This window comes from Ruditapes philippinarum, unplaced genomic scaffold, assembly GCF_026571515.1.
Source record: "Ruditapes philippinarum isolate M1 unplaced genomic scaffold, ASM2657151v2 ctg2578_1_1_1_1, whole genome shotgun sequence".
Lineage (NCBI taxonomy): Eukaryota > Metazoa > Mollusca > Bivalvia > Venerida > Veneridae > Ruditapes > Ruditapes philippinarum.
In genome coordinates, this window is record NW_026855989.1 from 70,456 (window position 1) to 212,500 (window position 142,045).

Below are 142,045 nucleotides of genomic sequence, written 5' to 3' on the forward strand. Positions count from 1 at the left end.
AAAGCACACCAGGGTGCGAACAACTAAATTTTATAAGTGTCATAGTTACTCCAGAGAAGAAATTGATGTCCAATCGGGGTTTAACGTCGAAAATAAGAATGCATCGAGAAAAATATGGCGGCCATTTTAGTTCATTTTATTTAGAAAAATAGACCACGTGACCAGATTTTAACTGTTTAAAAATACTGTTACCTATGTAACAGTACAAAATTCTTAGTCACGTGGTACACTTGCATTAACAGTAAAAATAACTCCCAGAGGTCTATGGGAAATTAGCATTACAAAAAAAGGTGAGGGAAATAAAACAAAATGCTTTCAATACAATATTATTCCAGTTGAAAATGGACTTCGCGAACAATCCTCGTTTATAGTTTTTCTATAAATTAAGTCCATTGCTTAACAACAGTTAAGGATGATATTAATTGGCTTGCAATGAGTTTGTTCTTTTAATTCTCAACGATATAGACAATGATTTGATTTGATTTTATAATAATGACAACAAAAATTGCATTCATATGGCTTTTTATGGAACGATTACGTAATCCTATTGAAAAACACTTTTGTATTTACTAATAAGTTATCCAATTCATATTGACAGGTAATGTTTTGGACTGCAACGGAATGTATCATTGTAGCATGAGCAGTGTTTGTATACCTCTTGAACAAGTATGTGATAAAGTAAACAATTGTCCTTTCCACGATGACGAAGATAACTGTGAAATGCACTGTCCCAGCGGATGTCAATGTAGTACAGGTGTTGTAAACTGCACGGGAAATGATGTTTATAATTACCATTACGTCGATAAGACTACCCGGATACTTGATTTAAGTAATACAAAATATTTGGGCAGATACATTTTCGGAAAAGAACATTATTGTTATAATTATAAATACATGGTAGTTTTATTCAATGTATCTATGTGCAATATTGCATCAATAGATAAACACGAGTTTCATTGCTTTCCTAATCTGGTTACGCTTGACCTGAGTTATAATACATTAGTAAGATTATTGCCCAATACGTTAACGAAATATAAGTCTCTTAGAGTGTTACGCATACATGGAAATAAATTTCTACGAACAATTGTAGCCGGTGCTTTTAATGGTCTGAATATAGATTCCTTAGATTTAAAGCAAGCAAGTCTGGAACTTTTAGAAGAAAATACATTTTACGGATTAAATCTTACTGAACTTGACTTATCAAATAGCAGAATTCAACGCATCAAAGACAATGCATTTAATGGACTTTTCTGTCAATATATTTATATTCAAAACAACCCAATAAAAGACTTTGGTAAAGGATTTTTCGCTGGAGTTATAGGAGTCCAACATCTTGTGACATCAGCGTACAAATACTGTTGTGTACGACCAGCTGGTCTCAGCGAAGATCAATGTTTACCGCACAGAGATGAATTTTCGTCATGCGAAGACCTTATGAGAAAAACTGTTCTAAGAGTGCTGATGTGGGTTATAGGAATAATGGCACTTTCAGGAAACGTCATGTCCATAATTTATCGAGTTTTACGTGATAGAAAACGATTTAAACTTGGATATGGTATATTTGTCACCAACCTTGCAGTCGCTGATATGTTCATGGGCATATACATGTTGATCATCGCAATTGCTGATTATTGGTTTGCAGATAGGTAATTTATTGCGAAATACTTTTCCTTTAATAGACATTTTTAACGTAAAGGTTGTTATAAGAGTCTTAAAGTATTTTCTGAGATCTTTTTATTTAGATTTAAAAACTTTTATTGATTGTCTTAACATCCCTACAAGTGCATAAGCATGCAGCAAAATAAAACTAATTTAAATATTGCCGAGCAATTTTCAATATGTTCATCAACAGTGATATTAATAAGGCCACTCTTCATTTATAGATATATCGAAATGGATGAAAAATGGCGTAACAGTGGAACTTGCACATTTGCTGGAATATTATCAACAATTTCTTCAGAGGCTAGCGTCATTTTCATGTGTCTAATTACCATGGATAGAATACTTGTTATCAAATTTCCCTTCGGACAAGTCAGGTTTAACACTAAATCAGCTCTGATCGCCTGCATAGCTGGCTGGATATTTTCTTTTGTAGTAGCTGTTTTTCCTGTGACGTACGGTGCTTACTTCAGAGGAAGTTTCTACAGCAAGTCTGGTGTTTGCCTCGCATTGCCATTGACACGTGACAAACCTTCCGGTTGGTTGTATTCGATCGTTATTTTCATTGGCCTGAATTTTGTTACCTTTGTTCTTATTGCCGTCGGTCAGTTGATGATTTATGCAGAAATAAAGAAAACGACAACAGTCCAGAAATCTATGAATGTATCAAGATCATATGATTTAAAAGTTGCAAGAAATTTACTTCTTGTAGTGACCACGGACTTTTTGTGCTGGTTTCCTATAGGATTAATGGGTAAGTAGTGTGTAAAAGTTATACAGTAAGTCTTAAAAATACTCATTTAGATTGGTCTTACACTCTTGAAGTCGTGTATATGTAATTTTGCTAAAATAAATATTAATTTAAAATAATTTGCAGATTTGGATTCATGCAATTTTTTATGTAAGCTTTTCTGTTTGTAAACGATAATTTTGATTAAATAATCTCTTTTTTATAGAAATCTACTGATTGAATTGTTATTTAACTAGGTATCCTTGCTTTGAATGACTACATTATACCTGGTGAAATTTATGCCTGGACAGCCGTGCTTATTTTACCTATCAACTCTGCTCTGAATCCTTTCATGTATACATTATCAGCAATTTTAGGAAAGGCGGTAAGCAAAAACGCAATTTTTTCTATTATTAAATACTCTATTTTGCCTATACATTTGAGAAAGGTTTGATCTAAAATAGAGATTTTTATCCTCACTTGTCTAAATATATGTCACTTTAAATTCCACAGAGTTTCAACCCGAACATAGAAGAGCAAACTAAGTCGGAAAACGCAAAAGCACAGCGTACACTCCATCGTCCACTCTAACTTCCGCTTGCGAGCGAGCTGTACACGGAAAACGCCACCGCAGAGAGAAAAACAGATACAATTTTTCAATACAGAATAACCAAAGAAGAAATTCTGCTTTTGTAAGTAAGAGTTAGATGAAATAAACCTTTTCCATCCTATATCCTGCAGTAAAAATATCTTTTTCCGTTAACAAATGCGATTTCTCACCACAATTTTTCAGAAATGCCATTTTTGTTGACATCAAACAGCGATTTTAAAGCTTACCATGTAATATTCGACCAAATCCACTTAATTCTTTGAAGATCTATTATTGTAGCACCAAATAAAAAAGAAATATCCGTTTTGAACACATCGGTTAAGAAAATATTGACAATAGAACTGGCACTGGTGTAGTTTACTCATTGTACGGTTGCTTGCTAAATCTGAAAAACAATTCGTCCGGTTGCTTGCGAGGTCACTGTACTGTTGCTTGCGAGCTTATTGGCATTTTATCTCGTCTAGATAGTTTGAAAATTAACTTCTCAACAATGTTTTAACACTAATAATTTATTACTTTATTGAGTTATAACGTATTCAAGTTTCAGCAAGTAATTTTAAATAACTGACGGCAGGTTTGAACTATTTTGCCCTTATAACGGTGAAAGTCTGCTTTGAACATTAATTTTCTTTACCCTATGTTAAAAAAGTTGCAGAGATGGTTATGTAACAGGGTCATTTTTAGCATATTCCCCGTTATTAGTAATTTACTACTTCGCTACCTGTTCCTGTAACTTGATTGTTTCTTCACCGTGTACGCGACACCTTTTTAAAACTTTTAGTTTCTATACAGTTCTAATTCTACAACTATTGCATTTCAGATTATGGATGACTCATTTGTTTTAAACGGGCTAGACGAAAGCTTTCAAGAAATTGAAGTTGAAACGACGACCATGCCAGAGTATAAATGTTCAATCTGTGACTATACCACCGACAAGAAAGGTAATTTAACGCGACACATACATGTTCATGATACAAAGGGTAAAAAGAAAGTTGACGAAAAGCGGTTTACGTGTGAAATATGTGAGTATAACACTGGGAAGAAATACAATCTAGAAAGGCATATTAAGGTTCATGTTGATACAGACGAAAGTGCAAGTAAAACTTCATTGATGTGCGATGTATGCGGAATGCAGTTCTTGTCTAAATTTGGAATGGCCTTGCACACAAAAAATGAGCATTTAAAACAATTCAAATATGAATGCCAGATTTGCAAGAAAGGATTTAACCAGTTGCTTCCATATAAGGGACACGTATCATCGCATGTTAAACACACCAAACAGAAATGTGAGAAATGTAACCTTACTTTTCAACATAAAAGCAGTTTAGACCGCCATAAAAAGACTATACATGATGACGTCAAATATGATTGCGCCGAATGTGAGCAACACTTCACTAACAAAAGTCACCTTAAAGATCACGAGAAAGTCGTTCACTGTGGCCGAAAGCTTCAATGTGATAAGTGTGACAAGTGTTATAAATGGAGGTCAGGCCTGAATCATCATAAGAAAACTGCACACTAATGAAGAATTATTTTGATTTTTCAAAGAGCATATAAAACATATAGCATCTCTGTACCGGCGTATATGTTGCTGATCTCAATCAATTTGTTACTTGTTATTATTATCACAATCATTTTATTATATTATTTTAATTTTACACAACAGGAAGTTGTGTTTTAGGCATCTAAACTCACTTAATAAATATTTGGTCAACAATCGTGGTGAAGATTAATAATTACTTATCTTATATAGAAGTTGCATTTTGATATTATATATACATGTAGGACTCGGGTACACAATAAACATATACATTTGTGACAATTTAAGAATAATTGTGAATTTGAAAAGATAAATCATATCAATCAATGTTACACTTAAATATAGCTTTGTATGTTTGTTTAAACTTACTTTTATAAAAGTTCATCTCTGCATCGTGTATACATGTAAAGTTGTTATTGTTATATTTTTATTTTATTTTGTTATTACTGAGCAGGTACACTTGATATTATTTTAATACTGTGATTATATCTGATTTTCTGTGATTCATTTATTTATTTTTACCATTTTCTAATGTCTTTAATAATTTTAAATAATAATAAACTATTTTGATGATATTACCATGACTTTTTATTTTCAACAAGACTCATTTTGTAGTAATATATAAAACTTAGGTTGTAAACTGACACACTGGTTTATCTTTGTCGTAATGTCCATTATCAAAATTTTACATTCCGTTTGAAATGTCCATATGCCTTAAGATATGAACAGCTTTCAAGCCCCAATGAAAGTGTCTATACATGTGAAAGAGAAACGGTCTACGGTCTAAGACATCTGGTTAAAGTTTAAACACTTCTTAAAATATTGTCAGTACACAGTTTGCCAGTACGTTATTATGAGATGTCCGACAAACCACCGTATCTTTTTTCTGCTGTTATCATATTTTCATTTAATCTATGATATTCTCGTACAGGTTGAACTCCTCGTCCTGACAATGCCGGTTGTGATATTTCTCCGCTTTTTCTTTTAGCATGTTTACGCTTCGCTCTGAATGGATGGTCAAATATATGGTTGCTGCAATAGAAAAAAGCAAAAAAGCAGTGCTCTATAGGCATAAACGTATTAAACTTATAAAAACGTATATAAACGTATTAAAATCATTAAATTTATTTCTTCTTATTTTACATTGTGTATAAACTTTTAGGTGAAAAATAAGTGCTTAATTATTTTCAAAACATTACCATGGTATAACTGTTTAAATATTTCTTCCATCAAACATTTATTAGAAGTATTATTGTGATACATTATACTGTGATACATACCGTGGGCAAATTCTGGAAACGTACTCTGGTGTCATATAACATGTCTGATCAAAACCGTCTTCCACCGAGTCCATCAATTCATGCACATCGTAAACTTTTGCTCTGCTTGTATGCATGTAGAATTTCCTGCAAAAATGTTTTAACATTCATATATTACTTATCAGAAAGGTATTGGCGTGTGCGTATGTATGTGTAAATATGAGAAAGCGAATTACAGTTGAGCATAGATCAATTTCTTACATCACAATTGCGAATTTCGCGTAGAAATGTTTTAAAATTAAAGAATTCACGAATACACAATATCAAATATTACAAACTCATTTTCACGAAATGATTATTTTAACAACACTTATAATTTATAGTCCTTGAAATGTCATGAATTCAAGAATTCAACTCCATGATATCACATATCAACACCATATATATTTTAGTTCAATGAGTGAAGCAGAAGGCATGAATTTCTGTAGATGAAATCTTGAATTAATATTTTGTTAATTAATGTTTTCACAAGTCTTCGGTAATGAAATATTCTTAAATAAAAGGCGAACCCGATTCATATTAAAACATTTAAGTTAATATCTGACAATATGGTAGAAAAAAATATACCTTTCCGGATTTCGCCGTGTTGATATAAGTTCACAAGCCGTTTGCAAGGCCTTGGGTATATCATCAGGTCGTATAACCCCAGACCCTTTTGGATCGAGATCCTGGAATTCGCCAAAAAAATTTTCGGCCTCTAGACTTCCGAGAGATCTTGGACAGAAGGCACCGGATTTGACAAAAGGTGTAATCTGAATTTTTCTCTCTATGTTTGTTAACAATCCCTCAAACATTACATGCGGGATTCCTTTGACAAATCTTCCATATGGAGGGAACTCATCCAGTCGAACCCCATAGAGTAACCATTCTCTGAAACGAAGTCGCCTTTTAATTCTCTCTGTAACTTCTATGCCGGGGTCATCCTCTGCTGAATACCATTCTCTTATCAATTTACAGAAGTTAGCTTCCTGGGAGTAATCACTTTCACGCATTGCATTTTCTACTTCTTCAGAGAATGTTTTTTTAGCAAAAGCGTTGCTTTGTTTGTCCACCAGATCGTCAACTAACGCTATATTAAGTCCACTTTTGTTAGTTCTCATATTTTCAGCTACACTTACCCAGGCTTTTCTACTGATACCACATTCCTGCATACCGCTTCCACAACATTTAACTCTCGCATTCACGAAAAGGTGATGACTGTCAAGAAAATCAAACAAATATGTTAAGGTATTAGGAACATACTCGGGCATAGAATACCAAGACACTGAATATTCAATACCATCAATATGTGTTTCACGTGCAAACGGTGAATGGTTTTGCCATTCCAATAATCGATCAGCGTAAATATGTTCAGCGTATATGGATGACAATGTTTGTTTAGACATTTTCCTTACTATTTTTGTACACAGTTTACTCAATTTATCGACTTTCGGTGAGCTCTTCTTCTTTTTCATATTTTGTGACGAAAAATGTTCAAAATTTCCTACATTTAGGTTATATGTAAAACCAACTAGCTTTTTCTTCAGCCAAGAAACTGCAAAGTGAATGTTTGATTCTTTTAACTTAGTAGAAACTGTAGCCAAACAAACAAGAAGTTCATTTTTTGTGAACGAACTCTCAATCATACGTTCAGACTTTAACATCGATTTAAACTGTTCGCTAGTGACATCATTCCATTTTCTTGATTTTTCTTGTTTGAGGGCTTTTAACATCTCCTCTCTGTCGGAATCAAGTAAAAACTCTGCTGCATCTTCTTGCACATCTTGCATTAAACATTCATTCATTTCATCTACTTCTTGATTGTTTTCAAGTTCTTGTTGGGTATTTATATCCTGTAAATTTGCGTTTACATTCTGATCATTTTCTTGTGGAGACTGTAACTCATCGAAAAACGTAGACAGATCCAATTCTTGTGTTGATGTTTCAGTTCTCGAACTATCGATTACTGTGGCCTCTATGTTCTGCAACAGATCGTCTTGAATATTTTCTGCAACATCTGGAACAAATGCGTCTAGTACAGAAGAAACAGTTGATGAAATGTCTACCGAATTGTCCTCGTTTTGATTTGTTTTAGCTTTTGTTTTCAGTTTCTGCTCCTTTTTCATATATTTGTTCGTTGTGGCAGAAGTTCGGAAAATTGTGTGACAATTTCTGGCACGGTAGAGATCAATTGAGATGAAGTTTCCATTTCTATCTAGCTTTATTTCACAGACAGTTTTCTCAACGACATCTACAAACGTTTCAGCCTTTACGCAATTTGACGGCAGAATTATATTTAAAATTTCTTTTTGATCAGTTGATCTTGCCTCTTTCATTATGTCCTTCTGCAATTGAAGTAAAGTTAATGGAAACTCTGTTTTCGACCGAACAGCTATCTTTGACCACAGTCCATCATAAGATAAAGCAGGAACATATACTCCCATTCTAAAACAATCGTAAAGGACCTTGTCAATCATTTCCCTCAATGTCGCTGAAGTCAAACTGTAACCTTTTAATGCATACGCCACAGGAATCTCATATTGCCTTTCCCTTTCGTGTATTCTGTCTAAGTCTGAAATCAAAAACACTAGAACTTCACTCGCTAAATGTCTCTGTAAGTCATTAGCTTCTCTAAGCATTTCTTTTGCCTCATGTAAATACGTCATAATCCCCGATGGTGAGGGGTTATTTATATTCTGATTGTCAGTTGTCTTATGTTTGTTTCTTCCAATATCAAATTCATTGTTACTTTGTTCAGCATGTTGACAACATTTGGTAACTTTCACTGATGGAATTTCGGCAATAAACTTTACTTTTTCACTGCAATAGGTTTTCATCTTTTCAATCAAAGTTTTATTTCCCGGAGGCAGTCTTGTCATAATGGAAGGGTTATCGTCACCATATAATGTCTTGATTCGATCGTTAATTTCTGTCCACAATATTTCGTCAAAAGGCGCTTCGAAAATTGTAGAACTATCAGAACTGTAGCAAACAAACAACAGCCGATTTACCTTTAAGACATACATTTCCATTAGGACTTGTGATACATAATACCAGGGCATTTTATAGTACACAGGCGTCGTATACACTTTTCCTGGATATGGACATTTGATTTCCACAGCATATTGTATATCTACGTCTTCCTTTCCACGAATACTGCCATCTGGGCTGACCACAATGATTATATTACCATTGTGTCTGACGATTTCACATCCTTCTTCAACGAAATTTGTGCCAGGTAGATAAACGGGCAAGAATTTAGATGTCAAAGTAGCAACAGCATTGATTTCATTATCTGTTCCGTATTGCATCCTTTCAATGGCTTCTTTTGTAGGTTGTGGTTTCTCAGTTCTGTTGATAACTTGTTCAAAATGTTGCTTTTGACCCTTTAAACCACTGAGTCCAATAGCACAATGACAAGTGCTGCCAGTAACACGAGCTGCTTTTCTTATCGTATGCCAAGGTTCAGTACGTTGCTTAACTGTTGATGACTCGATGTTATGTGAGGACATATCCACAGTTTCAGGACCTGTTAGACAAATATAGTTTCCCTGTGTAGAAAGGTCACAATAAGAATCCTGCATGTATACATTTCCGACTTCCTGGCTAACTGCTATTATTTCTCCAAAATAGTTAATCAACTGCATAACTTTATTAATTGCTATGTTTACGCGATATATGTAGGTTTTGATAGCACTTAATGCATAAGAGTACTTTGTTTTGAGTTTTTCGTTGATGCATGCTTTATTTAATTTTTCTAAAGTTACAACTTTGTTTTGTTTTGCACTTCTCAGCTCTTTAACTCTTTCATTCATAATTATCAATATATTTTTTCCCTTTTCAGCCACTTCGTTTCTGTTGAATTCAGGTGCTTCGGCAATACTGTCAATACCTTTCTGATCGAGTTTTTCAATGATTGTGGTAAAATCGTCAATCTTTTTAACATCGCTTTCTAACTTTCCTTCTCTCTCTTCAAGGCTAGGTGGACCTTCAAGACCCCACAGGTTCACGTCTCCATATTTCTGCTTTGTTAAACCTGCATTTATTTTTTTTCCATCAACACATAACTTGAATGTTTTAGACTTGTTAGGATCACTTTCACTAATAAGATTAATCATGTCATGTAAAATTCCTGGTTGCATGTTTTTAAATTTGTCCGACATAAATGAGTTTTCTAAGTATCCACGAGAGGGAACCGCGAAATTAATACTTGATTCCGATGGATTATGGTTGCTTTGGCCCTGATTTTTCCAACCTGACATGAAACGAAGGAACTTGCCCTTGAACAGTTTCAGCCCAATGTTCCAGAATAGCTTGACATCATTTGAATATCTCATTTTCTTAGAAGATTCCAAAGTGAACCAATTGACAACATCAGAAAAGAGTAAGAATGCAATGTTGGTCAATGGCAATTTTCTATCCGCGAGTAAGGACGTAAATTTCGTGTACATCTCCAATTGTCCTTCCGAATGGAGATAGTCAATTACAGCAGGTATTTTCTGTATTATGTCTTTTATTGCGTCATGATCAGGCTTTTCTATTGAAGATAAATCTAATGTTATCGTTGGGTCTGTTTGAACAGAAACTGTTTTTTCAAAAACGTCTAATTGCATGTCATCAAAATATGCGCTAAGATCATCAGCAGTCGTTTCAACCATGTTTAAATTTGGACAATCATGGATGCTTTTTATTGGTGTCGAAGTTCGAGCACACTTGCCAAATGGAGAGGATTCAGGAATTCTTGAAACTTCTACTGATTTCGTTTTCTCCACGGGAATTATAAACTTTTTTTTAGATTTCAATTCATTGGGAATGATATTGAAATTTTTTGAGTATGACTTGACACTTTGCCCCTCTTTGATAATAATTCTTATCTTCAGGTTCTCGTCAGGATGTCTTATAATGACATGATCTATTAATTCACAGAACTGTTTACACTCTAAATCACAATAGATGCACATATATGTCTCCATGATTAGTATTAACCTACAAAAAAAGAGAAGTTACAATAACGTTAAATATATACATTGAACATCATGTCATGTAAATATGTTAACTGCAGTTAAATTCAATCACTTAAAGTATATATTAAAGTCGCAATTTACCATCACAAAGTTTGACATACATTAGTTATTAAACCAACATATCATTTTGTTTGGTTTAAATGCATGGTCAATGCCATTGTAACCTTTAAAATGGGCCAACTGTTCAAGAATTGCGGTTTTAATTGTAACAAAACTCGTAGTTTCCTCCCAAGCAACCGTACAGTTTTTTTTCAAGTGCTCATAAGCAACCGTACAGAGAGGGAGCAAGCAACCGTACAGTGAGGGAACATCAACAGTTGCTAATTAATGGTCAATATCTTTGCAACCAAGACGTTTACAAATAACATTGTTTATTTTTCTGGTGCTTAGAACATAATTCTCGATAGCATCAAAAAGATTTGTTGAAATATTAGGTTTAAAGCTTTGAAATCTTCGTTTGATGCAAACAATTTTGATTTTTTTTCGGGAAATCTGATTGAGAAACCGCATTTTGTCTGAAAATATATGTTTAAACATTAGAATATTGATTATGAATAATATAGTTTATGTCAGAACCACACATATAAGTAAAAAAAAACCCAATGATTTATTTATTTTGACAATTTTTACCTGTTTTTCAGCCTTGATCTACGTTATACGGTGAATATTTCGCTCGCAAGCGGAAGTCACTGTGGACGATGGAGTGTACGCTGTGAAAAGGTAAAATTAATGCAGTTATTGTTATGTTATGTTTTTAAATTGTGTAACTTAATAAACAAAATGTAGAGTGATCGATCTAAGTTATGTAATAAAAAAAGGAACCAAGAGAAAACAATTGATAATGAAAGCACAATTAATTGCTCGTTTAAATGTTGAAAAATGCATTTTATCAAAATGTCTAATTTCATTAGAGGTGAATGCATCAACTACGATATAACGGAACTTTCCTTCATCTAGCACTCAGATGATATATATTGACTATTTGCGAACAATATAATTGTCTGTTGAGAGAATAATGAATTATTATTTTGCCTTTATACTGTGAGAGTAAGTTTTCAACAACTGTGACAGTAAAACCAAATATGCTTGAGAAAATTTATTTTATATTTTGCTTTGACTGCCGGATAACCTTTTAAGATACGTGTCGTCTTTATTATCAAGATACATGTATGTACTATTAACTGTCTATAATCTTATATTTTAGAAATAGGAAGAACCTTTCTTTTGATGCATCCTTTTGTAGCACTGGGAGATGGAATCTATAACAACAATTTATGCTCCCTATCATTGCTTCAACGAGAAAAGAGATTGACAGTGAAACAGTACATCTGTATCATATACAAGGTCGTTAAGTTTGTTGAGCTTCTTCATGAAAATGAGTTGGTGCTTCAAACATTGACAGACGCTGACATTCTAATTAAGCTTCGAAATAATAGAAAAGTAAGTGTAAATACAAATTAGATACGAGCTTTATAGTCTAGAACTTCCTTTTTTAAAAAACCCTTTATCAAAATATCATTCTTATAACAATGATTCTGTGTTGTTATTATTATCATTATTATTATTATTATTATTATTATTATTATTATCATTATTATTATTCAAACCTTACGATTTTATTTCAGCAAATACTTTAAACCCTTTTATAATATATATCCACAAGAGTAACTTTATACTTCAATATTTTTATTTTAAAATAAGTGAACAAATTTAGCCTTTCGTTTTCCCATATATTGATTTTAATTTTTTATTGGTGAGCGTATATCCTAGGTTTAGCCACGTAAGCTGTTTTAGACTTTTTGATACTCGTTTATTTAAGCATGTGTGAAGATTTCTGCATACCTTATCACATATGCTAATTTCAGTCACACGTAAATACAACCGTTATTGTATAATTTATGATTAATCTAGGTTGGAACTACTGTGAAAATACTTAGACTACCCATGATGTGTGAAAACAGTTCCGAGCGTACGAACGATATCGAATTAATTGCAAATATCATAAGAAAATCGTTGTTCACCCTGAGTCGTTAGATTAGTTTGCTGGTATCATCAGTTTTAGCAGCAAAGTTTGCATCTCAAGTACAGATACTTTTATTTGTTTAATCATATTTATCTTTCATTTCACATATTTCTGTCTTAAAAGTGAAGTTCTCATCATTTCGTTATAGCGTTTTCAATTCTATACATTGTAAATCCAATATATTCCAACCATCCATGCAAAATTTCATACATTTCATGATATGGGTTTACAAATAACACATATTTGAACCTGCGCAGTATAGAAGTAGAGACGCAGGTTACAATTTCATTTCGATGTTAACACAATTCCATGAAATTACCACTCGCCATGACGGATATAGTTTCATTCCTTTCTTTCTTTATCAATTGTAAGGGCATCCAGTGTGCAATAACATTGCAAGAATGTGCCATTTGAGTGCAGTAAATACAAGTATGTTTTCTTCGCCCTACGCTGTTGAGAACTATTAGTACAACCCTCTTATAAATATAAACATTGTTTATTGTTTGTTGTTTTAATGTGCCCTATATGTTTGAAAGAACATGGGAAAATTGAGCTTGTACAGTTTTCTTGTTTGTCAGTCTAATAACATTTTCGTCTTTTATTCATTTTTTAATTTAGTAGTTGTTTTTTGTGTTGTTTTTGTTGTTGTTTTTGTTGTTGTTGTTGTTATCTCTAATGAGTTTTATAATATTTGTTATCTCATTCAAGTCAATATCTTTTTTGTATACAATGTTTTTTTTGTTGTTGTTTTTTCTTTTTTGCCTTTCAAGTATTTTTTTTCTATCATTATCATTTTTATTATTAATTAAAGTTTTTTCACTACAAACCATTTAATTGATTTTTATTTTTTATTATTTTTTATATTAATGTAGTGTTTTGAGACTTTTTTCTGGACCAAGCCTATTTTATTTTGTTAAGGAATGTAAAACTATCATATTTTTTTATTTATTTATTTATAACTGTTTATAACTATTTATTTATAACTGTTATAAAAGGCAATTTTGATTTATTCATTGTTTCATTTTTAATTATAGCCTTGAACAATTAATTAATTAATTAATTAATTTATTTATTTATTTATTACTGTTGCACCGAGGCATTTTTCTAATTAATTAATTTATTAATTTATTTATTAATTTATTAATTAATTAATTAATTAATTAATTTATTTATTTATTAATAATTTATTTATTAATTTATTAATTAATTAATTTGTTTATTTATTTATTTATTTATTTATTTATTTATTTATTACACCGATGCTTTTTTCGGTTTACTTATCGTTTCAATTTTTATACTAGCCTTGAAGCATTTCTTTCCATAATAATTATTTCGGCATATACTTGATGGATTATCAATATCTGTTAATGATCTTTTTATCTGAAGTCAATCTAAGGTTTATTTTTCGATAGGCTTATTTTTTACAAATCGACAAGTGTTCTTATTGCTATATGTGTTTGAAATAAACTTAAATCGGCATTCAGTTTTTATTTTTTGTTGGAAAAACAATTCTGTGTATTTCAGTCATTTTATCTTGAAAATATGGATCATGTTACTGTTGAGTCTTCTTCAAAATAGCGTCCCTGGATTTTTTATAACGTGTAAGTGATGTTCTTCCTAAAAATAGAAGATCGGGAAACGAATTTAAAAATAGAGAGCGGAAAGGTAGATTAGAGGTATCGAGGGGTTTCGTTATAGTATATATATTTGATCGTCGGTAAGTTTCATTTTCTATATTAATTCTTTTGATTTGACAATTAAATGAACCGATTTATCTCAAAATGACATGTTAAATCTTTAGAAAAACTGAATGCCGCTTTTAATTAACCATTAGTACCAATTATAAATATCTATTTATAGAAAATGTAATTATGTAACATTGCTTTATTTGAATGTGTTTATGTAAAATAGAAAACATTTCTATTTAATTGGTATACGATATTCATTTTCTAAGACAATTCTCATCAATATTTAAAAATAATACATCTCTACTTCCTTATTTTTATTCTACTTTACCATGATATCTTTTTGACATTAGTTCTTAAGATTGTTTTCATTTAGAAATATTTACGTTAAAACATATTTCATGTGTTTAAACATAATTGAAGGAAATGTAATATTTAATACTTGTTCTAGAATAATGTACTCCTATTCAACAATTGTTGTATTATTAATTTGTCATGCTTTAATATGTGGAATATAGCTTGATCTTTGAAGTACACGAATAAAGTCATCATTTAATCCTTTTTTCGCATAACAGTTCCAATGTTTCTTGTCACTTAGGATAAGTAAGCATAAAAGGTGACGATTGCATGCTGTCAGTAAAATGACGTGATCATGCCAGACATTGCTAGATGTTAAGTATGGCAAAGATAAGTTACAAATAGTTTCTAAATAAAGCTTGCAAACGTTACAATCTTTAAATTTCACAGTCATTACTTTCTACAATATAGCTTTAAAAGGGTCAGAAATTGAAATTTTTTTCGTTTAAGCTAAGGTATAACATAGTCACTTCCGCACGTCATTTTACATAATAATGCAACAGATATTTAGAGAGGGCAATGTGCTAATCTTATCCAATCTTTTTTAAAATAAAAAGAAAGAAAGGCACTCGTATATCAACTGACCGGCCATTTCCGGACATTTTAAGATCTTTATTTTTAAAATTTGTTCGAGCAATGATCTCAAATGTTTTAACTACTTTTCATTAAAATGCAATTATTAAGTATTCGCTTTCAAACAAGGATACAGTATACGTTCTATGCCATTTAATATTTAGTGTTTTTATTTACTAACAAAAATCAAGAAACACATCATTACAGAATTAATATAAACTATCAATGAAATAATGATATACTTATACACTCATATAGCGAGTTTAATGATTCGCTGAACAAAAATTGACCTGCTAAGGATATATACACCACTCATGCTGGTTAAATAAAGAAAAAAATCAAAACATCATTGAACATTAATCAAAACATTTAATGTTCAAAAGCTCAGGATTTATTTTCCATTAATGCGATCCAACATAAAAAGAATATGAAAAAAAGATTACATATTGCAGGTTCAGTTAAACTGAACATGTACATGGATGGTAGTGGTAAGTGCAGTATGCAATCCCCGACTAAAGAAGAATTTATCAATTTCAATGTTTATACACATTTATTTTAGTTCGACTGTGTTGCAAGCTATAAGTTTATTGAAACACTCTTGAATCCGTTCCTGGAACCAATCAGTACAAAGCAATGAATGTAAAGTTTCTTGGTCAAGGAAAAAAGGCTGGTTCCAGTATCATTATTATTGAGAAGAAGCGAAGAGAAACTTTACACGTTTTATACTTCAGGATAGGAATATTGTATTATCAATTTTAAAAGCATCACATATTATTTCAATAAATCGGAATTCCCACTTACTTCCAAATTGCAAACTATGAATTCATAAATATCACGCTTTAACAAAACATTTAAATACAGTATTTACTCACTTTAGGTTCGACTTAATGTTTTAGTCACAAACTGGTTCATAGAGGTTTATTCTCCCTCTATCTGGCTGTCTACTCGTGCTTACATTTTGGTTTTATGTGACTTGTGTAACAAAGGGTGAACAATGTCATCCGCAAGAGGTTTATTCATCTTAAAAAGTTGCCTTACGAGTTTAAGCTCCAGTGTTCGACTAAAATGTAAAACTTTTGTCATGACAAACAATTTGGTGTTAGCGTTGGTATCAGCTTGCTTTCTGGTAACATTTTTTTGGAATGTTTGTAAAGTTTAATGAATGGCCATTGACTTTAATATTTATATAATAAAGCTTTTCCGGAGAAACTTTAAATATGAGTTATATCTGCCACATTTATTTTCAGGTCAAATGGTCAGGGTCACTAGGGCCTGAAATAACAAAATAATAAAACTGGTCATTGAAGCAAAATACAATGACTTCGTTATGTACCAGCACTTTATTGGGTTGTACCTGTCATACACACTCAAAATTAAAGGTGAAAGGTGCAGCATTGAGTCGCGCCAGCACTCAACAACAGCAAAAAAACAAATACATGTACATATTTATTTGATGGCTAGTTCAATGTTTTGTTACCGTTCAACTTTAACATTGTAAAATGTCTACCTTGATCAGTTGTACATGAGTGTCATACTCATTTTAAGGTTAAAAAGACCATTGTAACTTTTTGGATTATTTTATTTTTATTTTTTTATGATCAATAACTTCAATTATGACTTTGAAACTGGACATGTGGAAACACCTTGATGGGGCTTGTATGTAACTTCCACTCCTAGATCGAAAGGTTTATTTGACCTTTACTTAAAATAATCTCTTTATTAAGAAAATGCGCAGTTCACAATCGAGCACTGAAGAAACTGGAGAGTGCTTTTCCTTGGACATCTATTGATACCTGTCAGTTATAGTTAACATTATAAAGTGTGGGTCGGTTTCTTGTGAAAATGCCCTTCTCGGATTTGGACTTGTATTGTTTGGCAAACGTTTAGCGTTGGTCAAGAATTTTCAGCGGTGGAAGCGGCTGTGGGTGACTTAATTTTGACAAGGAGTAATACATTTACAAAAAAGATTGTAATTTAAAACGTTTGCCAGAGAGATCATGAGTCACAATTTTGCTGATCTGCACTAAAAACACAAGTTCATATCCAACTCTCTCGATGGTTTCAAACTAGCCAAACTCTAAACTAGCCAAACTCTTTCGGTCTAGATTTTTTTACCTCCAACTCACTCTAGAGCCGCACACAGTATTCAAATTTGTTCGGCTGCAAAGCAGCTCTCTCTTATATGATTTTGAACAAGACGCATGATTTACTGCGGAATGACACGATTTTGAGTTGTCAAAACAATAAAAGTACATAAAAACAATTATATACACCAGCTTAACACTTCATGGCCAATTTTAAATGTTGGCTTTGTTGCACAACATCTTTATTTACATTTTCTTCGTTTACAAATAATGTTCTGTAAAATTCTCTGTATTTTACCAAGATTTAATATCGTGGAAGCAGGCTAAAATCAAATGATTCGTAAATACGTTGTCTCCACCAAGAGTGGAACTGTTTCGCATTTAGACAAATTGCATCGGTTTAAGAGCTGTTGCATTACACTGTAATAAAACATCTAAATTTTTCAATATATCCATTTGATGACTTTTAGAAACCCGAAAACAAGTTTGTTTTGAAGGAATTTATCACTTAATGTTTTGTATTTTTTCTTTTAACATAGTTCTCGTTTCAAAAATTGAAATAGCCGCCTTTTTTATAGTAAAGCGAGGTCACAAGTGTGCTGTTTTATTTTGCTTAGATTTGGTAACGGGTTTGATTCCTTAATTCTCTTATATTCTACGTTGATGCAAATTTGATGTTTAATAGTTGGTCATTTGCTTATTAAAAGTTTATATAACATTTAATCGGGATAGAATCAATGCTCAAGGCATTATGAGAAACCATCATGAGCAACACCGTCTATATAATTATGTATAAATAAGACACATGATGACGGATTCCTGGCATATTACAGCGTTGGCTGAAGCGTACCGTTCTGTCAAGGTATTAAACGAGTACTGTCAGTACGAACGTAATGGAATTGTCGTGTCGTAACGCTTCCACTTTAATTTTAACACCTGAGCAGATAAAGATATTCGTGTCGGAAGCATTTATTCGGCTCATCCAAAGGTATGCAGTGCACCGCTGACCATTTCTTCGCGTGCGTAAAACCACGCTTGTTGTAACTAAGAGGTGTTTTTTAGTAGAAAGCATGTAATTAAGAACTTATCATAGGAAGTCATCGGAAAATAAAAGATTGATCTATAATATCAATAAGAAACAGGGCTCTCAAAGGAGGCAAAATAATAACAAAGAGAAACAATTTTAAACTTGTATTTATCTTGATTAATAAGTCTGATTAATAATGTTTTTCAATCAATCTTTTAAACTCTTTTATAAGAAAGGAGGCAAAATAATAACAAAGAGAAACAATAAGTCTGATTAATAATGTTTTTCAATCAATCTTTTAAACTCTTTTATAAGAAGCTCTATCATTCAAATATTATAGTTAGTATCAATCTCTCTCCCTCTCTCTCTCACACACTGTCAAGAACGCTCTCTAAGCGTTCATTACAAATGTTATTACATAAAACGAATATGTACTCTCACTCTCTGATACTGTCAACAACGTTCTCTAAGCGTTCATTACAAATGTTATTACATAAAACGAATATGTACTCTCTCTCTGACACTGTCAATAACATTCTCTAAGCGTTCATTACAAATGTTATTACATAAAACGAATATGTACTCTCTCTCTCTCTCTCTGACACTGTCAATAACATTCTCTAAGCGTTCATTACAAATGTTATTACATTAAAACGAATATGTACTCTCTCTCTCTCTCTCTCTCTCTCTCTCTCTCTCTCTCTCTCTCTCTCTCTCTCTCTCTCTCTCTCTCTCTCTCTCTCTCTCTCTCTCTCTCTCTGACACTGTCAATAACGTTCTCTAATCGTTCATTACAAATGTTATTACATAAAACGAATATGTATTGTCGGCACTATTTGATACTTTATTCGTAATAACTCGCGTAAGAAGCTAATGCATTGGTGACATCTCGTCGTAGGTACCGTCATAAATTGGATTCCGATATCGGAAATGCGACTCTTGATGGGTTTTACTGATCAAGCTTGCTCGTGGTATTTTAATATCGTAGTCGATTGTTCTCCTTATGTGGGGCTTTTTCTCCTTTTTCAAACAACAGAAGACTGTGACCACAACAATAAAAATGAATGCAACAGGAATTCCGACAGCCAATGATATAATAAGTGCAGCCAGATCTGAAAGAAATTTTTGTACCCTTTCAATTAACATAAATTTACTTTGAAACTATTTAGCGAGTGGATCAGCTTTCAGTCAGTTTTTACTAAATTTCGACTTTTAATGGAAATAACACGATAAGTTGTTCATCTTTATTGATTAGAGAAAATAGTTTAGATATCTGATACTTACTTGCAGGCGGATCTAGAACTCTGAAACAAAAGTCAAAAACAATCTTTAGTACGATTCCATTTATTCATTTTTTTGTCATTTTTGTATTTATTAAAATTTTGGTTAAAAAAACAACATTTGTATCAGGTATAAAAAAATATACTTTCATATTTATCTGATGATCAATAGCATTGTTGTTTTTTCTTCCGAATATCTCATATTCGATTTCTCATGAAAACTTACGAAATATTGTATCATCACTAGGAACACTGTCTGAAAAGTAAGTCTTTACATCTTTTTAACACGTCTTTACAATATTACCAGACTTTTGAGAAAATATTTCAATACACAACTTATAAACCTACCGGCAGCTAGGCTTCCCTTCGATAGTAACACATCCAGTCACGTTACATGGATTGAATGATGTATATAACGTACATATGTCAACCGGAACTAGAATAATTTTAATAGAAGAAAGCTTTCACTAAAATTTACTGGGCATTTTAAAGTGACATTTTTGAAATATCGATCATTGATAGTTTTAAACAATGTACAAATGGAATAGATATGTGTGGATGTAAACATACTTCATAATTACTATGACAGAACCTGTTGAGTGTTAATTTTCAATACTAACATTGTTACTTGAAAGACACAATATATTTGTAGCTTGTAATAGCTAAGTAATTTTACATAGGTTGTTTACCTTTTTTATTGTCAACTATAATATCAGTCACATGCACTGCTTTGCCATCAAAATCTAATGATGCATTGCCCGTTTTCATATCATAAACAGCAATAGCCAGTTCTTGTGACCCTTCATCAGTATCTTTCGTGATAACACTATGGTCAACGATTACACTACCTCTCCTGTAATTATACAAGTATAAAAATTTCAGTCATCATTTAAATTTATATGAACCAAGTTATATGAACCAAGCTTTATATCCAATAAACACATTTCATATTGTTGAACAATTACCATGACAACGATTTACACATGTACATAATAAATCTTTTATTCAAAAGGGTTTACACTCAATTATTTACAAAAAGAGCATAATTTAACACTGTCATTTAAATATTATGTTGAAATACTAAAAGCATGAGAAAAATGACTGTATTTTACCTTATGCTGTTGATAATAACTTGAACAAAGTTATCCCTAAGCTTTTCCTTGTAGTAGTGTTTTAGCTATAAACAAAATGAGTTAAATCATTTATCTACAAATATCTTTAAAGCTACTATTGCAATAAAACCGAAATCAAAGTAAATTGTTCTTTGAAATTCACATGAACAATAACGAAAACATTTATCACATTTAAATAACCATTCATACTTCAGTTATTATAATTCCATTTACAAATCCCATGAGCTCATAGCATATTCATGCGTTTCGCATCAAATAATATAATATACAAAGGCCCATGTACTACTTTTACATATATTTATAACGTTTGCTGAATAAACAGACCGAAATTGCATAATTATATATATGATAGTAGTTAACATTTATTCGTATAATATAGATATCTCGGTTACCATATCAGTGGCCTTCTTAGCGTATGTCTTGTATGATTCCGCAACTTTGAGATTAACATTTGGCGGCAGCACGATGTCTAAGTGCAAGGTTATTGGAGTAATCCTTTTGTCTAGAATGATAAAAATAATATTTCGGGACGTATTATGGTATGTCGTTGTCAGAGCTGCATTACTGGTACTGGTACTGGTACTGCAATATGTAATGCAGCGATTTTGCAAGTACTGGTACTGATACTGAATTACTCTTACAAAATTTTGCTACTACTGGTACTGGTACTGCATTACTGTCTTAAAAAGTGGTACTGCTACTGCATTGGTAGGCAGTACTTTTGGTGTTGATAAAAATAGCATCAAAGCTGTATATTGCATTATTTTATTTTTGTGAAAAGTTAGTTATCAAATCTATAGATAATTTGCTGCAATATTCCTTCAAATGTTAACAAATTATTCAACATAAAAAAGCACCAAAGACTTTAAGTAAACATTATATTGAGATAAACAGACTCAATAACTCTTTACCCTAAAATATCCTTATTAAAATCTTTTATTACTTTGTATTTACTAGTAAAAGAGCAAACTAATCACTAATTAATTGCTTCTATTTCTAAATAATCCTATTTCAAGTGATATTGTTTATTATAAGCACCATAAAAGTTGTTATTTACTTTGGTATAAATTGAACAGAGGTGTGAAGGTGTTAAAGGCAACAAAAGACTGTTGTGTTTTAAATGAAAGATGATTGCATTGTATTACAGTTGACTGGTTACTAAACAATATGATATGACATGAATATTATGTTGTAAATATTGTTTGTAAAAAGTATGTTAAAACTATAAAGTTGTAAAAATGTTATGTAAACTTTAAAGTAAATTATGATTTTATTCCTTTGCTGAATAATATTTGCAATTATTTGTTTGACACTGTGTATTTATTCAAATTTTGATGAATATATAAAAGTAATGGTACTGATACTTAATTACTTCACCAAAAAAAGTACTGGTACTGCAGTACCAAGCTAAAATCTAGTACTGGTACTGGTAATGGTACTGCATAATTTGCCAAGTACTGGTACTGGTACTTAAGTACTATACCCTGAGTACTGATGCAGCTCTGGTCGTTGTCCGACCGTCTGTCCCACGAACTAAGGTGATTTTGGGGTTTAGAAGATAACAGAAGATCAAGTTCGATTTTCGCTGCAATCAAGTCATTATTAATAGAGTTATGCCCCTTTTGAAGCATTTTTTATTATTAATGAAATTATTTGTTTCCGCAGGCAAACTTAAAGTTTTGAGTGATTGTTTTTATATTTGGCTGCTAAGTATGTTATATCAAAACACAGCTTAATTTCCATTTTCGCTGCATTAAGCTTATTGTTAATTGTGAAAGCCCCCTTTTAAACAACTTCATGGGAAATTATTGGTTTCCGCAACATTACTTTTGATGGATGACAGTGATTATGTCTATATTTGGCATATAAATTTTTGTCTGAAATAACGCATATCAAGTTAGATTTTGGTTGCAATCAACCGTTAATAGAGTTTTGACCCTTTTAAAACTGTGTTAATAATAATTGGTTTCTGCAGTATTACTCTTGAAACATTCTGTGATTGTGTTTATATTTGGCATGTACGTATGTTATGTAAAGTCACAGGAGGTTCTTCGCGAATGTTTACAATTTTGCTATTAAAATGATTTCAATAACACATATTTCTAATGCATCAGCATTTTTATGCGCCATATAATATTGCCTTCCAAACGATGCATTAATATATAAAGATTTACCAGCGTTGTCTTCCAGCATTGTTGAATTAATCGTTTCATTTATCTCTGAAAATAGAAAAATAACCAACCAAGTAAGCACAATTCTAATATATATAAATAACGTCATCTTATTCCATTCACGTCAATTCTTGTGCACCCCTAGAACTATTAAAAAGAATCTCATGTTTGAAAACTATTCTGTCTAATAAAATATAGAAACATGTTTGTTTTATGATTATAGCATTATGAATTTTATATACTTTTGAATGTATACGAAATTTGATATCATCGGGTGTAAGGTAATGTTTTAATGGACAATCAGTCAACTAGCTACGTTTGAATTCTGTCCAGGTCACAGCATTTCTATGTTTATAAGTGTTTATCTCTTGGAATTGGATTCAAAAATGTAAATTTGGAATTATAGGAACTTCACGATCTAATTAATATATTTTTATAGTTGTTATTACTTGTTTAGGCAATCGAGCAGTATTTCAAGTCAATAAAATAGTTTTCTAATTTTACATACCGATACAAGAACCATTTTGAAGATCGTATCCTACTAGGCAAAGACAGTCAAATCCCCAATCTTTATTTTGGCAACCAGTATTGTTGACAGTTTCACAACTTGAGCTGTTAAGACATTCATTCACATCGATATCACATGATTCTCCCTCCCATTCCTCCTGGCATTGACACGTTTTGTTTACTGGATCACAAAGCGCAGTATTGTTTACTATGCACGGACAAGCTACAAAGTTAAAATTAATAAGGATTTAAGAATATTCTCCGAATCAAATAACTTAAAAATGCATTTATATGTTACTTGTTTATTATATATCGAACTATAAAATAAGATATTTTGTAACTGTACACAGTTCTGACATTAAGCATGTATTGTGGATATGTGAATAACTAACAATTACTAAAAAGACAATTTATTTCATAAATTACTACCCGGGTCAATTGTTGATAAATAAAGTCATTTAACAGTAAAAAGATTAATAATGTCATAATTCGCTGTAATAAATTAATGTTATAAGAAGAAAAAAGATATTAAGTTGATGAATACCGAATTCATTACACGTGAAACCCTTCCACTCTCGTGAGCATGAACAGGATCCATTAAATTGATTGCACTCTATTGCATTATTCCAGTCGCAATCGCACGTTTTATCACACATCAAGCCATATTTTCTATCCTCGCAATCTTCAAGATAAAAAGTGACGTGAGTGTGTTTTTTGAATGTTTAGATTATAAAACAATCAGTGTCGTTGAGATATATCAAGCATGTACCGGTATTTTATCGATATAAAGCTACTTTATTTCGAAGGATAGTAAAACAAGTTGGTTATAAAATATACAAGTTACATTTTGTCAATGTTTCATTACATGAACAAGTACATGTATTGTGATGACATGGAATAAAACAACTGCGAATGGAAAACTTCAGATGCCAAAACATAACATTAGTTTAAATATAAAACAGACTTGTGTAGAAAATGGCTCCCACATATAGTGATAAAACTTACCTCCATGACAAAAGGAAGAAATCTGGAACGTTTTTGAAAATACCAAAGAAGGTACACCATCGGGTTCAATTTTGACATGATAAGTTATCATAAACGGCTCGAAACGACCAATTAATTTGAGAACATAACCCGTGACAGTTTCTTCTATTCTGTATACATTGTCACTCTCAAAAGTCTCTAGAGGTCTGACCCAGCTTGGTAGTGCCAAACTTACAGTATATGGAATAAGCGTCGATTTGTTTTGGATGATTGACTGTTCCTCGCTAGTCAGAATGTCAACGGATGAATTTAAAGTAACAACTACTTGTTCTGCATGATCTTTTGTGAAACAACCTTCGAACTCAATAGAAATGTTTGTTACTTCAGGATACACCATGACAGGCAGTTCTCCAATTCTAGTGAAGTTATTTTCTTTCGTTTGCTGAATGACTTTAATTCTCAAAGTTTGTTCGCCGGGATTTCCCGTAGTAATATGGATGAGTCCAAAATCCGAACTCGATAGTAAAACGCTGCTGTCATTTTCAACTCTTCCTTTTGAAAACGTTGTTCCATTTGTCATTCCGGAGACAAAGATTTCGATATCTTCTAAAGATCCAGAAAGGTTTCTAGCCGAAATGGTCAGTTCGATTGGTTCATTGGTAAATCCTGCCTCGGATTTTAGTTCAAGCAATGGAGGTTCCGGTGGAGGGATAGCTGCAAATTAAACTCTTTATTAATCATGCTTTACACAGGTGACACACAAAACTAATATTCACATGATCTTATCTGTTCTATGTACACTTTGAAATATCATAAATATTAGAAGTAAGCTTTTGTTTAGGATAAAAACGAAATACTGCTCATCAGCTGATAGAATTCAAAAATACGAGAACTGTCCGGATAAGGCTACAAAATATGTATAAGCAGTATATGTATATATTTCTAAATTAAATCATTAACGGTAATGTTTGCAAAGCATCAATCACCATAGCAACATGATCAACGATTCATGGGGCATATTGATTTTTTAATAGCTTCTCGAATAAAAAGTTGTAAAATTGCAGTTTTAGCGCAAACTTTCATTTTGTTTCTACCATTTCATGATATTTAATGAAACTCATGACGTCATAAGCAAATAAACACCTTTTTTACGACGGTTTTAGGTATCGATGGTTCGTTAATTTTGTGTTGCAAAGATAACATCAACAACGTAATGTTATTAAACTTTATGGCAACGCTAATATGGCACCGACTGAGACTTTAAATTTTTTTTTTCAAAACTGATTCGACTTAACAATGTTCAAGGCAACTTATTTTTAAATGTCAAAACAGATTAAGATGCGGAGGTGACAGTGTATTGGATAAGTAACTCTCTGGACGACCGAAAGTAGCACAGTCGGAATATCGTAAAATAAACTATATTGCGTTAACGAGACAAACGTCTAACTGTTGGCTTGTTTTTAAATTTTTAAATGGATTGTAGAATATGAAATGCATACAATTATGGCAAAGGAACAGAAAATGTATAAATTATGCGCTTGATAAGTACCATGGCTGCTGATAACGGAAGAAATAGAATAGTTGGAAGACGTGTCATCTGAATTTTTACGTATACACGAAACGAAGAGTCAAATTTCCCACAAAGGTGGAACCTTAACAGGACAATTATTCAAAGACATATGTTTTTCTTATTTGGACCCTTTTCACGGTATTGAAGTGGGAAAACACGGAGGAAAGTTCGTTGTTTCAGCGTAAATACACATTAATGTACGGTTTGTAATGTACAGTTTTGTTACGGATTGGCACAAACACGTATACCGGCGATGAGTCAGCCGACATCAGAAAATGCGTAACATTGCATGAGGATGAGAACGTTACGTTAATTTTACGCCAATGGCGTTGTCATGGTGCGTGCTCTGTGACGGCATATATATTACATGTTGAGACTGTTTAAATACAAACATTGATTACAGCTCATTTATTCTTTGTGAATGTGTATGTAAGATATATATCTTTTGCTGGCAAATTTTGTGAAATGTATGTGTTGTATTAGAAAACAAATAAAAAAAGTGCATGAACTATCTAGACAATCCTCGTACTGCCTTTTAAATATTATACAGCATAAATAAGATAAAGTACGTTAATAGGAGCGTCCGTGGCTGAGTGGTTAAGGTCGTTGACTTCAGGTTATTTGCCTGTCACCGCTGAGTTCAAATCACACTAGGGTATTTGAATTCTTTATGTAAGGAAGTTATACAGCCAGCTAACTTACATAACGCATAACATCGGTTGCTCCACCGAGGTACCCGTAAAATTAGTGTTGGTGCAACATAAAACGTAACCTTAACAAAAAATTATTTTCAAAAGCTGTCTCGACTCGACGTGATTCATGGATTAAACTAACTCTTCAGCTAATCAATTGCCAGTCATTACAATCTGATTTCAGGTTGATATAAAACCCTAAACTATGTTGTTTGTGTTTTTTTTTATTTATTAATGTGTAGATTATTTAACAGGTCAATATTTGCATTATAATATCAGTAGCCTACATTTTCCCTAATTTTGAATTTCGTGCATTTTAATTTCTTTCTTTTTAATTGTTAAATTTATTTGTATATAACCGCTATGAACAAAATAATCAGGCATTTATAAGGTCCTTAGACCTGTCATTTCTGAAATAAGTACCATGACATGTTCGGTAAATACCTCGACAAAGTAGCGTAAGTATACAATAACGCAAAAAGTGTCAGGGAAGTTAATTCAGATTTACGAGTTTCAATTAATTTGATATTTCTTTACAGTCTGCAAAAAGAAAAGAAAATTCATTCAAATCCATGTTTGAAACTACAAATTTGCGTCCTTATTACAATAACATTGTAATCATTAGTTAAAAATTGGCTAGTACTACATGTACACTATTTAGACTTGTTCGTGATCATCTCCAATCAAAGGACCGCTTATCACAAATAACAAACTGTGAAATACGTTTATTCCTAAATGGGATGACGTCACTTCATGCAAATTTATACTAACCGCATACCGAATACATGTAATAATGAGTTCACTGTATCCATTACAATACTCACTAGAATTACACGACGAGCCATAATATCCGCTTTCACAAATGCAAATGTTTGTTCTTCTACTGCAGTTTCCATTACCTGAGCAGTCACAAGTACCTGTATGATAAGAATATAACATTGAGACACAATTTAAAATTGTTTAATTAACATGATATATAGGCAAATAACACGTTAAAAGTGCCCCTGGTCTAATTAAATGTTTTCGATGTTCCTATTGCCCTGTATATGAACAAATCTACCGCATTAAGATATACTAATTTTAGTATTGTTAATTATCATCGGCAATTAAAAAGTTGTTTGATATGTTATATTTAATAAACAACAAGCGTTTTTTTTCAACAATCTAGTATAAAAAGAACAACGTTTAATTATTCGCAATAAGATTTTTTGCCTATTCTTTCTATGTATATGAATATAAACTTAGCTCACACACACAAACACGCGCGCGCGTACACACACACACACACACACACACACACACACACACACACATGCACGCACGCACACACAATTGTGGTATGTCTTCAACTTTACAGAAATATTACTTTATGTAACAATGATATTTTCATTGCTATATTTTAGTTTGTTTTGTTAGGTCTTGTTTCATTCAAATATGAAATGTGATTATTATTATGAACAGTATGTTACCAAATTTGATATTTGATTTCGCGTGAATGGTGTTTTCGGAGCTAGTGTTGATGTTGTTTTCATGATTTCCAACATGGTCTACAGCTATTGGCAGTAAATGTTTCGACTTTCCTAGTTCCAAGTGAATCAAGCAATGATTTTCTGAAATGCCACCTCGGTACAATTTCAAACCTTGTTCTGAAAACGAAACATATTGTCCCATTACCCGATATACACGCATTTTAACGCCTTTTTAGCCCCCCCCCCCCCCATTTTGTTGTCAAAAAGCCTTATTTAGGCCCCACAACACTTGTTTTTGTTTGAGAAATGTTGTTTAAAAAAGTGACCACTTTTTCGGCGCCGCCCACTATCCTAAAGATACATCAGGGGGGTTGCCCGAAGGGGGATGTGCCCCTTGTGTTTGGGGGGTTTGAAGGGGGCGGTAGTCCCCCTCATCGCCAAGAAAATTTTGGACTTGTGAGAGGTTAGAAATGACCAAAGGTCAATCATAAAAGTACATGTAACCAATGCTGAAAGACTCTATCTCCACCGACTGAGAAGTCGCAGCAGTTCGAAATCTAATTTGATGGAAAATATCAACGAAAAATAGTGTTTTTTGGCAATTTTGATATGCCCCCTCGTTGTCATGGTAACAGGAAATTTAAGACAGAGCATGTTGTACAAAGGCAATCGTCCAGTCAACATTTGTGCCAAGTTTGCTTAGTATTGAAGCAGTTTTCATAGTTTTATAGCAATTTGAACTTGTAACGGAAGACTTTTCAATGAAAACAGCCATTTTCACAAAAAGCTCATGCATTAATGGGTTAATGATTCAATACATTGATAATGGAACATATGTAGAAAATACACAATGCCTTTTTAGTTTAGTTTTTACAATAATAATAATAATAATTAATAATTATTAACGACTGTTAAATTAACATACAAGGACGATTAGCCTTCGTCGCTTAATAAATTCATCAATTAAGACACTAAGAAGATACAATATCTCATGTTGCTGGTAGTCGTATAATATAAATGACAGTTTCTATTTCAAAACATTACTTTGACATAAACTAATGCATATGTAAGTCAATTTGATTACTTACATATATACCTGCGGCTGGATGTTTTATTCACAGTCTAATAACATATATAATGATATATGTCATATTTTATATCTTATAATTTTATTTCGCTTTAAAGTTCCTAAAGAAAAATTTGACTTAAACAAGCCCTCAATTTTCTAATAATTAAAGGTTCATCGGTCATGGCGCCACTTTATCTTGTGTCAAATGTTATTGAAATGTTATTGACACATGCCTAAAGATTCAAAAGATTTCTTAACAAGACACAGAACGAAAACATGTTTGTTTTCTGTTTTGTTATTTTCCATGTATGAATCTGTATAGGTACAGTTCCGAATGTTTATGTGCCTTGATTATAAGAATTGATGTAAAAATACTAAAACGAGCATTAGTGTTCGCAGAAATAACAACAGAAATTTGATTATATTGAAGTCATTGTGTCTTTTTCACTCATGAAGTGCATGTCTTTAATTGTCGTATTGACTGCAAGGAAGAACATAGCAATTACAATAAAAAGACAGGTGATACCTACCTAATACCTCAAACAGATCAACATGTTTTACACCAGAACCAGTATCCGAGGCAATAAGAGATATTGTAACAGAATCTATTGTTTCAGTTCCAGCAATAATTGACCCTTTCACATCAGGTATAGTATCATCTATCTATAATTCAATGATATCTAAATGTACTTCTTAGATGTCATTTAATATACAAAAAAAATATGTTTACGTAAAAAAACAAACAAAAATCAATAAACTTATACAAAAATAAAAACTTAGATATATATAATATATTATAAACTTTTTTTTTGTAAAAATCACGTATTTTGTCAATACTATTATAGCTATTTTATTTCGTCAGATAAATGAGTTAAAGATATTTGCCAATATTGTTGATATTATTTTATCGAATCAAACCACAAAACGGAATAAAATAAATTTACCGTATTTGCGATATTTGGAGTATCAATAGGCTCATTTTGGTCAAAGTATATGGAAGCATTAGCATGTATAATTGACAGGTGTGGTGTATCTTGTTTAGGTTTCATGGTAAATGTGACATATCCCTGTCCGGATGTACCGTTATTTGGAGGTAAAAACCCAACAGTAGGGTCCGACGGGGGTTCACCTGTTAATATATTCATATTTCTGTAAATGTAAGATACCGCATCAAACAATATTGCATAAACTATTACAAATTATAGTGTAGCTGTTTTTTGAAAGAGGTTTTATTAAATGTAAGCTTCATATTGACAAAAAGAAAAGTCCTTTTTGAACTATTCAATTATTGTATCACTTACAATGACGTATAAAAGTGAAACAAAGATTCAGTTCATGCCGATATGTACCTGTCGCTTTGTCAATCGATTCAAACTCCCAAATTACCATTTCTCCCTTAAGATCAAGTCCAGCAAACACCCGAATTAAAATTCCCAAATCTGCAGTCCTATCTAATGTCCCCTGTAATGATATTGGACAAAACATATCAAAACTCATAACACAATACATGGTATAGTGGACTACTTTGATCAAAAGTCATTTAAGTGGAATTGTCCACGAAAACAAATTTTCCATATGTAGTTCAAATATTGATGAAAATAGTAATGTACCATATGAATACAATTTAAAGTTAACTACATGATGCTTATAAAATTTTAAAAGTGTTATAGTATGAAATAAATATCCGTTCAGATTTTATGGTACTTTGTTCCTTTTATTTCTGTTCATTGACGCGATATATATATATATATTATTTTTGTTATTTTTAGAAATCCACCTGTCAAATACCTTGTCATTACACAATAACAGCATCAAAACCTGCATGCAAGTTTTGAGGTTGTGTTCAAGTATAATTTAACTTACTTGAAACAGTTTACTTTTTGGTGGAAGTTTCCGTTCAAAGTTGCCAAACCCAAAGTTACCCATTGTGAAAGTTCTTGCATCTAGGTGCTTATTGTATTTATGTTCTATATAAACTCGTTGAGCAGGTGCAGTAGCATTCTCGTTATTCTCAAATCTAATTGTATATTCCATAGTTTGGGTTTTTTGTATAAAACGGGCTTGCCCATATCCTGCCGGTCCAATAATGTCATTCTAGAGTGAAAGTATACATACATAAATATGAATAACATCGACTTTAGATGCTTTAAAGAGCTGACGCTAAAACATCAGTCGTTTGTTCACCTTTGTTAATGGTAGCTTTCCTTACAATAAATTAAAAGATAAATATTGAAAACAAATGTTTTTTGTACACAATAAACTACCTAGAATATCTCTTATAAGATTTCTTGAACCCCGCTGTTTAGACATTTGAGAATGTTTCCATATTCATATTTACAAAAAAACGACTTAAGCCTTGCTATTGGGAGCTCACTTCCCACTTTCATTCACGAACATGCTCCATGAAAACGGGGCAGCAATTTTCCTTTTGAAGGCGTTTATAAGGGATTCCCTTTCTTTCTACTTATGTTCGTAAATCATCTTATAATTATATTCAAAATATAATCAGATACTGCCAAGGCCAAAATAATTAATATTAAATATACCGTTTAATTATAAGATATCGTATCGATTAAAACGTAAGGAATTGCGTAGACATATTCTGCAAGAAACAAACAATGATTATAGCTGAACTAAACATTTAAGAAATGATTTATAGTAGAACAGGTCATTAACTAAGTTGTAGTAAATATTAAACATTAACGGCCAGTGGTCAATGGAAATGGCTTATTTCAGACACAATAACACGCTCAAAATAGTAAACAACTTACAAACCATTACAATTGATATTTAAGGTTCTATTCTTTTTCAAGTTTTTTTAGATTATGAATGTCGATGTATCTCATTATAGAGGCATTCCATAGAGTTTAAGGATTTGGTTTTACGATAAATAGCTCATATATTCTTTGAGTGAATGTGTTATAACTTTCAAACCGGAATATATAAACAATATTAGTATAATTTTAAGTAAATGTATCAATTATATGACATACCGGATCAAAAGATCGAACCCATTTCGTTATGCCGTCTGCTAATTGTTTAACTTTTCTATCTAGTCCTCTCTTTGAACCACATGCCTTTTATGAAATATAATTGAATATATATGAACGAATAACAAACAACATACTAGAGGGTAGCAATGAGATGCACGTTATTAAGTTACACTTAATTGACATTTTGCACATCTACCACGTAATTGCTTTTTAAACAAAAATAATATATTAAATGTATATGCTATTATTTCTTCACTAAAACAAATTATAAACATTTTTTTTTACATTTGTGATTACCTTTTGGATGATTTCAAAATACTTTTCGAGTTTACTACATCCATTGTCGATGATTTTGTTCACTTTATCGGCATTGTCCAACATTTTACCAAGAGCGGTTTGTTTCGCAACATAATCACCGAATTCACTTGTGGCGTCTTTAAAAGAATACGGTTCCCCGTCAATTGTGTGTTGCGACAAGCTGCTAAGAACATGAACTCCACCTTGCAATAAAGCCATCACTGGGGATGGCAAAAATTTTCGTAAAGGACTTAATGCTCCATTTAGCCCTCCTTCAATAATTGCTCCTGCAGCACCTATCAAAATAGTTAACAATTGGAAAAGAAGATTAAGGATGTAAATTATAAAAAGTTATGTGTATTAATACTTGCAAGGATTTTTAAACTTCTACATTACCCATTATGCGGCAAAGTAGGTATATATACATTGTATTTGTAATTGGTAGAAGTGAAATATTTCTAAATATCATATTAAAAGGCTTATTAATTACGACTCGCCAATAAACTGAAACAATTAAAAAGAAATTATTTAAATTTCTTACCTCCCCATGTCAAAGTCTTATGAGTGAGTGCGTACTCTAATAAACTTTTCCCAGCACCTATTCCAATAGACCAACACAATGGGCACGTTCCTCTTGGATCATTGAAATGAACGGGATTATTTGAACAGTAGGCATACAAATTTTTGCTATGTGCTTTAAGACCTAACGGATCGGTACTCATGAATCGCCCCGAATAACTGTCATAAAGTCTCGTGCGCATCAAGTAAATGTCTGTCATCTCTTCAAAGTCGACAACACCCCATTGGCCGATAAATGTAAACATTGATTTTATTTTTTCTTCAGAAGAAATAATTTCACCAAAAGGATTCCTTTCATATGAATTCAGCAAGTTTCCAAAATCATCCAAAATATTTGTAACAGACCTGTCATAACATAGAACAATATTAATATTGACATACTATCAAACTGATTTATATGGCATAAAACTTTCTTTTAATAGTTTAGAAATGCATTTATTTTTTCTTAAATATATATATGCAAGTGAACATTTCGACTTGTGGATGGAAATGAATATATTTAAAATTTGATTTTTAAAAAACCAGTAACATGTGTTGCTTGAATATCATTTAGATGTTTGACGTTGAAGGTGAATAAAAAGTCGATGATAAAAATAACAATGTCGTATTATCAGACTTTCATAATAACGCTAAGAATAAACATAAATTATTACTATATGAGCTTTATAGAACATGAAATAATAAAGTAAATGCGACCTACTTACCCAAGAGGATCGTACATATAATAAACGAGGTTATCATTATGATTTCTTGAGGCTACCAGACCTATTTGGTCTCCGCCATAGTAAAACTGTGTTACATTTTCTTTTCCACCACTTTTTTCTATCTACAATCATGATAAAATATCAAAACAAAAATTACTATTGTAAATAAAAATATACTTGAACAAAGCGAAATAAATATATATTTAAGTTCTAATGCTATTCAACGCCAATTGCAGTACATATTATAAAGAATATTTCAAACCAATAAACAAATAAAAACATCAGTCTAAATACGGACATTATCGATATTTGTTATTGTCTTTTAATTCATCTTTAATGCCAAATAGAAGATGCAAACCTTCTCTAGTATATCCATATCATTGTTTCCAGTTGGGTTGATAACAAATTCCATGGCATGTCCGTTGCATTCTTTCATGAACAGATTTCCCAAAGCATCGTATTCAAAGTTGCATTGACCAGAATTTGACTTGTAGGACACAATTTTATTTTCTTCATCAAATGTATAATTTTCTGATAAAGGTCCTTTTCTCTGAATAACATTGCCATTTTTGTCATATTTTAAAATCTTATCTCGATACTTTGTATACTGATTCATTTCATTTATCGTGCTGAAACTTTCAGCTCCATTTATTGAAACTATTTTCCTATTCTTTGTACTGTCATAAGTGTATTCCGTTACATGTCCTCTTGGATCAGTCATTGTAACAACTTGTCCAGCGCGATCGTAGTTGAACTTCCATTTTCCATCAAGTGTGTCAACGGCGACTCTCCTTTTTCTCGTCGAATACGTATAATTGAAAAATGAAGCGATAGTTCCGTTTGGGTAGTGATTTGACATCTTTTTTAGAAGTCCGGATATTGGATCATACTCATAATTTGTAGAAGCGTTGTTACCTAGTTGTCGTCTAATTATCCTTCCTTTAGAGTTGTATTCAGCGCGAAGTATGATGCTTTTATTATCAGCAATTTCGGAAAGTTGTCCGTTACCGTTGTATTTATACTTCACGACATACCCACGATTTGTTGTAATTCTACTTACTTGTTTTTTATCAGTGTATTCATAATCGATACTGTTTTCTGGATATATAACGCTCTTTATTTTACTGTTTTCATATCTTATGCGAATCATCCCGTGTTTGCTCACAGCTCGGGTCAGTTGCCCTGTTTCGTCATATTCAAATGTTGTTACAGAATTATTTCCAATATCTTTCATTTGAAGCTGTTTTTTATCATTGTACTCATACCGTTTTGTTCCACCTGACTGTGTTGTCGTTGTGTGACCGTTATGTGCATATCTGTATGTTCTAGTTGTTCCATCAGGGAAAGATATATTACTTAAAGTTCCATTTTCATTTAACACAATATCATATCGGTTTCCTCGTCCGTCAATAAACGCAGTGAGCTGATTTTTCCCGTTAAAGATAGTTTTAATCTTATCGCCGTTTCCATCTTCAATCACAATATGCCTACCGTTATTTTCATACTTTCGCTTAGTAACAATCTGAAAAATAGCACCAAATGAAAAAAATATACATAAAATGAATGTAGATTGTATATACAGCTAGGTTATGCGAACGTTGCCTTGACTTCTTGATATATATTTTCATTTTTCGAATAAAGTAGCAATATCAATTGTATTAGATATTAATCAACAGTTACTGTACATAATTATATTGGTCTTTGATTCTTTCCTCTCCTAAGCGTTAACATGCAATTTATTGCTTTTAACCTGTAATCAAAATTTACTTATCTCTTCATTAAATATTACAATACAGTTTGCAGCTTTTTACTTACAGTGTCACCCTCATAGTTCGTTTCCGTTGTCTTAGTAAAAACCGTTCTATCTGGTAAGTATCCATCTCTCAATATTTGAATGACATCTCCTTCTTCGGAAAATGTCAACCGGTATGTTTCATTTTCAATAGAATTGTGAACAGATATCATTCCCCCGTTGCTATAGCTGTAAACTAGTTCAGAAACTTTTTTGTTGTTAACTATGAAACTTCTTGACTTCAAATGGCCCATGTCATTATATTGGAACAAAAACATCGACCTATCTTCGTACATTACGTATGATAAAGCATTGTCTTTATAATAGTATCTTGTAGTACCTAATTCGGAGATTGTCTGACTTAACATCTGCGTATCATAATCATACACATATCGTCTGAAATTAAATTTTATAGGTTGAAATAGGCCTATTTTATTGGTACCGTTTAGTGTATTTCAAATATTTAATAAAGAAAATCAGTGGTTTGTGCTTATCTTATCCTTCATTATGTATTAGTCTTTAATGTTTCAATTTCTGCACTGCGTAACTTTTGAAAAAGAAAGTGTTTGTTGTATTAATAGCTTCTGCAAAACAACTTTGACGTAGAATGACAAACTTAAATGCGCGTCAAACGAATTTTGGCCCATCGTTTTAAGTGTTTCATCAATATCAATGTATTGTCTGTTTATGATATATATATATATATATATATATATATATATATATATATATATATATATATATATATATATATATATATATATATATATATATACATGAAACATTAAGCAGTACACTGAAAATAATACAAAACAGTCTTGATTTATAAATCAATTATAAACAAAACACTTACACTTGTGATACACTTCCGGATGTCGATTCATGTAATTGCATATACTGAATCTGTTTGTTTACGTTATACCTTACCGAAACGTACGGACCATCAGAATGTCGAATTACTGTTAAAAGTAAATCTTTGTATTCAAAGTTTAAGCGGCTGGAGTCAGTTAATGACGCAATGGCTTTTATCCTGAGAGATTCTGAGTCGAAACGAAATTCTTTACTATCTTTATCTGAACGAAGTATAAATTCTGTAATAAAAGTAAAATAAAAATAAGTTGTTGTTACCGTTGTTCTTGAGGTCTTCGTCAGCATAGTCGTGTCCGTTGACGTCGTCAAAACCGTTATCGTATCAGTTGCTGTCATGGAAATTGTCACATCTGTAGTCATAAAGGTCTTAGTCGTACCTGTAAATGTACAATTTGTAGTAATGGTCGTCGTCGATGCAGGTGTGGTTGTAGCCGGAGACATCGATTAAGTCGTGGTCATATTCAAATTCGTAGAATTCGTAGTGAAGAAAATCGTTAGTTGTTACCGTACTTGTAATTCTGAAAATTATGGTCATTGTAATTATCGTTGTAGTCGTAGAAGTTGTCGTTAAGTCGTAGTTGTAACCTCATTCTTGAAGGTCAAGTACTATAAGTAGACCCCATAATTGTAGCTACACAAGTATCGTACACGTCAAGAAAACACATGGTCGTGGTCATCTTCTAAAGGTAAACTACATACGGTGATATGCAGCATCTTCCAATCCAGTCAGGGGTAAGCTGTATTCGATGTTAGCTTACACGATGTTACAGTCTACATATACAGATCCTGCAAAAGCTTTATATACCTCGCAAGCTAATGCGTTTCAACATAGCATAATTCTATCACAATATCTAGGAAACGGAATCAGCTTTGATAGTAACTTTTTAATACGTAATTATAACACATACCATGTAACTTGTATCTGTTAAACAATGTTTTACAAGAAAAGTTTAGGTATGATTGACGTATTTTGAAAATATATTTGTTTATATTCATTTATAGAGATAAACTATTTAATTATATTACATATATCATAGGTTATTGTTTTAAAATGATTTAGGCACAATAATGCACAAATAATGATTTGTTCTGTAGAAATGGAAAATGTATGTTTATAATGTTGAAATTATGTGTACAAAATATAAAGATATTTAACACAAGAAAGACAAAGCGCTGAATCAGTAGGAACTTGAGGTTTTGTAGCAAAATTTAACAAAATGCCGAAATGCAAAAGGCATAAAATATGGTTCAGTTTTGTGTTTGTGACAAAAGAGGAAAGTTTTGAGAACATTCATAGGACACCAAAGCTTGTGAGAAAAAATAGAAATTTTAGTCTTAAAGTGCATGTCACATTACAAGAACAATCAAAATAAATATAAGAGGACTTGCCTGTGGCATTCTCTGTAAGAATTCCTAATTTCTTATTGATATAAACGTTGTCATCTACTTTAACGAATAGAAAGTTTACTTTTTCTAAAGTTAATATTAGCTCTGTTCTGTTGATTGACCTTATCTTCGTATCCCTGCAACAAAACGAAAGCAAAACTCTTATTATATATTTAAACATATCTTAATAACTGTACATGAAAAAGTCAATTTGAATTTGTTTTATATTTAATAAGTTTTAAAATCATTATCTTCTTCCATTGTATCCATTCAATGTTAGATAATTTACTTTAAGGTTTGCGTTACTGATAGTTGCCAAATATTTACCATAATGGAAGTATCCATCCTGACCCCATGTAACCTGATTGTTTTCTCGACCCTATTCGTGCAGACATAAATCTCTCAATGACTAAACGAACGTTAGAATTCGACTGAATATCAAAGTCGGTAACAGTTTGAATGTTCCTATCACCATATGGAGCATCAGAAAATTCAATCAAGTATTTCAATATAGCATCAAAATTTTTTACATATCTCCCTGCTAAACTCATTTCATTTAAGACATCTGACATTTTTAGAGCGAGACTCTTTGTGTTGTTTCCAGTCAAGGCAATAAAATTGTCCCAAACCGGTGTCCACTCTTCTACGTTGTAATGAGAAGGTTTCAAGTCGTATTTCATATCAAGGAAGGGATTCTCTATCTGTGTACTTTGAACAAGTTCCGACACACTGAACTTCATCGATTCTGAACCGTCAAAAGTGTTGTCATTTTGTATTGACTTGAAAGTTAAAGAACTCATTGCCCGCGAAAGCAAAATCCCCGCTGGTCCTTGATCAGGGCATCCAAACACGTAAAATGTATCTTTAAAAAAGTCTTCCGATGCATCATCCAACTTGATAATTCCGGCACCTGAAGCTTCAATTTTTATTATCGGAACTACCATATCAGAATCGCCGAGATTTGCTAAATTTACTTTTATTTTTCCTGTTTTTCCATTGAGTACGCGTTCAGTTGATTCGACATCTAAATACAAATACCCCTCCTTTCCGTATCGAACGTTTATTACTTCATTGTGAATAATGGTTTGATTCAGAGAAGGTGAAAAAATTGTTAAATTACAGGAGTTTATATCGTTTGGAATATCAAAGGATGCATATACTACAGTAGTTGAAAAAATATAAACTGCACGTGCCATCACGGTAACGTTGATGTTGTTTAATTTTATTTGCATGTCAAAAGGGAATAAAGTTCCTTTTATAACGAAAGTAGTTTGTACCCCCGGAATTATTACTTTTGGAAATACCTCCTGGATTTCAAAGTTTGCATATTTAACTAAAATTGAAACGTTTTGCTCCATATTCAAGACAGGATTAAGAAAACCTGTATTTTGTAGCAGTATATAGTAATCAGATTTCAGTGTATCAGGAACAATTATATATTGATTTGGTAGATTTGGTTTATCAGTTGCAAAATCAAAGTCATATAATGTTGCAGGTTCGACTGATTTCAAGAATATGTTGTTAAAAGCGTTTGTATTATTTGATGTCAACTTCAAAATAAGTGTTGCGTCACTAGAAACGTTCACAATTTGTAATGATCGTAAGTTGTTTTCATTTAGTATCATGTTAGTTGAATTCCCAACTGAAAGAGACTGATACGCTATTCTTGTTTTATTTATTGATACACCAACATTATTTTCCAGATGGATATCAATCACATTTGTTCTGCTTTTCACAAGTGTGGAATAGTTCTTTCCTATAACATGTGGAACTTCACCTTGTAGAGAAAAGTTCAAATGGTTTGATAATTTCGCGCTCAAACTAAAGAAGCTGCATACTGGTTCTCCGATTTTGGAATCTGTAATATCCCACGTTTCATCATCAGAAAGATAAACAGAGTCACATTTATATCCATCAACTTTGTTGGTTCCATTATTGTAGATTTCCCAAAGGACTGTCATATCATTACCGTATTCTAATACACTGGAGGTTCTTACTTGTGCCACTAAAATATCACTACTTACACTTTCAATTAAATCAAACATTATTCGATGTATGTTATCATCTTCATTTTCTTCAAACAAATCGTCATTTGAGTCACAAACGATCGCTAGAAAATAGCTTTTCGATTGTAAATCTTTAGGGAGAAAGATCGTGACATTTAGGGATTTTGTATCGCCAGGCTTTAAATTAAAGTTCCTTTGAATGGACTTAAGTTTGCGATCAAAGGAATCAACGACGAAGTCTTCGCTTAGGTATACACTATCGTACCATATATGGTTTGATGTAACATTTCCAGTATTTGTGACATTGTAGCCTAGCAAGACGGGCTGTCCACCATGCAATTCGTTATAAGCAATATCACTGTCTATTTCCAAGTTAGGCAGCAGTAAAGATATATTTCGCGGAAACAGAAAAGAACCAAAAATGGGTGTAAGCGAGTTAGTCATATTAATTGTCGTTGAGTTTTTATCAAACGGTCTAACAACTGAGTTTTCAAATTCGCTTTCTCCAATACTGTCCGGCAAAACAAGAAGAAAAGGGTGTCCCGAAAAATCGCCAGGTATTGTAATTGTTGTCCTAAATGAATAGCTCTGACTTGGAAGAAGCATTCCTATATGAAGTCTGTCATGAAGATGTAAGCCAAACTGTTCTAAATCATATACAGATTTCACTTCATGATCAGCTAAAAATACAGAATCAACCCAAGAGGTTTTGTGTGTAGGTTGGAGACCGATGTTAGTGACAGTTACATTAATTTCGACATTTGATCCAGGAAGAATAATTTCGCTGTCTGTATCAGGCAATCTAATTGTTAGTTGTGCATCTAACAAAGCTGGGTCAACCTTTTTAATCTCAAAAGAACTTGTTTGGCACAACAAATTATTATGCCTTGAATGTGCTTCATACACATTGGAATAAACGTCCGTTTCAATACATAGAAAAAATCTTCCGAACACATCTGATGGGAAAAAAAATCTTTTGCTTTGTTCATATGAAGCCTGGTACTCTAGGAAATATTCAATTGTATAGGAATTAAGCGGTATACGTTCACCATTTCTTGTTTTGTATGATATTTGATCATACCATGGCACAAAATCGCTGAATGAATTACCGACGTTCTTTACTTTCCATTTTACATCAATCACCGTACCTACATTACTGATAAAGGAAACATTCTTTTCGAGTTTTATAATTGAAAGATCTGAAGCAGGTGCAGGTTCTATATTGATCAATTTTTCCAACCTATTATTTAAAGTATTTATGCCTTCAAATATATCGTTTCTTATGTTAACATTAATAATGACATAATGAGGACCTGAACTATCCTTTGGGATTGTGAATAATACAGACTGTGAATAAGATCCGTTAATGCTTAAAGAATGTTTTTGAAATAGTAAGTGATCTAATCTCCTGTCTGGCATTTTATCCTCTACACCTTTGGCTATAAACACGCGATCCATCCATGCTTCTTTCTCCACTTTTCTATTACCTTTGTTAGATACCCTATATGTTAATTGTAACGATTTTCCAGCAAGAATGTATTGATTGAGTTCGATCTCATTTAAGAGTAAAAGATCCGCAGCACGTAATTCAACATCGATATTTTCTATAGTAGCAATATTATTATGCATTAATTTGTCTCCAGTAGAGTAAATTTCATTGTCTACTTCCAATCTTGTTTTAATGTTCCCATAAATATTGAATGGAAGAACAACAGATACATTTCTCTCGTACATCTGAAGTCTTTGGAATCGATTTCCTGTATTAATCAAAACTTTATGCAATGTGATGAAAGAAAAATATGATTGTGACTTGACTTTCAAACTATCAATCCACTTGTTTGATAGTGTATTTCCATTTCCAATATTACGGACTTTCCATGCAGCGTTTAACAATGTAAAATTTGCCTCATAGATAACTGATGCAGTAAAGTTAACAATTTCAAGATCTGGAAGAGCTTGTTTTATATAAATTATCTGAGAAAGATTGTTATTTTTGTCATTTGCGTACTCAAAAAGATTATTTGTAAAATCGGTAAAGACAAAAATATCATAGTTTCCTGAAGAAATATCTGGCGACACATAAAAGTTTATCAATGACGTATAAGATTCATCGGCTTGCAAAGCTCCATAGTGCCACATAGTTGCAACATTTCTACGCCAATGACCAGATTTTGAAACCAAACCCTAAATTAAATATAAAGCAAACGCAATGTTTTATAGTATTGTTGAAACAATTAAAAGGCTTTAAGTTGTAAACGTAAAAGAAATCTAAATTTAAATCATCTTGTCACGACCAAGATTGTAACTTTTTGCAGAGAACTTCCGGTTTATTATCTTTGTAGTTCTTCAAATGATTATTACAAAAGGAAAACAAATTTGAAATGTTAAACAAAATAAATTGTTAAATCCATACTTCATGTTGATAAATGTAAGGAGATACCAATTGCTGATAAATATTAGTGAATGATTATTATATTAAAACAAGCACTTACCACCAAATCCCTCCAGTAACTTTGTGACACGGGTGAATCATTTCCATTATTTCGCACTGTCCATGAGATATCTACAGTTTCTCCAGTAATCCATTTATTGGTCATATTAATCAGGGTTACTTCAAGGTCAGGTGGTGGTGTTAAAAGAACCTGAATCTTAAACATTAAGGCAATAATATAGAATTCAGAAGCATATAAACTTTCAAGAAAATGTTGGGCTCACGTGCTATCACAGTTGAACAGTTACATTACGATTGTACTACTTATGATAAAAACAATAAAGACACTTCTTACAAAAAACGATAGTAATAATAACATTTTCATGTGTTGAAATAAATAAGAAACGTGAAATTTTCAAATAACTCCTTGTGTTTAAAGGTCATTTTGTAACGAAATGATTGTATTTATAACATACCTACATGTATGACTTTTAAGTCGTATCTACAATTTCGACTAAGAATGAAAAATATTACTTGAAACTAACATTACCTTTTTCGCTATCAGGTTGTTTTTCTCTCCTAGGTGTTCAAACACATTATTAAAAACATCAGTTTCAATAATGATATAGAAATTTCCAGAAATGAAATCCGGTATTTTCACAAACATTGCCTGTGAATAATTTCCATTTTGGACTATGTTGCCATTGTGCCGTGAATCAGTCAAATAGCTTGTGCCATACCCTAAAAGAATCGGTCATTTATGAAAAAATAAAATTTGAAAAATATTTCACTTGGTAAATTATTGCACAGGGGCACTTGAGTAATTACCTATGACTGCTAATATAAAGGCATATAACAAATGAATGTACTATCGCAAAATGGAGATCGATCACTGAATCGTTCTAAATAAGTAAAACGCTATTGTGTTAAAAAACTAACAAGCAAATTCGTTGAATTTATATCCCCCGCCGAGTACTGGTTATTAATAACACAACAACTGAAGACATAAGGCTTTATTTATATATTTATCATGGCGTAAACAGTAATATTCTTAGTACATAATAAATGTTCAGGGCAATAACATATTCTTAATTCACTCAGTCTTAAATAGCAATATCTGGACATGGCAATGAGATGTAAATTGCATTTTTGTATCTATGGTTCCAAAAACGTTTTGTTGAAATCAATACAGAAGTTGCAAAGAAATAGCAATATTGCTATATATGTATACTACATAACTAATAAAGGGCCATAACTCTGTAAAGAAGGGTCTTGTCTGAACAAGGCAACAAATTATGAACATGTCATCTTGGTATTAATGGTTCTCATAAAGTGTAATAAAATTCCAGCCAGTAGTTTCAGAGAAGTAGCGTGGCAACAATTATTGCTCTATATGCATACTGCATAACTAATTAAGGGCCATAACTCTGAGTTAGAATCTGACCTAAACAAGGCGACGATATGCGCTACTCCTCTAAATATTGATAATTCCCATTAAGTTTCGTTGATTTTCAGCCATTAGTTGCAGAGAAGTAGCGCGAAAACGATTATTGCTCTATATGCATACTGCATAACTAATCTAGGACCATAACTCTGAGTTGAAGTATCTGAGCGGAACAAGAGGACGATATGCGCATCTCCTATTGGTATTGAAGTTTCCAATAAAGTTTGGTTGAATTCCAGCAGTAGTTGCAGAGAAGTAGCGCGGAAACGATTATTGCTCTATATGCATACTGCAAAACTAATCAAGGGCCATAACTCTGAGTTAGTGTCTGACCTGAACAAGGCGATGGTATGCGCATCTCCTTCGGTTTTGAAGGTTCCATAAAGTTTGCCCTATATGCATACTGCATAACTTATCAAGGGCCATAACTCTGAGTTAAAGTATCTGACCGGACCTTTGCGAAGATATGCGCATCTCCTCTTGGTAATGAAGTTCTCATAGAGTTTCGTTGAATTCAAGAAAGTAGTTGCAGAGAAGAAGCGCAGAAATGATTATTGTACAATATGCATACTGCATAACAAATCAAGAGCCATAACTCTGAGTTAAATTGTCTGACCGGAACAAGGCGGCGATATGCGCATATCCATCTTAATATTGATGATTCTCATTAATTTTCGTTTAATTCCAGCCAGTAGTTGCAGAAAAGTAGCGCGGAAACGATTATTGCTCTATATGGATAATGCATAACTAATCAAGGGCAATAAATCTGAGTTAAAGCAACGATATGCGCATATCCTGTTGGTATTGAAGATTTCCATAAAGTTTCGTTAGATTTCAGCCAATAGTTGCTGAGAAGAAGCACAGAAAGGATTATTGCGCTATATGCATACTTCAATTCTAATCAAGGACCGTAACTCTGAGTTAAAGTGTCTGACTGGAACAAGGCAACGATATGCGCATCTCTTGGTATTGAAGGTTCCTATAAGGTTTCGTTGAATTCCAGCCAGTACTTGCAGAGAAGTAGCGCGGAAACTATTTTTGCTCTATATGCATAGTGCATAGGTAATCAAGGGCCATAACTCTGTGTTTAAAGGTCTGACTAGAACAAGCCAAAGAAATGCGTATCTCCTCTTGATATTGATGATTTCCTTAAAGTTTCCATGAATTCTAGCCAGTTGTTGCAGAAAACTAGCGAGGAAACGAAATTCGGACGGACGGATGGACGGACGGACGTTCTAACGGATCAGTAATAATGTGGCTACTCTATTGTCCTGTCTATTGTTCTTTATAGCCATACAAAAGAAAATAGCAACATAAAAGCAATGAGTGACATCAAAGAGAAAGAACAGTTACTGATTGTCCCTCTAGCCACATGATTTCTGTCCAGTAAGAGCGGAAGAACGGACGGAAGAATGGACGGACGGACAACGCCAAAACAATATCCCCCTCCCGATTCCACCGGCAGGGGATAACAACCATCAGTGAACAAAAAAGAAATATTTGAAATTTCAGACGACTTAAAAGACGAAAACATGTCGCAATCATAAGTCGTTGGTTTACACTGTACAAAGCCAAGAGATGACAAAATCTTTACCAGTAAATTCAGTCTCTGACCACCATATTCTGTCCCACCACGTTGAACTCTTTGTAGGACCCTCTCCAGTATTAACAACATCCCATGTGAGCTTTACATTTGATCCTTAAGTAAATAAATCAACCATTTAACAGATAAAATACATGTATACTTTTAACTTTAAAAAGATGGGCATAAATGTCTTTGGCACCTGAAATAATATCAGCAGATTTTGAATGACTGAAGTGATCGGGATGACATCATTTTAAGGAATATATATTTTTCTATCTTGCATTAATAATTAACACTGGTAAACAATTTTATGCATACGTCCGTATATTCTTTCCTCTTTTAATCTTTGAAATATTAAATACTGAATCATTGAAATGTTTCAATTAAGACAATTATTCAAAAGTAATATCGATACTAAAATGTTACCGGAAAAGACACGTGCTCCAGGAAAATTTATTGATGTTACTTGCAGATCAGGTGGCGGAGTAAGTTTAACAGTTATTGTAGAAAGACTGCGCATCACGTTGTTTGATTTGTTATGTTCCGTTATGGTCATATACATATCGGTATACACAAATATATAAGCATTCCCTGTTGTTTTCTCATCGAATGTAAATAGGGCAGACGATGAATATCCGTCATTAGGGTATAATATATTCGTGTTGCGAACACTTGCTACAAGCTTTGCGTTCTGAAAATTATTGTCCCAGGAAAGGTAGATACCATCTGTCCAATAGGTATATAGCAATGTTAATCTCCCATTATTTATAACTGTCCATTTGACTTCTCTACTATCCCCTGTGTATGCAAGCGGTGGTATCGTAACATTGGTTACTGCAACATCGACAAATTGTCGGGTTTCAAAACTCCAAATTGGACTGAATAATAAATCATTGTTTATATAATTGTATACAATTTGCCAATTGTACCTTGTCCCAGGTTCTAGGATCGGGGATTCATAAAAGCTTTCAATAGAAGTAAAGATTGCTTCTTTTGATCTTTCAGCTCCTCGTTTCCAAATATAGATAGTATAGTTAGAAACTGATGGAGAGCTTTGCCAACGCAGATATATGTTTAAATCAATTCCTGTTTGTCCATCACCCGGAGATAATGGTTTTCTCGCTTGGCGGATTCTAAGTGGTTGGTATACCGTTACCTTCCTACCACAATCATCATAAATTGTCCATGTACGGTTAATTTTTGAATCACACTGTCCATTATTAGGAGGTTCATCGGTGAAACTAAATTTCACAGGCATCCCACATGGGTGTTGAACATCAAACATTGATTCAATTACATCAGTCATATTTTCAAGAGCACCGCATGCTATTAGTAGAGGACCTGGAGATCGCACTACTTTTATATTGCTTTCCGATTTTATGTGTATTGTTTGCAAATTCGTTGCCTTATTGCCAGCTCTATCAACTGCTGTCCAAATCCTTCTTATATCACAAGAATGAATACTTTCGTCCGTGTAATTTAAATGTGGCGATGTATCTAAATCGTCGCTTACCGAAGCATTACAAATACTTTCCGGTTTTAAATCACCTGCAGAACAGTCTACAGTTAAGTTCTGTCCGTGTTCACAAAGCTGAATTTTCGGATCTTCAAAATCTGTAAATTAAGATGACTAAAGAACGTTTTAAAAAGTCCTTAGTAAATTGTAATAATTGGGTTGTTCTTGCACAGTTACCTTTTATTTCTAATCGTCTTCACTTATGATTTTTGATACAAAATGTGCTTACGTTTCAACAATAATGAGTTGTGTTATTTCAACTCAGTCTTAGGTAACCTTCAAATAAAAATATGGCTCTATGTTAGAACGAAGTTGATAAAAGTAAAATTGTAGAAAAAAATAAACATAAATGTAAAATATAGCCAGACCCTTATTCCAAAGAAGTCTTCTATAACACAGTATGCAAACTTAAAAAAATTGTACCTTTTGGACACTTATGTTCAAACTTCATTTGTCTGCAATAGTAACGTATAAATATTTCATATAGGGCGAATTTATAATGATTCATGATAATTATAGTTTTTACCAAGTTAACATTGGCATATTTCTTCTCAATCTTATTTACAAACTGTCACGCTGATCTTTGTATTAAAATTGATTACCTAAGATCAATAAGAGCTTATATCTGGCCATTGACAATATCGCTACTAAGTTGAATAAATAACGGCTTATTTATTATCAATTTACTGATCGGACAAGGGCCTTTCATAAATTTGCACTGCGACCTTTGATTTTAACTTATGACCTCAAAATTAATATTGGTCTCCTACTGGTCATGGACAATGTTCCTACATAGTTTCACCAAGAGAACATTTTGCTTCGCAAGTTTAAGAATAATCAATAATTACACACCAACTATTTAACTTCGAATCAATCAGGTTAATTGGCCGGCCATGGGCAGTGTCCCTACGAATTTTCATAAACGTAAGAGTATTGGCCGGAAAATGATTTCACACAAAGTGTTTATGTCATCTTGACATGTGACCTAATGGCTCAACATTAATACGGGTTACCTACAGGTCATTGGAAATTTTCTAACAAATGTTTAACAAACTTCCGCCTTTTTACTTCTCAAGACTTTGATCAGACGATGAATAATTTTGCACAACGGTCACTTTTACCTTGACCTTTGACATAGTGACATCAAAATCAAAATAATTCATTTATTGTTCTTAGGCAATGACCTACAAAGTCACGAACTATGACTAATGTCATCTCTAAAAAATGAGCGCGGACAGGGGTAACAGGACTGACGTACCAACAGAAAAATGTACTGACGGATGGACAACACAAATATCACAGTATTCTCTCTATTTAATTGGAAGAAAGACAAGATCTGCGAAAGAGAAGTTGAAAAAACTTATTAATAGTATGAAAAAGTAGAAGTACACTCAAAAATGGAGACTTGCAAAAGAAACATTTAAAAGCGACACCATAAACTTAAACTTTACACAAGACATAAAGGAAAGAAACATTTAGAGGTTCCATCTTAGAATGGTCGCAAACACATCTAAAGATATCAATCTTACCCTCATTGGACCTTTTTATAACTTCAGTTAAATTAATTAAGTCAATTGGTATGATGTCTGTACTTGTTTTATAGATTGTTTACAAAATATTATTTTAACTAGTGCCTACATATACTTTTCAGTGAATTGAAGGTATGTGCTATACATAAAAAGAAGTTAAATCTTCTAATTGTGTTCAAGGTAGTCAAATTGTGTAAATAATATTACCTGAAATCCACGTGACATGTGTTTCATTAGAATTGTAAACTTCATCAAAAGCTGTAATTGTCAACCTGTATATTATTTTAGAAGTGTTCGCCCGCACGGTCCAATATAGTGTCGAGCTTGAGCAAACAACTGGATATGTGTTAGCAATATATGACACCAAACATACTGTGGTACAAGGTTCCATACATTGCCATTTAAATGTAGCAATGTGTTCGTTACTATATTCATCTGGTTTATTCTCTATGATTAGAACTGGTGGTGTAGTGTCTGCAATGAAATGTATTTGATCAGGAGAACTATGAAGATAGATAAATAGAAATCAGATATATCTAGTAAATATAATTAAATTGCAAGCTTGATCAATAACACCAGTCCTGAACTGTCTCTGATAATAAATGGTATTTACAGTATTTCATTATAAATAAATCTCTCAGTTCAATCACTATTGCAATAAGTTTAAAATCACTGTTATTATTCTCTTACTGTTATCAACCGGTAAAGTTTCACTGAATTAATAATGCTTTGCAAATGTCACTTAATGATTAAGAGGTATGCGCGAACAATTGCTTAAGACATTCAGAAAATGCACGTGAATCACGCGTACAATGTTACTTCAATTCTAGTGGGACTCTCGTAACAAGGTAAGGTATTTGTGTTTCCATCTTGAAAAGAAATGTTTAAGCGTTGCATACATGAGTCTGTACAATTCCTCGACAGGCTCATTTAATCCCCTTGTTGTGAGTTCTCAGTCGTCTGGGTAAATATGGGAGGTAATACTGCTTCTGTATAGTAGATGAGATTGGTCTCTGAGATATGTGTACATGAATGTATATATAAGTGGCTGATCATTTAAAACACATATGTTCCCGAGTCTTTTCTCACAGGATGGTGGGGGATAGTTCTGGATCGGCTTGTATGCTCGTTTCGTGATATAATATAATGGTCATCTTTCAATGGTAAATTGTCAACATATTTTTCTTTACTGTACGTAATGATATTTTCTGGATATTCGTGTGTTTTCTCGTACCACAATTATTGGTTCGGCTTATATCCTTCTCCGACCGACTCTTTTTTCTTGAGATTCATTTCGTGTAATCACAGTCATTACGTTAATCATGGACATGGGAGTCGACGTAGAATGTATCTGAGTACTAGTAACAGTCCTTTTAGAAGGTATCCGATTTTAGACTGTATAGCTGTAGACCCGTCACCTCTGATAACTTCATCTTGTACTATATCCCAGTAATGATCAGCACCAATAAGAATCTCAATCTCAAAATCATCATCTCCTGAGACTGGATGTGTGAGTGTGAGCCCTTTTCGGTAAGTAAGGTGATCAGCATGCTTGTGATGAGATTTCAGTGGCGTTGAAATTTCAGAAATAATCAAAACTTTTATAGGAATATTTTCTCCTTGTGTTTCTAAATACACGGTAGCTCTGCTTAAATGTCGCACGCTCTTTGTCTCCGAGTCACGACTTGTGAGCATTTTCATTTTTGTCGTGTTTGGCTTTCTTTAGGGATTCTGTATTTATCTATTTTTTGGGAACCTTCATCAAATAGGATGTTGGCAGAAATGGAGGTACTTTTTGAGGTTACCATGGAAACTGCTGTCTTAATAACACAGGACCTGGTGTGGTAGAGTGAGCAGAATGTAATACCGAAGTAGGGTTCTATTTCTCATTGTTGATAACAGGAAACTGATCCTATTTCTACTCCACAAATACTAGTATGATGTCTGCGTGAGCATATTTTACACTTGAATTGTAATCTTGTGGTTTCCCAGACAATTGAAACAAAGCCTTCTCTCTCCTTTGGTCACGGTCTTTAATTTTTTCACAGTCTATACAAGAGTGCTCTCCCTTACAAAACAAACATGTCTGTCTTTGTGGTCGTAAATTGCTTGTATGTATTTATTCTTTTCGGTTTACTGGAATCAGATTTTGTAAGAAAAGTTGCTGTAGGAATGAAGTATTGAGGGGTATTCAGCAAATTTCCAGCGTCTAAAATATTGATTTCATTCAGTATACATTGCATCAATTCACGCAAAGACCACGACTGTATCCCGTGCGCACGTGTAATGTTTGTTCTGACCTCTGGCGGTAGTTTTTGAAGAATAACGGGGGTAAGTAGTAAACCATTCTGATTCAATGAAGCTTATGCCCTTTTATATGTCTATTTCGTATCATAGAACCGACTATATGGGAGCTGGAACTTCAAGCAATGCTTTCATGTAAGTTTGTATAATTCTGTCCTTTGACCATATCTCTCATATAATAATGAAATGACCTGTTCATAATTGACACTCGTTAGGTCTAATCAAGCTATTGTTTACAAAGCCTCATTTTTAAGACACAACTTCAAGTAATTGAATTTCTGTACTCTGCTAAGTGAAAGATTCGTGTGTATAGCAGACTCGTAAGAATACCAGAATGAACACCAGTCAATGACATTTTCGTCGAACTTCGGCAAATCTAACTTCGGTAATTTGTGATATACAGGGCTTTGAAACAGAAAAGGTAACAAATGCATCTAGGAAGAATTCTCACTGATACCTGGTGCAAAAATTTCGGATGTTTCTCTGGATACGGAGGCTTGAAATGACTGAGCATTAGGGTTTAGAGATGGGGAATTGTAGTTCAAATTTAAAATTGATATCTTCCTAAAATCATGAATCTTCTGTATCTTGGTCTTTAACATGTATATATACTCAGCATGCTTATTAATTTCTTTTTCTATTTGTTCTTCTTCTTCGTCTTGCAAAGAATCAAGGATCTTTCCGTGAATCTCCGTGATCGTCTGCTGTATTTGTCTGGGGGAATCAATGATCGTCACAAGTTCTTCGTGATCGGCTGCCTCACGCTGAATTGCCTCGACTTTGTTTAGGAGTCGTGTTACTGCGCCTTTGTGACCCTTCTGTATAGATCGTAATTTTGTTGTCATAGTGTAATCCGGTTCGCGGGACCAAAATGTTGTGTAAACACTAAATAATCAAAAGTTTGCACTCGTCTGGTTCTTCAATAATGTTGTTTATCACATACCCGTGCCGATTTTGCGACTCCGTAAAATGGTATTGCACGGCCGTGCATATATTTTGACGTGAAGTCATTTGCGTTATAAAAACATAGCGTCAAGACGCGCTAAATGTAAGCGCTAAACTATAGGCGAGTCAATGAAAAATGTTTCTTAATCACTTCAAACGGTATTTATTTTTGGTATGTGATAACTAGAATATTGAATTCGTGTCAGTTCATTACTAAATTTATTGAACTCGTTGAATAAAAAGAATATTATGCTCGCCGGAGGCTCGCATAATATCATTTTATTCAACTCGTTCAATAAATTCCGTATTAAACTTACACTCATTCAATATCATCTAATTTTTGATTACCGGAAGTCAACTCATATAATGACGTCAATACAATAACAGATGAAAAGGCGCATTACGCTAACGTGACGCTAATATTAGCGCAATAACTAAGTACATGCATATGTACGTAACACAAGGGCTATATTAGATGTCAATGAATCGTACAAATATTTAAAATTGTACAGAAAACGGTATGATAAAATGTATTTATTATTGAACCACACTTCAAACAAAGATTTTTGTTTTAACTTTAATAAGAATGACAGAAGGGACAGGAAATATAAAATTATTAATCGGAGTCATGTAACGTTTCAATTGTTTTTATATGATCGTGTTTACTTGAATGACTAACATTCCCATAAACGTTGGAATTGGGAATGAAATGAAATACTTACCAACAACCCATGTATGACTTTCTGTTGCCTTGTTTCCTTCAAGGTCTGTTGCCACAATTTTCAATGTATACTGTCCTTCGTTCATGTCCTCTTTTTTCCATGTGTTGTTACACGACGTTGTCTCCATAATTCTGTTCCAATAACTTAAAGAACACACAGTTGTTGCCGCTTCATTGATCGTCCATTGTATTTCTGCTGTTGAATTTGTTTTCACAGCTTTTTTTAGAAATGTTATAGTTGGAGGAGTGACATCACCTGTATCATGTAATACGTCATTAAAATAACAACGAGAAATATACATGTTAAAGTAAATTAAAGATCATACACAATGCAAAATAAAAATAGAATCAAAATAAATATTGTAAAATCTTAAGAATTAGAAAAGTAAACTTTATTTATAATCATAAAAGGTAATGATACAAATGGCGGATGTTTTGAAAGGAATGTAACTTGACTGTTTTCTCCTGTACTAAAATATGGTTCATCTAAAAACTGCCTGTGGATCATGATGACATTTGAGATTCACAATGACCTCGTCAATACCAATTCATGTTAATCTTATAATTGAATTCAATACTTGGTACTGGATTGAATTTTCTTGAAAAATAACAATGCCTATTACAGAGTTATAAAGGTCCATAAGTCAAACAAAAAAAGAAAAGATTTGTACTTGTATTTTTCAAATTTACTAAGACAAACAAAATCAAATTAAGATATATTTCAAGAGCATCATCTCCTTTCTATTATATTTCTAACCCCAAACAAAAAATTGCAATTGAATCCGAGTCTCAATTTTTGTTGTTGTTGTTGTTTTTTTTTTTTTTTTGGGGGGGGGGGTTGGGAGGGATGTAGTTACATGACGGGTATGCGAGCTTCTATAGCATGCAGAAAAGTACTTGTTTTGAGGGAATATCTGATATTCAAATTTTTCATAAAAGAATCACAGAAACTAAGGTAAATCATATATAGTTATTATGCTACTCGCCGATAATACACTTACTGTCTTTCATATTGGAATAAAAGTGATAAGATTTCAGCATAATGGTTATGGTAAATAAATACGGAAACAAAGAGATCTCTCGGAAGTACCAATCAAAACAAAATAACATGAAAATTGCAGGCTCGGTTTGACTGAGTTTGTACATGAGGAATAATGAATAAAATATGATAAACAAGATCAACAAGGAAAGGCGGCATTCAATGGACGCAACGCAATAAGTGCAACGTTATCCACGCCCCCAGCACCGGACTGAGCGGTATTCAGTTCTCATCATTTAATAGTGCTGGCAACAATGATCCCGAAGGACCAGAAAAAACAACAACACTGTGTTTACTTTGCTTATTTTGTAACATAGACTGTCCAAGTCTACGTTTCTCAACATTTTTATTATAAGGTATGCATCAAAACAGTATTGTATATCTCTTTCATGATAACACATAGACTATCTGTACAGACATTGCGATAACAATGAGGCTTGTTTTGTAATTTTCATGTATATTTGCAGATTGTCTTTCAAATTGGACGATTTGACTTCCTGTTAAATTTACAAGAAAAAAACTAGATACAATATTAATTCCATTTCGCACAAGCATTTCTATTCGTGCCGAGACTCATTTTTGTTACGCCGTGCAAGCGGTCAGGATATATATCCTACTCATGGTTCGGTAATTGCTTAAACAAGTAAGATGCTTGAATACCGCCAAATAATTTATATTAAAATACATGTATCAGATTTTTACGTTTATTCCACTTGTCTTGCCTGAGTTTTTTCTTTTGCATTTTGTAGCTACTTCCTTAGAAAAATAATTATTTCATAGCTGTCAACAATACAGCCTTGGTCGTCCTGGATCGCTCATTTGAGATATGTTGCTAGAAATTTCTATTTTTCAACATTAAAGTCAGTAATGAGATTGAGATTGTTATTTTTACCCTAAGTACACAGCTGCTAGCTGTCTTCTACGAAATGTTTTATGACGAATCGCATCTGAGCATTGGGTATAATTATTTCACACAAGAATACTTACAATTCTTTATAAATTAAGACCATTTTACTACACAAGTTTAGGTGAGTGACCCCTTGAGCGTTGCCATTTTTTTACCTAAGAGGCATGCCTTATACCACTTTTGCTATATGCCAAATATCTAAGGTTTTGACATGTAGTTCAACAAGTTTTTTGTTGTTTTTTTTTTGTTTTTGTTTTTTTTTTTTCTATGTAAACTAGTCTCCCGGGACGCAGTCTATTTTTAGAGTAAGGGCATGAGTTGTAATTTTTTGTAGAGGACAACAAGGTGATTCTATATACCGAATATATAATGTTCTTGCAACAGAAGGAGGCTATCAAGATATATAATATGATAAACTAGATCAACAAGAAAAGGCGGCGCTCAATGAATGCAAACCCCACACGACTAAGTGCTCAACAAGAACAAGTCTATATAAATAAAATTGGGTCCGGTGCGGGTCCAGTTTTGACCCCAGGGTCATGATTTACTTGAATTTTGTAGAGATATACTTGTAAATACAACATGCCAAATATCTAAGTATGCAGTTTTTTGTATAAGAAGACTTAAATAAATGATTTTTCCTATATGAGCCTATGGTAATTGACGGGCAATGATTGATACAAAACGTGTACAGGAACATAAGGCAATGCAACATGTCAATTATCTTAGCTCTTGCATTGTAACTTTTGAGAAGAAGATTTGTTAAAGATTTCATTTTTGACTATATATTTAGTTCTTGTGACCTACTCATGCATTAAACCGAAACCAATTATATAACCTTTAAAGAGGACCACCACAGGATCATTCCTGTGAAATTTGGTTGAAATCAATCAAGTGGTTAAATAGGAGATGTTGGTTAAAGTTATTGGATAACGACGAACGACAGACGCATTGCCATCACAAAAGCTTGCCACTGAGTACCTTGTGCTCAGATGGGCTAAAATGTGGCATTTATTGGGTCTCAAACTTCAGACCGCTTACTTTTGAAGCGAGTGTCCTACCACTGGACAACGGCCAGTACATGAAATTGCGCCAAAATCTGGCGAATCAATGCAATGATTTACCGTTATGTCAGGGAAGGTTATTCAGTTTTACATCGAATTTTAAACAAATTTCTTTTTAACGAAAGGAAATCGATTGCTTGAATCTACATTTTTGATTTGTCAATATAATAAATATATTTTATGTACTTGCAACAGAACGTCATTTATAACACCACTATATCACATATTTTCCCGCAAAAATATATGCCGCTCCAGCGCACTTGCAAAAAGTAAATTAAATAGTCAAATATATGATAAACAAGATCAACAAGAAAATGCGGCGTTCAATGAACGCAACCACCACACGATCAAGCAACAAGAACCAGCGACAATGAGACAGGATGATCCCAAACAAAAACAGGACACGGCAGAAGGTAGAGCACGAACAGGATAATCACTTAAATGATACATAAAAGAAAATAATAATAACCGACAAGGAAATTAAACAAGAAATCAAATATTTGAATGTATAAAAGGCCCGCAAAGTAAAAGGGTACAGGGGAAGGGGACTTGAGATTCGGGGAATGAAGGGGCAAAAGTTTAAAAAAAATAAAGTTAGGGGCGAAAGGGAAGACATTTACCCTAGACGAGAAAAGAACAAGCGACACTAACAAAAATGGCACCAAAAAGCATGAAACAACAAAGACATACATCTGAGAAACACAGTGGGGCATCGCTTTGGGACGGTCAGGAGCATAAATACTGCTGGGGAGTACACACTGTGTATGAGTTTTTTATATCTCATTGGACAAATGTCCATAAAACATTGTAAAATGTACTTAACATAACAGTAATCATTCGTTAACTGTGGGTTTTTTTTCGTAACAATTTGATTGGTTCGCGATTTTAAATCAAAGGACCGCTTGTCACAAAGAACATACTGTTAAATCAGTTTATAGTTTAGAAATTTATAGGGCGGCGTGTTACGTACCTTATTAAAGCAATTTTCTAACCAGTATTTTATCTAAGCTTTAGAAATGTTTTCAAATCTACAAATCTATCAATTGATTTTCAACCAGTCATACTGCACAGGAACGATGCCGTGGCTGAACGCTACTCAATGAAATGCAATGTGACTAACTGCCGTAATCCAAAGTGAAAACTACCAACACCAACACCTCATATATATTCAGTATGATTTTTGCTTTGTTTCTTTTTTTTAAATATGGCTTTTTAATATATTTCCTTACAAAATGCATTTTAAGTCACAAAGGGCCAATTAAAACCAAAAAATATTTTTTAAAAGACACTAGCTTTTTTATTTACATTTTCCTATCCCCTAACACATTCTGTAAGTCCTAGAAAATAGTACAAACGGGCAAAACCCGACGTATGACTACAAACGTTCCCCCAATTCAATAGTCTAATCCGATTTCGGCCCATGATAATAAAAAAGAAAGTTTAAAGACTAAGAAATTTTTTAAACGTATACACTTTAAAAACATAATCTTAGTATCTTCCCTTTTTTAAAAACAGTTTTTTTAACTAATAAAAAATTCGTATTTTAACCGCCAAAAATGTGTATCAAAATAAAAGCATTGATTCCCCATAAATATGTTTTTTACCTTGAAAAATACCTTTTAAAAGTACAAAAAAGGAAAAAGATTCATATTTCTTTATCTAACTAAAGTATATCATCTGATTATCATACTAATTATGTTACACAAGACATGGTGCATTATTATCTTTTATATTTACAGTACAGCAATCTACATGTTAACGGTGTCAAAACGTAATTTTATTGAGTTCAAGTTGTAACAAAAGCAACAGTCGAAATTCGATGTGCGGTTATCAAAATCGCTTTCTTTTTTTATTTCCCGAAAGATTTAAGTATTTTAATTGGCGATTGTTTTTATCTGACATTTTCGTTTTAGATATGAGAACAAAATTAAAATCCTTAACACCTTTTATGCAATTTAAAACCTTCGTTCGTTTCCCTTATTTTTTTATACTTTTAGATTTGAATCGTATCTAAAAGCGGTAAGTGAACAAGTTTTATCTAACAAACAAATCGGTTATATTAAGAACTCTCGTACTCATAAATCTTAATTGCCTGTATCACTATCACAAGGTGTTTAAAAACAAAAAGTCACAGAGACTGACTACATATCAGGTTCGAGAGTTTTCAAGCGATAGAACAATATTGTCCTTGGTAGATTAATATTCGGTAGAATCCCTACTAATGACCACCTTGGAATTAAAACCGCCCCGCTTATCCACTTTTAAGGCCATCATATTCAGTCCCAATTCTTTGTTTTGTTCTTTATTTGACCCCACTATTGAGACCACTGATTTAAAGTCAGTACATATACCGACCTATCTTTAATTTGACCCTGACGATGAAGGTCATTTAAATCTCAAGGTCAATGTCAGTTCAACTTTATAGGAAAACTTGTTCAAATAATAAATTTATCCAAGTATAAGGATAATTCAATAATTTATTGAAAAAGTACAGCCAACTTTATTTTAGCACAAATCAGTGAATATTTAATAATTTTGCATTTTTTATCAAATTTAAAAAGACAATCAATGCAAAAATAGCAAAGTATTATCCATTAATAGCATAAATCAGTGATATTAAACATAATTCAGACGTTTTAATTTGAAGGTCAATGTCATTTATTAAAAAGGTCATTGTAATTCGTGTGTGCCTGAATTTCTTCGAAGAAAAGGCCGAGCTCAAAAGGCAACAGATAAATCAAAATTTACCAAAATCGAAGAGAAAGTAATAATATTGCTTTTCTTCTAAAGTAGCTGACGTTGTAAAAGAAACAGTTTTTCCATTGATCTTGAGTTTATTTGTATCTGAGGCATCAATCTGTTCAAGCTGGTATCCTGTGTTATTATACAGTCTGATGAAAGATGGTCTTGATGCCCGTAAAACCTGTAAGATAAACCAGTGTTTAAGAAATATACAACTAAGCACCTACAATAGCTTATCCACGGACAGGCATTTTCCAGAAAAGTATGTAAATGTAGATAAAAGTCTTAAAAATACATAAATATATTCTGCTGTATTTACACTAAGTAGTTACTCAAATTGACTGCATTGTATTCTTGTTTACACAATTTATAAACTATTCTCATTAGACTAGTTCTAGTTACATAACAAACACATATCGCATTGATTTCTAGAATTTCAAAAGAAAAAAATGCAAGTATTTCACATTTCCATCTGTTGATATAGTCCATTTTGTATTGTAAGGATTGACTTTTCCTGGAGGCATTTGTGAATCTTTCAGCAGTGACGGAGGTGAAACTGAAACAAAGATTATTGTGTTTAAGCATTAACCCGCTGGACTAAAAGTTATGTATATTTTCCGACGGTATTAGGCTAAATTGTGGGCTAGGTCAAACTGTATATCCATGCAGTCAAACTAACCTCTATATAATGTTAGATTACTAACTTTAATCTATATAAGAACGACACTGATAATACAATAATACTAGCAATCCTGACATCAACAGGAAATGCAATATCTTTCACAGTTCTTCATAAATAGACTTTAACCTCTGGTCGTCATAAACGACTTTATCATCGTCTGATATATTTATTTACAATTTTATTATCGCTTGCTGTCGGTGGTTTTTTTTTTGGTTTTTTTTACAAATAGGTTACATACATTTACAAGCCGGGCGTTATCAGTTTATAAAAACGTGCTGTGGTGTAAAAATGAGACCAGTTTCTATTATCTTTACACTGTGTTTATTTAGGGTGGCTATACAACGTTGCCGGTGACATCAGAAATGGTCTGTATGATTTCCTTCTAAGTGTGATTTTGTAATAAAAATATGTTTATTTTCTTTGAACAATTATTAATTTGTTGAAGTCAGCGATATTGAAGCAGTTATGCGGTTCTGCAAATGACATTGAGTCTTGTCTGTTACCCAGGATCGAGCCCATTCTTTTCCCCCATGTAAAACCACTGTTTATTGTTGTATAATTTGTGTTTGTATTGATTTTAAATTCGTGCTAAAGGGGTAAACCATTTCTTTTTCGCGGCGGCCCAAATACTGAATAATTATTTATAAAAAATATTAATTAAATCTAGGTCATTAGTAAGGGTACATTAATCAAAACTGTGTCAAACTACACTGAAGCAAATGTTTTGCTGAAGTTCTATTTGACAAATGTTATTCTACAGTTGCTTGGAGGAAATGATAGACATTTTCTTTGAGTTATGCCGCTTTTTAAGACAAATGCAGTAAGTTTACTCATTGAAGCATAGCAAAATAATAGAGATAAAATCATTCTTAATTTTGCATAATCCTGCAAATGAATTAACAAAAAACAAAACTATATTTTGATTTATCTGCTTCATAAATTGATCTAAAATGTGAAAAAAATCCACTTTCAAGTGCAATTATCTTTTAAAAGTAGCATGGTGACACCCTGTTTTTTCATGATCCTCTTTAATCAAATTATCTGCGCTTGTTTAAATTCAAGGTAAAAATATTATTAAAATTTCCGATAAGTTATTCGACTTAGTCCATATTCAAATCTGGTCAAAACGTGAAACATTTCAATTATGTATTTCCTCTTACTGTACAAGACTAATATAAAATAGAGGTATAAACATCATGGACGGTACTGGTAAGTGCAAGTTACCGTTCACGCCCAGCAAAATTCAACATTTAACATGAACTGGTAAAGTTTGGATTTTTTAAACATCCGCATATGTATTCATATGGCGGTTATCATGGAACCTTCAATATGACATGTTAATGCCATTCCATGAAAAGCGGCATATGGTCCTCTAGTAAAGTAAAATGCGTGTGCCCTAAAGCTACAGTCTCGCTTACATCCCGGCAGAGCCCCGGTAGACGTCAGGGATGATCCGGAACCAACCGGGGAACGACCGGGAACAACCGGAGTACATCAGAAACTCTGCCGGCAACGTCCGGGATGATCCGGGAACATCCGGCATTTGACCCTGGATTGAATAAAATATTTAATATCACCGGGGTGGTCCGGGATGAACCGGGAAGGTATAGCTTTGCCGGCTTCATCCTTAGCTCTGCCGGAAACGACCGGGGTTATACCGGGGAATTACCGTAGCTCTGCTGGCACAAACCGGGGATGATCCGGGGTATGATATAGCCGATATAGCTACGGTAGAGTCCCGGTATATGCCGACAGAGCCCCGCTAACTACAGGCAGAGCCCCGGAGGATAAAGGTAGAGCTACGGTTGATCCCGGTAGAGCCCCGGCAATAATTTCATCCCGGATCGTCCCGGATCATCCCGGTAACTTACCGGGATGGTCCTGGGCTCTGCCGGGAGTAAGTGCGACCGCAGCTTAAACGAGAAAACAATGGGCGGAACTAAATAAAATGGAATATTGAAAGGGGATCAGAAGTTACGCAACCTGCATATCACATAAATGTGTCAAAAGACACATTTAAATAGCAGGCCCACATTATAAGGGTTATTCAGCAGTATTCAAGTTAGGAATAATGGAACCGCCTAGAAAACAGCCGAATAGAAAGAACTAAAATACCACAAGCACAGCAATAATGTCGTGCTGAACGATCTTTATGGATCGAAAAGATAACATCCCTGATTGAATGAATGGTGCGACTTTTTACACAATAAAGTCAGCAAAATTTGTTAATGATTGCCATTTTGAATTTACAGTTTATGTTCATACATGAATATTATCTACATTTGTACTTACTTCCTGCAAGTAGTGTTACACATCTCTTGTCACTCTCAGTTCTGAAAAATAAGGTTCATTTATAACACTTTTTTGGATAAATGCAATTCAATGATATGCTTCACTTTTAAACCCTTAGTAGGGCTGGCTCCTTTATAATTCACAAATATTCAAGTTTGACAAATGCAGACCAAGATTATCAGGCCCAACCTGCAGTTCGATCCTGAAAATTATGTACTGTTCGCTTTTCTTATGGTACATATTATGATATTTTCCTTGCAAAAGAACAATTGTCTTGTCCATATTGAAAAATGAACAAATTTATTTACGATTTTCATTGTTGCAAGTGTTAACATGCAGCTTTTCTAATTTTGAAAATACTCATGTCTCATACAAATCATGCATGCTTATTGTATCTTATTGCTTTGAATGAATTGTTCCTATTCTCTCATGTATACATTGACTGTATTGAAATATCTATTTAGTGGTACTTTTTTGTCACAAGTAGTTAGAGATGAAAATTTATTTTCTCGTTTTAAAACATACCTAGTAGAACTTTCGACAGCAGAAAAGCAAAAGGTGTTCCTCACATCCCTGTTTGTAGGTGACCATGAGACATTCATTCTCCAATCAGTTGAAGATACGTTGTATAGGTGACCCTTAGTCATACCAAGCGGGGATATTGTCTTGATTTCGGATATACTAAAATGTAATCTTGATTGTAGCAATGAACTTTGTAAGAAAAAATGTAATTAATTGGATTATCTAATAATGTTAGAAATTACTAAAAATGTTTTTACATTACGTAAAAGAGATGCATTCAAATATTTTTATAATCTGTATGTTACATTTAAAATGAAGTATTTTCTACCTCCTGTTTGCATTTACAACACGTGCAACAATTGCTACACGAAGCACTTTGTTGAAAGGTACGCCTATGCAAGCGCTATTTGGAGGTGTTGGATCTACAAACATTGTAGTCTTTTCGCAAGAACTACTACCATTGTAAACGTTAAACAGGAACTGAACAGGTATACTACTGAGCGGTGTTGTCGAGTTAACATCGGCAAAGTCTTCTACTTGAATTGGAACAGCAAACCATCCAGTCTGTTTGGCTTCATATGTTATTGTACATGTATCCTTTAAGATGAAAAGCCAAGTAGTTAAAACAAACAAACAAGTAATAAATATGAAATGTTTTTACCTGCACAGTAAGTATTGTTTTAAATTCACCAAGTGTCTGAAGGTTTCAAGTCTATTACTGTAATCATTTCACGTGTTTATATACTAAAACGATATTCGATCTTGTCCGAAGAATGTTTACCAAAGGAAAGGGAAAATTTCAATTTAAACATACTTATTACATTACAGTTAATGTCTACCATTAGAGAGACTTTTTATATTAGAATGTGGTTCTTGTTATGTCCAAAGTATTGAGCATTTTGTATCAAACAGTAAGTTGCGTAGTTTTTGTTCACATTAGACAAAAATAACAAAATGGCTTTGAAACAAATGAAAACTCGAATTTGATGAAAATACAGAATGATTAGACGATAAACTGATTTTAAATAATTATAGAATTACAGGCGATTCAGGCTGTTAAATGGGAATAATTAACTTTGTAATTATACAAAGTTTACTCAACTTTAAATCACTTATAGATACTGCGATATTACAATTGAAAACTAATGCTATGAATACAATAAATCATGAAAACGTAATTGTGATTATTCGTAAATAATGAGTGTTAATATGGTCACTTACAAAATTCATAGAAGCATTTGGTGGACTTTCGCATACGCTGCCACATTCAGTTTTAGAATTCTTTGCCCAGCGACATTTCACAATGTCATTATCAGGATCACTTACTAAAATATAATTATTACCATATATACATCATTTCAGAAAAAATACATTAAATCAAATGATTGAACAGTATACAATCAGACAAAAAGAAGAACGGTGTAAGATTATTGACTAGCAAAATGACATCATATATTTTTCAATTGTCTTCAAAACTTTGAATTAGAGGTGCTTCTTTATCACATTAACCTTTTAAAAATTATAAAAATAATTGGTTCTTAAAGCTGATTTGTATTTCGCCGCCGCCACCGAATACAGTAAATAATTATTCATTTTCACTTAGAAGTTTCGGATTATATCCCAATTATTCTTGCATAAATGTAACTAAATTTGCCGGTATCCAGTTTATCTAGCAGGACTCATTTCTGTTACCTGGTATAATAATTGAATGATTACAACCACGTTGCAGTCGAACAATTGGAGATATCTCAGCCGTTGGCGATGAATTTATTCGTCCTATATCTGATCTTGTTTTCAAATTAGCTCTAGCCCGAAGCATCCAAGACCCGCTAGATCCTACTACCAACTTATCTATCCAAGCTTGTCCTGAAAATCTGTTAAATAAAAGTAAAACAATGCCAGAATGCAAATAAATGGACACTAACTGGTTTAACATCTTAACAGACTGCGCCTGCATTGATAGATTGATAATGTTGTTTTGATAACAATGTTTTGTAACAAAAAGGAATTTAGAAAGTCTTGGGGTGGTATACATACCTTTCAAAATATTTCTTTTATAGCTTTCTATTAGTTACATTTATCATGATAGCTCTACTCTCCATGTATCTATTTTATTTCTTACAAGAGCCTGTCTAGAAGTGATATTAAATATTAAGAGTATGCAACAGTTTAAAACGACAATGATATCAATTTTTATGCATATCTTATCCAATTATGGGTGTTATGAGTTTATGGCGAAGAAATTCAGAGGTATGTCAAAATCTGGAAACAAAGTGATCCCTCGGAAGCATTAATCAGAGAGTTGCAGACTCGGTTTGATTGAGTCTGAACATGATTAATAATTAATACGTGCAACATCCCTCACGCCCCCAGCACCGGCTTGAGCGGTATTCAATTCTCAACACTTTATAGTGCTAGCATCAATGATCCCGAAGGACCAGAAAAATATAACACCACTGAAACAAACAAACCCGAATTCAAAACTTTTCGAATAGCCATAATAAGAATAATAAGGATTTAACGTGGCTATTATTCGACCTCTCCCGGATGACCAGTCTTCATTCACACTATAATCTGTACATTTATAGTAAAGTTGTCCGAGAAAACCTTGGCAGTTTTGAAAGCATTCGATTGATCCTTCACCACCAATTTTATTTCCTTGTTGTATGATGTCATCATCACAAGTAAATTTAGAACTGTACGTCATTCTCCATGAAATACGATATTCTATAATAACTTCATTCTGAAATAAGAAGGTTTAAGATATCGATTTATCTTTCCACCAGGCATTCATTTAACAATTATAGTTTAACAAGTTAGTGTTTTGCTGATTGTATGATTTTAAAATTGCCTTTTTAAAAGTGTAAAAATTCGATAAAAAAAGCCTGAAATTGTACAGGTAAACAAATAAATAACTTGTACAAATAAATCAAAACAATTACATTTCAAATATCACTTTTCTAAGTATGGGATACTTTTTTATTTTAAAATTTTTATATAAAAAACAAATCACGCATATATAGACAGCAACAACAACATTTAAATAATAATTATGATAATCAGACCATTTTGAAGTGTATCCCTTGTTAAAAAAATATCTAAACCATGGCAAAGGAAGAACTTTAGAGAATTATATGTGTTCCTGAAAATAGATATAAAAATATAAGACCGCACTAGTAATATGATTAAGATATCCTTATACTCTTAAATTAAAAGTGCACAGGAAGTTAACAATGAATGCATATGTTTTGTTGTTGTTTTTTTAGGGGGAAGGGGTTGTTGTTGTTTTTCTTGTTGTTTTTTTTTATTTTTTTTATTTATTTATTTATTTATTTATATTTTTTTTATTTTTTTTTTATGGGGGAGGGGTGTCAGCGTTTAACTGCATAGTTTATATTAATTCCATATTGTACTCAAAGTAACAAAGTTCTGTCAAATGTTAAAAGCTTGATGGTCAATATGCTTTAAACAGACTAGCGTCACGTCACATACAGGTTTTATGGCTGAACACTCACATACAATCCTGAATTCAATTGGACGGCCACACTGCTGTCACGAGAGGCTAGGTGAGTTAGATAAAGGTTTTGCAGCTGTGTACGAGTAAAAAGAATCAGTATTGTTCTCAACCATGCTGAATGATCTTATTTCACAACATCAGCTTTGAACATTTTCAATTATAATAATGATGCTTTGATATGGGTTTTTGGAGTATCAAAAATTAAATCGAGGATAGATGGAGGAAGACATGCCTTTGATAAAGTTATTTTGGGCTCCAGAAATAAAACCAGGCCATAAGAGGTGCGATATTGATTCGATGTTAAATTTTTTGAACCCTGGAAAAGAAAACTAGGCTTTACATGTAAGAGGTCTTACATGAATATGGATAGATTAATAACGGACTTTTTGCACTCTTAAAATGAAAACGATGCTAAATTGATAAGTTTTGGATCCAATAATGATTTCTATTGGACAATTACGTGGTGCAAAAGATGAAAGTATATTTGTCTTTTTTTATGTTTTGAAATAAAATTCAATATTGCTATTTATACCAGACTTATTAAAAGAGACAGAACTTCATAATGAACTGTATTATGTACAACAAGTCAACTAAGCTTTTAAGTTTCATGCGCATTGGCATGTATCTTAAGATTCACACCAATAGGTAAGCTAAATAGGTAAAATAATGTTTAATCTGTATTTTCTAAATCACTGTTTATCATCGGGACGCCTTTCATATCAATATTTATGAATCATTCAAAATGTTTCATCTCAAGCACATGTGAATAAAGGTCAAGTTGAAGATTCTGTTCAAGTGTTTCAAATACAAAGCTATAGACATTTTTCTCATGTTGTGTTTGTTCTTTCGTTAAACCGTCGTTGAAATATGTTTTTAAATGGTGTGACTAAGTGTTATTTGATAATTTGAAAAACAGTTATCATCGTATTATCTCATGGGAAAATGCATATGGTGCACGTCTTTAGTTTTATTTTTTTTGAAAAAAAAAAACATTATATGTAGTTATTCTTGATTCAATTTATCATCAGTTTCAATGAAATAAAAAATCAATTTTAAATGTAATACATGTGTACATTTAGTTAATTATGTCAAGATGAAAAATAACCAGCTTTTCTTATTAAATGTTCTTGTTCAAACAAGAAACGTACAATTATAGCTTAACAGCATATTCGAAATATGAGCATCATTTAATTTCTTACTTTAACATAATCTTTTCCGTGGCCTTATGAATTTTAATTTACTTCCATTTTCATGGAAGTTCACTTTTATCTTCTTTTATCAATGTGAAACTTGTTAAGTCCTATATGTAGCTGACACGTGTGCCTTCAAGTATTATGTTTGTCTGTGTAGCAGCACGCGATTTATCTTGAGATAAAGCAAATATTTGAATTGTTTAACTTTATCGTTGGCTAACACTTTAAAAAAAAGTACAAAGTTGTGAATATTTTTTTTTCGATATTGTTCTTTTCCTTTTAAGCATTTCACATTCAAAATTATGCGTTTAGTAAAATCCTTTTGCATACTTTTAAATAAAAAAAGGCAGATTTCTCAAATGCATGTTTTGTCTACAGTATATATTTAATATGCCTATTTATATAAATGTTGTAAAAAGACGGATAGATTTTTGTTCAAAACAATTGAAAATTCTATATATTTATGAAGTTACATGTACTATAGTAAAATATTAAGCATTGCATTTAACTTTCATAATGTTCTTATCTTTTTTATATTATCAAACTATATACATAACTTTTGACATATTTATATTCATATTATTATATTATACATAAACGCATGCAATATGATTTCCGTAATATCGAGCATATAATGAGTAAACACATACAGTGTCTAGGTAAGATTACCCAGAAATATTTTACCTACGATTTTCCTGAAATCTGTTATCTAAGATTACCCTGTAATCTTTATCCCAAGATTACCATGTAATCCATTTACCATTCTATCTTTGTTCTATGAAATAAGCCAGATAATGTTGTTACACATGTAACACTATACTACACTATGTGCTGCTACTTGTAATGATTAACCCTGAACAATTTAATATGTGTTATCTTACAAGTATTTTGACTTTTTTATAAACATGTCCCTTTATATTTAGGGTGGCATATGTTTTTACTTTTATTCTTGAAAAAAAATGAATGTTAAGTTTTAAAAAGCGACATCAACAAGATCAATTATCATCTACGGTAATAACCATGTTGATATTATATATCATACAAAACAAATTATTGCTTTAAAGAGACATCGCCAACACCAACAATTATACATAAAAAAATCGTAAGACAGTGGCTGGATCCGCATAGAATTTACAATCTTACTAATCTTACTTCCTAAAAAAACTCTACCTTTATGAACGATATATAAAAAGTTTCTATTTGTGTTGCTTCATGTTAAATACCGGATCAATTATCCAAAAGGAGTCTATTTCCTGACCTTGTATCTTTTTATGACAACAAACATGCTAAATCATCAATTTGTTATAACTGATATATTTTGTGTCTTGGGTGGGGATCCTAAAATGCACTGTTAAAACAATGAATTGGCCACTAAACGAACAATTGATTATTTTATGTTTGATTTGTAGTCATTGTGCCCTATGATTGATATTCAAATGTCGTCACTATTGAAACCTTTTTACAATATTATATGTTCATAAATAAAATAATAAGATAATTTAATCATTTTAGCTGACACAATGATTTAAATGTTGACGGGTTGTCGAACTCATGTTTTGCCAATGACAAAAACAAGGTTTAAAATCTTTATTGTAAAATATATTAATTGCAAACAGACGAGTAAAAGGTGATACGTGTAGTTAGTTATATAAGACTTTTTTCACGTTATATGATATATATATATTGGATTCACATTAGGTTTTATCCTATATACTTTTTCTTTTTTTGATTTAAATTGTGTAAAAGAAGTTCTAAATCTTGTAAATTCTATTCTTTGATTGTTTTCGTAAAATAGGTTTAGATGAAGTGTTCCTGTTCACTCAAATAATATGTCTATTTTTAGAACATGAAATAATTTAAGTATTTCAATGACAAAATTTTATATACAATTAGTTGAATTTTAACCCCACAAATATTATACAATAGTGAGAATTATGCGCGACATATTTGACCCCAAACATTCCATGCTAAAATCAACATTTATCCTACTACAGAATCGGCTGGTTTGCTTTTCTGATTTACTAGCACCTTTAAATTTAAAGAAAAATGTTATAAATTGTATATGATGGATGTTTAGCATTTCTTGGTTCTTAGTTTTAAATTAAAGTATTTAAATGTATTAAGTTTCAACCTCATTCAAACTACTATATCGTTGGATGTAGCCAAAAATGCTAAGTCATTAGCAAGCACTTAATTTAAAGAAAAATAATTTTTCAATAATCATTCAAAAAGCGATTAAATTTGCATTCATTCAACTTTTTATATCATTTACGATCAGGAAAAAAAGGTAAATTCGAGCCTGTTTTAATCATATATGAACTTTGGGAGAAAGAAAAAGAAGAAAAGAGTTTTTTACTTAACACATGATTGTAACATAGCATTCGAGGATTGAACTTATCTTAGAATTAACACAAAGAATTAATGCCAAAGAAAGATATATCTTTTTATGACAAAAAAATACTTTTCATAATCTATGAATGAAAGAATATAGATTTTTGGCTGATATATATTGAAATGTAAGAAAGACGAAACACAGTTGATATGGTCTCTTGACCAGAAAAAGTTACATGACAGTCAAATTCAAAGCATTTAATCAGACGAGTGTGAGATTTACCTAATTTACATTATGTTTTATACTTACAAAGGTTTCAGTTTTTTTTTTCAAGTTCATTTTGAGTTTTAAAATGTTAGTGTAAAATTTTAGACGAAATCTACAGTACAATTTTTTTATATTTCCAAAGAAACATATCTATATGAAACATCTATATAACTACATGTAAAGTTATTTCCGTCTTGGTACTGCTTAATAATGTTGATTAAAATGCTGTTAAAATTGCTTACCTTCCCATCTTTATGACACCTTTTAATAATGTTCATTAAAGGCAAATCGGCATTTTAAATGCCTTTGGCTATTTACAAAAGCGAAATATGGTCAAAGCAACCAGGTTACCTAAATATTACACAAATTAATTTACATTGAAGAATAAAAAATCACAAAATATCAAACATTTAGATATTTAGACCCACAAAGTAAATCAAATCTAAGAAGAAGCAATATTTAAGAGATAATTTTCTCAATTCATAAGCTTCCGTTATAAACTTTGCATTTTTACATTACTAGTTCTACGATTACATGACATAATAATATTGAACTTTTGGACTGAAGGCAGGTCAAGCATTATTTTCAAAATGTTTAGGTCGTAAATCATCAATCTTATTACAGCATTTAGATTCAACTGATTGTATTTAAAAGCGTTTACAGATACGATATTGTCTTTCAATGTAATTAAATCGACATACTTTCATTTAAATTTCAGTTTGATGATAATTATGATATTTTAAACCTAGTGTAGAGCTCTGTCTTTCTTTCTCTCCCCTCCCCCTTCCCCCACCCCTCTGTCCCTCTCTCTCTATGTACTATTAGTTAATATATCTAAATATTTTTATAGAAAAATTCAAGTTTAAATTGTTAGTGGTCTTCAAGTTTAGCCTCATTATCAATCTCTATTTCTAGTTTTGAATTTACTGATCTTGTAGTATTTGCTCAAAAGTACTAAAAATTTGCGTTATAAATATTAAATTGCTTTCTAAAGATCCTTTACATGGGCATGTAATGATAACTCGTTACTTTTTTCCAGTATTTTAAGGCTCTCTATGTCATTAACACTGAATAAGGGAAACGACCTTATTTACCTAATATCGCTAAGTTTGTGTGCTAACCTCAAAAATATTTTTTACAAGTTTTAGATGTATTTTTTCAGTTTCTGTATATGCATTATCGCCCAAAATATTTGCAGTACACAATAAAATAGGTAGAGCAATAGAAAAAAGAGAAAATGAGCCGCGTCACGACAAAACCAACATAATGGGTTTGCGACCAGCATGGATCCAGACCAGCCTGCGCATCCGTGCAGTCTGATCAGGATCCATGTTGTTCGCTATCAGTTTCTCTACTTGTTAAAGAGTTTGTAAGCGAACAGCTTGGACCCTGATCAGACTGCGCGGATGCGCAGGCTGCTCTGGATCCATGTTGGTCGCAAACCCATTATGTTGGTTTTGTCGTGACGCGGCTCAAATGTAGTTTAAATATCAGATTAACCCTACTTAATAATGAGAGTAAACTATTTATACTTTGAAAGCTTGACCAGAGAACACCTTAAAGGGACTTCATTGAGCTTTTATGACATAATGGACTTGCAATAACTTTTTAAGATTAATGTTCCATTTGATGTAAGTCTAGACAATATCTTGACGTGTGCAAAACTTCGGATCATTCGCTCGCTCCACCGTTTTTCCAGAATAATTATTCTAATTGTAACATAGGGTCTAAGATTGAAAAGCATTTCAACGCTTTTTACTCAAATCGGGCTAAGAAAACGATTTATCTTAAATTATTTCTGAATATATTTCTCAGTTATCAGTTGCATACCATTCTGTTTTTAAGAGCCCCAGTTGATCTATGTAAGGAAACCAAATTGCAAGTGTTAAGAATTTGGACCTCAACATAGTTCGTTCCTTTTTCATGTTTCAGTGAAGGTTTAGATTCAATAAAATGAATTGTACAACTCAAATTAATCATAAATAATGAACCATTCCAAAGAACTAGACTAAGTCTGTTTTCCCTTCTCAACGATCAACATTTTTAGTTATAAATGGTTTCAATCCATATACACGGGTAATGTTTATTTAACTTACTTGCTAATTCAATTTTATCAAGTAAAGTCCAATCACTAATGCTGCGTCATTTTGCGTAATAATCGAGAACATTAAAGAAGCTATCGAGTTAATCACCTCTGCTCTAAATATATAAATCATTCTTAATTAAAAAGATGATTACATATGCATACATTTTTTCATTCTTTTGTATTTTCGTCAGTTTGTTGTACAGTTGTTTTTGCTGTCATTTTTTTAAGATATGTTATCAACCTCAAGATACTTTTAAAAACTTAAAAAAACAGACAGCTCTGCAGTTTTTCATTACAGGTTCTATACCAAATCTTCAATACGAGTTTGTGTGACGTGTAGACGTTAGAAAAAATCGAAACATTTTGTTTATCTATTAATAAATGGGGATAATTTGTGGGTTTAATCCGGGTTTTTTTTCAATTATTCTTTGTAGAAAAGGGCTTTTTTCTATAAAACGCACGGAATTCTGTGCAAATTGTTACGTAAGAGGCCATCTGCTCCTATTAATACTGACCAGTTTTTTTTCCAGGAAAATGAATAATGCCGAATACCACCGAGACTGAATTGTAAATGTGCTTTATAGATAACCCCGGACAAAAATCACGACCCTAAAGGTCCAATACATTATTATTCAATATGCGATGTTTTGCAACTGAAACTTAACGTCACTGGACGTCACGTTTGGCCAGTAAATGAAGGATGTGAATATTTACATACATTCCGGCACATGCTCGTTGCAACAGTAACAACTGATTGATTCAATTTTCCGAACCATATTTCATTACACTAAACGGTGACACTTTGGTAACACAATTTCAATTAAATGTAGCATCAAAAAGTATTCCGAAATATTATTACTACATTTTTGATTCTAAATAAATCAAATAGTATATGCGACTGAAATTGTCTGTATAAAGAGAAATTTAACCGTGCTGGATATTTCTAAAAAGAAATACATATGTTATTACCTGAAGTGTCCCTGGTTTCCATGTTATAATAGCTCCTCGAAAATGTGATGCCTGAACAGGTATAAGAACGAGTATTGTCAGAATGACAGGTATTTTGCACCACTGTTTCAACATGATGTATTCATAACGTAAATTTAAAATATAAGTATGCAAGACAATTGCGATTGCGAGTGCGTTTTTAAAATACGAAATGATAAAATGAAGTGTTGGAACATATCTTGTCTTTATAAAGTGGAACGTTATCTTGTTTGAATGTTTATCAATTCTAATCATTGTTAAGTGCTTATTGTGTCAAAATTTCGGTTGAGGCAAATAAAATATTTTTGCAATATTTATATTTTTGAATGATTTGATTGTTGATTATTATCAACACAACAGAAATTTAATTAGAATAATAGGAAATGACTGCTTGTTATTTTTAAAAAATATTCCGAGCTCACTATTTTATTGTCGCACAATCTAACACATTTATGCCACATTTATGATTGAGATAAAAATTTTGATATAACCATTCGTAACACCTTTTGTAATGTATTCTTGTAAAAATATGATGTAATATCTATCTTATTTTACATAATTTTAATTTAAAGAAACGTTTGCTATACGGTAGTCAGTATTTTAAAATACTGACAAAAACATTTATTTCTCAACACTTACAAATGTCCTTAACTAATATTTGTATTTTGTGTAGATATGAAATAATGGTGAAACGCTAATAAGAGAAATTAAACTATTTAAACAGATAAAAATGTGAGACGAAGGGACAATTGTGTTTAATTTCTTTTTATTCTCTTGCTCCTAACTATGAGCCGATGACTTACTTCCCGTTAGCACAGTAATGTTTATCCAGATAAACGAATGGTTTGAAACAAACGCTATTAAGGAACGTTTATGCGAAAAAGAGAATGTGTTATATTTTCAAATTCGGGCATCCGCTCATGACAAAAAGAGATAGTTCACTATGTTTAACCGCTTACTAAGACAATATATAGTTAATAAGGTGTCGCTGCACACGAAGACAAGAGATAGTTCACTAGATTTAACCGCTAACTTAGGAAATATATAGTTAATAAGGTGTCACTGCCACGAAGACAAGAGATAGTTCACTAGGTTTAACCGCTTATTAAGACAATAGATAGTTAATAAGGTGTCGCTGCACACGAAGACAAGAGATAGTTCACTAGATTTAACCGCGCTAATTAAGGAAATATATAGTTTAACTAGTTTTACCGCTCAAAAAACATAAAAAGGTGTTTACTAGATTTTATCGCTTATCAGCATCTATTTAATCTAAGAGCTGTCATTTTCTTCTAGACCTCATAGGGGATATTCGTATGGCAAAAATAACTTAATAATCATTATTTCTTTCATGTATGAGAATGGGCACATGTAGTTTTTTATTTGTTATTTTTTTAACTGCCTTGTCCTAAACCATCATTTCTTTTATACTTTTATGAAAAGCTAGAAACCACGTCATATTTGCAAAGCCTTTTTGTTGTTCACCTCCGGTTTTGAAAAATTCTATGTAATCATTCAAACGAATTGCAATCTGCATGCTTAAATATTAAATTTCCTTTATTGACAAATCCTATTCACATCTATTCGAATTTTTTAACAACCATGACTATATAAAATATTTTTATTTAATAAGATAAAAAATAGCAATGTTATACTTTGCAGTTGTGAAAAACATATGCAAACAGTAACGTGTTTGTGAAGAAACTATCAACAACATAAAACTAAGGCCAGGACTTGACTGCCTATACGTGAGGTATGAATACGCAATAAAGAAATAAATGCTCGCATTACTATACACATGACATGTTTTTGTATTCATTCCCTCCACCTATACTAATATGTCCAGTGCTTTTATATATATTAAATTTGCATATGAAAAACAAACATATGAAAGCCCCTACACATGACATGTTTTTTGTATTCATACCCTTCACTTATACCAATATGTCCAGTGCTTTTATATATTAAATTTGCATATGAAAAAAAAACAATATATGGAAGCCCAAGCATAATGCTAGTTAGATCCTTCCGATCAAATTCTTGTTGCATTCGAGGAAGAATAAAGCAGTATTTGTAGAGCCGAGTCCGAAATAGCATATATTGCTTTTACGTAAGTGGCTTCATATGTGTCAACTGTTGTTTCCCGTATTATGAGTACTTCAGTCATGATATATATGTTTTGTTTGCTTTATATATCAAAATAATGATCTGTCCAATGCACTTACACTGTTCTTACTTTGACATAGTAAACTGTTTTTATATTTTTGATGCATTGATGGTTTTATTGTATTTAGTTTGCGAAGCAAAATGAATGCAGAGTTATAAGCACAGATCCAACAATCGCTCAGGTATATGCGACAAAAGCGAAAGCAATTTTAAGTACCATTAAAATTTTGTTAACATGACCCCTGCTTTTCGTCTGTCAATCCACAAAATTTACATCCTTCAATTATTAAAAAAAAGATAGAGTGATTTCATAAAACTTAGAAAATGGCAAAATGGAGATTGTAATGTGGCTACTCTTACAGATTACGAGGAAAAGACTAAATTGATATTAAGTGGTGATGATTTTTAATTATCGTTTTTTACATATCAATATTAAATTTGCAAAATGTTTTGGTTACCAAAAGTCACCAGCCAGTTCACATGTCATGTCCCTTAGCTCTGAACTTTAGTTTCATCTTAATAATTTATTTTTATCTTGAATATTTTTGTCATCTATTTATGTGTTATTATTAGTGTATTCGGTAATAAATATTTTGCATAACTTTCTCAATTTTATTCATATAAAAACTTTTGAATTAGTCCGCAAGTCTTTCATATCACTCAGCAAGATGAATTAATAAAATGTTTGTATAAAATAAATGCTATTATGTTTGGCACAACTGTTTGTTGTCAAACAGTTTGTTCTACTGACTACCAGTAAATGGGTTGGAATTGTCGGGGTCGCAAAATCTCTAAAAGTAAGAAAACATATACTCAAGAAGGTTGTCATTTTAATAGTTTTTGCTGATCTTTACTAAATATTAAAGTTCATATACAAATCACAAAGGGAGTTTTTTAACTAGCCAATTCTCCTTGGGTTTAGATTTTCTTACTAGATCTGTGAACAATATTCCCATGCTTGATTTGAATGTGATGTGTTTGAATAAAGATTTGTAATTAAGTCATCGGAAAATAAAATATTGATCTTTAATATAACTATTGATTTATTCAAGACATTACACCCAAGAACATATAGGGCTACTACATGTAACTCGATGAATATTGATTACTGAAGGCAAAATGATAACAAACAGATATAAATGTAACCTTTTTATCTATTTTGATTTAAGTCTGCTTACTAATGTTTTTATTATGAGCTCTACCAAAGCAATCAAATATTATAGTTCGTGCTAAACTCTCTCTCTCTCTCTCTCTCTCTCTCTCTCTCTCTCTCTCTCTCTCTCTCTCTCTCTCTCTCTCTCTCCTCGCGACAAGCAAACAAAAAATGTCTATTCAAACTGAAAAGGCACTGTACACAAAATTCTAAAAGCGTTGAATTTTATTAAAAATCTGATTACATAAAATAAATAAAAATGTTCGTCACTAAATGTTGTCGTCAGATTCAATCCTCGGAAATTCGACTATTAATGATGTCTTTATCGAGCAAACTGTTTGGAGGCATTTTAATGTCGTAGTCGTTTGCTTTGTTTTTTCCTTTTCAAACAACAGAAGACTGTAACCACGGCAATAAATATGAATGCAACAGGAATCCCGATAGCTAATGATATAATAAGGATAGCCAGATCTGAAAAAACAAATTGTAAATTTGAATAAACATAATTGTACTTCTAAACTATTTAGCGAGCGGATCAGGTTTCAGTCAATTTCTAATTTATTTCGATTTTAAATGGAAAAAGTGTGGTGATTAGTTTATCTTTATTGATTAGAACAAATAATTTAGATATGTTATACTTACTTAGCGAACTGACATGCGGATCTAATACACTGAAACAAATGACAACAAACAATCATAAGGATGTTTACAAATATTTATTTGATAAAAAAAGTCAAACATCTTAATCAGGTAGAACAAAAATTTATCATATTTGTTTATCACCAGTAGTATTATTTATTTTTTCTTCCGAATATTTAAGATTTGATTTTTCATGAAAACTAATAAAATGTTTAATAATCACTGGAAAAACTTTGGAAGAGTACTACCCGGATCACCGCGTCTTTAAGTATTAGCAGACTATTTAATAATTTTTTGCAATACTCATCTTAATACCTACCGACAGCTAGGCTTCCCTTCGATAGTAACACATTCAGTCACGTTACATGGATTGAATGATGTATATAACGTACATATGTCATCCGGAACTAGAACAATTGCAAAAGAAAAAAGCTTTCACTATAAATCATCGTACATTTTAAATATATTGATAGATTTCAACAGTTCACAAATGGGAAAAAATTGTTGATGTTTACATTTCATAAATAATATAAAGAACATGTTTTGAATCAATTTTCAATACTTAAATTATTTGTTAACGGACACAAGCTATGTATACTCGCAATAGCTGCTTGCACTGCGAAATAATGCTTTTTATGTTTTCAAATTATCATTAAGACAATTACTTCCATATTTCCTTATTTATTTCATTCTAACGATTAATTACAATCACCTTATCAAAGCTAATTACATGTATAAGCATGTACAATTACTACCAATACCTTACGTTATATTTTAATATTACACATATGTTGATAACGATTACCATTTTCATTGTCCACTGTAATATCAATAACATGCACAGCTCTTCCATCAAAATCTAACGATGCATTGCTCGTTTTCAGGTCATAAAGAGCAACAGCCAATGCTTTTGACCCTTCATCAGTATCTTTAGTGAGAACACTATGGTCAATTATCACACTACCTCTCCTGTTATAATACAAGTATAAAGATTTTTGTGTAATAATCAATGTAAACCAATATGATCCAATAAATACATTCTATGTTCTTGAACATGTACCATGACAACAACTTACACTTGTACAGATTAAATGTTTTATTCAAAGAGGATTTAACAAATACATTTACAAGAGAAATATATTTTAAAACTGTCATTTAAATATTATTGGAGAAAGATATTCTCCAGAGTTTCAATGTGTCTTTGAAATAGTATAAGCATGATAAAATTAACTGTAATTCACCTTATGCTGATGATAATAACTTGAACAAAGTTATCCCCAAGTTTTTCCATGTAGTAAATTTTGAGCTATAAATAGAAAATTTCAAAATGGGGTAAATATTTTTTATAAATATCTTCAAAACTAATTCCATCGAACTTTATCAGATGCGTTTTGCATCAAATTATTTAAAAGGGCCATATGCTAATTTTACATATATCTATTTATAACGTTTGCTGAAAAGACCGATATTGCCAATTTATATAATCGTATGTGTTAGTATTTATCATTTATTGGTATAATATAGATAGTTCGGTTACCATATCAGTGGCCTTCCTAGCATATGTATTGTATGATTCAGCAACTTTGAGATTGACATTTGGCGTCAGCTCGATGTCTAAGTGCAACGTTATTGGAGTAATCCTTTTCTCTAGAATGACAAAAATAAACCTTTGAGTTGTATTATTGTGTGTCGTGGTCCGTCCGTTTGTTCGCATGAGCTCAAGTGGCATTATAGGATGGATTTCCGGGAAAAATGTTGCTTATGAATAAAAAAATATTGCTAATGGAATTTAAGTGATCACAGAAGATGAACGTAATAACCTCATAAATTCAACTCGGGAATAACGTTCATCTGACTGTCTTTAACCACTTGGCTTATTCAGCTTTTCGTATAAAGAATTGCAGTTATTGTGTTTGTGTTTTTGGCATATAGGTATTTCATATAAAATTTCGTTTGATTTCGGCTGCAATCAACTTATTATTTATAAAGTTATACTCCTTACGAAGCATTTTCAACGAAATGTATTGGTTTCCGCAGCACTACCTTAAAAGCATTTTCAATGCATACCTACCTACCTACCTACCTTACCTACCTACCTTACCTACCTACCTTACTTACCTACCTTACCTACCTGCCTGCCTGCCTGCCTGCCTACCTTGCCCTACCTGCCTGCCTGCTCCTGCCTAACCTACCTGCCTGCCTACCTGCCTACCTACCTGCCTACCTACCTGCCTTACCTACCTGCCCTACCTACCTACCTTACCTACCTACCTTACCTACCTACCTACCTTACCTACCTACCTTACCTACCTACCTACCTACCTACCTTAGCCTACCTACCTACCTACCTAACCTACCTTACCTACCTACCTTACCTTACTTCCTACCTTTACCTACCTACCTTACCTACCTACCTACCTACCTTACCTACCTACCTACCTTACCTACCTACCTTACCTACCTACCTACCTTACCTTACCTACCTTACCTACCTACCTACCTTACCTACCTACCTTACCTACCTACCTACCTTACCTACCTACCTTACCTACCTACCCTACCTTACCTACCTACCTTACCTACCTACCTTACCTACCTACCTACCTACCTACCTACCTTACCTACCTACCTTACCTTACCTACCTACCTTACCTACCTACCTTACCTACCTACCTACCTACCTTACCTACCTACCTACCTACCTTACCTACCTACCTACCTTACCTACCTACCTACCTACCTACCTACCTATTGTTATAACAGAATATAAAGATTTACCATCGTTCTCTGTCAGCATTGTTGAATTAATCGTATCATTTATTTCTGAAAATAGAAAAATAATCGTCAACCAAATAAGCAAAATTCTGAATAGATATCGGACTTCATTATGAATGTCTTTATTCCATTCACGTCGATTCTTGGACACCCCAAAAAATATTACAGTACATTTCCCCCATGAACTATTTAATGTGAACGCATGTTTCCAACATTACAGTTACTAATTTAAGAAAAGGCGTACATATGTGTATGAATAATTCAGCATAATGTTTTTTATACATTTGAATGTATAATCATCGTATGAAATGAAATGTTTTAATGGACAAGTAGTCAACTTGTTAGGATTTGGTCATGCCCAGGTCGCGTTTATGTTTATTAGTTGTTGGCTTGTTGAACTGGATTCAAAAATGTTAATTTGAAATTTAGGAACTTTACGATCTAGCAGAAATTAATATAAATTTACAGCTCTTCTTACTTCTTGTTTAGGTAATACAGCAGTATTTCAAGTCAATCAAATAGTTTTCTAATTTTACATACCGATACAAGAACCATTTTGAAGATCGTATCCTACCAAGCAAAGACAGTCATATCCCCAATCTTTATTTTGGCATCCAGTATTGTTGACAGTTTCACAAACTGAGCTGTTAAGACATTCATTCACGTCGATATCACATGATTCTCCCTCCCATTCCTCCTGGCATTGACACGTTTGGTTTACTGGATCACAAAGCGCAGTATTGTTTACTATGCACGGACAAGCTACAAAGTTAAAGTTAATAAGGATTTAAGAATATTCTCCGAATCAAATAACTAGAAAATGCAATTATATTTTACGTGTTTATGATATGTAGAACTATAAAATATGATATTTTGTAATTGTACACAGTTCTGACATTATGTAATGTGATTAACAATTACTAAAAAGACAATTTATTTCATAAATAAATGACTACCGGGTCAGTTATTGAGAAATAAAGTCACTTAAAACTAAAAAGATTGATAATCTCATAATTCGTTGTAATTAATCAATATTATAAGAAGGAAAAAGATAAGTTGATGAATACCAAATTCATTGCACGTGATTCCCCTCCACTCTCGTAAGCATGAACAGGATCCATTATATTGATTGCACTCTATTGCATTATTCCAGTCGCAATCGCACGTTTTATCACACATCAAGCCATATTTTTTATCCTCGCAATCTCCAAGATAAAGGATGACGTGAGTGCATTTTGAATGTTTGGATAATGAAGCAATCAGTGTCGTTTCAGACAGTGCACAGTGATATATATCAAGCATGTATTTAATCGATATAAAGCTATAATTCTAGTAAAATAAGTTGGTTATAAAAATACAAGATACATTTTGTCAATGTTTCATTACATAAACAAATACTGTCTTTATGTTTGTAGATCATTTAAAACAAGAGGGCCATGATGGCCCTGGGGTCGCTCACCTGTACATAGGCCCCCAGGGCGGGGCCAGTTTAAACCAAAGGGCTTTTATTTGAACAAACGTGGAAGACACCCATTAGAAGATGTTTCATGATGTTAAGTTTTTACTATTCACAAATAATGAAAAACAATGACTTTTGCCCCCCCCCCTCCCCCTGGCAGGGCCAATTTTAACCCAAGGGCTTTTATTTGAACAAACTTGGTAGACACCCATTAGAACATGTTTCATGCTAAATATCTTAGCTCTAGCTCTTTGGGTTCTTTAAAAGAAGATTTTTAAGTTTTTAATTACTATATGCAATATAGGGAAAATAAATGACCCCCTAGGGCGGGGCCAATTTTGACCGAAGGGCTTTTATTTGAACAAAGTTGGTAAACATCTATTAGAACATGTTTCATGCTAAATATCTTAGCTCTAGCTCTTTGGGTTCTTTAATAGAAGATTTTTAAGTTTTTACTCCATGTATTTAGGGAAAATCAATGACTCCTGGGGCGGGGCCAATTTTGACCCCAGGGCTTTTATTTGAACAAATTTGGTAGACACCCATTAGAAATGTTTCATCCTAAATATCTTAGCTCTAGCTCTTTGGGTTCTTTTAAAGAAGATTTTTAAGTTTTTACTACATGTATATAGGAAAATCAATGACCCCTGGGGCTGGGCCAATTTTGACCCCAGGGCTTTTATTTGAACAATCTTGGTAGACACTCATTAGAAGATGTTTCATGCTAAATATCTTAGCTCTAGCTCTTTGGTTCTTTAAAAGAAGATTTTTTTAAGTTTTTACTATATTCATATAGGGAAAATCAATGACCCCCTGGGCGGGGCCAATTTTGACCCAGGGCTTTATTTGAACAATCTTGTAGACATCCATTAGAACATGTTTCATGCCAAATATCTTAGCTCTAGCTCTTTGGGTTTTTTAGAAGAGAATTTTTTAAGTTTTTACTATATGCATATAAGGAAAATCAATGACCCCTGGGGCGGGGCCAATTTGACCCCAGGGCTTTTATTTGAACAAACTTGGTAGACACTCATTAGAAGATGTTTCATGCTTAATATCTTAGGTCTAGCTCTTTGGGTTCTTTAAAAGAAGATTTTTTAAAGTTTTTACTCTATGTATATAGGGAAAATCAATGACCCCCTGGGGCGGGGCCAATTTTGACCCCAGGGCTTTTATTTGAACAATCTTGGTAGACACTCACTAGAAGATGTTCATGTCAAATATCTAAGCTCTAGCTCTTTGGGTTTTCTAGAAGAAGATGTTTAAAGTTTTTTCTTTTGGTTGCCATGGCAACCAGAGTATTGCATGGAATGGAATTCTTTGAACAACTTTGTTAAGGCTTCACACAAGGAACATCCTTGTGAAGTTTCATTATGATCTGCCTTATGGTTTCAGAGGAAATGTCGTTTGAAAAGTGTGAACGTACGACGTACGACGGACGACGTACGACGGACGAAGAGTGATCCTAATAGCTCACCCTGAGCATATGCTCAGGTGAGCTAATAACACAATTGTCGGGTGAATGAAAAACTTCAGATGCCTAAATATAACATAAGTTTAAATATAAAACAGATTGATGTAGAAAATAGTGAACAAAAACTTACCTCCATGACAAAACGAAGAAATCTGGAACGTTTTTGAAAATACCAAAGAAGGTACACCGTCAGGCTCAATTTTGACATTATAAGTTATCATAAACGGCTCGAAGCGACCAATTAATTTAAGAAGATAACCCGTGACAGTTTTTTCAATTCTGTATCCATTGTCACTTTCAAAAGTCTCTAGAGGTCTGACCCAGCTTGGTAATGCCAAACTTACAGTATATAGAATATGTGTAGATTTGTTTTGGATGATTGACTGTTCTTCGCTAGTCAGAATGTCAACGGAAGAATTTAAAGTAACAACTACTTCGTCTGCATTATCTTTTGTGAAACACCCTTCGAATTCAATAGAAATGTTTTGTACTTCAGGATAAACCATGACAGGCAGTTCACCAATTCTAGTGAAGTTATTTTCTTTCATTTGCTGAATGACTTTAATTATCAAAATTTGTTCGCCAGGATTTCCAGAAGTCATATTAATGAGTCCAAAATCCGAACTTGATAGTAAAACGCTGCTGTCATTTTCAACGCTTCCTTTTGAAAACGTTGTTCCATTTTTCATTCCGGTGACATAAATTTCGATATCTTCTAAAGATCCTGAAAGGTTCCTGGCCGAAATGGTCAGTTCGATTGGTTCATTGGTAAATCCTGCCTCGGATTTTAGTTCAAGCAATGGTGGTTCCGGTGGTGGGATAGCTGCAAATAAAACTCTTCATACTTTACACAGATGACACACAAAAATAATATTCACATGATCTTATCTGTTCTTTGTAAACTTTGCAATATCATGATTATTATAAGATGCTTTTTGGGGTTAAACCGATAGAAAGGTCAACAGTTGAATAATCGCTACAGAAAACAAATCTACCGACTTTCAAAATGTACATCGTTAGAACAGTATTAGGAGCGTCCGTGGTTGAGTGGTTAAGGTTGTATACTTCAAACCACTTGCCTATCACTGATATTGGTTCGGACCCGACCAGGGTGTTTGGATTTTTTCATGCGAAATAGCTATCCATCTAGCTCAGGGAACGTCGGTTGCTCTACATAGGTTCATGCCGATAATAATGCACGGAGGGGCACCAGAGGTCTTCCATCATCGCCAATAAAACTTAAAAGTCGCCATATAACCTGTACAGTGTTGGTGCAACATAAAACCAAACCAAACGAAAAATATATCATAAAAAGCTGACTCGACCCGACGTGATCAATGGATTTAAATAATTGTTCAACTGATCAATTTCGATCCGATCAATCCGATTTCAGGTTATGAAACCATAAACTTAAAAAAACAAAAAAAAACTCGATGTTGTTGTTTTTGTTTCTTTCACTTAATTATTTATTAATTCACGTACAAATTATTGAACAAGATCTGCATTACAAGATCAGTGCATGATATGACATGCATCAGTATGTTACTTTTTCTTTTGTAATATTTGGTAACTACTAACAAACAAAATACCTCATATTAGTGAAAATAAGTGGCATTTATTAGGTATCTTCACTTCTGAAGAGAGATCCATGGCCTTGTCGGAAAATAGTCCGACAAGGAGCGTATTTATGCATTAATTTAACAATGTAATCATTACTTTAATTTGGCTAAAATTTAGACTGGTTCGTTGATCTCAAATTAAAAGACCGCTAATCACAAAGAACAAAATTTGTAAATATGTTTATAGCCTAAATGGGGTGACGTCATTCCGTGAAAATTTTACTAATCGGCTGCCAATATAAATCCAATGACTTCACTGTATCCATTACAATACTCACTAGAGTTACACGACGGGCCATAATATCCGCTTTCACAAATGCAAATGTTTGTTCTTCTACTGCAGTTTCCATTACCTGAGCAGTCACAAATACCTGTATGATAAGAATAATTATTACATTTGGCGTAATTTTAGAATTGTTTATTTAACAAGATATAGGAAAATAACCCTTTTCTATATAAGCGTTTTTTGTTGTTCCTTTTTTTGTCCTGTCTCTAACACAATTCTGCCTCATTAAGATTTTAGTGTTGTCGATAACCTGCAATTTAAATGTGATTTGATATTTAATAAATAACCAGCTTTCTCGTCAAGATCCTAGTATTAAAAACGACGTAAATTTTTCCGAAATTTCGAAATAAGAAACTATTTTTGCTTGTATTCTTTACGTATATGAATATAAACTCAGCACAATTGGCAATGCAATATTCGCACTAACGCACAGGCACAGGCACACAGAAACGTTGAATGTCTTTAAATTTTACAGAAATATGATATTATGTTGCTATGATTTTTTAAAGCATTTTTAAACTATTAGACGTATAAAATATATATAGAACAAATATGGTCCATTTCTACATTTTTATTGGTCTTATTTGGTCCTGTTTCTTTCAGATAAGAAATGTTAGTAGTATTGTATACAGCATGTTACCAAATTTGATATTAGATTTCACGTGAATGGTGTTTTTGGAGCTAGTATTGACGTTGTTTTCATGATTCCCAACACGGTCAACAGCTATTGGCAGTATATGTTTCGTTTCTTCTAGTTCCAAGTGAATTACGCAATGGTTTTCTGTAATGCCACTTCGGTACAATATCAAACCTTGTTCTGAAAACGAAACATCTTTAAGTGAATGAGTCAATAAATTGAGAATGGAAACACATTTAAGAAATACTCAATGCCTACATTCAGTTTGGTTTTTACAAGAAATTACTTTACAGAAAATGTTAACAGTAACATACAAGGACAATTAGGCATCACCGCTAGACAAATTCATACATTAAGTCACTCTTTATAACTATATCACTTGTTAGTAATAAAGAAGAGACAATATCGCAGTTTTGGTTATCATACAATTCATAAAAATAAAAGTTTCTATTTCAAAACACCAATTTGACTTGAACTTATGCATATGCAAGTCAATTAGACTTACTTATACCCGAGGCTCGATAGTTTCACAGACTAATAACATGTATGATACATGTCATATTTTATATATTTCAATTTTCTTTCGCTTAAAAATTACTCAAGAAAAAGCATGATTTGGGACAAGTTTTTAATTATCTATTATACTTATACTTATACTTAATAAATATAGGTACTGATTCATACTTGGAAAGTGACTAAACAGATATGTGAATTGATCTGAAAAAATAACATTTCTTTACGTTCCGTGTTTTGATTAGAAATCGTCAGAATGTTTATGTTTATGTCAAAACAATTGTATACTAAACATTCATGACTGACTTGTTAACGCGTCAGGCTAGAATTCTTAGGACTGCTGAACTCATGGGTTCAAACACATCAGGGAAAAGTATTTGTTTCCTTGAGTAAGAGGCTTTGCACTCGGGACTAGCTGGTTCAAGAAACGGACTCGAAAGTATCTAGCATGACCATTTTCTGTTTGTTTTGCCAAAAAAAAAGTTTTTGCAATTATGTTGCGCAGACATACCATTTCGATTTTTATGACCAGATATTTCACATTCAACGTTGCTTTCTACATGTGACAAGCATCTCATATGTTTTAAATTCATAACTCAAACATTATAAAACACATGTTTGTGTTTTCTTCAGATGAAATATTGTATTCATTTCTGAAGAAATTAGAAATTAAAGTAAAATCTACTTATGTTTTACCAATAGCATGAATTCAAATAGTAAAATTAAATACAGATATTTGTCATTTTGTAAGTAAAAGAGCATAAGTTTTCATAGAAATAACAACAGAACTCTGATTATATTGAGTCAGTATGTCTTCTTCATTCATGTATTTCATGTATTTTATTGTCGTATTGACTGCAAGGAAGAACATAGCAAGCAATACTATATAAAAGAACTTGTGATACCTACCTAATACCTCAAACAGATCAACATGTCTCACACCAGAACCAGTATCCGAGGCAATTAGAGATATTGTAACAGAATCTATCGATTCAGTTCCAGCAACAATTGACCCATTCACATCAGGTAAAGTATCATCTATCTATAATTCAATGATATCAAAATGTTCTTCCTAGATGTCACTTAATATACATAAAATATGTATATATAAAAACAATAAAAATAAAGAGTAAAAATATATATATTGTTTTGCATTTTGTGTTTAGTTAATAACATTATAGCGTCAGATAAATGTAAGTATATGAACAAGTTAAAGATATTTGCCTTAATTAATTGTGAACATAAAGATAACGAATTAACCTTTTACACCCAAAATAAAATAAATTTACCGTATTTGCGATATTTGGAGTATCAATAGGCTCATTTTGGTCGAAGAATATGGAAGCATTTGCATGTATAATTGACAGGTGTGGTGTATCTTGTTTAGGTTTCATGAAGAAGGTAACATATCCCTGTCCGGATGTACCGTTATTTGGAGGTAAAAACCCGACATCAGGGTCCGATGGGGATTCACCTATTCATATACAGTTACATATATTTGAAAATGTAAGGTATCCCATCAGACAATATTTCATAAACAATTTCAAATTATAGTGTTGCTGTAATTAAAATGAAGCTTTTTAAATTTAAGCTTTATATTTATAAAAAAGAGAAGTCCTTTTGATTCTTGTATCACTTAGAATAACCTATTAAAGTAAAACTAATATTCAGTTCATGCCGATATGTACCTGTCGTTTTGTCAATCGATTCAAACTCCCAAATAACCATTTCTTTCTGAAGATCAAGTCCAGCAAACACCCGAATTATAATTCCCAAATCTGCAGTCCTATCTAATGTTCCCTGTAAAGATTATAAAAACATAAACAGTCATAAAAAATATGGTATAGCGGCCTGCGTTTATAAAATCATTAAAAATACTTTTAAAATGCCTTTGTTTAACAAAGTTATCAGCGTATCCATCGATCGCAGAAATTAATACTAGTCACAGTATTAATATTTTACTGCTTATTAGACAGATTAACTTGTCCTTCCCATAGAAAAATAGTATTTGCATATAAGACTTTCTTGCTTATAAAACCAGGTAAAGTCTGGTCTATCAAGTGGGAATATTCGTCCTACTCACAGTTCCATATAGTTTCCTACAAGACGTGTATACGAGTACTTCTTAGTGCAAAACTGGCGCGAAGGGTATTAACTAATATAAGTATACAGAACATTTATGTTATTCTTAGAAATCTTCTTGTAATTAAACAATAACAGCATCAGTACAAGCATGAAAGTTTTGGGGTTGTTTTCTAGTATTCTATATGTTACCTGAAATAGTTTACTTTTTGGTGGAATTTCCCTTTCAAAGTTGCCAAATCCAAAGTTACCCATTGTGAAAGTTCTTGCATCCAGGTGCTTATTGTATTTATGTTCTATATAAACTCGTTGAGCAGGTGCAGTAGCATTCTCGTTATTCTCAAATCTAATTGTATATTCCATAATTTGGGTTTTTTGTATAAAACGGGCTTGCCCATATCCTGCCGGTCCAATAATGTCATTCTAGTGCGAAAGTATATATACATAAATATGAATAACATCGACGATAATTGGTTTGAACAGCTGACGCTGAAAGATAAGTTATGTGTTCATCTTTTTTTTGAGAGGTAGTTTTTACAGAAAAAAAGATATAAATATTAAAACAAATGTTTTTGTACACAATAAATTACACATTCCTTAAAAGGTTTCTTGATCCCCGCTGTATGAACACATTTGAAAATGTTTCCAACAAAAATTAAATTTAAAAAAAAAAAAAAAAAAAACGACTAAAGCTTGTGCTAGGGGGCATACTTACCACTTTTATCCATGAAAAGGCATTATCCAAACGGGCCTGCAATAGTTTCAATTTTTCTTGTAATTTGGTTTTTGTTGTTTTTTTTGTTGTTTTTTTGTTTTGTTGTTGAAAAATTGAAAATGTTGCGGGCTCGGATTGATCGAGCCTGTTCATGGACGGTACTATCGTCCACGCCCCTAGCACCACATAAACAGAATTAAACATTTTACATGATAATGGTAAAATTTTGAATTTAGAAACATCCGCAAATGTTTGCATACGACGGTTATCATGGAACCTTCTATGTGACACTTATGTGCCATTCCATGAAAAGCGGCGTATGGTCCCCAAGTTAAAGAAGGCGTGTACCCTAAACGAAAAAACAATGGGCGGAACTAAGAGAAATGGAATTTGAAATAAGATCAGAGGTTATGAACCCTGCATATCACAGATAAGACGCAAAAGACAAAATTTTGAAAAACAAGCAACAAGTCCCGAAAAGTAAAAATCAAAAGTACCACAAACACAAAAATAATGTCGTGCCGAACGATCTTCAAGTTAATGTCAATTTGAATGTGATTGGCTTAATATAGATAAAGGTATTTTCATTTGTCTAAATATTCTTAATATTATTCCATTGCAGCATTTTTAACCATGAAATGCATTACAAGTAAATTAAATTTTAAAACATTTCATGTATTTTATTTTTAAATTATTAATGTGTTATAATTTCAAACAGGAATAAGTAATAGAAAGAGCACCGAAACACGAGGCTATCTGATTTGTACGAAGGGCGTAGCCCCCGAGTATTAAACAGATTGCCGAGTGTTTTGGTGTTCTTTCGCTTTTGCATCAATAGTCAAACATAAAAACACGTTCCTTGTCACAATATGAAACCCTAGAAAAAAAGTTACCAATGAACGAGCATCTGAATATCATATTTCTTTCGCTTTTCCTTTCTCTGCCGTCACAATAAGTAAACCCCAGCAAAAATGAACCAATTAATGGGCGTGCTCAGGAGTGCGGGTAACTAAATACAAGCACTCCAGTTAACGCACTGTGCGCGTATATGTGTACGATTTAACTCTGACGCATTTTCAACAGAAAGGTCCCCTAATTATGATACAACAATATATATTTATACCATTTATAGTACAGGTATCATTTACATGTTCATGACACACTTACCGGATCAAAAGATCGAACCCATTTCGTTATGCCGTCTGCTAATTGTTTAAGCTTTTTTTCGAGTCTTCTCTTCAATTCGCACCCCTTTTACGAAATATAAATTAAATATACATGAACGGAATAGCATACTAGAAGTAGATGAGGTGTACGTTTTTTAATTGCATTAAAATGGCATTTTGTGTATCTACTGTGTTATTTCTTTTCAAACAAACAAACATGTATAAAATGAATATTCTATTTTCTCTAAAACAATTTATGAACAATTTATATTTACAACAGTACCTTTTGGATGATTTCAAAATATTGTTCAAGTTTAGTACATCCAAAGTCGATGATTTTGTTCACTTTGTCGGCGATTTTCAACAGTTTCCCAATAGTGGTTTGTTTCGCAACATAAAAAATGAATTCATATATCGCGTCTTTAAAAGAATACGGATCCCCATCAATTGCATGTTGTGCCCAGCTGCCAAGTACGTGAACTCTATCTTTCAATAAAGCCATCACAGGGGATAGCAAATATTTTCGTAAAGGACTTAATGCACCATTTAGTCCTCCTTCAATAATTGCTCCTGCAGCACCTATTGAAATAGATGACAATAAGAAAGACTGAGGATGTAAATTATAGATCTATGTTACAATACTTGCCAGGATTTTTAAACTTCTGCATTACACATCATGCGGCAATGAATATATAGTAGAAGTGTAGCATTTTTAAATATCATATTAAAAGGCACATTTATTGCCGTTTGCTAATAAACTGAAACAATTATAGAGAAAGTGTTGAAATCCCTCACCTCCCCATGTCAAAGTCTTATGAGTGAGTGCGTACTTCAATAAACTTTTCCCAGCACCTATTCCAATAGACCAACACAATGGGCACGTTCCTCTTGGATCGTTGAAATGAACAGGATTATTTGAACAGTAAGCATACAAATTTTTGCTTTGTGCTTTGAGACCTAACTGATCGGTACTCATGAATCGCCCCGTATAACTGTCGTAAAGTCGCGTGCGCATCAAATATATGTCTGCCATTTCTTCAAAGTCGACGACACCCCATTGGCCGATAAATGTAAACATTGATTTTATTTTTTCTTCAGAAGAAATAATTTCACCAAAAGGATTTCTTTCATATGAATTCAGCAAATTTCCAAAATCATCCAAAATATTTGTAACAGACCTGTTGTAAATTAGAATATAATCATCAGCCATACTATCAAAATGATAGAGTAAATTTCAATTTTTCAAGACACTTTAAATCGAAATCTATCCCGAATTATATATATATATAAGACATGAAATTTTATTTCATAGTTTAAAAAATGTTTTTGTTTTTCTTAAATATAAATGTGCAATTGAGAATATTGACTCGTGGATAGAAACAAATATATTTGAAATTTGATCTTAAAAACCAGTAACATGTGTTGCTGGAATATTACTGAGATATTTGGATGTTAAATGTTAAAGGTCAATAAAAGTCAATGAAAAACAATGTCGTATTATCAGACGACTTTCTTAATAATGCTTAGAATAAACTTCAATGGTAACTATATAACCGGTAATAGAACATGAAATGATAACCTAAATGTTAAAAACTTACCCAAGAGGATCGTACATATAATAAATAAGGTTATCATTATGGTTTCTTGAGGCTACGAGACCTATTTGATCTCCTCCATAGTAAAATTGTGTTACAATTTCTTTTCCACCACTTTTTTCTATCTACAATGATAAACAAGAGCCTGTTGAACCGTGGTATGCTCCCCGAATAGGTTTTGGATAAAGAGAAGTAGTTTCTTGTTGATAATTCAAGTACTTTCAGAGTAATATCCCAGACAAAGTTCAAAATGTAAAAATGAAAAAAGGGCAATAAATTCAAAATAAAGCAAGACAGAGTTACGGTTCTTGCGCACTGCGCGCTTCTATTTAACGAGATCTATATTACTAAGCTTCTTGTTGATACCTCTTGTGGCTTTAGAGTTATGTCCCGGACAATATTCAAAGTGTAAACATGAACAAATGACAATAAATCAATAATTAGGCAAGTCGGAGTTACGATTTTTATGCACTGCACTTTTACTTATTGAGATATATCTACCTACTAAGTTTCTTGGTGATACCCCTTGCGGTCACGGAGTTATGTCCTGGACGAAAGTTTAAGTGTAAAAATGAAAAAGGGCCATTTCTGCAAAATTAGGCAAAGATTTGCACTGCACTTTTACTCAATGAGATCTATCTTCTTACGTCGTTTCTTGTTGATACCTCTTATAGTTTCGGAGTTATTTGAGCTCTTATGCTATTCAACGACAATCATAGTACATGTTAAAATTTGTTTAAAATGAAAGAATCTTTCAAACCAAATAAACTAACCAAAATCAGACCAAATATGGAAATTCTCTATATTTTGTTTGTTATTCATTTTATTTGTTTCATGTTTCTTTTTTAAATGCCAAATAGAAGATGCAAACCTTCTCAAGTATATCCATATCACTGTTTCCAATCGGGTTGATAACAAATGCCATGGCATGTCCGTTGCAATCTTTCATGAACAGATTTCCCAAAGCATCGTATTCAAAGTTACATTGATCAGAATTTGACTTGTAGGACACAATGTTATTTTCTTCATCAAATGTATAATGTTCTGGTAAAGGTCCCTTTCTGAGGACAGCATTGCCATTTTTGTCATATTTTAAAACCATATCTCGATACTTTGTATACTGGTTCATTTCATTTATCGTGCTGAAACTTTCAACTCCATTTATTGACACTATTTTCCTATTCTTTGTACTGTCATAAGTGTATTCCGTTACATGTTCTCTTGGATCAGTCATTGTAACAACTTGTCCAGCGCGATCGTAGTTGAACTTCCATTTTCCGTTAAGTGTGTCCACGGCAATTCTCCTTTTTATCGTCGAATATGTGTAATTGAAAATTGAAGCGAGAGTTCCGTTTGGGTAGTGATTTGACATCTTTTTTAGAAGTCCGGATATTGGATCATACTCATAATGTGTAAAAGCGTTGTTACCTAGTTGCCGTCTAATAATCCTTCCTTTAGAGTTGTATTCAGCGCGAAGTATGATGTTTTTATTATCGTCAATTTGGGAAAGTTGTCCGTTACCGTTGTATTTATACTTCGCGACATATCCACGATTTGTTGTAATTCTACTTACTTGTTTTTCATCAGTGTATTCATAATCGATACGGTTTTCTGGATATATAACGCTCTTTATGTTACTGTTTTCATATCTTATGCGAATCACTCCGTGTTTGCTCACAGCTCGTGTCAGTTGCCCTGTTTCGTCATATTCAAATGTTGTTACAGAATTATTTCCAATATCTTTCATTTGAAGCTGTTTTTTATCATTGTACTCATACCGTTTGGTTCCACCTGACTGCGTTGTCGTTGTGTGACCGTTATGCGCATATCTGTATGTTCTATTTGTTCCATCAGGGAAAGATATATTACTTAAAGTTCCGTTTCCATTTATCGCAATATCATATCGGTTTCCTCGTCCGTCAATAAATGCAGTCAGCTGACTTTTCCCGTTAAAGATAGTTTTTATCTTATCGCCGTTTCCGTCTTCAATCACAATATGCCTACCGTTATTTTCATACTTCCGTTTAGTAACAATCTGAAAAATAGCATCAAATGATTTGAAGTTCATAAGATTCTCGTCAATGGCAACTCTTTACTGAAATGACAAAAATATTGATCTAGAATTTTTTTTACATGAAATGAATGCAGATTGTACATACAGTAGCAATGTCAATTGTAATAGATATTAATCAACATTAAATAATTATATAATCTTTTATTATATACGTGATTATTTCCTCTCATAAGCGTTAACCTGAAATTTATTGTTCTTAACCTGTAAACAAAATGTATTTATCTCTTCATTAAACATTAAAATACATTTTCCATCTAATAGTATGTACTTACAGTGTCACCCTCATAGTTAGTTTCTGTTGTCTTAGTAAAAACCGTTCTATCTGGTAGGTATCCGTCTCTCAATATTTGAATGACATCTCCTTCTTCGGAAAATGTCAACCTGTATGTTTCATCTTCAATAGGACTATGAACAGATATCATTCCCCCATTGCTATAGCTGTAAACTAGTTCAGAAACCTTTTTGTTGTTTACTATGAAACTTCTTGACTTCAAATGACCCATGTCATTATATTGGAACAAAAACATCGACCTATCTTCATACATTACGTATGACAATGCATTGTCTTTATAATAGTATCTTGTAGTACCTAATTCGGAGATTGTCTGACTTAACATCTGCGTATCATAATCATACACATATTGTCTGAAATTCAAATTAATAGATTGAAATATTTCATTGCTACCGTACGGTGTTTCAGATATTATTTCAAGGAAATCGATGGTTTGTACTTATCTTTTCCTTCAGAATGAAATAGTCTTAAATGTTTCAATTTTTGCGCTGCATAACTTTTTAGAAAGACAAAATTGATAAGTGTATGTTGTATTAAAGGCTTCTGCAAAAGACAAACTTAAACGCGGCGTCAAACGAATTTTAGCCAATTATTTGCAGTGTGTTATCAATGCCCATGTGTATCTGATTATAATTGATATCAAATGTAACATTTAGCATTACAGTGAAAATAATATAAAAGAATTTTGATTTAGGTAGATTATAAACAATACACTTACACTTGTGATACACGTCCGGGTGTCGATTCATTATGTAGCTGTATATGCTGAATTTGCTTGTTATTGTCATATCTTGCCGTAACGTACGGACCATCAGAATGTCGAATAACAGTTAAAAGTGAATTTTCGTATTCAAGATTTAACTGACTAGAGTCAATCAATGATGCAATGACTTTTATCCTCTTAGTTTCAGAGTCAAAATAAAATTCTTTACCATCTTTATCTGAACGAAGTATAAACTCTGTAATAAAAGAATGTTATCTTTTTATATGATATTTTCAAATATATAGCATTGTTGCAGGGGATACAGTTACGACGTATATAGCTTAAGCGTGAGCTGCATACGTTGGTTGAAAACTGATCAGTTGTATCCAATAAGTTGACAACGTATACAGCTAGCGTAAGGTGTATACGTTGGATCTGTGTATCAACTTTTGAAAAAAGTATTCCGTTTTAACGTGTATAGAGTATGCCCAGTGACAGATTTAAAACCATTATATCCATTTTCATTTGTTTTCATATTTGGAAGATTTAGTAGGAGTATTGATCATTACAAGAACCCTTAAGATTTTCTGATCAATAGAGTAAATGTAATTTTCACTTTGACGACCATCAATATTCATTTATCAATAATGAAAGAACTATTTTGCCTGCAGAAGGAGGTAACCAATGATCAGAAAATAACCCTATCGGTTATTCGGTAGTAGCCGGCTTTGTCACTACAGTCGTAGTTCTAGCAGACATCTCATTGTCAAAGTCGTTGAAATTGTTTTTATTGTATCCCGTAGTCGTCCAAGTCGTCGTCAGCCTAGTCGTAGCCGACGATGTCGTCAAAACCATTATTGTATTAGTTTTTGTCGTACAAGTTGTCGCATCTTAAGTAAAAGTCTTTGTCGTTCCTGAAAATGTAAAATTAGCAGTAATGGTCGTGGTCGCAACAGATGTGGTCGACGTCGGAGACGTCAATAAAGTCGTGATCGTATTCGAATTCGTTGTCGTAGTTGTGACAATCGTTAGCAGTTACCGTACTTGTAATTTTTAAAGTCATGGTCATTGACATTATCGTTGTTGTCGTAGTAGATGTCGTTAAGTCGTAAGTGTAACCTTACCCGTGTTCTTGTAGGTGTAGTACTATTTGCAGACCACTTTGTGGCTATACTAGTATCGTACACGTCAGGAAAACCCGTGGTCGTTGTAGTCACAGTATAGTACGACTGTAGTCTAATAAGTCGTAGTCGATGCCGTATATTTTGTAGTCTTTAAATTCTTCTAGACAAAGTCGTTGTCGTACTCATACTTGCCAGCAATGTTCTATAAATCAGTTTAGAGGTTGTTCCTGTAGTCTATGCCGCACTCGTAGTCAATGAAATTGTAGTTTTGGCAATCATCGTGGCTGTTGTCGTAAATGTCGTATTCATGGTCGAAGACGAAATTATGGTAAAACCATAGTTTTAGTCATATTTGTAGTCGTCGGCGTAGATATGTCGTAGGTGTAGTCGTTGTCGACGGTATACGTAAAAATAATCACCAAACTATCATCGGTGAAATGCAGCACCTTCATGTATACAGCCAGGGGTAAGCTGTATTCGATGTTAGCTCTATACGGTGTAAAAGTCCATGTATACATATCATACGTAAGATGACTTGCCTGTGGCATTCTCTGTAAGTATTCCTAATTTCTTATTGATATAATCGTTGTCATCTACTTTGACGAATAAAAAGTCTTCTTTTTCTAAAGTTAAAATAAGCTCTGTTCTGTTGATTGATTTTATTTTCGTATCCCTGCAAAGATTGAAGCAAAACTATTTATTTGTGGAGAAATAATTATATCTTATTATTAATAATAACTACATGGAATTGTCAACTTTGTATTCTTTTATATTTATTGATTTTAAAATTACTTTATTCTTCCATGATTTTTCAATTTAGTGTTATTCAATATTTTACTTTCAGGTTTGCTTTACTGATGGTTGCAAAATATTTACCATAAGGGGAGAATCCATCCTGACCCCATGTAACCTGATTGTTTTCTCGACCCTATTCGTGCAGACATAAATCTCTCAATTACTAAACGAACGTTAGAATTCGACTGAATATCAAAGTCGGTTACAGTCTGAAGTATCCGATCACCATACGGAGCATCAGAAAATTCAATCAAGTATTTCAATACAGCATCAAAATTTCTTACATATCTCCCTGCTAAACTCATTTCATTCAAGACATCTGACATTTTCATAGCGAGACTCTTTGTGCTGTTTCCAGTCAATGCAATAAAATTGTCCCAAACCGGTGTCCACTCTTCTACATTGTAGTGAGAAGGTTTCAAGTCGTGTTTCATATCAAGGAAAGGATTCTCAATCCGAGTACTTTGAACAAGTTCCGACACACTGAACTTCATCGATTCTGATCCGTCAAAAGTGTTGTCATTTTGTTTTGACTTGAAAGTTAAAGAACTCATTGCATGCGAAAGCAAAACTCCCGCTGGACCTTGCTCGGGGCATCCAAACACGTAAAATGTGTCTTTAAAAAATTCTTCCATTGCATCATCTAGCTTGATAATTCCGGCTCCTGAAGCTTCTACTTTTAATATCGGAACTATCATATCAGAATCGCCATGATTTGCTAAATTTACTTTTATTTGTCCTGTTTTTCCATTGAGTACGCGTTCTGTAGATTCGATATCTAAATACAAATGCCCCTCCCTACCGTATCGAACGTTTATTACTTCATTGTGAATAATGGTTTGATTCAGAGAAGGTGAAAAAAATGTTAAATTACAGGAGTCTATATCGTTTGGAATATCAAAGGATGCATATACTACAGTAGTTGAAAAAATATAAACTGCACGTGCCATCACGGTAACGTTGATGTTGTTTAATTTTATTTGCATGTCAAAAGGGAATAAAGTTCCTTTTATAACGAAAGTAGTTTGTACCCCCGGAATTATCTCTTTTGGAAATACCTCCTGGATTTCAAAGTTTGCATATTTAACTAAAATTGAAACGTTTTGCTCCTTATTCAAGACAGGATTAAGAAAACCTGCATTTTGTAGCAGTATATAGTAATCAGATTTCAGTGTATCAGGAACAATTATATATTGATTGGGTAGATTTGGTTTATCAGTTGCAAAATCAAAGTCATATAATGTTGCAGGTTCGACTGATTTCAAGAATAGGTTGTTAAAAGCGTTTTCATTATTTGATGTCAACTTCACAATAAGTGTTGCGTCACTAGAAACGTTCACAATTTGTAATGATCGTAAGTTGTTTTCATTTAGTTTCATGTTAGTTGAGCTCCCAACTGCAAGAGACTGATACGCTATTCTTGTTTTATTTATTGATACACCAACATTATTTTCCAGATGGATGTCAATCACATTTGTTCTGCTTTTCACAAGTGTTGAATAGTTCTTCCCTATAACATGTGGAACTTCACCTTGTAGTGAGAAGTTCAAATGATTTGATAATTTCGCGCTCAAACTAAAGAAGCTGCATACTGGTTCTCCGATTTTGGAATCTGTAATATCCCACGTTTCATCATCAGAAAGATAAACAGAGTCACATTTATATCCATCAACTTTGTTGGTTCCATTATTGTAGATTTCCCAAAAAACTGTCATATCATTACCGTATTCTAATACACTGGAGGTTCTTACTTGTGCCACTAAAATATCACTACTTACACTTTCAATTAAATCAAACATTATTCGATGTATGTTATCATCTTCATTTTCTTCAAACAAATCGTCCTTTGAGTCACAAACGATCGCTAGTAAATAGCTTTTCGATTGTAAATCTTTAGGGAGAAAGATCGTGACATTTAGGGATTTTGTATCGCCAGGCTTTAACTGAAAGTTCCTTTGAATGGACTTTAGTTTACGATCAAAGGAATTAACGACAAAGTCTTCGCTTAGGTATACACTGTCGTACCATATATGGTTTGATGTAACATTTCCAGTATTTGTGACATTGTAGCCTAGCAAGACGGGCTGTCCACCATGCAATTCGTTATAAGCAATATCACTGTCTATTTCTAAGTTAGGCAGCAGTAAAGATATATTTCGCGGAAACAGAAAAGAACCAAAAATGGATGTAAGCGAGTTAGTCATATTAATTGTCGTTGAGTTTTTATCAAACGGTCTAACAACTGAGTTTTCAAATTCGCTTTTTCCAATACTGTCCGGCAAAACAAGAAGAAAAGGGTGTCCCGAAAAATCGCCAGGTATTGTAATTGTTGTCTTAAATGAATATCTCTGATTTGGAAGAAGCATTCCTATATGAAGTCTGTCATGAAGATGTAAGCCAAACTGTTCTAAATCATATACAGATTTCACTTCATGATCAGCTAAAAATACAGAATCAACCCAAGAGGTTTTGTGTGTAGGTTGGAGACCGATGTTAGTGACAGTAACATTAATTTCGACATTTGATCCTGGAAGAATAGTTTCGCTAGTTTCTTTATCAGGCAAATTAATTGTCAGTTGTGCATCTAACAGAGCTGGGTCAACCTTTTTAATCTCAAAAGAACTTGTTTGGCAAAACAAATTATTACGCCTTGAATGTGCTTCATACACATCGGAATAAACGTCCGTTTCAATACATAGAAAAAATGTTCCAAACACATCTGATGGGAAAAGTAATGTTTTGCTTTGTTCATATGAAGCCTGGTACTCTAGGAAATATTCAATTGTATAGGAATTAAGCGGTATACGTTCACCATTTCTTGTTTTGTAAGATATTTGGTCATACCATGGCACAAAATCGCTGATTGAATTACCGACGTTATTTACTTTCCATTTTACATCAATTACCGTACCTACATTACTGATGAAGGAAACATTCTTTTCGAGTTTCATAATTGAAAGATCTGAAGCAGGTGCAGGTTCTATATTGATCAATTTTTCCAACCTATTATTTAAAGTATTTATGCCTTCAAATATATCGTTTCGTATGTTAACATCAATAATAACATAATAAGGACCTGAAATAGCCTTTGGAATTGTGAATAATACAGACTGTGAATAAGATTCGTTAATGCCTATGGACAGTTTTTGAAGTATTAAGTGATCTAATCTCTTATCTGCCATTTTATCCTCTATACCTTTGGCTATAAACACACGATCTGTCCATGCTCCTTCTTCAATTTTTCTATTACCTTTGTTAGAAACCCTATATGTTAATTGTAACGATTTCCCAGCAAGAATGTATTGATTGAGTTCGATCTTATTTGAGGGTAAAAGATCCACAGCACGTAATTCTACATCGATATTTTCTATAGTAGCAATATTATTTTGCATTAATTTGTCTCCAGTAGAGTAAATTTCATTGTCTACTTCCAATCTTGCTGTAACGTTCCCATAGATATTGAATGGAAGAACAACAGATACATTTCTCTCGTACATCTGAAGTGTTTGGAATCGATTTCCTGTCTCAATCAAAACTTGATGCAATGTGATATAAGAAAAATGTGATTGGGATTTTACTTTCAAACTATCAATCCACTTGTTTGATAGTGTATTTCCATTTCCAATATTACGGACTTTCCATGTGGCGTTTAGCAATGTAAAATTTGCCTCATAGATAACTGATGCAGTAAAGTTAACAATTTCAAGATCTGGAAGAGCTTGTTTTATATAAATTGTCTGGGAAAGATCGTTATTGTTGTCATTTGTGTACTCAAAAAGATTATTTGCAAAATCGGTAAAGACAAAAATATCATAGTTTCCTGAAGAAATATCTGGCGATACATAAAAGTCTATCAATGACGTATAAGATTCATCGGCTTGCAACGCTCCATAGTGCGACATAGTTGCAATATTTCTTCGCCAATAACCAGATTTTGAAACCAAACCCTAAATTAAATATAAAGCAAACGCAATGTTTTATAGTTTTGTTGAAATAATTAAAAGGCTATAAATTGTAAACGTAAAGGTAATCTAAAATTATTATTTTTTATGACCAAGAGTGTAACTTTCTGCAGTTCTGTATTTCTTCAAATGTTTATTACAATAGGGAAACAAATTTGAAATAATAAACAAAATAAATTGTTTAATCCATATTTCATGTTGATAAATGTAATGAGATACCAATTGCTGATAAATATTAGTAATTGATTATTATATTAAAACAAGCAATTATCATAGTATTGCAAGCAATCCATAAGTTCCCTACCGGTAAGAACCCTAGCAACATTATGATGGGCCATTGGCCATTCAATTATACCATTGAATGAATGAATGAATGAAAGAATGAATGAATGAATGAATGAATGAATGAATGAATGAATGAATGAATGAATGAATGAACTTAAATCTTTTGAGTTTTAAGTTTTGTCTGTATCATAGTAAAGTGTTGAGTTTCCCTGCCTAGTAAGGAAAATATGTTTATACAACATTTTATCAAAAGGTCCAATTTTTTGGGAATGAATAAGTATAACTAATGTTTAAACTTTTCTCTATTCTAAGTAACTCTATTTGTTGCAAAAAATCTTTTAAAGTGATCTCAGGAAGCAGTTTTTATGAACACAATGACAAACAGACTGAAGGTAACTCTAAAGTTATTTCTTTAAACATCCCTGTTACCATAATACAATATTTTTCAAAGCCAAATTCTGAAAGAGGAGGTAACTCTTGAAATAAAGATGCTAGATTTATGAACATTGTCATAATGCATGATATGAGTGTAAGAAAGAACAATTATTTTAAGTTTAAAATCACAAAGAAGAAAAGTAAAAAAATAGCAATTTTCAAATGTACCATTAACATGTATAGTAACAAATATGAAAATTAAAAAAAAAATATTATGTAGGTGTTGATAATGAATGTATATTTTGAATTTGGAGTAAATCGATGAAGAAATATGAAAGTTAAAGAATGAATAAAAAAATTCTAAGTTTAAGGAGGAGATAATTCTGGAAATATGGATTCTAGATTTATAAACCTAATCATATTATTATGATGTGGGATTTTGAAGTAAATCCTATAAAAATGAAGAATTTGGAGTAAAATATACCAATTTCTCGAAAAAAAATCTAAGTTCAAGGGGGACATAATTCTGGAATAAGTCTTTATAGAGTATTGAAGCTTCTCACAAATGTTGAGTGATAATACGAAACATATATATGAAGTACGAAGTAGATACATTATGAAATAGAAACATATATATGAAGTAGATACATAATGAAATAAAGAAGATATTTTAAAAAAAAAAACATTTTTTTCATGAAAATTCTAAGTTCAAGGAAGGTAATTCTGATAATTTTTATGCGAAAGTTGTAAACCTTGTCATATATGATGTGGTTGATGACTAGAAACTTATATTTAAAGTTTGAAGAAAATACCTTAAGAAATAAAGAGCTTATAGTGAAAAAGCATAAAAACTAGAATCAAAAATCTTGAAATTAAGTCTTTTTGTTGCCATAGCAACCAGAATTTTCAACATAGGAAGAAATGAAAAAAAATGTGCATAATCTCCAGGCTACCATCTACCATATTTCAAGTTTCATAAAAATATTTTCAGTACTTTTTGCGTTATCACTGGATCCAGTTTATGTGTTAAATTTGCCATATTTTCAGTCTATTTATTGCCATAGCAACCAGAATTTTCAACACAGGAAGAAAAGAAAAAGACGTGCATAATCTCCATATTGCCGTCTATCCATATATCAAGTTTCATAAAAATATTTTCAGTACTTTTTGCGTTATCGCGGGATCGAGTTTTGTGGACTGACGGACTGACAGACAGACGGACGGAGGGTAAACCTAAAGTCCCCTGCGGTTAAACCGGTAAGGGACTAACAAGTAATTACCACCAAATCCCTCCAGTAACTTTGTGACACGGGTGAATCATTTCCATTATTTCGCACTGTCCATGAAATATGTACAGTTTCCCCAGTAATCCATTTATTGGTCATATTAATCAGGATTACTTCAAGATCAGGTGGTGGTGTTAAAAGAACCTGAATCTTAAACATTAAAGCAATAATATAGAATTCATACAAGCATATAAAATTTCAAGAAAATGTTGGGCTCACGTGCCATCACAGTTGAACAGTTACATTAGGATTGTACTACTAATGATAAAACAATAAAGACACTGCATACAAAAACACGATATGTGTTGAAATAAATAAGAAACGTGAAATTTCTAAATCACTCCTTGTGTTTAAAGGTCATTTTGTAACGATATTATTGTATTTATAATATTACTAAATGTATGAAATTATAAAGTCGTATCTACAATTTCGACTAAGAATGAAAAGTATTACTTGAAACTAACATTACCTTTTTCGCTATCATGTTGTTTTTCTCTCCTAGGTGTTCAAACACATTATTAAAAACATCAGTTTCAATAATGAAATAGAAATCTCCATAAATAAAATCCGGTATTTTCACAAACATTGCCTGTGAATAATTTCCATTTTTGACTATGTTGCCATTGTGCCGTGAATCAGTCAAATAGCTTGTGCCATACCCTAAAAGAATCGGTCATTTATGAAAGTATATAATTTGAAAAATATTTCACTTGGTAAATTAATGCACAGGGGGCACTTAAGTAATTACCTATGACTGCGAATATAAAGGCATATTACAAATGTGGCGGGGTGCGTAAAGTAAACTATCGCAAAATGGAGATCGATCACTTAATCGTTCTTAATAAGTAAAACGCTATTGTTTTTAAAACTAATAACCATCAGTAAAAATAAGAAATTATTTGAAATGTCAGACGAGTTAAAAGACGAAAACATGTCGCAATCATAAGTCGTTGGTTTACACTGTACTTAGCCAAGAGTTGACAAAATCTTTACCAGTAAATTCAGTCTCTGACCACCATATTCTGTCCCACCACGTTGAACTCTTTGTAGGACCCCCTCCAGTATTAACAACATCCCATGTGAGCTTTACATTTGATCCTTAAGTAAATAAATCAATCATTTAACAGATAAATGAAGGCTATTAAATAGCCGAAACGTAAGTCTTAAATAAAATTATAGAAACCTGACCCACTTTGTTTCGTGTGTTTCACTTTCCTTATTCTTTTTAATAGATAAAATACATGTATACTTTTAAACTTTAAAAGGATGGGCATAAATTGGCACCTGAAATAATATCAGCAGATTTTGAATGACTGAAATTATCAGGATGACATTATTTTAAGGAATATATATTTTTCTATCTTGCATTAATAATTAACACTGGTAAACAATATTATACATTCGTCCGTATATTATTTCCTCTTTTAATCTTTGAAATATTAAATACTAAATTATTGAAATGTTTCAATTAAGACAATTATTCAAGAGTAATATCGATACTAAAATGTTACCGGAAAAGACACGTGCTCCAGGAAAATTTATTGATGTTACTTGCAGATCAGGTGGCGGAGTAAGTTTAACAGTTATTGTAGAAAGACTGCGCATCACGTTGTTTGATTTGTTTTGTTCCGTTATGGTCATATACATATCGGTATACACAAATATATAAGCATTCCCTGTTGTTTTCTCATCGAATGTAAATAGGGCAGAAGATGAATATCCGTCATTAGGGTATAATATATTCGTGTGGCGAACACTTGCTACAAGCTTTGCGTTCTGAAACTTATTGTCCCAGGAAAGGTAGATACCATCTGTCCAATGGGTATATAGCAATGTTAATCTCCCTTTATTCATAACTGTCCATTGCACTTTTCTACTATCTCCTGTGAAAGCAAGCGGTGGTATCGTTACATTGGTTACTGCAACATCGACAAAATGTCGGGTTTCAAAACTCCAAATAGGACTGAAAAATAAATCATTGTTTATATAATTGTATACAATTTGCCAATTGTACTTTGTTCCAGGCTCCAGCGTCGGGGATTCATAAAAGCTTTCAATTGAAAAAAAACTTGCTTCTTTTGATCTTTCAGCTCCTCGTTTCCAAATATAGATAGTATAGTTAGAAACTGATGGAGAGCTTTGCCAACGTAGATATATGTTTAAATCTATTCCTGTTTGTCCATCACCTGGAGATAATGGTTTCCTCGCTTGGCGGATTCTAAGTGGTTGGTTTACCGTTACCTTCCTACCACAATCATCATAAATTGTCCATGTACGATTGATTTTTGAATCGCATTGTCCATGATTAGGAGGTTCATCAGCGAAACTAAACTTGATAGGGATCCCACATGGGTGTTTAACTTTAAACATTGATGCTATCACATCAGTCATATTTTCAAGAGCACCGCATGCTACTAGTAGAGGACCTGGATATCGCACTAATTCAATATTGCTTTCCGATTTTATGTGAATTGTTTGCGAATACGTTGCCTTATTGCCGGCTTTATCAACTGCTGTCCAATTCCTTCTTAAAGCACAAGAATGAATGTGTTCATCCGAATAGTTCAAATGTGGCGATGTATCTAAATCGTCGCTTACCGAAGCATTACAAATACTCTCTGGTTTAAAATCATCTGCAGAGCAGTCTACAGTTAAGGAATGTCCGTTTTCACAAACCTGAATTTTCGGATCTTCAAAATCTGTAAATTAAGATGACTAAAGAATGTTTTAAAAAGTCCTAATTACATTGTCATAATTGTGTTGTTCTTATAGAGTTACTGAGTCACTCAATCGTCTTTACTTCAGATTTTTGATACCAAATGTAATGTTTTAACATTATATGACTTTTTTAATGCTGTCTTAGGTAGCCTTCAAATAAAATTAAGAAATAGCATCGGTCTTACCGGTGTTTATCGGCTATTTAACACCGGTTTGGAGTTTTGATGCGTAGGAATTGACCAAGAAAGCCGTAGGCCTGCGTGGTTAATTTTTTCGCATCAAAACGACAAAACCGATGTTAAATAGCCGATAAACACCGCTAAGACTGATGTTATTTCGATTCTAACAAGATAAAATAAGGAAGATCACTAATGTTATTTTTTCAAGCGGAAATAACTTCCGGTGCCGATTTTCGTATAACGATGTTCGATTTCGCACCCTACTGTTGCTAAGATAAAGAAATTATTAAACAAAAGCAATTATAAGAAAAAAAACGTTATTTTATTTCAACAATAAAAACTTACGTCTTACAATGGATTGTATTGTGTTTACATCAGTGCCCTATTTATCAATCTTGTATGTTTGAACTGACGTCTGCGTTTATGAATGAGATGTTTACTTAGAATGACGTCATTACGCTGCTTACGGATTGGCGCCGTTTTGTCAAAATATTTATTAACTATTTATATGAATCAAATATGTGGCGTCAGTGTATATGATATATTATTTCGGTATTGTATGGGGAAAAAACATTATAAGAACTGAAATATAAATGAAAATGTTTTTTATTGTTGCTTTAAAAGGAATTGTAAACTATATAATCGAGGGAGAAAACATAACAGCCGCATATACATGTAGTCCCTAACCAGTGTTTATTGGCAGTTTAACACCGGTTTTTTCTTCTTTGTCTATAGTGCAAAATCACGAGAAGTGTTAGAATTATGGATCAATATAAGATTGAACGAAGTCGATAACAGTAGTCTTCATTTGCCTGTCCCTGAACATATATATATTTCATATAGGGCAAATTTATAATATACATGATAATTATACTATTTACCAAGTTAACCTAAGCATATTCTTTCTCAAGACTTTTCCCAAACTGTCAAGGTGATCTTTGAATTAAGAATAATTAGATCTCTTAGGGTTAATATCTGGTCATTGACAATGGCATTACTAAATTTAATAAACAAAGGCTTATTTATTATCCATTTACAGATCAGACAAGGACCTTCTATAAATTGTCACTGCGACCTTGGCATTTTAACCGTATGACCTTAAAATTAATAATGGTCTCCTACTGGTCATGGACAATGTTCCTACATACTTTCACCAACAGATAAGTTTACTTTGCAAGTTATAGAATAATCAATAATTATGCATCTACAGGGCATAGGCAATGTTACTACTAAAACTCATTATCCTTCTCAAGTTATTAACTGGACAAGGATTTTAGACAGTGAATTATATATTGTTATATATAATCAGGGTAATTGACTGGCCATGGGCAGTGTCCTTACAAACTTTAGAATATTGATAGAAAAATGATTATAAAACAAATTGTTTATACCATCTTGACCTGTGAGTTAATGGCTCAAAATCAATATGGGTTACCTAAAGGTCATGGGAAGCTTTCATACAAAAATTTCACAAACTTTCGCCTTTTTACTTCCCATGACTGTGATCAGACAATGAATGATTTTACGCAACGATCACAATCAAAAGAAGTCATCTACTTGCATTAAGCATTGTCCTACAATGTCACATAAATTATGATTAATGCCATCTCTAGAAATTTTTCGGAGAGGGGTAACATGACCGACATACGGATCGACAAGCGGACGAACCGACCACCAAATCACAATATCCTCAGTGAAAGAGCTAATAAATAAATGAAAAAGTAAAAGTACACTCGCAAATGGAGACTTGCAAACAAAAACATTTAAGAGTGTCACCATAGACTTAAACTTTACACAAGACATACAGGGAAGAAGCATTTAGGGGCATCACCCTAGAATGGTCGTAAACACATCTAAAGATATCAATCGTACTCTCATTGGACCTTATTAAAACTTAAGTCGTAATAGTTAAAACATTCAATTGTCATGGTACATATATAAGTCTTATAGATTGTTTATTTTGTAAATATTATTTTAACTAGTGCCTTCATATGCACTTTCTAGTGAAATGAAGGTATGTTCTATACATAAGAAAAGGAAAATTGAAGGTATGTTCTATACATAAGAAAAGGAAAAAAAACTTATAATTGTGTTCAATGTAGTCAAAATGTTTAAATAATATTACCAGAAATCCATGTGACATGTTTTTCATTAGCATTGCGAACTTCATCGAAAGCTGTAATTGTCAATCTGAATGTGATATTAGAAATTGTCGTTGGCAAGGTCCAATGTAGTGTCGAGCTTGAGCAAACAACTGGATATGTGTTAGCAATATATGACACAGAGCATACCGTGGTACAAGGTTCCATACATTGCCATCTAAATTCAGCAATGTTTTCGTTACTATATTCATCTGGTTTATTCTCTATGATTAGAACTGGTGGTGTAGTGTCTGCAATAAAATGTATTTGATCAGGAGAACTATGAAGACATATGGCTGCAGCATTCGATATGAAGTGATATGTTGAATCTAATGCATATACATATATTTGTGAACAAATACTCTGGTTATAAATGATGTAACTGGACCAATCAAATAATTTAATAATACAGAAACATACCGTTTGATAAAATGCATTTATTATTGACTAACACTTTAAATAAAAGTACAAAATTGTTTTATCTTTAATAGGAGTGACAGAAATATAAGAGTTTTGTGGGACTGATAATCGGAATAAGTTGACCAAATCATTTTATTAAGTGGTCGTGTTTACTTGAATGACTTAATATCCCATTTTCGATCGGGATGAAAATGAAATGACTTCACTTACCCACATCCCATAAATGGGTTTTGGTTGCCGAGTTTCCTTCAATGTCTGTTGCCACAATTTTCAATGTATACTGTCCTTCTTTAAGATCCTCTTTTTTCCATGTGTTGTTACACGAGATTGTCTCAATAATGCTATTTCGATTACTTAAAGAACACAAAGTTGTTGCAGGTTCATTGACTTTCCATTGTATTTCAGCTGTTGAATTTGTTTTCATAGGGTATTTTAGAAATGATATAGTTGGAGGAGTGACATCACCTGTATGGTTCAATACATCAAAAAAATAACGAGTTCATCATTCTACATACAGTTGAATTGTATAACAACAGGTTAACCATATACATGTACATATATTTCTACATGCAGCAGATAAAGAAAAGTTCACATCACTATATCATTTACAGAGACATGCCGGGCAGTCTGCCTCAAACAATTAGCATTCATACGTGTATTGTCCAAGGCTGACCCGGAGGTCTTTACAATGCTATGAAATCGTTGAGTCTAAATCATAAACTAAGCTTTTCATTTCTGTCACTTCTGATCTCTATTAGTTCATACCCAGTATATTATTTTAGCTTTAGAAATTGTTTTAAAATAAGCTTGGGACTTTATATTGTTAAATGTAATGTTACCTTAATTTCATAATGTAACTTTTTTTGGGAGTAACACAATTTGATATGATGATCCAACTCTTTCAACGAGATTAAGTTTTGCTTAAACTAATGTATATACTTTAGTTTTTTGTCATTCTGTGTCATAAATATTGGACTTATTAATACTTTAACTGATGAGGCTTGGAAATGTTGACAAACGGGCGCTTTTCAACTATTTGTCTTTGTTTTCTATTCTGGGTTGGAACTTCCCCTTTCCAGAACTTTAGAAAATATTTTGGTTGTACTTTCTCAAATACTTGATTGATAATAATTCCTTTCTTTTAAATAAATTTTAAATATGGAAAATGTATAAACAATGAGAATAAAATGGAAGTTTATGGCTAAGATTTTTTATAAGTATGGCACATCCAATACATTATGTACTTTCCCTCTAAAACAGTTTTGAAAAATAATACTTACGTATTCTATATCGCCAAAATGAGGTATCAAGCACAGCTTCTGATTCCGCATGACAGTATGTAGTACCTTGAACAATACCTGAAAATTAACAAATGGAAATAGTTTCACATTACCTAAAAAACATTATATTAACATTTCTCATCATACTGATTATGTTATACAAGAAATAATGCTTCATTGTTTTAATATTTACAGCAATCAAAACATGGGTATGGTAGTTAAACATAATATTATTGCATTCAGCTTGAAAACAAGAGACAGATAGATCACAATTTACCAAAATCGAAGAGAAAATAATATGATTCTTTTTCTTCTAAAGTAGCTGACGTGGTAAAAGTAATAGTTTTTCCATTGATCTTGAGTTTATTGGTATCTGAGGCATCAATCTGTTCAAGCTGGTATCCCGTGCTGTTATACAGTCTGATGAAAGATGGTCTTGATGCCCGTAAAACCTGTAATACCACCCGCTGAGATGAACCAGTTCTTTAAATAATACAACTAGCACTTGCAATTCATTTTCCCGAAAAGTATTTACATGTATATAAAATGTTTAAAATACATTATGATGTATTTATAAATTTATAATTTATGTTATAGTAGTTAATCAACTTGATAGTATGGTATTTTTATTCACATTATTTACAAAAATTCTAAAGCCGATTTAATTTCATTATAAACAAAAAATATTTAGTTCTTGCAAATCCTACAAAGCGTGCCAAGATAGAATTGTCATAATTCGATATTAGTCAATATCTGGCTAAAATGTCTTAAATTTTGACCTTTTTAGTTATACCTTAATAGAATTCATAAAAGAACATATCGTAGAAATTTATAAAAGTAAAACAGAAAAATGTATATATTTTACATTTCCATCTGTAGATATATTCCATTCTGTATTGCTGGGATAGACTTTTCCTGCAGGCATTTGTGACTCTTTCAGCAGTGACGGAGGTGAAACTGAAACAAAATCTAATGTGTTACAGCAACGGCAGTCAAACTTAACCATACCCCGCTTGACTAAAAAGAGATTAGAAATTTCCACGGAGGTGCAGTCAAACCAGTCTCATACTGTTGGTGTAGTCAGTCCTAGATTCAATCTGAAATGCAAAACTCTGTATTGTCTCTAACTTACTGCAACCTTGTCTGAATATTTTTACGTATAGTTTTATTATTGCTTGCTGGCGATATTTTCATTTTTCTCTTTTTTTCTTATTGCACAACATTAATGCCATTTTGAATTTACAGATCATGTTCAAACATGATTATTATCTACTTACCACCAGCAAGTAGTGTTACACATCTCTTGTCACTCTCAGTTCTGAAAAATAAGGTTTATTTATAACACTTTTTGGAATATTGCAACCCAATGATACTAATACTTCTCTCGCTCTGCTGGCGGCTTCATAATATACCAGAATTGATGCGCTAAGTGCTCACCAAGATCACCAGGCACATTCTGCTGTTGATCATGAGCTGTGCTGTTCACTATTCTGTCGGTACATATTTTATGATTTTCCCTTAAATAGATAAATGGTCTTGTCCATATTGAAAGATAGACAAACCCATTTCTGGAAAGTGTTAAGCTCTATCAAACCGAGCCTGCAACATTTTCTATTTTGTCGTGTTGGGCTTTCTTTAGCGATTCTGTTTTCTCTCTGTTTAATATGTAGCTAGATATATTGCTGTTGAAAGTATGAAAATGCTCATGCCTAATGTATATTTATTGCATTTAACGAGTCGTTCCTTTCCTCTTATGTTTACATTAATTGTATGGAAAATAGCTAATCAGTGGTACAACTTGTTTGACAATTTCAACGCAGGATAGATGAAATTTCCTTTTATAGTTATAATGACATACCCGATAGAATTTTCGACAGCAGAAAAGCAAAATGTGTTCCTGACATCCCTATTTGCAGGTGACCACGTGATATTCATTCTCCAATCAGTTGTTGATACATTATATAGGTTACCCTTAGTCATACCAAGAGGAGATATTGTCTTGATTTCTGCTATACTAGAATAAAATTTTAATAATAACAATAAATTATTTAAGAAATAATATATCCCAAACTGTGATTTTATCGCTCAATAACATCACTGTTTGGAGTTCGGATGCGAGGAATTATATCACGAGGGCGTAGCCCGAGTGATATAATGATGCTCATCCGAACGACAAACAGTGATGTTATCCAGCGATAAAATCACCGATTTGGATATATTATTTCGATTCTAACACGACATAAACAAAAAAATGCTGCCGTACCTGCTATTAAGCAAAATTGTGCCTGATTTGTTTCCGTACTTATTGTCAGCGCGTCGGATTTTATAGTGGTTACGTCACATGTATAATGATTACGTCACATGTCTAAATATAGAACGTCAAACAGTGACTCTATTGCATAATAACACACACTTTCAGTTCTTCTATGTTCAATAGGGGAAAATGCTGGTCGTGTTAGAATTAATTATAACATTGTTAGGGAAAAATGTTTATTCATTGACTTATCAGATAACGTTAGAAAATACTAAAAATATTTACATTATATGCATTCAAATATTTTTATAATTTGTATATTACATTTAAAATGAAATATTTTCTACCTCCTATTCGCATTAACAACACGTGCAACAATTGCTACATGAAGGACTTTGTTGAAAGGTACGCCTATGCAAGCGCTATTTGGAGGTGTTGGATCTACAAACAGTGTAGTCTTTTCGCACGAACTACCGCCTTCGTAAACGTTAAACAGGAACTGAACAGGTATACTGCTGAGCGGTGTTGTCGAGTTAACATCGGCATAGTCTTCTACTTGAATTGGAACAGCAAACCATCCAGTCTGTTTGGCTTCGTATGTTATTGTACATGTATCCTTTAAAGTGAAAAGCCAAGTAGCCAAGTTTATTAAAACAAAAGAACAATTAATAAATTAAAAAGTTTTAACTTGCACAGGAAGTGTTGTTTAAAATTCTGCAAGTTCTGAATATATAAAGTCTTTTACGTTACTGTAATCAGTTCACGTGTTCGTTTACTAAAAAGATATTCGATCTTGTCCGAAGAATGTTTACCAAAGGAAAAGGGAAATCTCAATTTAAACATATTAAACATATATTTCATGTATTTATTACATTACAGTAACAGTTTCTGTCTTCCATTATAGAGACTCTATACATCAGTACGTGGTTCCGGTATATTCAAATTATTAAGCGTCTTGTATTAAACAGTAAGTTGCATAGATTTTGTTCACATTTAGACAAAAATAACATAAAGGATTCAAAACTCGAAACTGATGAAACACAGAATGATTAGACGATAAACTCATTTTAAACTATTATAGAATTACAGGCGATTCAAGCTGTTAACTTTTATAGTATACATAGTTTATTTATTTTTAAATCACTTACAGATTCTTCAATACGCGCTATTTGAAGAATAATACTAGCTATGCTATGGAGACAATAAATCATGAAACATAATTTTGTTAATTGGTAAATAATGTGTGTTGACATGGTCACTTACATAATATATATAAGCTTTTGGTGGACTTCTGCATACACTGCCACATTCATCTTTTAAAGAATCGGCCCAGCGACATCTCACAATGTCATTATCAGGATCACTTACTAAAATATTATTATTACCATATATAGATCATTCCAGAAAAAAACATTATGGTACGTGTTTGAAAAATATACTATCGGAAAAAAACAGAAGAACTGAGTTAGATTATTGGCTAGCAAAATGACATCGCATATTCTTCAATTGTATTCCAAAATTTGAATAAGAGGTGCTTCTTTATCACATTAACCTTTTATAAATTATGAACATAATTGGTTCTTAAAGCTGATTTGTATTTTGCCACCGAATGTAGCAAATAATTATTCCCTTTTACCTGGAAAAATCGTCAAATAGATTTCGGATTATATCTCAATTATTATTGCATAAGTAACTTAATGTGCCGATGTCTCCCGCTCCGGAATGTTTAGCTTATCTTGCAAGTCATTTTCGTTACCTGGAATAATAATGGAATGGTTACAACCACGTTGCAGTCGAACAATTGGAGATATCTCGGCTGTTGGCGATGAATTTATTCGTCCTATATCTGATCTTGTTTTCAAACTAGCTCTAGCCCGAAGCGTCCAAGACCCGCTAGATCCTACTACCAACGTGTTTATCCATGCACGTCCTTTAAATCTGTTTAATAAAAAGTAAAATTATGTCAGAATGCATATAAATGGGCATTAACTGGTATAATGTCTTAACAGAATTTACCTGCATTGATAGATTGATAATGTTTGTTAACGTCGACTTTTTAATTACAATGATTTGTAGCACAAAGAAATTGAAAACACCGCCTGTATAATGGTCTTGGAATGGCATACGCACCTTTCAAAATAATATTTTTATGTCTTAAAATTATTTATATTTATGAAGGTTCTACTCTCCACGTGTCGATTTCGTTTCTTACAAGTTCCTGTCTTTTGGTGAAATATTAAAAGTATGTCAGAATTTAAAACAAAATTGAAATTAAATGTTAATATGCTATGATTCTATGACGAAGAAATTCAAAAGTATATCAAACCCGAATTCAAAGTTTGAATGGCTATTAGAAGAATATAGCATGGCTGTTATTCGTCCTCTTCCGGATGACCAGTCTTCATTCTTACTGTAATCTGTACATTGATAAACAAGAGGTCCGAGAGAACCGTGGCAGTGTTGAAAGCACTCGATTGATCCTTCATCACCTATTTTAGTTCCTTGTTGTATAATGGTATCATTACAAGTAAATTTAGAACTGTACGTCATTCTCCATGAAATACGATATTCTATAATAACTTCATTCTGAAATAAAAAAAAGTTTTAAGATAGGGATTTTTCGTTAAATAATTATGTGTTTAAAAATGCATTCCGCCAGTAATCCATTAAACAATTATAGAGACGAGTAGTTTGTGTTTTGCTGATTGTAAGATTTTGAAATTGCCTGTTGACATAGCATTATTTAAAATATGGATTTTTTTACTCTAAAAGCCTGGAATTTGATTAATATACAAAGAAATAAATTGTACAAATAAAGCAAAACATGATTGTTCCAAATAGCCTAGCCCTTTTCTAGTTATGGAATATCTTTAAACTATTTGAACAGAATGCGACGCATATATAGACAACAAAAACAACAATACTATTAATAATAATTATATAATCGGACCATTTTGAATTGTACCCTTGACCATGGTAAAGGAAATTCTCCAGAGAACCCTAAATCTTCCTGAACATAATTATTTTTCCTTATTCTAGTGTCTCGTCCAATATAGATTGTATGGTTGTATACTCGTCTAATAGTATGAGGTGATCATACATTGTTAAGTGCGATACTGAATTATATTTGACGAGTACACAGCTGTTAAAACCTATATTGGTCGGCGCGTAAGGTGAGTTAGTAAAAGTTGTTTCGGCTGTGTACGAATCAAATAAATTAAGTACATGTATTGTTCCCAAGCATGTTAAAGGATTTCTTCATGTCATACCACCATTTTTTTTTGATATTTTGACAGATCTTTGTAACCTCATTTACAATAAGGATTTTACATAGATTTTCGGTCTCTCAAACATAAAATACGAGGATACATTGAGGATGACTTGTATTTGATATAGATATTTTGGACTCAAGAAATGAAAGCAAGGCCATATGGGTTACGATATGGATTTGTTATTAACATTTTGGACTCGGAAAATGACAACGAGGCTTTATCGGGTGTTACATAGATTTGATAATGGACATTTTGGACTCTGAAAATAAAACGAGGCTAAATTGATAATCTTGGATCCATTTTTTATTTTTCTCGACCATCATGTGGTGCAAATGATGAAAGTGCATTGGTGTGAAATAAAATTTATAATTGCGATGTATACTAGCCATATTAAAACAGCACGAACAAAGGAATGACATCATAAATAAATGCTTTATGTACAAAAGGCAACTGAGATTTTCTTTATTTGCGGGTTTTGTTTCTTAAGATTGACGATGATTTTAAGGACAATTTGTTTTATATCATATGCACTTTGTAAAATCGCTGTTAATCACCAGGACGCCTTTCATTTCAATATTTACGAATGATCTAAGCACCTGTAAATGGAAATCAATTGGCAAATACCATTCGAGTGTTTTATAATACAAAGCTATAGAGACTGTACATAGATATGTGTTTCTCATGTTTTGTTTTTATTAAGGAAATAATTTTTGAAAATTATGTGACTAAGTGTTATTCAAAAACCATATCTAAAGAACACGAAAACTATATTATCTCATGCAAATGCGAAAGGGGTGCATGTGTTTGAAATTGAACTTCCTGGTAAAAGATTATATGCATGAATTAAACTTTTTTTGTCCTTTTTTTTCTTTATTTAAGCAATAGTCTTACAGTAAAGTTAAGGATTTAAATGCATATTCCAAATACGAGCAGCATATATCATCTTACTTTAACTTTTCCTCTTCCTTGGCCTTATGAATTTTAATTTACTTCCATTTTCATGGAATTTTAGCTTATCTTTTTTATCAATGTGAAACTTGTTGTGTCACATTACTGACAGGTGTCCCTTCAAATAGTTTTTTAGCCTAGCAACAACACGAATTTTATCTTAAAATATTTTGAGTTGTTTAACTTTATTGTTTGCAAACATCTTCAAAAGAAAATACATAGTTGTGAAGAAAAGCTATTTGCTTTGAGTTTTTAATCTATAATTCCCGTTTCATATTTCACATTTAAAATGATGTGTTCAGTAAAATCATTTTGCATACTTCATATTCAAAAAAGCAAACATTTTTATGCATGTAATTTCTTTAGATATTTCATATGCCTTCTTACAAAGGCAGATTTCTTTGTTCAGAACTATTGAAAATCTATCTTTGGACACTGTTAATATGTTTTTTGTTATTACTATAGTAATACTATTGTTGTAGTATAATATATAGTACTATAAAAGTAATATACTAAACGTTGCTTTTAATTCTGATAATATTCTTATTAAATTGTCAAATTATATTTCACTATTGCATTTTCATGAGTTTTTTTTTTTTTTTTTTTGGAAAGGGTTATATTATACAAAAAAGAATGCAATATGATTTGAGCAGCATCGGGGATGGAAGGAGTAAACACAGCTTACAGATTATATATGAGATTGCTTTGATATATTGTAACACTGCATCTTTGTATTTGGCTTAACAAGCTCGGTGACTATATCAATTAACGTTTTTATAATATCAGGTCTTCTGAAACGTATGATGTATTAAAGTTGATCTATCGAATTAGACAAATAATTTTGTACACGTATAACACTATAATGCACTGCTACTTGTAATAATAAATATTGTACAGTTAGTTATTTGTTATCATGCAAGTACTTTGCCTGTTATCAATATGTCCCTTTTTATTTAGCATTGAATAATAATATTTTGGAAAAAAGGGAATTACAGAATTACATGTCAGTATGATGTAGATATTACGAAAGCCTAATAGTGTCAAATGAAATAAAAAATAATAGTGCAAAGGCGTTATAACGCGAATAAAGGCATTATTACGCGAATCAAAAGGCGTAAGAACGCGAATCAAAAGGCGTAGCAACGCGAATCAAAAGGCGTAATAACGCGAATAAAGGCGTAGCAACGCGAATAAAGGCGTTTTAACGCGAATCAAAAGGCGTAATAACGCGAATAAAGGCGTTATAACGCGAATCAAAAGGCGTAGTAACGCCTTTATTCGCGTTATAACGCGAATCAAAAGGCATAGTAACGCGAATAAAGGCGTTATAACGCGAATAAAAAGGCGTAATAACGCGAATAAAGGCGTAATAACGCGAATCAAAAGGCGTAATAACGCGAATAAAGGCGTAATAACGCAAATCAAAAGGCGTAGTAACGCACATAAAGGCGTTATAACGCGAATCAAAAGGCGTAATAACGCGAATAAAGGCGTTATAACGCGAATCGAAAGGCGTAGTAACGCGAATAAAGGCGTAGTTACGCGAACCAAAAGGCGTAATAACGCAAATTAAAACACATTATAATGCAAATTTAATACCATATTTATACTAATCAAATTCGCGAGAAAGGAAGACCAATATTGATCTGAATTTATTGCTCAAGATATAAACTCGTATACAATAATACAATATACATTTACAATAACTTTCATTCCATTTGCACAGTAATTATGCAAACTATTTGTCATAAACTAATAAAGACACTTTAATATTTGCCAATATAAGATGACTTGGTGACTTATAGGTTATAAAGTATTACCTCCTTCAAATAACAATCCTCCTATGAAGTTTGAATATTGTGGGCCAAATGGAACTTAAGTTATGCTCCCGAAACCAAATTGCTTACGGACGGACAGACAGACATACAGACGGACGGACGCACGTTCCAACATTTTGGGTTTAGGGGCTATTTTCTTTGTTATTTTTTTTTTGTTCTCTTAAGGGCTACTAGCCCATAAACCCTTTGATCACGGATTGAACCTATTGTTCTCTTTTGTTCTCTTTTACTGTTATATAGCCCCTAAACCCAAAATGTTTGCTCGGGACGTACGGACGCCAGGGGGATAACATAATATGCCCGAAAATTCTTTCGGGCATATAATAAAACGTACATCTAGATCAATTCATTTAAATCAACATTGTTCTTCCTTCCATACATTAATAGGCCACTGTTTGGAATTTATATGGTATTAAATTAGCGTTATAACGCCTTTTGTTTTGCGTTATTATGGCCTTTTGGTTCGCGTTATTACGCCTTTTGATTCGCGTTATAACGCATTTATTCGCGTTAGTACGCCTTTTGATTCGCGTAATTACGCCTATTGTTTCGCGTTATAACGCGAATCCAAAGGCGTAATTACGCGAATCAAAAGGCGTACTAACGCGAATAAAGGCGTTATAACGCGAATCAAAAGGCGTAATAACGCGAATAAAGGCGTTATAACGCGAATCAAAAGGCGTAATAACGCGAAAAAAGGCGTAGCAACGCAAATCAAAAGGCGTAGTAACGCCTTTATTCGCTTTATAACGCGAAACAAAAGGCGTAATAACGCCTTTATTCGCGTTATAACGTGAATCAAAAGGCGTAATAACGCGAATTAAGGCGTTATAACGCGAAACAAAAGGCGTAGTAACGCCTTTATTCGCGTTATAACGCGAAACAAAAGGCGCAATTACGCGAATAAAAGCGTTGTAACGCGAATCAAAAGGCGTACTAACGCGAATAAAGGCGTTATAACGCGAATCAAAAGGCGTAATTACGCGAATAAATGCGTTATAACGCGAATCAAAAGGCGTACTAACGCGAATAAAGGCGTTATAACGCGAATCAAAAGGCGTAATAACGTGAATTAAGGCGTTATAACGCGAATCAAAAGGCGTAATAACGCGAACCAAAAGGCATAATAAGGCAAAACAAAAGGCGTTATAACGCTAATTTAATACCATATAAATTCTAATCCGTGGCCTAGTAATGTAAGATAGGAAGAACAATTTGATCTAAATAAATCGATCAAGACGTACGTTTTATTTTCAATTCTGTACGGATACGTCCTAAGGCCACAGTCTGATTTTTTAAATCTTTTATTAGGAAATGCTTTCGTCAGATTAAAGGTTAACTTTCACCCAACTATAGATACTTTTCTACATAGACAAAGAAGGGAATGTCTCCTATAATTGTGATTTAACTGAAACACTATCCCCCATTTAAACATACTTATCAATAATCACCCTAATGTGACTAACTTATACCTTACGTTTTCCTAAATCTTGTTACCTATAGCATATTACCTATAGCTTAATTAGGAATGGCATTCACATAATTAGAAGAAACTAGATGTTATAAGGTAATCAAATAGGATATATCCGAAGATAATTGAACATATGACGCACATATAAGATAAGATAAGATAAGAAAAGAAAAGAAATTCATTTACTATAGTGACATGTGTAAAAGCAATATATGATACATGTGAATTCAGATTAACTGTATTTACGTCCAGTCCAATGGACCTATAAGCACCCAGACACCTTAAATTGGCAAATATTAAAGAGTCTTCATAAGTTTATGACAAATAGTTTGCATTATTACTGCGCAAATGGAATGTTAGTTATTGTAAATATATATTATATTATTCTATACGAGTTTATATCTTGAAGAATAAATTCAGATCAATATTGGTCTTGCTTTCTTACGTTACCAGGCAATTTGATTAGTATAAATATGGTATTAAATTGGCATTATAATTCGTTTTAATTTGAGTTATTACGCCTTTTGGTTCGCGTTATAACGCCTTTATTCGCGTTATTACGCATTTTGATTCGCGTTATTACGCCTTTTGATTCGCGTTATTACGCCTTTTGATTCGCGTAATAACGCCTTTATTCGCGTTGCTACGCCTTTATTTGCGTTGCTACGCCTTTTTTCGCGTTATTACGCCCTTTGATTTGCGTAATTACGCCTTTTGAATCGCGTTATAACGCCTTTATTCGCGTTATTACGCCTTTTGATTCGCGTAATAACGCCTTTATTCGCGTTATAACGCCTTTGTATTTTTATTTTTTATTTCATTTGACACTATTAGGCTTTCGTAAGATATTCTTTCTTACGAAAAGTAATATTTCATATTATATTTTGTCCATTCTTTTCAAGAATATCAGTTATCGTCTACGCTTATAGTTTTTTCTTAATAATAATGTAAGTAACATATCTCTTACAAATGTTTGGTTTTAAGAGGCATCGCCCAATACTATAGTGGGTTTGACTTTATTCAGCCATGCACATCAACAAAAATATTCACATTCGAAATAAAGTGTGTTTTACGGTGTCCATTTAGGGCTATCACGACACACACATAACTCGAAACAGCAAAACACGACATTACGATGGTGAAAAATCGAAATAACGAATAAGTTTGCAAATTGTTTGTAGGTCGCAAGTGCACACTTCGTTTGTTTTTTTACTACATTTTCATCAACTCCCATTGTAAGCTATAAAACATTCTCGAAAGCTATTTAGAGAGCGTAAAGTTACCGCCAGAATGTTAAACTCGGGATATTAGATTAATTTTGTAAAGTTAAAATATCGGTTAAATTTGCCTGCAAAAAGAAACTTGTAGATATTTACTATGAATTCAGTAATGTTATCAAACTCAAAATATTTAAAAATCAGATAGCTGTGGTTTTTCCATAACTACTGAAAGCTTTATATCACCGTAGGTAAGTTCAAACAGTTTTTTAAACATAATTATAATTATCTTCTTATAATTTGGTGTACGGAAAGAATAAGAATAAAATACTTCACCTTTTATGTATCCTCTTTCTTTTGCAGACGAATTAATAGAGAAATAAAACATATCGTTGTTATTTTCATTTTCTCTGTCATTATAATCATAACGGGACAGGAAAAGTTAAATCAGACGTTTTAATGTTAATAAAGTTTTTAAAAACGTCGGTTTTAATCTTCATGAAATTATATTTTACAACCATATTTCTTTATCAAAATTTGATAATTTGAAGTTCAATTGGCGCGAAGTTTTTAAAAAGTGACGACCAAATCAACTGAGACATTTTATATACATATGAATATTTTTGAATAATAATCACTTTTGTCTCTTCAATTTATTTTAATTACATTTTTTAATGATATCATTTCTTCCAAGTTGATTCAATTTCCATTAAATTTTGTTATGCACTTATTAACAAATGCTTTAAGTAATCTGATTTTAAATGTGTATATCTCCTTAACCAAAGCTTGAAATTGCACAATACCTGGTACGCAGTAAACTTACCATTGTCTTTTGTTGCGGTGTTTAATGAAATATGGGATGTAATGCATCAAGAGCATGGCCGCTTAAACTTGCAAAGAAGGTTTTTCACAGAATCGTAAAAATGTTTGTTTGACATGTAGACAGACGTTAAAAACTACGCGAATAGTTTGTCTTGGGGTCTTAATCCGGGTGAAATATCGTATTTGCAAGTTTGTACATTATTTCTTTGTAAAAAAACAACTTAATTTTAATCACGACTTAAAACGTCTAATACGCCGTTTTGTTCAGTATGCAAGGTTCTGCAACTGAAACTGAACGTAAGTGGTTCGGCCAGTTTATGATATATGATAATGTATACGTACATGAGGTATATTGGTACATGTTCGTTGCAACAGTTACACACGATTGGTTCAATTTTCCGGATCCTAATTATATTATAATTGATAGATGAAACTCTTGGTAAGGGTGTAGCTATATTAGAATGTTTCGTAACAAAATTGTTCCAAACCAGAACTGGCTGACTTTCTCCTGAAAAATAATTTTACCCCAGTAACAAAATTACCGGGCTGTGAGTCAAGCATACGTCTAATACGCAAATCTAAAAGTTTTTTGCGAATTTCAATTTTCACATTTACCTCGTAAGCTGTCTTTGAATAATTGTCGTGTAAATATCATGAAACAAAAAGGATATGATTTATTTTATGGTTGAAAAATTTTTTAATCGAAAATCTAAATGTTGTCAGTACCGTTTGAAAAGGAAATAAAATATATCATAGGGCACTTTTCAGTTCATTCTATACATGTACCTCTCTCTCTCCCTCTTTTTTTCTTTTTTTCCATAAGTGTATCATTTAAAAACAATCTAAGGGTATATTGAAATATTATTATTACAAACTAACACCGAATGTTGTAAATGAACATTTGCAGGGTTTTCTAGAAAAAATACAAAAGAATTACCTTATTTGTCCCTGGCTTCCATGTTATTATGGCTCCTCGAAAATGTGATCCCAAAACACTTACAAGGACGAATACTGTCAGAATGACAAATACTTTCCACCATTGTTTCAACATGATGCTTTCATATCGTTAATGTACAATACAAGTATGCAAGACAATTGCGACTGTGAGAGTGGGTTTTCAAAATACAAATGATAAAAATATGACTATTCCTCAAACTTAAAGAGATAAAAATAAGGTTTTGAAATATCTTGTCATTTTGAAGTGGAGCGTCATTTTGTTTAACTTTTTATCAAATCAAACATTGAGTGAGTATTGAGTCAACAATTCTGTTTAGGCCAAAATATATTATCCTTTTTTTTGCAATAAAATATGTTAAAATCAAGTTATTCACGTATTGAATTGATTTATATAATTTATTTATATGATTTGATTGTTGGTCATCGATACTACAGAAATTTGTTAAAAAATAATGGAAAAGGACCGCTTGTCTTTTCTAAACAATTACGAGCTGACTTTTGTATTGTCAGCACAATCTAACACATTTATGCCATATCTGATTGGTGAAACAATCTGTAACATCTTGTTGAATAAACCTTTTGTTAGATCTTGTTCATAAATTATGTTGGCAATGTCTTGTTGATAAAACACAATTTGAAAATAAATAAAACTTTTACAATATTTTAAAATAATGAGAATAATTATGCTGAAAAGAGAAAGTGAGAAATTTTCAAATTTAGGCATAAGTATTGGACGTAAAAGTATGAGAAATACAAATTTATAACTCATCCATTCTGTTTTTTCTTCTGTCTTATCAAGAATGTCACTTCAAACAGCTTTGTTACATAAATTCATCTAGAAAGTAACTGTACGTGCTTTGATGCACCATAGATATTTAACTAGGATTTACCTCCCACGAACACAAGATAAAGATTACTATAAAAAATAGATTAAATTGGTCAGGCGCGCGACCAATTTAATTTTGTAAATACGTTTTTATAAACTTGAACCATTTTTTTAAATTAGTTTTATAAACAGCCGATTTACTAGACTGGTAAACAGTTTGCCGATTTACCAAAGTAAATGTGTTACGATTCATTTGAAATTATGCAATCCAATTGGACAAAAAAAATAATTAAAAAAAACTAAATAATATTATCGATCTATTCCTAAGTATAAATTTTCTTTTCCAAGTTCGTAGTTACTTGCTCTAACGTTAAAATTCCATTCGCAGAAGGTTGCAATCTTTTTTATTCACCATCACTTCTGCAAGTGCATAAAGGTATAGCGATTTTTTCTCAAATTACGAGTATTGACTTAAAAAAATTTTCACGACGGGTTGCAGTCTGGTCACATTTCTTAAAAAGTATGATCACTTGTAAGTTATACTTGTACATATTCTATAACTACTAGCAACACCTTCACCTGACTGCATATACGGGTCCGGACATAAATATAACCATCGGCAAGCGCCTCGAATCATATGTACATTGTATCTCATTCAGGGGATATTCTCCCATATATATACCCACACCGTACAATCAAATGGGTAGACAACCGATCAACGCGTCGACAGAAGTACTAGTATATACAGGTCGGTATAAAAACATAATTGACGGACGGTTAGTATTTATCTATTTTAAACATACCCCAACTGTGTTCGAATAAATCAATGTTATGGATTCATAGTCAATATCTTAAGGAGCCTGCTTAGAAATTTCTGGCCCTGTGCAAGCTTTAGTTTATGTGAATTTTGATTTAGAAAAGCCGTATTTTCCAATGAGATGCAGCATTTCATTTAAAAAGTCACAGAAACTTAGGTTCCTAATGATAATAAATCATTTTAAAATACGAATCGTAAACTTTAACATTTTGTCAAAATATATTTTAAACCTTACCTTCAAACATGTTTTTTTTTTTTTTTAAACATGTGCTCATTTCGAAAATATATAAATTTATGGTACTTTGTAATGGACCTTATGCTTACGAAATCCATCCACACTTCAATAATTTTTAAATTGTCCGCCATATAAAATGGTTTATTTTATTGCATATCAAATTATTTAAATTATGGTTATTTGTTAGTTAATTTTACTTATGATCATTTGAATAAATTTTGTTCTTCTAAATTTCTATTTCTATTTGCTATTCTTTTTCATTTCATTTTTGTTCCTCTCTTTATAAAGAAACAAACTACACGTCAAGTGATTTTTTTTAAATTTTATTTAACATTTTAATAATCAAACTATTTAAAACAAACTACGATTGCGAAATATTAAAAAATTGAATACATGGATCATTATATAACACACTTCATTTCATTGTGTTTTTTTTTTTTTTTTATTTTTTTATATATTTCTGATAATTCTTTTTCCTGATGTTTTCTGGTTTTCCCCAAACATAACACAACTCCATATCAACCCGTGTACTCACAATTGTGACTATTTGAAACAAAACTGGTCAGATAAGAAAAAGAAAACAGTCAAATGTATTGGTACCCAACCATAATACGAGCATCTTTATGCATGACACAACACTGACACGGACGCTCTGCCTACTTGGCTATCAAGGCACATAAAAATATCATAATACTTTTTACTTTGTGTTTTATTTATTACGCTTCAGTCTGCTTACTTATGTTTCGTATTGTTATAAATCTGTATGCAAACAAAGGCCGGTTAATGTAAAATATATAGTTTGTGCATATAAAACGTTTTTGAAACGTTCATGTTTGGCAAAAATTACAGTTATTTTGTTATATACATAGAATGAAAATGAAAATATACTTTAAAGTAAAAATTTTCTAATATATGATCCTTTTAAAATCCGATAGCGGATTTAAAAAGACGTTAACTGATAACCCGCTTGGTTTGCATAAATATTGTTGTATATAAACTAATTCAAGACATGTTTGTGAAAATAAGCCTTCTTATTGATAGCAATAAGGCAATGGCATATGTTTTAAGTCTGCCCTTCAATAAAACGGCGGACAACTCTTAAGAGAAGGGGAATCTTGTTATGCACGGTCACTTTCCATAAAATATGTCCTCAATGCATGTATTTGGTCGCATGGTCGAACATTTCTAATATAAAAACAATGTTTTCAAAGGTGTTTTTGTATCGAACAGTCTTTTACAAAATCTGTATGTTCTTAAAAAAAATGTTATCAGGGGTGGCCATTCTAACCGGCCCGATCTTTTGAGTGCTACAGTAACGTCCTTTTGAACCCTAACGCCATTTGCACTGTTATTAAGGGAGGTCATTCTATCCAAACTCGATATTGAGGACAACAGTATCCTCCCTTTTAAACCATTACCCCATTGCAATGTTATCAGGGGAGGTCACTCTAACTTGCTCTATTTTGTAGCATGCCTTTAACCGAGTAACCTCCCTTTGAACCCTTACCCTATTTGAAATATGTTTTAAAGTTGCCCGTCTATTTATTGTTATATCATGAATTAAAAACGCTTTTTTCAAATTTTCCATAACTGTCGGCCTTCCGGCCTTCTTCGTCAGTATTTATTATATGTACAGATATATTCAATCAAAACAAGGGAAGTAACGTATTGTCTGATTTTATTGACCTGTCAATTATGAATACATAATAGCACTCATTTAAATATTCGATTCCACTCCGGTCTTGTCGTAACGTTTACGAGAATAAATATGGAGTATATAACTGATGTTTGAAAAGTCGTACCTGCTTAATGTAAAGGTCGTGGTCGGCATTATTAATTTAACCCGAATGAATTTTAAATATCAGTTCTTAACCCATTTTATTATTATATTACCCATTACATTACTTTATCGTAATAAGTGCAAAACATTATAACAAAACGAACAACATAAAAAAGCGATCATATAGCTTCAGTAATGTTGAAAATACAAATAAAAAAGCATGGGCCTACGCCATGTACGCGGTCTCGATCTAACAACACGTATGGAACTCAGAAAATATAAACTTGTTGTTCGCTCAGTACAATAACTTCACAGATACAAATTAAATTAAATCATATCTTATTGCGTACATCTTACGGAACTTACCGAAAATGTGTCGAAGAATAATATATTGTGTGCATTGACCGTATAATCAGTATGCAATTGACAGGTTAATAAAATCAAACAATAACGTCAGTGAGCGACAATTGATTATTAAAGACCCTTTTTAAGTACGATTTTTCCTTAGCAACGGATGTTGCATTTCGCGCATATGCATTCTGCGTAGGGCAAAAAAGCAATAACGAAATATTATATTTTAGCATACTTAAAGGGATACTCAGGCAAATTAATAGCTTAAATATTAACATGATCTTATGTACTCACATCACGCTAAAATGAGATTTTTTTTAAAGTCCCAGGAAGAATTTCTGTATAAAATATATATATTTTGGGTTTGAAGCGTAAATATATCTATATATGTTGAACGAAATTTGGACGCCGACAGAATCACGGAGTAGTTTTAAAACAAGTCATGTGACTTGTGATGTTGTGGATATTGTATAACTTAAACAAGTCTGTCATTTATTTGACATGTTCTTTAACGTTTATAGAGTAGACTGTGACAACTTTTATGAAATATTAATGCTCTATCCTGACCCACGTGGGTCTAGTTAGGAAACTAGCATTTTATTTTTATAAGGAGAAAGGTTTGTTCCTGTGACTGCCTGGTGTATTTATTTTGAGGACATATACAGAAAAATGAATGAAAAATTCAAAACGAAGAATATTGTCTCCCTTTTAAGGCTTTAAAAGACGTGATTTCAAGTTATTTCACATAGGAAACAGAAATTTTGGGATGAGTACTTAAAACTCGAACTGATATTTATAACAAATATACAAAATTAGCGGGACTAATAATTCAATGACCAAAAGTCCTCTGTTTAAGGTATCATAAGATGACTTTTTCAGTAGTTATTTAAATTGGAATAGCAGGTTGTTAAAGATAAAATTTTATTACCAGTGTATTACAATATATTACACAATTGGGACGCCTTTGAAAATGGATTGGCAAGGCGGTAATTAAGTGTCAAACAGATTGACACGTGACCGGTTGTTATTTGCCAGCTAGTTTACAATATCATTCAACCGGGACGTTTTAATACCGGTATAGCATAGTTAATTATGTAAAATTATGAAAATTGTAATTTAAGTAACTTTTATTTTTACTAATCTAATCAATACATTACTCAGTTCATTAATGTTGTGAAATGACCAAAAAAATGTTACGTGCATTTATATGTTTTAGGAGGAACCGGGTGAATTGTGTGTTATTTCACTCTCAAGATTTTGAAGAAAAAAAAATATATTTGTGATAAGAAAATTCTGTTTGGCAGCACAGTCAAGTAGGATAAAGGATATAATTTTAACTGTAGACTAAAAATGCATATCACGTGTTCAGACTGTTAATTAATAATTAACCTCGATTTTATATGTTATAAAATTTCTTTTGTTTTTATGTGAAAGATTAAAAAAAAAACTGACTTCTTTATTTGCTAAAATATATTGCCACACCTTTTTACAACATCATATCAACGTCAGGTCCGAGGGGAATTCTGAAACAAACGTCTTTTCCGTGCCTTTTAATAGGCAATTTGGCCATTTGCTTTAAAGGTACTGTATCTTTAGTTTTTCAGTTAAAAGCTATTTTATATGAATATTTATTTATTTATTTTTATTAAACTAGCTCGGAATTGTCTTCGAACTTCTACTACATTTCTATGTAGGGCGATGTTCTTCTGCCATACGCAGATTGCGCATAGGCGAGAAAATACTACTTCCTGTCAATTTTTCATAGAAACGGACCACGTCGTAAAAATAGTCTATATCTATATAAGTAATCAAAAACTATTGACACTGATGCTATGACACAATATCGATAAAGACATGCGTTTAATGGTGCTATGCCACATTAAGGCATATGTTATCCGGTGCAATGTCATAAATATCACAAATCTTGTACTTATCAAGTCCTATGATTTTTTTTTTTAAAAAGGTCATTAAAATAGTGAAAAATAGAATCCCTAACGACAGCCCAACACGACAAAATTGTAAAATGTTGCAGGCTCGGTTTGATTGAGCCTGTTCATGGACGGTAATGTAAAGTGCAAGTTACCGTCCACGCCCCCTAGCACCGGCTTAAGCAGAATTCAACATTTAAACACGAAAATGGTGAAATTTTGAATTTAGAAACATCCGCAGATGTGTTCATACGGCGGTTATCATGGAACCTTCAATGTGACACAAGTGTCATTCCATGAAAAGCGGCGTATGGTCCCCAAGTAAAAGAATGCGTGTGCCCTAAACGAGAAAACAATGGGCGGAACTAAATAAAATGGAATTTTGAAAGGGGATCTGAGGTTATGAAGCCTGCATATCACAGACAAGACGTCAAAAGACAAATTTAAAAAGCAGGCAACATATCCTAAGGGTGATTATACAGTATTCAAGTAGGAATACTGGAACCACCAAAATTGAAAAAGGCCAAATACAAGAAACTAAAATACCATCTTAAATGTATACACAACAATAATGTCGTGCTGAACGATCTTCAAGGATCGAAAATATAACATCATTGATTAAATGTACGGGGAGACTTTTTACAGCCGCCACACGGCACAAATAACACGGATGTGACAATGAAATAGTGAAAAACAGAATCCCTAAAGACAGCCCAACACGACAAAATTGTAAAATGTTACAGGCTCGGTTTGATTGAGACTTTTCATGGCCGGTAATGGAAAGTGCAAGTAACCGTCCACCCCCCCCCCCCCCCCCCCCCAGCGCCGGCTTAAGCAGAATTCAACATTTAAACACGAAAATGGTAAAATTTTGAATTTAGAAACATCCGCAGATGTGTTCATACGGCGGTTATCATGGAACCTTCAATGTGACACAAGTGTCATTCCATGAAAAGCGGCGTATGGTCCCCAAGTAAAAGAATGCCTGCATATCACAGACAAGACGTCAAAAGACAAATTTAAAAAGCAGGCAACATATCCTAAGGGTGATTATACAGTTTTCAAGTAGGAATGCTGGAACCACCAAAATTGAAAAAGGCCAAATACAAGAAACTAAAATACCATATTATACTTCTTCTCATGATTATGAATTATTTTGTCGTAAATGTCAACATTTTGTCATTAAATATTCCAAACCATACTTTCAAAAATGCTTTTCTTTTAAAGATATAGGGTATTTAAGTTTGAATGTCTTCAAGATTTGAGTAACGTCATCAACCGTTTACCTCTATTTATTTTAGCGGAACTTAACTGTAAATATTCAAAAACTAAAATTATGGTCTTCAGAAAAGGAGACATTTTTGCTGCAAATGAAAGATGGCATTACGGCAATGAAGAAATAGAGATTTAGTGAATAGTTTCAACTATTTAGGTCTAGTGTTTACATCCGCTGGTTCCTTTAGATCAGCAACAATGAAGCTAGCGGCAAAAGGGCTCAAAGCGGTCGGGTCGTTATTCTCATTGGTAAAAAATATGCAAGTACCAAAAACATAATGTCTAATTTATTCGACTCTTTTGTGAGCTCAATTCTGTCATATTCTAGTAAAATATTTGGTCTGTCAAGTGCGGAGTGCATAGAAAAGGTGCATAGAAAATTTATTAAATGTACACTTGGTGTAAAAATGTCTACTATCTATGTACGGGTATATGGTGAGTCTGGTCGTTTCCCTTTGATAATCGATCGGAAAGAAAAAGCAGTTAAATATTTTATAAAACTGAGCAGTAGAAAAAGTAATTGTATTTTAAATACTTTGTTTGATAGATTGTTAAATTTGACTAAAAGACTGAAAATGAGATTGACAATTGCTTCTAACAAGTAAGAGATTTATTAAACGCAATTGGTTTTGGTGAAATATGGACTTTCCCAGCATCTGTTTGTATAGAAAGATTTACGCCTGTTCTGAAACAGACACTAAGATACTTTTATGTAGGAGAATGGTATATAAATATAAACATGATTTATACAAGGAAATCAAACAAACTTTTGAAGTCGCACCGTATCGCATAGTATTGAATAACTTGAAATACAGACGAGCAATTGCAAAGATACATATGGGATCACATGATTTAATGATCGAAAAGGCAAGACACTTTGAAAATGCAGTGCCGAGAAATCAGCGAAAGTGTATGATATGTGACATGAATGATATTGAAGACGAATTCCACTTCGTTTTAACATGTAAATTATAAAGAGACATCAGAAAGAAGTATATAACTGACAATTATTGTAATCATGCAAGTGTTTATAAGTTCATTGAACTTTTAAATTCGACCAATAAGAATGTGCTTATTAAGCTAGCATCATATATTATATAACTTAGGCTTTTAATTATTATAGGTTAAGACGCTTTAGAACACAACATATAGTTTGCTCAAGAAGACAATAAATAGTTTACACTTTAGGTTTATTCGCTCACTAAGACAAGATATACTTTACCAGGTTTCATATCATAGCATTAAAGCTCTAAGCCATCACGATGTCCTTACATAATTCTTTGAATGACAGAACTGTTTGCTTTAGTTGTCAAACCTCTTAAAATCTGACAAATAATAGCAATAACTTCATTAGAAAATATTAGGATAATTCTGGCAAATTTGAAAGCAGATTATTTGCTCATGGGTTTCATTCGCAGTACCTGTAAAAATATATTGGAAAAATGAACAATCCTAAAATTTCATTTTAAAATGTTTTTGTTAAGAAAACATAAACAAACAAGAAATTCCAAAAAATATAATATAAATGTGGATTTTAAACAAACACATCAAAAAATTATATTGTAACATTAACATGATCAATTTGTCTATCACAGATGTTTGTTTTTCAAGAAAAAAATAGAGGGTTATAATATCACTTCATAAAAGTAAAACAAGCTGACCCAAACTAGAATTTATCACTTCGTACTTGCTTTTTATGTCAATGAAATATATTGAACTGCTGTTTTTGAAAAGATTGGAAGACAGTCAGATTTGTCTTTGTTTATGATTTCAGAAGCCGAGTTAAAATCCCCTTTAAGAACCAATTCTTGTATGTAATCCTCCCCTTCTTCTATTGTTATTTCAATCTTTTCAAGTGCACGTGTTTTAGTTCTGTCACTTTTCTGTGGAGTCAAATTTGATGTAGGATGAAAGTATATGGTGTTCCTCCTCAGGAATTTATCCCAGATTTATTATCCTTTGTACAACAATATTTTTCTATAATTACTCTTCAATATACATATCTTTGCAACCTTAAATATTTAGTGTGCAATAAAGTTAACATAAAAGCTAATGTGGGATTACAAATTTATACGCAACAAATAACATCCAATGAAAGCGTGTATGTTTGGTTATGACAGCTAATATTGTTTAGCCTAAATTTCACAGTAATTTCACACATATGAAATAAATGGAAGGTGTTTTACTAAAATGAAACGTATCCGTGATGGCAAAAACTGAGTTATTTTGAATTTTCACAATCGTACGTTCGATTTTTCACCATCATGGCTTAGTTCTTTCGTTATTTCGACTTTTCACACTCTGCATTCGACTTTTCATCATTTTGGTTTATCATTTCGACTTTATACCATTTCGACTTTTATCATCGTGGTTCGACTTTTTAATATTGTACTTTCGACTTTTTATCATCGTTGTTTTAACTTTTTACTATATTATTTACTACAGTGTTCCGTTTGGACAGTCGTGAGTTTTCATTTGGTGAAAAGACGATGGCACGATGGTTAAAACGCGATGGCACGTTGGTGAAAACGCGATGGTACGATGGTGAAAACGCGATGGTACGATGGTGACAACGCAATGGTACGATGGTGAAAGCGCGTTGGAGCGATGATGATAACGCTATGGTACTTTGCTGAAAACGATATAGTGGTACGATGGTGAAAACGCGATTGCACGATGATGAAAACGCGATGGTACGATGGTGAAAACGCAATGGCACGATGGGCAAAAGGCGGTGGCACGATGGTGAAAGCGCGATGGTTCGATGGTGAAAGCACAATGACACGATGGTGAAAGCGCGATAGTACGATGGTGAAAACGCAATAGTACGATGATGAAAACGCGATGGTACGATGGTGAAAGCGCGATGGTAGAATGGTGAATTGCGATGGCACGATGGTGAAAACGCGATAGTACGATGGTGAAAACGCGATGGTACGATGCTGAAAAAGCGATGGCACGATGGTGAAAACGCGATGGCACGATGATAAAAACACGATGGCGCGATGGTGCGATGGTACGATGGTGAAAACGCGATGGTACATTGGTAAAATCGCGATGGTACGATGGTGAAAACGCGATGTAACGTCGCGTTTTCACCATCGTACTATCGCGCCATCGCGATTCTATCATCGTACCATCGCGTTTTCATCGTGCATACCATCGTGCATCGCGGGTACAGAATAAAAGAAAAGTCACGATTGTCCAAATGGAACACCGTAATTTACAGCTAGATGTATTTTTTTAGATGGCTGTATCTATGTTAATTCAGTTTCAGACAAGCGTAGGTCTGTTGGACCACATTTGTAACGGATCACATCATAATGGGATCGCATTTCGTATTACAAATGTATAATGGAAAAGAAGCGAATTTGAATAAAGAATTAAAAATGTGATGCTGAATTATGATATGACATAGACAGGTCAATTTCAAAATACAAAATGGAACAAAAAGTTTTTAGGGTTTTTTTACTACTGAATCACATTTTTAACACTTTTGCAAGTGAATTTGTAATGATCATTCAAGTGATTTTATTAGCTTTAGTAATAGTAGAAGTTTTGGATGATACTGGTTGCGGCAGTGAATGTATTTCGTGTCGTTATTGTTGTTGCTGTTGTCGCCGATTAACCATTTATGTATATTTTCTTTTCACCATGCTTGTCACTGTGTTATTCTATACTTTTCGGTTAACATTTTGTCTGATTTTTCTATGTACAACTTCTTGTGTAGCATCACATCTTATAAACCGCTAATGATATTTGCCTCTTTCTTTACGCACTTATTTCAAATCATAATAGGAGGTAACTCTCCAAGGCATAACTCTGACAAGAAATATAACAGAATTATGACCAATTTTGAACTAAGAAAAATCTTGTGCAGCAAACCTGATGAAGGGAATCACTTAAAACTTTACAGACGTCTTCAGGGTCATAATTGGAAGTCTCTTTTTAAGGTCCTTCACTCTGATAGGCTTCCTTTTTTTTGAATTACGAAAATACTTGGTAAACACCAGTTTTTAAAGCTAGTGAAGCTATTCACTGAATATCAAAAACATATCTTTAGTGGTCATAATTGATTGTCAATTTTAGCAGCACATAGCTCTGACATGGATTTTGACGGCCCATCTAAGATGAGGCCATTTTTTTGGTGCTTAGTGAACCTTGGTCTTTAAAAAAAATTATGTTTTGCTTACAACATTATTCATTCGAAACACTGCACTGCATGTATTCACTCGAAATGTGATTCATGCTTTTGGAATTGCAATTCAAGGTCACTTTCCAAGACCCATTACACTATCATGGATTTTAAATGTAATATGGCCTTTGTCAATTTCTTTTGAAAATGTTCAAGACTCACAACTATGTCACGTATTTTAGTAAATGAAATTTTCAACTTTATTAATTCTAATATAACTATCAAGGTCTCAGACTAGTCGGACGTACTGTTCTTACACACAAGACTTATTTAATGTATGTCATCATGTTACTTGGCTGGCGAATGTTGTCACGAGTTTGTAAGTTAATCACTTAAAGTAAAGGTATGGCGCTTTCCCGCTTGTGTTCATGTGTAATAAAAAAGAGAGAACGCTTTTATCTGCAACTCTTAATTCCTTTCATTTCATAAGTGGTTTAAATCTAATTTTCTATTGTTACAAAGTGCCAAGGAGCATACTGACAAAAAGGAAGAAAAAACATGGGGAAAAAATGTTTCAAGTAGGTTTGAACCCTATATTAACTCGGTTTTATATTCTTCAGAAAAGAGGTTCTGAATTAACCATTTTATACATAAGCTTCATATCTTCTTCTTATTATTATTATTATTATTATAATTATTATTATTATTATTATTATTATTATTATTATTATTATTATTATTGTTATTATTATAATTATTATTATTTTTATTATCACATGTATTATTATTATTGTCATAATTATGATTATGATTATGATTAGGATTATTATTATTATTATTATTATTATTATTATTATTATTATTATTATTATTATTATTATTATTATTATTATTATAATTATTATATAAGAACTTTAATTAACTATCGCATTGTGAACCGGGTTATGTTAGCTGTGACAACCGTTTATTTATGTCCTGACTGAAAACGAGAGATGATGCCCTAAAAGGGACGAGGTAGGGTACAAGGGTGCGTGAACTGCCCGAATAACGCCGGCATAGGATCTAATGTATAATACTTTCACAAACCAACCATATTCTTTGCTATTTCAGGTATTGTTGTTTTCAATGTATATAAAAAATGACAAAACTGATTACAACGCAGGTGGTGGTGGATAACTTTGCCACGCACGATGGTAGGCCCGTTTCCATAAATAAGAGTTTTGAGAGATCAACTTAACACAACGCACTTTTCATCCGACATTTACCTGATCCCTGCCATTTTCTTACTTTAGTTTAGAACTGCGAAAGTTTTAGCCAGTGTGTATCTGGTTTCATCATGCGAAAATTTAACTGAAAATGTAAAACTAATAACTTGTGCAAACGTGCATTGAATCATGCGCAGCCGCTAGAATTTATACTTTTAATGTACACATGACCGATTTAGATGATTTTCAAACCACAAAATCACACGCACTCCTTGATTTATTTCTATGGTATTGTCTTTCTTTTTTCCTTGTGTTCTTCTACTTCTTCTTTTTCTTCCTGTATTTTAATTTTACATGTTGATAATACACTATTATCATAATATCAAAATAATGCTGCATGAATTTTGCATTTATTAAATGTATTAGCAAAGGTTATAAAACTTGTCAAACTTATTTTACTTATGTCTTTCTCACAACATATTTTGGAATAAAGAGTAAACAATAGACAACAGAAATATACTAACATCAATTTAGGATTCGGTGTTACTACACACAATTAACGTGATAATTTTTAAAATGTTAGCGTATTAACTGTTTTACAGTGTTTAAGACTGGTATCACTTTGCATAATAATTATGGGGTACTATAAACTTAAACTACATATTAAAATTTTTTATTTATATTTAATTTTTAAGCCAACTGTCTTATTGTTAAAGAGGACAGTCGTCATTGGAGTTGGGTTTCAAAGAAAGGTGAATCACGTGTCCAACTTAAAATTAATTACGTTTATAATAAAATATGCATACATGTTTTTGCTACATTGATACCTCTACAAGGGGAAGCAAAAATATCCACTTGTGTTGATCATCAAACTTCGATCGTTCCGGATGAATATTTTGGTTTGTAAAATACCCTTTAAAATGTCCTCTAATCTGCTTGACCATTTCATTTGATAGGTAGATGACCACCATGATTAAACTAGCGGTAGGTCGATCGGAAATGTCGAAAAGCCGTATAAAATTATAATTGAAAGTGCATGTATATATTTAACTAGATAAGTAGCACCTACTGTTTCGGTTGTATTTCAATTTGCAAGAGAGACTTTTGGACACCATCTATATACCTTTTACCCCATGAGCATATTGTGAAAAATGGCCGTTTTCATGGAAAAGCCTCCTGTTCAAAGTTCAAACTGCTATGAAACAATGAAAAATGCTTCAATACTAATGAAACTTTGCACAAATGTTGACTGAACCATAACCTCTGTAACAGCATGGCTCATTCTTAAATTTCCTGTTACCATGGCAACGGGGGAATGTCTCAAAATTGCCGGAAATCGCTATTTTTTTAATCAAAACTGATTTCAAAGTGCTGCAACTTCTCAATGGATTGAGATAGCCTATCGCATGTCCCCCTTTTGGCACCCCTTGATGTACCTTTTCGATAGGAGCGGCGTCAAAAAGGTGATCACTTCTTTAACAACATTTCACAAACGAAAAACAGTGTTTGGGGCGTAAATCGGGCATTTTTTCACTATTTGAGGCCTCAAAAATAGGTGGGAGTGAAAAGCCGTCAAAACACGTCTTTATAAGGTAAATGGTAAAGTAATACGTAATTTGTTTATAAGGCGAAACAGTCAACCGTCCTTATTGTATTGTTCGTATCCTATTAAATAAAACACTGTTATCCTCATGAGCAAAATTATTTCAAAAATGGTCAGATTTTCGAAAAAGATATTTTGGCCTTCACTAAAAATATGTTTTTGACCTTGGGCTGCAGCTGAATGATGGATCACAAGGAGATGAACATCAGTAGTATGGCATAATTCAAGTTATGAGTCAGTACCGTTGTACTTAAGTTTTATATTGACCAGTCTTCTTGTACGTGTTGATGTTCTATTTACTATAGAAGATTTTAATGTGATCCTACACTAGCATCATTCTTTCAGTAAGAAATCCCTTTCCTGGTAATATTATTATAAACTGTCCCGCGAACAGTTAAGAATTACAAAAGGTTCTTGTTAAATATCACGTGATTTGAATTTTAACATTCTTTATAACAAAATGATGTACTGTCTGAGTGTCATTTATCACGTCTCCTTAAAAGGATACAAACTGTCTTGAAAATGGCATACTGATAGTTGCATTCTCAATATCTTTAAGTTGTTAAAATATGTACTGTAACTATTTTATGAATCCATAATTTTATAACGTGTAGTCGGTTACGATCATAAAAAAGTAAATGTGTTATAAAAAAGTAAACGTGTTAGCATATGTTTTAGACAAACTGCCACGTCGGTCTTTAATTGTAGAACCAGTTTTTCAGATGGGCCAGTACAAATAACATTATCAGCACAAACCCTTCCACGTGCCTTATATCATATCATTATGTGCCGTCATTGTGGAATACCAAACAATACATCGGTTACCATGGGCACCATGCAAGATAACAAAACATTGTTTTTACTCAGTGAAGAATTTCGAAAAATGAATATATCAGAGGTTTAAACAACCCTTTAGTTCGCCAATAGTTAAGTAAACTGAAACATGTAATTACGAGTACAAATACACTGTGAACTATTTGCCGTATGGTTAATTTTTTTATCATTTTATAGGGGGTGAGGCGTTTATAGATTCGAACAGCTTTATATTTGGCATTATGTTATGATGTCAGCTTAGAAAGCTTGTCGACTAAAATGTCTCCAGTAATAGATACATTTAGGTACCTTTTCTTCTTCTTCTTGTCCCTATACCAACTTCCTTTATTTAAAAAATTCTTTATACTTGTTCCAGCAAAGTATTGTCATATGTGGTACTGCACTGACATCGCGATGGTTCATTTTATATTGAAATTTGATAATCATCAGTACATTTTTAGGTGAAGATACCGACAGGAGGAGTTATCAGGCTATAAATGCTTGTTTGCCTTTGGATACTTAAACAGGTTAATTCTAGCGGACTGCATAAGACATGCCCTCTAGAACACCTGTGGAGGTGGGTGATGATTTCATAAAGGCAAGAAAGTGCCATATAAACATACAATTCTGCAACTTTTACTGTTCACCCTAATTCAATAATATATACAGACGGAATCAGGAGGCGCTCCTTTATATATCTTTTATATAACTTTGATTTAAATAAAATCATAAACATAACCATTATCACGCAAACAAAGCAACTTACAGCTGTTTGACCCTTTCAGTGGCCAGAACTCCATAATACGAGGCCTTCAATTACAAGACAGAAAGGTCAAATTAATTTGGTCTACTAGATGGTTTTGTCCAAAGGATTGTTTGGTCAAGTATGAAGACAATCCATAAATAAATATCAAAGTTATAGCAAATTATAACAAAAATCAAGCAGAATTGCATACATTTGACCTTGAAAGTGAAGGTCATTTACGAATCAAGGTCAAGTTTAGTCTGATCTACTTGAAGTCAAGGGCAACTGGAACGACAGCCTGACTGTAGTAAAAGATTATATTTTTTTACACAAAAGGACCAAGATGGCCCTTGATAGCTCACCTGACCAATCAAACTCATCCGAGCAATTACCTAGACAAGCATCCTCACCAAGTTTGATGACAATTGAGTCAAAAATATGACAACTAGAGTGTTAACAGTGTTTTTCCATATTTGGGCAGTGTGACTTAGTTTTTGACCCCAGCTGACCCGTATTCGAACTTTATCTTGAAATTATCAAAACAAATTTGCAGACCTATTTCGAGGATATTTGGATAACAACAGTAGACACTAGAGAGTTGACAAAATTTCTCTATTTTCAGCTCCTGTGACCTACTTTTTTATCAGAGATAATCCATATTCGAACTCATCCCAGCAATTAACTAGACATGCATTCTGACCAATTTTGATGACAATTGAGTACTAGAGTGTTAACAAGGTTGTTCCATATTTGGGTAGTGTGACCTAGTTTTTGACACCAGGTGACCCATATTCGAAGTTGACCTAGAAATCATCATAACCAACCTTCAGAACAATTTCCAAGATATTTGGATCAAAACAGTAGCCACAAGTGTATTAACGAACAAATGTGGACGGACGACAGATGACGGACGACATACGACGGACATTTAACGGTCCTAAAAGCTCACCCTGAGCTAGCTAAAAAGTTGATCAAAAACAGCTATCAAATAACCCTGTAAGCATGATATGATTAAACTGAATCAAAATAGTATCAATATCTTCTGTTCTGAAAACGCTGACTCACACATGTTCACACAAACGCATGGTAAATGTGCATACACATCAGACATACAGTGGTCGCAAAAGACGCCGCCTGACACTAAGCACATTGTGTTCAGACAAACATAGACAAAACAAAATCTCAATTACTTATAATTTTATTACTATTTGATACGAATTGACCATAAAATATATATTTGGATATCACATTTGTGTAGAATTTCCCATTAAATGCATTACCAGCATCTGAATGTAAGACAGAATGGTTTGGCAAGATAAAACAAGTATCTATATCTTAATGAGTATGTTGATATGGTTTTACAATAATTCAGCCATTCAGTTAACCCTGTTTCTTTTGTATGTATATCATATAAAAATTACATAATAACCTTTTTATTCCTTTCACAATAAACTTTATTGTAACATGGAACATAAAATTCATACTTTAAAAAACATTTTCAATAATTTCTAGAAGTTCTAGCATAGATAGTAACATAACTCAAACATACATAACTGTTTTCATATTAACCACACTAATGAAAGGTTTATGACACAACAATAAAGCCAGGATGGCAAACACCTGAGTGCAGTCTGACATTGCACGTTTGTAATGTTGATTTTCAGTGACCAATTTGTGATGTACCTCGTATATATTATTCTAAAACACAGCTGCATCAAATTTCTGATTTACTTTGTAACAGATTGTGACTTTACAAAGCAAACATAATGCAAATATAATAGAACATTCCCTTACATAATATTCTGATGTTATTTTAACTTGGTTTAGGGTTGATTTTGCACATGCTCTTCTCTGATTGTATTCAACTGCTTTTCATGAAACATACAACATCATTTACCTACGTAACACAATTATTCAGCCAATAACAATGATAATATAGCTTTGTATCTTTTCACCCTAAATCTGCCGAATTTACACTATATAATGGATATTTCTAGCTTTGAATCTTGGGTCAACTAATTTGAAAATTCAGGGAATTTCCAGAACAAAACACAAATATTGAGCTAATAACAGTATAGAGCATTGTCATACTGAACCTATGTGTTGGCTTGTCTGGTTCTATACGTTCTATACTGGTGACAAAAGCTGTTCGCTTTCAGTTTCAGCAGGGTAAGGGTTAGGATGGTCAGTTATTTACAATTTTAGACAATATTATCTGATATGTTTTAAATAACAGTACAATATGTAAATTATATTCTTAATTTACTTAATACATGTATGTTGTTTCCACATTTATAAACTACACTGATGTAAACAACTTATAATTTAAGTGGAGGGAGTAAAATAACTGATAAAAATCTTTGTAATATATCTAAAGTTGTTCTTCAACAACGTAAATTACAATTTATATATATATTAATCAGCTGTATTTTGCTCTTTATAGAAAAATTACAACATAAAAATGATATAACAAGAGGGCCATGATGGCCCTGAGGTCGCTCACCTGTATATAGCCCCCCCACCCCCGGGCCAATTTTTACCCAAGGGCTTTTATTTGTTTATTTGAACAGACTTGGTAGACACCCATAAGAAGATGTTTCATGCTAAACATCTAAGTTCTAGCTCATTGGCATTTTTAAAAGAAGATTTTTAAAGTTTTTACTATACACATATAGTTAAAAACAATGTCACCCCTGGGGCAGGGACAGTTTTGACCCCCGGGCGTTTATTTTAACAAACTTTGTAGATATTTACTTAAAGATGTTTCATGCTTAATATCTAAACTCTAGCTATTTGGGTTTTTCCAAAGAAGATTTTTAAGTTTTTGCTATACACATATAAGGAAAATCAATGACCCCCCCCCCCGGGCGGGGCTAGTTTTGACCCCAGGGCTTTTATTTGAACATACTTGGTAGACACCCATTAGAACATGTTTCATGCTAAATATCTTAGCTCTAGCTCTTTGAGTTCTTTAAAAGAAGATTTTTTAAGTTTTTACTATATGCATATAGGGAAAATCTATGACCCCTGGGCAGGGTCAATTTTGACCCCAGAGCTTTTTTTGAACAAACTTGGTAGACATTCACTAGAAGATGTTTCATGCCAAATATCTAAGCTCTAGCTCTTATGGTTCTTTAAAAGAAGATTTTTTAAGTTTTTACCATATGCATATAGGGAAAATCAATGACCCCCGGGGCGGGGCCAATTTTGACCCCAGGGCTTTAATTTGAACAAACTTGGTAGACACTCACTAGAAGATGTTTCATGCTTAATATCTTAGCTCTAGCTCTTTGGGTTCTTTAAAAGAAGATTTTTTAAGTTTTTACTATATGCATTTAGGGAAAATCAATGACCCCCGGGGCGGGGCCAATTTTGACCCCAGGGCTTTAATTTGAACAAACTTGGTAGACACTCACTAGAAGATGTTTCATGCTTAATATCTTAGCTCTAGCTCTTTGGGTTCTTTAAAAGAAGATTTTTTAAGTTTTTACTATATGCATATAGGGAAAATCAATGACCCCCAGGGGCGGGGCCAATTTTGACCCCAGGGCTTTTATTTGAACAAACTTGGTAGACACTCACTAGAAGTTGTTTCATGCCAAATATCTAAGCTCTAGCTCTTATGGTTTTTTTAAAAGAAGATATTTAAAGTTTTTTCTTTTGGTTGCCATGGCAACCAGAGTTCTGCATGGAATTAAATTCTTTGAACAATTTTTAAAGGTGACCACCAAAGGAACATTCCTGTGAAGTTTGGATGAAATTGGCTCAGTGGTTTATGAGGAGATGTCATTTAAAGCAAAAGTTTACGGACGGACGGACGACGGCCGGACGCCAGACGAAAAGCGATCACAAAAGCTCACCCTGTCACTTTGTGACAGGTGAGCTAAAAACAAGAGTATTCTTAACTTCTATGCTATATGCCTTATAAAAAATAAATCTTCTTGTACAGTGTGTATTTTTTCACTTTTTTCATTGATTGGATTTTATGTCACACTAACATGTATATATCAATGTGGCCATACCACGTGACTTTTCGGATACGGAACACGCCGATTTTTCACCCGATTCAGGTATGTTTTTTATTCATAACTTATTTATTACTCAACCGATTTTGATCAGATAAGGCGCAGAGTACCCGTAATTATATCAGCTATCCACGGTATATCAAAATTCTGAAAACCCCTGAATGGTTTTTGAGAACATTCGAGTACAGTTTTCTTTTCATAGCCTGGGCCGAGGGGAACGGTACACACTCATTTGGCATAACAGGCGATTTCTAGCAAGTCATATGTTTTTTGACACTATTTCATAGACATACACATGTTAAATCTGATATATTTACTATGTCCAATGTATCAAGTGAATGCAGTGATGTTTTAGCATATTTTCATAAAGTTATGTTGAAATGGTACGGAACACACTGTTATTTCAAAAGATACGGTACACACACAATTTCTGTCTTTGAAACAATTCTAAAATAAAATATATAAAAAAATTAATTTAAATTATAATGTGATTGATTTTTTTAGTTATACATTTTATTAATTTAAACGAGAACCCTGGGACCTGTTTTGCAAAGTATCATTATGCCTACAGTTTGATGTAAACAGGATTATTCAAAAAATAAAAGAATATTTTGAGAGTACGTTGCGCACAATTCGATTTTATATGTTGAGCAATTAATAATTGGCTATAAAATGTTAAAATTTTAGGGAGGGATACGGAAGACGTTCAAAATTTTGTTTTGTTTTGATTTTCATTTGAAAAAATTAGGTATATTCTTTTGGATTATAAAACGAATTGTGAAATTCATGGACATCTGTTATGTGCGATTATTATTTCATTTAATTTGTTTGTTCGAATATATAAATGACTGTCTAAACGTAGTATGAATATATAAACAAACAAGAAGTTAGGAGTAAGTTGGAAATATATGTTCCTTGCAAAATGTTGTTTAAATAGTCGAATTTGGAGAAAAAAACGCTGGTTTTTGGTGTAAGTGGATTTTTTTAAATCACGGAAAGTTTAAAGTTTTTTTCGGCCACATGATATTTGGTATGAACATCTGCCAGGGTCCCAAACTAACTGCATGTATCTAAATTATCAAATTATCTACATATGGACAAATATATTTCGCAGTTTTACGTGCAATCAAATTTGATAATTTGAAGAACCCATATGGGAACAAGGCCTGTTATATATCGTAACGTAGTTTATACAAGGTAACCTTGTTACATATACATGTAAGGATATACATGATAGGAAATTTGGTAAAATTATGCCTATCTTGGACTTTCATTTCAAGATGCATTTAACACTTGAGTTCATGGATATGTGTGCTTGCATGTTTGTGTTAAAAATAAAATGATATTTTAATAATACCAATTTTGTTGGCAATCAAATGCTATGGATTTTGGAGGCTG

The 142,045-nt window shown here is 32.6% G+C and overlaps 4 protein-coding genes across 4 annotated transcripts; all 4 read right to left on the reverse strand.

Moving 5' to 3' along the window:
- Window positions 1–5,377: 5,377 nt before the first annotated feature.
- Window positions 5,378–11,571, reverse strand: LOC132745056 (uncharacterized). Its single transcript, XM_060733891.1, has 3 exons — window positions 6,426–11,571; window positions 5,820–5,945; window positions 5,378–5,571 (listed from the first exon to the last, which is right to left on the reverse strand). The coding sequence occupies exons 1-3, from the start codon at window positions 10,808–10,810 to the stop codon at window positions 5,391–5,393; spliced, it is 4,692 nt and encodes a 1,563-aa protein (XP_060589874.1). The 5' UTR covers window positions 10,811–11,571; the 3' UTR covers window positions 5,378–5,390.
- A 7,188-nt stretch (window positions 11,572–18,759) lies between these two features.
- LOC132745057 (uncharacterized) lies at window positions 18,760–52,837 on the reverse strand. The gene is made up of 31 exons (XM_060733892.1): window positions 52,589–52,837; window positions 48,825–49,091; window positions 45,999–47,186; window positions 45,582–45,686; window positions 43,094–43,284; window positions 42,605–42,760; window positions 38,434–42,296; window positions 38,110–38,243; window positions 36,704–36,941; window positions 35,874–36,246; window positions 34,417–35,580; window positions 34,059–34,180; window positions 33,317–33,699; window positions 32,776–33,071; window positions 32,479–32,562; window positions 31,349–31,579; window positions 30,835–30,946; window positions 30,430–30,614; window positions 30,016–30,148; window positions 28,417–28,593; window positions 27,772–27,864; window positions 24,707–25,399; window positions 24,246–24,383; window positions 23,703–23,924; window positions 23,198–23,242; window positions 21,416–21,525; window positions 21,003–21,067; window positions 20,580–20,743; window positions 20,239–20,326; window positions 19,895–19,914; window positions 18,760–19,722 (listed from the first exon to the last, which is right to left on the reverse strand). The coding sequence occupies exons 1-31, from the start codon at window positions 52,713–52,715 to the stop codon at window positions 19,481–19,483; spliced, it is 11,409 nt and encodes a 3,802-aa protein (XP_060589875.1). The 5' UTR covers window positions 52,716–52,837; the 3' UTR covers window positions 18,760–19,480.
- A 5,474-nt stretch (window positions 52,838–58,311) lies between these two features.
- Window positions 58,312–72,427, reverse strand: LOC132745049 (integrin beta-like protein B). The gene is made up of 9 exons (XM_060733884.1): window positions 72,200–72,427; window positions 64,307–64,578; window positions 63,528–63,709; window positions 63,057–63,160; window positions 62,164–62,432; window positions 61,839–61,994; window positions 61,314–61,354; window positions 58,804–58,895; window positions 58,312–58,520 (listed from the first exon to the last, which is right to left on the reverse strand). The coding sequence occupies exons 1-9, from the start codon at window positions 72,311–72,313 to the stop codon at window positions 58,335–58,337; spliced, it is 1,416 nt and encodes a 471-aa protein (XP_060589867.1). The 5' UTR covers window positions 72,314–72,427; the 3' UTR covers window positions 58,312–58,334.
- Window positions 72,428–75,743: 3,316 nt separating this feature from the next.
- On the reverse strand, window positions 75,744–121,090 carry LOC132745052 (uncharacterized). The gene is made up of 41 exons (XM_060733888.1): window positions 120,890–121,090; window positions 112,711–112,970; window positions 112,141–112,322; window positions 111,648–111,751; window positions 110,732–111,000; window positions 109,989–110,144; window positions 109,408–109,448; window positions 108,996–109,087; window positions 108,408–108,582; window positions 108,131–108,208; window positions 107,061–107,315; window positions 106,415–106,681; window positions 102,904–104,091; window positions 102,386–102,490; window positions 101,862–102,052; window positions 101,387–101,542; window positions 95,566–99,431; window positions 95,229–95,362; window positions 93,581–93,821; window positions 92,843–93,215; window positions 91,368–92,531; window positions 90,500–90,621; window positions 89,697–90,079; window positions 89,185–89,480; window positions 88,903–88,986; window positions 87,213–87,443; window positions 86,627–86,738; window positions 86,228–86,412; window positions 85,848–85,980; window positions 84,429–84,605; window positions 83,781–83,873; window positions 82,014–82,706; window positions 80,018–80,155; window positions 79,491–79,712; window positions 78,954–78,998; window positions 77,713–77,822; window positions 77,417–77,481; window positions 76,981–77,144; window positions 76,495–76,582; window positions 76,179–76,207; window positions 75,744–76,007 (listed from the first exon to the last, which is right to left on the reverse strand). Exons 1-41 carry the CDS (start codon window positions 121,001–121,003, stop codon window positions 75,886–75,888), a joined length of 12,903 nt encoding a protein of 4,300 aa, XP_060589871.1. The 5' UTR covers window positions 121,004–121,090; the 3' UTR covers window positions 75,744–75,885.
- Between the last annotated feature and the right edge of the window lie 20,955 nt (window positions 121,091–142,045).

Coding starts and splice junctions, on each gene's coding strand:
- LOC132745052 (XM_060733888.1), bottom strand. CDS start 121,003: ATGTTGAAACAATGGTGGAAAGTATTTGTCATTCTGACAGTATTCGTC. Junction 104,092..106,414: donor ACATGTCACATGGATTTCTG/GTAATATTATTT, acceptor CTTAATTTACAG/ATTTTGAAGATCCGAAAATT. Junction 76,008..76,178: donor TCCGCATGTCAGTTCGCTAA/GTAAGTATAACA, acceptor TTGTTTTTTCAG/ATCTGGCTATCCTTATTATA.
- LOC132745057 (XM_060733892.1), bottom strand. CDS start 52,715: ATGGAGACAACGTCGTGTAACAACACATGGAAAAAAGAGGACATGAAC. Junction 49,092..52,588: donor AAGTCATACATGGGTTGTTG/GTAAGTATTTCA, acceptor ATTTCATTGCAG/ACACTACACCACCAGTTCTA. Junction 30,149..30,429: donor CTCCAAATATCGCAAATACG/GTAAATTTATTT, acceptor ATTGAATTATAG/ATAGATGATACTATACCTGA.
- LOC132745056 (XM_060733891.1), bottom strand. CDS start 10,810: ATGGAGACATATATGTGCATCTATTGTGATTTAGAGTGTAAACAGTTC. Junction 5,946..6,425: donor ACACGGCGAAATCCGGAAAG/GTATATTTTTTT, acceptor ACATTTTTGCAG/GAAATTCTACATGCATACAA. Junction 5,572..5,819: donor GTTTCCAGAATTTGCCCACG/GTATGTATCACA, acceptor TTTCTATTGCAG/CAACCATATATTTGACCATC.
- LOC132745049 (XM_060733884.1), bottom strand. CDS start 72,313: ATGTTGAAACAGTGGTGCAAAATACCTGTCATTCTGACAATACTCGTT. Junction 63,161..63,527: donor TCATTCAATTATTATACCAG/GTAACAGAAATG, acceptor ATTATATTTTAG/TAAGTGATCCTGATAATGAC. Junction 61,355..61,838: donor GCTGTCGAAAGTTCTACTAG/GTATGTTTTAAA, acceptor CTTATTTTTCAG/AACTGAGAGTGACAAGAGAT.